Source organism: Tympanuchus pallidicinctus, unplaced genomic scaffold (assembly GCF_026119805.1).
Source record: "Tympanuchus pallidicinctus isolate F22 unplaced genomic scaffold, pur_lepc_1.0 scaffold2, whole genome shotgun sequence".
Classification (NCBI taxonomy): domain Eukaryota; kingdom Metazoa; phylum Chordata; class Aves; order Galliformes; family Phasianidae; genus Tympanuchus; species Tympanuchus pallidicinctus.
In genome coordinates this window covers 45,714,468-45,858,646 of record NW_026294721.1, presented here as the reverse complement: position 1 = coordinate 45,858,646, position 144,179 = coordinate 45,714,468, and the positions used below count along the sequence as shown (strand labels likewise).

Sequence of the window (144,179 nt, the reverse complement as noted above, 5' to 3'; positions counted from 1 at the left end):
TAGGACCCTGGAGTGCATACCATCTGGCCCATAGACTTGCACACACTCAGTCTCATGAGGCAGTCTTGGACACGCTCTATCACAGTGCAAGGGAGGCACATGAGCTGAGCATCTCAGCTTTCTCAGTGACTGCTGAAACCAGTTCTCCATTCTCATTTACCAGGAGCAACTCTCCTTTATCTGTCTCTTCTCAAGAACGTACTTATTGAACCCCTTCTTGCTATTGTTCACATCCCCACCAAGTTCAGTTCCATCTGCACCATCCCCCATCAGGAAGAGAGCCTGCAAATGCAATATCTCTTGCAGCCACAGTAAGAAGGCCTTGTCAGGTTCTCCTCAATCAGGTAGACTGTCTTATACCCCAGCCACCAGTTGTCCTTTGTAAGGTCTGCTCCCTAATTTAAACCAACAAGGCTCTCCCTTTATTGTTACCCTGCCTACCCCTTCTGAAAAGTTTTTATCTCTCAATTATAGTACTCTAGCTGTTTAATTTACCCCACCATGTTTCTGTGACAGCAACATGCTTCTGTAATACACAAAGAACATTTCATAGGGTAGTACACACACCTGTTCTAGCTGACCCTGCTTTAATCAGGGGACTTGACCTGCAAAAGCTCCGTAAGTCTTCATCCAACTCACTCATACCATTATTGTGTTCTGTGATTTCCTACTGGTGTTATTATTATTGAAATTTTCCAAGCAATGTGAAAATGCTGCTAAAAGAAGTTAAGATACTTCCAAAAAATGGCCACAGACATGGTTAAATAAAACATCCTTTCACTTAAAAACCTTAAAATAATTGGTCTAGTAAATTTAGCAAAACAGGTTAGCAACCACCTACATTGGAATTAATTTAATTACAAGGATTTTGACTTAATGAAAACTGTTTATGTTAGTCAATATTGCTGGAATTTGGATCCAGACAAATTCATTAAAAAATTACATTCAACAGTTTTGTTTAAAACTCTAGAGAAGTTTGTCAAGATTAGATCCCTGTAAGAAAAAAAATGAAGAATACCTCATTTTTGTAGTAATATTTCAGTTAAATTAGGTCACAAGAATTCTCATTTGTTCTCACAATATGTGGGAGTTTGAACTAGATGACCATACTAGTCCCTTCTGGCTTTCTAATCACTAAATTAATTAAAGCTGCAATTATGTTTGCTGAGAGATTTCATATCTTAATGTGCTCTGTGATTCCTTTCACTTCTGTAGTCTATATATACTAGTCTGTATTGAAATAGCTTCAAAAGATGTAGATGTCTGATGTAAGTTACCACCAAAACCTTTGCTTTTTCTTCCATTCCCACCCTTCTTTTGGAGCACATTTCTGACGCTGTGATCCAAGATGTTGTTCACCCACATGTAACTGAGCATGCCACTGTTCTACAAGTGGTATCAATCTATTAAATACTTCAAGCATCTCTTCAACTATGTAAAGACTCTCTCACATTCAAAGCCTTAGACTTCTGAAAGTACATAATAATGCTTTCAAATGGTTGAATTTGGTCTAACATGGTTTAATGAGGACTGCATTTGTCTCAAATTATGAGACAGCTACAAGAAGACAGGTACAGAAGAATATGCAACACAAACAACATGCAATTAAAGTAGCAAGAATGGATAAGTATGAAAGAAAAGAGCAAGAAAATGGAAAAATGCACAGACAAGAAGGGAACTTTCTCAAAACAGCCCTCATATTCAGAAATACCTGGTAAGTATAAGCAAGCAAGAAAGGTTTGATTTTCCCCTTGGGAAACAACATCATCCTATAAAGAGATGACACTTCACAGGAAAAGAAAACCTCAAATCTTTCCAGCTGAATTCATGCTACTTCACTGTCATCATAGTTTGGTTTGTAGAAGTACAAGCAACAGAAATTAAACCAGCTCCAAAACACAATTCCCATTTAAATTTTACCTCACAGCTCTCTTTTAACAAAACAAGTTCAAATTATCTCTTCCATTTGAATCTCGTAAGCAGGCTGTTTATTTGTTAAGGCTCTCTATTGGTTAATATAAATCACTCTGTGATATGGGCTATCTGCTGTATATATGATTATTTTTTTTTTTTTAAACTTCAAATAACTTAAAGTTAGACTTGACCTCATGACCCACAAAATGCAAAATATTAATCTACAAAATCTTGAAGTACTGAAGTATCTTCGCCTTTCTAGCATTATCATGCATTCCCTCTGCTTCACACTTCAGCTTTCTCCACAGAGATGATAGTACTGAAGGAAAAACAGATTTCTGCACATGTAAAAAAAAAAAAAACACAGAACAGCAAACTACCCATGGTAGCCAGATCACTTGAACTTATCTCTGCTGTTTTATAAATTGTAGTTTAGACACTTTATTCACACTTTGTTTGGTACAGAAAGATTCTTTATAAACTTTTGAAGTTAAGCATAATAAGGAATTACCAGTGCTTAGCCTTTCACATTCTGGGGTGAAAAGTAATATAAAGTAATATTGAGAGAGTTTTATTTTGCACTCATGAAACAGCCAAATTCTAAATCAGAAGTCCATAGAAGAAAACTATTTTACACACAGCTGACACTTATTCTCAACAGAAACTCAGAAGTGAAAAAATACCTGAGAACATTCAGATTTTAAACTGTTGCTTTTTAGAACTGTAAAGAAAACTATGCATTTGAAAAAGTAATTTTGAGACTGTGTAATATATAGTTTTGATTTTCTCATGAAGAGCTCTTCATGCCTTCTAATTAACCAAATGAAAACACTGCTGCAAATTATGCTTTTAAGACCATCCATACACCATGAAGTGCTCGAGAGGCGCAGGCAAGGTACTAACATCATACAACTTCAGAGAAGTTCCACGTCAGCTAATGCAGATTTTTCTAAATTAAAGCTATAGACGGAAAAAATACAGCCAGAAAAGATGTTATTGCAGTAGAAGTAAACACTTAGTTGCTAACAAGTTGAGATGCCCCACTGTTGACTCTTTTCTTGAAGGCCTGTTTAAGAAGCAACTACAGTAGATGCTTTGTGTAGATGCCAGCTCCATTTCCTCAAACTGCATTTATTTCACCCAAGTTCTGAAAGGAATACAGAAGAAAAACAACCCCCCCAAAAAGGGGAGATTATCAGTCAAGGAAAAAAGCAAAGAGAAATTAACAAAAGCCTGTTGGATGGCTCTTCCCACTGGCACAGAAAGCTCAAGACTAATGGAGAATTGAGCAGCTGACAAAAAATCATAGATGTTAAACAGTTATTCTAGAGTCAAGTTCCGTTGCCTGTGTTCACCGCTTACAACTGGAGAGATCACAAAACACTTGCATAAAACACCACAAGTTGAACTATGCTTACAGCAATTCACTAGCAAGCTTTTTACTCCTTAGTATATCTTCTAACAAGCAACACACCACTCCCTGTGATGGTCTACACATGAAAAATCTAAGTCTTAAACAGATATAATCATTTTCCTGAAGTAACATTCACAAGAAGAGTAAACAAAACCTAACTTCCTTAAGCAAGCTATAAGCTTTTAGGAGTATGCAATCTGTTTTTCTTGTTTGTTAGAAAAAAAGGTTGCTAGAAATAAAGCTCTCCCACATACCTATGCATGTTTCATATTTGCATGCAGATACTCACATATGATATATATAGATATGAAGGTATGTATACATTTCATGTATCTGAATAGAAATGCAAAGGCATACGTGTGTTTTATAATTTTACGTGTATGTATCCATATATACACACACAAACCACATATAGAATCATAGACATACTCCTATGCAATTCTATTTGCCTGCAAAGTATTCAACAAATGAAAGCTTCCAACAATATGGATGCCCAGCAACAGACAAAAGGCCAGTAAATCATGTCCTAGCAGAGCACACAATAAGCGTTGCACTGCATCTCTCACCCCAACACGTTACCACTCATAAGGAAAAAGTATTAAAGTCAGAACTGATATGGACTGCGCAACCATAGGCCATGAAAGCGCAGTTTCTAAATACCTTCATGAGCACTGATGTAATGATGCTGGTTCAGCAAACTCACTGAATCCTATAATCCCTTTTTTCATCTGTTATATTCTTAGTGCCTTTGAAAGGATCAAAGTAGCATACAATGTCATCATTGCACAGCAATGGAGGAAACAAAGATTAAGAAAACATTTTTCTTCAAGCAGTACATTTTAGGTGGTATTCAATTTAAGATTCCTTTACACACTCTACTTGTAATCGCTTAATACAACACAATTAAAGGATCTTCCTAATCTGGAAAATTAAGTCACATAAATGGATTGCAGATTAGTTTTCAGATGACCCTGCCCCCATCCAAAAAAAAAAAAAAAAAAAAAAGAGGAGGTTATAAAAAACAAACACATAGCAAATCAAACCACATCTCCTGAACTGCTATCTTAACTGTAAAAAAAAAAAAAAAAATTTAGATACCAGATATCCCTACACCTCCCTTACACATACTCAACTGCAGTGTTTAAACAAGGGTGGAATTGCAATCTGCAGTGTAGAAATTTCGCCAAATAAAGAATCAAAAATAACTTTTCACAAATTCATGGTAAGTACAATAATTTAATGATCCAATACTTTTATTACAGACCTTTAAGTCTTCCTGGCTTATTTCTCAACATATGGTCTAAAGAATAAGAAAAAATGGCTGAAAAATCAAACATGTTATGCATCATTACCACATGACATCTATCCTCCAAGCAGATGAGATTGTTTGTTTTTTAAATCAAGACTTCAAACGCAGATACAGTAACTCAACTCTTTCCTGAATCACGCATTATAGACATGAAGAGTCTTCCTGAATTTATCTGCTACCATTGTAGATTTTAGGAATACTTATCCACTTCATGAACTCTTTTCTAGTCATTTCCAAAATATCTCATGTACTCATTAAGCATTACCTAAAAGCAGTAATCTGAGGGGTTCAAGTGCAGAATAATCACCTTCACAGCCAACTTTAAAGGACAAGCTTAAGGCAACACTAACTTACCAGCACACCTTTTCAAATTATTACTAGCATATATTTCCCCACATTTTCCTTCCTCCACAGAATGTGGGGAAAACTAACTTTTGATGCCATGCTTAAAAAACTAACTTTTGATGCCTCACAGGAACTCAGCTGTAGATGTCATTTCACAACTACTATTATAATATGAAACTTGTAAAGGAGGTTAAAGTACCATATTAGAGCTAAGGCAACATCAGATCCAATAGGAAGACATTATGTAATTTATTTCTGAAGTATAAACCTTTCCTCAGAAGTAACCCATCTGTAGAGTAGAGGCACAAATTACACAGTCTGAAGCATGTTCCCTCCCCTTCTGACTCAGTAGAAAGATACACGTACTTGTTTATTTTTACAGATCACATACTTACAGCATTATTTTCCTATATACACGCAGAAAAAGCTATTATAGCAGGAACCATGCAGGAAGATATGAGTAATTAGTGATCCAGAGATGTGTTGTCCCAAGTAAGCCTCTCTAGCCAGTGCTCGTATATTAGGTTAAGCGCCTGCTGAATGATCCCCCTCCATGTCTGTTATGCTTGTTTGCAGCTATTGTGGAGGGTGTACATGCAGTCCTGTCTGATGTTCCGACATGCAACCTGTCCTGTGCAGACATTCTACACTCAGATAACAATAGTAGCATTGCCAGGGAAGAGAAGACTCTTAGCTGAGAGAGATGTGGTTTACATGGAGGAAAAAGGATATGGAAGTGTGGCAGGGAAGGTGTGCTGAGCCTCTTCACAGACCAGAACTTGCAGCATGCCATAGCCACCTTGAAGAGGACTGTCTGATGCTGGCACACTGCATGCCATCTTGGTTTCTGAAGGGCCCTGGGGTTAAATCATTACTCTCACTTTCTATTCAGTAAATAGCATTTAACTACCTATGTGTTTGAGACATCTTTCTTACTGAGATCCAGGAAGACCCAGCACAACATAAAAGGCAGAAACAAGCTCAAAATGTCTTTATGAATGAAAAATTTTGTAGCAGCAAATATCCTAAGTCAACAACAATTCACAGAAAAACTGCATTGTCTTCATGACCTTCCTCCATAGCTTAACTCTTCAATTTTCATGTGTATGTAAAGGAAAGAGCTAATAACATCCACTTTTTTTTTTGTCATGTAGTTCTGTTACCATTTTTGATTTTCATTTTTTTTTTTAATTCATTCTTCCTTGTAAACATGACGGTTTTTTTTCCGTGACATACTGAGACTACTGCCTCAGCGTGATGAAGCACACTCTTGGTATATTTGTATCTGCCAATATATTTGTTTCTTCTGTTCAACATCAAATCCTGAAGGACATAAAAGAGAAATAAAAGAAAGGATGACTACTCTTCCATGAGGTACACCACTGCTAGTACAACACCAAACTTATAATGAAAAGACTAAAAAGCAAAGGAGAACAAATAAACCAACTTGAAAAAAATAAAAGCCTCCATTCCCATGGCAACAGGAGCACATCATCAAGGGCCAGAACATTTCAAAAGGATTTGTTTTATCAGAGCATACACTGGCTATTTTTGTTTATTTTTTAAACTGAAAAGTTTCTCCTCTGGAAACTTTCCATAAACAAATAAGGGTACAAGAGAAATGGTCTCCTTGGATACTTAAGAAAGCCATATTTCACTTAAAGGTAAGAAATAGTTACTGTGGACAACACTGAACACATTTGCTTCGCAGAAATCATCATTCAGTTAAAAAAAAAAACAGAAATGCAACAGAATTCTCATCAGTTCATTTAGTTAACAGGTCATTGTAGTTCTGCTACTAAGAAACTGTTGTTCCTTGTTATTTACAGCTCTGTCAGTTTCCTTTCTCTTCGTTCATTATCATGCATAGCCACCATATCATCACAATATGGCCCAACATTTTACACATTTAGAAAAGTGCAGATGAAAACAGAAACACAATCAGTCTTCCCTGGCTAGGAAAGTATACCTGCCTTCCTATTACATATTAACCTATCCAGTCACATCATATAGATCCCCATTCTGAACAAAAAATGATCTTTCATAATTTACTTGGAAACATTCTTTTCTTTATACTGTTAAAAAACACCCTTCTTCCTAATGTTTCTATCTTGTTATTCTCCCTAGCTTCTTCCACATTATAAAAAAAAAAAAATCACATACTTTTAGTTATGTACTAGGTTCACTAGCTTAAAAACATAATTTAGGTTTCCTGATTTATTCTTCTAGTAGCATAATTCAGGACCCAATCCAACTTCACCACTACCAGTGATTTTCATTTTATCAATGTCATCCAAAAAAACTTCTCACTCCATAGTTTTTTCACTTTTTCTTCTTTAAATTTCTTATACATAAACAAGTAATTATAGAATTTATTTCTCTTTCTCATGTGAAGTGGCTACTTTTAATTTTTTCCCTACCTTTCAGTCTTAATAAAAAAAGGTAACTTCCACTACTCTAAGATACTGATAAACGATCATAAAATGTAGACACTTAAAACATCCTGGAAAAATATGGTCCTAAACTTATAAAACAATATACTGTAGATTAGATTTGTTAGCATGCTCTACTGATATACAATGATCAATGTCTGTTTGATACATGACAATTTTTGGAACTAAATCAGACTGCCACATACTTAATATAACACAACAGTACATTACAAAAGTCCAGCATTCATGAGACATCTGTTTCCACCAGCATCTAGATTACCTAACGCTACTCTATGTCACTACTGACGCTGCAAGCTTTGTGGGGAGTAAGAGTGACTGTTTTCTTTCAGTGGAATTACATTCCAATGTCAATGGGAAATGATCATGATTAAACAAGAGAACATTATCCACTGAAAAAACAGCAGAAAATTCTAACTTTTGAGTGGTATAACTAATGTATGATGATACATATGTATCATTGTGTTAAAAATAATGATGAGTAACAATGACCACCTACTAAAAAGTCCATTTTAAGTTTTTCTAGGATACATTAAAGGCATGAAATAGCTCTCTGGACCAGAAAAACAGGTGCCACACTGAGAAGAAATGCTGAGGTCAGAGGAAAAAAAGCCAGTAAAACAGAAGAGTTATTCAAGCCTTATTTAAATGAAAAAATTACAAGTATGTAACTTCATATGATTAGCAGTCAGTATATTCTGTCCATTCAGGTTTCATCCCTTTGAAGGTATGCACACCCTTCTATGTTCTTTGCTATCATTTCTTTTAGTTTATCACATACACAAATAGTACTAAAATACTTAAGACAATTTTTTTTTTTTTCCTTTTCTTGAAAAAAAAAGAGCATAAAGCACTGAACCAACAATGGTGGCAGCTAGAGCTGCAGACAGAAGTAGGTAGGTACACAGAAGTCTTCCAGACCTATTTAAATGTTTTCATAAACATTGCAAAGTTCCATGTAGACTTAAGTAGCTACTTTACTAGTTCTACTTTCTCCACGTTGTTGTTGTTGTTGTTTGTTTTTTTAAACAAATATGCAAGCACATAATTACAAGTCAAGCCTGAGAACCTACAAATCTTTATTTTTCCCTTATTTAAATGGTTTATGTGAGGGAGCTACATAAGTACCTTCAGGGCATTTTGTTGCCACTTTACATTTGTAAGGACAGCCCAGTATCATTCTCTCTATTTTTTCAAAGTACAGTCCCAATTTCCTTGACTGACTAGGACAGTGCCTGCAGCCATCTTTACAGAACAATTGTCAAAACAAGCTATCATCTGGTTACTCTGGAAAGCTCCTTTCTATAGCAGCGCTTTGTGAAATGCTCACAGCAGCACAGCGTTGGTTGCAAACTTATTGGTTGACTGTCCAGCATGGCTTGGCTCTTGAGCATTGCTGTCCAGCAAAGCAGGCTTCTAGCTGCACACTCAACACCTATATTTTTGCTGTTTCTGAGCATCTATTCAGTCCTAATGATGCCCCTTCCCCCCCATCTGTAACGTGACACTGCATTCTTGAGCCTGCTGGTGCACTGAAGACACCGCATAAAAGAGTATTTGCTTCAGTTGTTGGTTCATCACTTACTAACTATAAGGTCTACTTTGTGAGTACAGCTGAGCTGTAGAGAGGAGGAAATCTATTTGCCTTGTGCTTGCTGCTGCTAATCGGGACAAAATGTGCTTTCTGGAGGGCAAAAGACTGCTTCAAAACGTACCCGTGAACCTTCATTTGGCAAATGTTTACATAGTGCACAATGGGGCAAGCTGTGGCTGTGAAACAAGGCAGGCAGGGAAGCTGCCAGGGTAAAGCATCAAGGGAACCTAGAATAGGGAACAGAGCATACTGCCAGGCCAACCTTTGAGATTACTGAAAGCTTTGCCCAGGAAACCCAGAAGAGATTGTACTACTTACTGCAACCAAGAATACCCTTGAAGGATGCTGTATTAGCAAGGCAGGGTGAAGAAAGGATCCATCACACATTTTCACTTCAAACTATAATGCCCAACAGATCTGACTTCCTATTTCATAAGTTAAAATATTGTAACTTTTGACAAAAGCTAAATGTCCAATATCTTCACATTTAAAATGTTTGGTGTACGCACTTCAAGGAAGTGATGTGCTGACAAAGAAAACCAAACATAACTGAAGAAGTGATCCAGAGATCCTCCACATCCAAATAATTCCTTTATAAACTCATCTGCCCACTCACAAATGGGTATCAGCTTTGGATATCCAATGCCTAAACTTAACAACCCTCTAAAACAAACCCATTTTTAACAAATTGCCAGGAGCAATTATTTCTTCATTTGAGCTCTGAAATGTTTAAAAACTTGTCTGAAACTTTGATGCCTTTTCATTCAGCATTTTCATCATCAGTATAATGAAATAGAAATTACACTAGTAACATTTGCACGTCATACAACTTAAAGGGACTACAAGTGTCTTAGAGGACAAGAACAGAATACAAACCAATATTTACACGTAGGAAAAAAAGTCTCCAAAAAAAGTAAATGACTGCATTAAGAACAGTGCTGCTCACAGACTCCCATTCCAGTGAAAAGCTTGAAAGGATTGTAGCAAATCACAAAATAGTGCACCAGAAAGGATGGTATAAAGAAAAAGATAGCCATTTTAGTAGGGGTTATAAAGAAGATCATAGCATGCAACAAGTCTTTCTTCTCTGCTTAACATTCTTAAGTTAAATCTATCTGCTTCCTGAAAAAAAGGGGTGGCCTAAATGATCTCACAGTATCTTTCCAGTTCCTCTTTAATAGTAGCAGAAGACCACGTTTCAGAGCAACACAAATAAGTCAAATGACTGGCCTTGGTACGTTTCTATCTTTTAAGTGAAATCTGTCATTACTGCTATGATCTAACTCTTCATTTCTCCATTTATAACATCTCTGGACTCTGGAGAATGAGAGGGAGAAATCTTTAAGTTGATTATTTCTTAACATCTTTTCCACATCATTTCTTATACATAAATATTTTCCACATAAAAATTGAATGGGACTAGAAAAAAGTAGAAGGGAAATACTGCAGAAAAAAATTGAGAAAATGCATTTAAATATTTAATAAAAAGCATTTCAGTGTTTTATTTCACTTCTTAAATTAAAATCATTTACCAATAATAAGGAGCAATTTTACTACTAAAAGCTTAATTCTAGATCTTTTGTTTTCCTGTTACAGAAAAAGCAACAGAAATTCCAATGGTTCTATGAATGGCAACAGGGTCAAAACCAAGACATTTGGCCAGCAGGGAAAAGATGCTCATTTGACACATTTCTGCAACTGTTTTTCTGGAATAAGACATTAAAAAGAGTAGCATGCATTACATGAAAACCCCCTTCTGATTTGTGAAGGACTGACTTCCGATTTGTGAGGTATCTCTCACAAAGGACTGGGTTCCAGCAGCACTTTCTTTCCATACTTGGTCACCTGAAATGACTGCCAGTGTATATGGCCATTTCACAGTCCCATCATTGCCTTGCTTACTGTTAGTGATTTCTTACAGTATGAGTTACATTTTCTGTTGTACTTCTGCTATGAAAGGAAAAAAACCTAGTTAAATCTACTATAGTAACTTGAAAATACAATGAAGAGGTAACTATTGAAGCTTACTCAATTATTACCTCGAAAAAGCAGCAAGATCCTGAAAACTTCTGTTTGGTATTATTGCTATGAGAAATGAATAAACATTCTTTCACTCCTTTCCACTGACATCAGGGAGAAGTAATAAAGGGAAGTTGACAGAGGTCACACACTAATGTGAAGAGCTCTGTAGGAACATCTCTAGATTGTAATCCAGACTGACAGCTATCCTATTCTTCACCAATGTATAATGCACGTACAACTTCTCCTTCAGAGTCAGAATACCCCTCTAACTCTTAAAAACAATTACTAGTCTTCATCTAGTCTTCACAGCTAAACTAGTCATGAATAAACTATTTACTTAGCTATGTGGTAGTCCAAGTGAATATGCTAAAAAGTGGCTGAAGTCCAGAATGTACACTGCATACTTATGCAGTTCTAAGAGAACTGGAACATCCATAACAGCTCTACGGTCTGAAAGAAATTATGAGTATTAAGTTCAAAGAATTAATTAAGAGCGCTGAAAGTAATGTATGATCAGGAGTTCTCTGAACTTCCACACAGTGAAAAAGTGCTTGCATTGCATTGACATTTAATTTAAGACTGAGGTAATCACTGCATCGTTGATTTACTTCAACAGTATCAATTATATGTGCACTCATTCTCTCTTAATTTGATCTTTACTTCCTTTCCACATGTATCTGTGAAATCTTACAAGTTCTATTTCACCATACCCAGTCACAATTCAGCATTTATACACACACACAGTTAATTCCTCCAATACAAATTTAATAAAACAACATATCTATATATAAATCAGATGTAATTTTCCTGAATTCACTTTTCCTTCAGTAGTTATGAAAAGTTCTGGAATTCCTGTTTGACACAATACAATATCTAAAAAAAAACCAAAGGTATCTTTGATTTGGCAAAGGCATTAAACTATTTGGGCACAATATATTCCAAACTTCACAAGGATTTTGTGTGTTGCTACAAGCTGCTTGGGAAATTTACATAGATAGGCACCTGAATCTTTGGATTTGGAAAGATATTAGCTGTAATTCATTACTTGAAAAGCAGACTACAAGATGAGTGAAATAGAATCTTTCTTAGCATTGAGAATATTACTAGAACTTTCCTATTTGTTCCTCAGTTTTCAACATAAGAACATCAGTCTAAAAGAGTGAAAGTGAGAGCCTTGTAAGGGGTGGGATGCAAGGAGAATATGAAAGTATTTTCTTCCTTGCAAGTATTTTGGGCCAGAATAGACATGATAACTAGGACAGTAACAGACAGTAAAGTTACAGCTCTGACAATATCCTAAAACTAAGAAGTAAAAGTCACTCCAACAGAAGTTTCTGCATAGCAAACTGGGAAAAAAAAAAAAAGCAAAAACACATTGACAAGCCTCAACTTGTTAACATTTAGAAAGCAGCAGACTTTCTTACTGTACAATTCAATTGACGCAAACTCCGCCATGATGCAGTCCACATGGATAAGTCAAGCAAGCAGCACAGTACCTGCTAGGAAGTTGTTCCAACACAAAACTGTCTGCGGCATTAAAGTTCTATCTACTTCAATATCAGTCAAGAATTTTTTTCAACACTAAAACCAAAATGCCAAAAGTTGATAGACTACACTGAATTGCTTTTCTATTTTATAGTTTTTATTATATCGTGCTTTGTGACTAGGTCATCTCAGCACCTCTTTATAGATAAATGGTGCTCTGCATTCTTGCTATGTTTCTTTATAATTCGTGATTTTATATTTTGCTCCAGATTCCTGATTAAAACATTAAACAATATATAATCAAAGCATTCAATTTCTTGCTTAAAACAGAGCACATGGGTGATTATACCACCTTTAAAATTAATTCAGGAGCCATCAGCCAATCCCTATTCTATTTGGAGTGTACCATTTTGAATTTGTATCACTTTTTTTTTTTTAATCAAAATGTCAAGTACTAAAGAAATTGATTCTTATTTTCAGGGTCCCCATCTGCTTTTAAATACATCCTTACAACATTTCTTTTGTCAAACATGATCTACTTACCATTTATCCCAGTTGACTGCATTAATTAGATTATATTCCTTCAGTTTCTGATTAAACAAGTCTCCTAAGAATCATTTAATCTCTTGCCTGGGATCAGCATCACACTGGTAAGAATGCAAATTTTTTTTTTCCCCACTTATTTCTTTTTCAGTATTGAAAACAGCTTTAACATTATAGTTCTCAGAAGCTACTAGTAAGAGTTTCTCTATCATTCTCATTTTTAGGAAACAAGGCTAGTTTTTAGAACTAGAAAGCTTTTTGCAGGCTATTTAATCTCTGATAAGAGAAATTGCAAAACATGATGCACACTTTGACAGCAAGGAAGATCTATGAATATCACCACCTCCAAGCACGGAGAATAAAACTACAATCATGGTATGAATTCATAAAGACTGAAGTTATTGTGGTTTGTATAGATAGGCCTAAAGCTCACCTTTTGCTCAAGACTACTTAAATATCAGTAAAATAAACATTATTGTCAGTATATGAAATAGTTTGAAAGCAACACACTAAGAATCTTCCCTGTCTTTAAGTTGCACCATGTTTCCTAACCAGTTTACCCAGTGCACTCAGCTCTTCTGACAACGTACTTTAATAAGTACAAAGCCTTGAAATATGAAGATATTTAAAGAATATCAGTATGTTTAAGTCTATGGCCAGCCCAACCGTTTTTCATCAAACCATCACACAACCATGTTACTTTACTGATGCACGATGATAGAAGAAACTTTTTGTGACTGTTTTATTGAATTAATGTGATAAATGGCACTCACACTATTTCAAGAATTCAAAAATGAAATCACACACTTCCTGTACTCTGCAATAGTAAACAGTAAATAAACAATACAAACACCAAAAATAATTTAGTTTTCTAGGTGATGTATTAATAAACAAGAGAAGTTTTGAGGGATTAGAAATCAATTTCCAAAGCACATATACACTCTCTCATTATTCCTGAAGAAAAATGACAGGCTAAACCACAGAGCATTAGAAAGACCTCTTTTTGAAGGAGGTCAGTATTATGCAGCTGACGTTGCTGCAAAGAAGAAACACTAAGTAATAAGCATGAAGAAAATTAAGTCTCCGTTCCTGAGCAGACACATATTTACCTCAGTAAGACTGTTGGGTGATAGCTGCTGATAGTTCTGACAATACAGATACACCACAGAAAAACTACAGAAGCTCCATTTCTTAAAGCATTACGGCATAATTTTAAACCTAATAAAATTAGCATGTTATTAAAAGAGGCCAAGCAATTAATATGCAGTTTTCTGCTGAGCTCTTAATTAGGCTAATGATTTAGAAGGCATACGAAATAAAGGAGTTTATGCATTCTGGACATGAAAAGAATTAAAAGTTATGCTAATCATACACTAAATGAAGTGAGGCCAGATGGCATAACCTGTGAGAAAAATCTTTTTCCTTCTCATAGAGCTGTAATGTGAGCAGCATCTTATGTACTAATTAGCTCAACTTGATGATCCCACTTTCAATATACATATGTACATGTGAAACATATGTATTTGAGTATACATACAGCTTTCTATAATAAGTAATATATGTCTATCAATATTTATTTCATCTTTTTCCTTAAAATCCACATACTGCATTTGAGATGTACATAATATAAACTCCTATTGAACCAGGAATACTGATCACATACAAACTGAAAGTGAACCACAGTACATATTGCAATACTGTGGTGATGCCTAGTAATTCAGTGAAGTATCATACATCTTCAGTACCACTGTGGAATGAGAAAAATTAAAGACAAGCCACATCTCAGAAATCTTTTATCTCAACTATTAAGCCGAATCTTGTTGCAGAGAAAGTAGAGCCATTTACATATCTCCTGAAATAGTCCTAAAAATAAAATGCCAAGAAAAGAACGGGAAGGCAGTTCAAGAGAACCTAAGAAGGCAAAAGAATTAGAAAAAACATCTGAGCATTAGGAACATAGGTTTGATATTCGTATTTTATCATGATACCTAGCTGGCTCTTAGACTTGGGACTACTTTGATACTGAGATAAAAATCCATGCAAGATCAAAATTTCATTCATTTTTATTGAGTTCTATTTTCAAGATAAATCGCTGACCTAACAAATATCCCCTGTGGTGTTAATTGGAGTTATTACACCTTGATGTACATTCATTTCTGATTCTGTGACTAGCTAGGCCTGCTAGTGCAAAAATAACACTGAAATTACAGGCTTGAATTCCGTACTTCCTTATGTCTCTATACCAAGTAGAGCTACCTGTAGAATTTTCTCCTAAACAATTATGACTGGAATAGTATGCCCTCTGAATGGCAGATTCTTTTTTTTTTTTTTTTTAAACAAGTATTCATAATACCAGGTGCAATTTTTCTGGCAAAGCATACAGCAGCTTCTGGGATCTTAAGGTATACTATTTTTTTTTGCAATAGTGATGGACATTAACATATGGAAGATAAATCATACAAATTAAGGAATTTAAATTATTATGTTAGTCTGAACTGCTACACAGAATTGACACTATAGATATATATATATAGCCTTGATGAGCCTTCAGGTATTCAGTTTCCAACTGAGCAGTCCTTCCAATTTCTAATTCTCTCCCAGAGGTGATCGTGATTAACAACCTGATTCACTGATTTATTAGCTTTGCTAAATACTACATAAAATCTAAGCCAGTCACCTACCATTCCATCACATCAAGGAAAATAATGAAGAGTTACAATGAAACACTGCAGACTTAAACCGAAGGTTATCAGCACACACTAGTATATCAAGGACACCAAACCCTAGGGGCCAAAGCAATCTATTATATCACTGTAATCACCAGGAAGCTAAGCCACAGTAACTGGAAGTGGAAGGACAAGGCAGATTCAATGTAACAAGTAAAATAATGTCCTTCTCTAAAAAAAAAAAAAAAAGTAACATTTTCCTCAAATGTATAATACATAATAGATGCTTGTCTGCTTTTTTGTTGGTGATATTTATAATTTATATATCAACATATATAATCCAAACAGGTGCATGCAGAGTTGATGTCAATCCTTCCAATGGAAAAATAACTTGGAATTAAAGCCAGTAATATAAAAAGCAAAGCAGCTCTTGGAACCATAAACACAGCTTTCAGAAAGCTGTGTCTAAAAATCAACTGAGTAAGAGCAGAAATATACCCTTTATGATTTTAATTCAAGTCATGTTCTGTCAATGAAAATAACTGAATGGTTGCAGAAACTAGAAATATTTTCAAGGTCTAACTACTCCAATCTAGTTGTTAATAATCTTAATGTTATTCAAGTAATCTTCATTCAACCTATCACCTTACTCACTGTAAAAGTTTAAAGGCCAAAAACCAAAACTGAAGGCAAGAATTCACGGCAAAGTACCCTATTTTAGACAACAGGGTTGAATTGATAACACAGCTAGTATCTACTCAATTTTATAAAGCAAGATACACTATATAGAGCATACACTATTTAATGGAACATGCACTATTTTAATGGAACGATGGTTTACTACAACTCACTGCTAACAAATCAAAAGTCACAGAACAAAGCCACAGTAACAAAACTAGAACATCCAGAGACACTTCAGTTTTCATGCGTGCAGATCACTTAGGCAAGGGACTGTATCAGAAAGACAGAGGCAGTTTATTTATTGAAATGTACAACATTCACTTTTGTATGTGGCACATCCTACGCAATCAGTTTATTTTTCTCTAGATTCAACTTCTATGACATTCTGGAGGCTGTATCTAGATTTTAGAACAAAGTACGTATTCTCATCCTGCCAGATCTTGTTAGGAAGAGGCAAATTTATTCTCAGGTCTTCAGAAATCTTAAGTTTGTCCTTGTGCACCAGGTGAACTCATCTAGATGTTTATCAGACTGCCAGCTCCTCAGCAACAGGAAGTAGCAACCCACATCTTGTCTGGCTGCAGGATGTTAATCCAGATTGGCACTACTCTCCATCATCACCACTCTTCTGCCTAAACCAGATACCTAACCAAAGAAGTTGTAAAGCACAGCTCCACATTCACAAAATTAGATTTTTAGAAGAGCTACAAAGAGCATTGAAGTGCAGAAAAGACATGCTTAGCTTACTGTCTTCTGTATTACCTTGAGAAACTGACACAGAAAGCAATGTCTTCTGGGGATCATGCCATACTCCTTAAAATTTATCACCCACACTTGCACTAAGGAAATGTAATGAAGTCCAAAGGAAAAAAGCATTTAAAAAGTAACCAGGTCACTACAGACTGCCTCTGAAACTCCTAGTTCAACTAAATCTTTAAAATGTAAATCTCAGCCTCTCCTGAGAAGGCTAGACTGGTTTTAGCCTACACTGTCATGCAAGGATTAAAGTCTAATCCTTATTTCATGGTTTGGCTAAGTAACAGTGACTTTTACTCACTCTCTAGGCAAAGTGGACAGAATTGACTGGAGTCTACCTGAGCAGGTATGTGGTAAAACAGCACAAAGGAATGAATGAAGTAGTGGTTATACTGCTTAGACTAGCCGAGAAAGTGAATAAAATGAGTGGTGAAGAAAAAAAGGCACAAACAACCAGAGAATAAGTAAAACATCCTCCTCTCAATCAGTTTCATGCAATCTCTTCTGTAAGAATTCAAAGAAAAGGGTGAAAAGAATAAAGAATTAAAGAATGAGAAGCAGATGAGAAGAAAAATGCTGAAGGACTTGAAAGGAAACTTAGGAAAGACAATTTTCATCAACAGAAACGCCCCACCTTTATTACCCTCACAGGAAGAGAAACAGTCTGATATTCTCATTACATAACCATATATAGTTAGAATACCAATTCAGGTATTTCAGTTTGAGATCAGTTTACTCCACAGAAGTTCAAACAATTATTTGCGTTTCAAGATAGCTAAAAGGGTTTTCATGTCACTTACTTTATTATGCTTCAATGACATCCCTAAGGAACTCAAGCAGAAGGATACTTATAAAGGATATCTCCTTACTGATAGGATTCAAATAACGGCCTTCAAAAAACTACTGAAATTTTAACAGAGATCCATGTATGTACCATATGGTGTTTTATTAGTTTGCTCTTAATTTACACTATGCACTTTAACAGACTATCTAGCTGAAATAAGACACCACAGGAAAAAAAAAAGGTAATGGAGGTTTGAAAAAACCATTCCTTCCTCAAAGAGCAAGTCAGCATACATAAAGCAGAGCTACTTTTTAATCTATTTTGACTAGAACTTGTCAGCTATTGGTGCACTGGTCTTATGGCTAAACTCTTCTCTACCCCTCTAATTCTCTATCCCTCATTCTACCATGATGTATGAGACAGTATCAAAATGTCAGTAAAGTTCTACTCGGATAGGTTGTTTCCTCTGTGTGCTAGCCATGTTACCCTAGAGAATAAAATTTACTGCAAAGATAAATACTTGTCGACTTGACATTTCAGTAGTACAGACTGCATTTTGCCTCTCATAAGGCTTCCCCTATCCATCTGAAACTCTCCACGTCAGGGAGTACATTTGTTAGCACAGTACTTATTCTAGGACACCACAGACTTGAATGCCTTCAATCTTTAGCTCCCCTGCACTACTGTTTTCCATTTATTTATATAATCCCCTTTCTTTCATTAAGGGGAACTACGCTCCCCATCTTCCGCCATCTCAGGAACTTAGTTGTTACACACAAGCATCTCTACCTTACTGTGAGCAACCTCTTTTTTTAATCATCCACGTCATTTGGAAAGAGCCTGAGCTACTTGATCATGACACTGAAAATAAGAGACTTGATTAGGAGATTTTCATCATGACAACATTTTTAAGGAAAACACAATGTTTGTTATGTTCTAAATTTAAAGTTGTGTGTTTAACTATAAACTTCACAACAATAACAAGTTCACATTCTTTCATCATACTTCCTCAAAAAATTAGATCACTGGGATTAAGATTAAACTAGATATAGTATTTAGAAAAAGCACAGATTTATGGAACTGAAAACCAGCTTCTTCTCTGAAGAGCATTAGAAACCTTGAGGAACTTTCAAAAATTCAATCCCAAAGTATCACTTCTTTAAAGACTCAAAGTCTGCAAACTAGTGTATCCAAAGGATCTAGCAAATCTTCAAGTGGAAAATATATTTTGCAGCAAGCAAATTGGCCACGGCATCTTAGAGAATCACCTACTTTTCTCTGCTAAACCAGATGGCTATATTCCACAGCAGTATTAGGCCAAGGAAACCATAAACTCAAACAACAGTCTCACATAAACAAAATGAAATGTGTTACACATTCCTTGAAACTTCATGGAAGCTTTTGCTTACACTGGCATTGAATCTACTAATTCAGATACTCATGAAGCTCTTCGTAAACTGGACTTTTTAATGTCTAAAATAAGAAAATAAATAAAACACACAACCTCGAGCAAATATCAAGAATCTTGGAAGACAATCACTGCAGCAGGCAGACAGAGGAGACATTAGTTTTGGTTATGCATGCTGGGTTAGGGATTATAAACAAGGCCTTCTGTTTACTACTTCTTAAAATTGATTATTACAATTTACCCAGGCATGGAGCTGCTACAGAACTTTACTGGCACCACAGTGATGCTCCAGATGACAATAAAATATGAAGTACTAGGCTACAGAAATAACACTAGAAATACATAGTTCTAAATGGTGTTCTTTACTCTGGCACACATGCACCATTGATTTTATCATTGTCTATCTTCACTGATTTTAGGAGAGCTAGTCATGACTAAGATGCACCAAGTCAGAAAAAACCCAGCCATTTCACTTTATTCCCATAGACCACAGAACAAGATATCAATATTGACTACCCTTGATGTCACATGCAGAATTCAAATTTGAGAGCCAGCTGATATTCAACATCAAGTGATATCAGCCACAGTGAAAGACCCTCATTTTACCTTATTTGCCATCTCCTGATGTTTGGAATAGTAGAAGTCTAACTCAAATCGCTAGTGAAAAGTACATGCGTCTTCAAGACAAAATATTAATATTGTGGAATTTCACATAATGAAAAGTATCCTCACCTGAACACTGCAGGAGATGCAAAGATAACATCCTTGACAGAAATAACTTCCCAAGCTACGTAATTCATGTGTTGCTACTTTAAAGTCTGCCTAATCAATTAAGTAGAAAGATCTTCAAGCTCATTAAAAGTAAGAACTCTATCCCTTAAGAATCAACAAAGCTGGGTTACTCCCAACTAGTAAACAGCTTCCTGGAATGATAAACCTCTGCTGAATATTATCTTGCATCAGATGAACTACATAAACTGTGCGGCAGAGATTTTCTTTAAAATCCACTGGTTTGAACTCACCCCCTAAATCAAGACAAAATTAAAATAACATTGTTTAATCTGAAGTTGATCTTCCTTTTTTAGGCTTCCCCAGTTACCTTCTGCCTCTTCAGACTTCATGACAGTCTTTCTTACTTACTCTAACTTACACATGCTTATTCTAACTTACACATGCATCATTCAGTCTTTCATCAGCCATTAAGCATGGAGAATTAAGAGTTTTACAAGACACAACACATCTTCAGCAAAGATCTGGATAAGAACAGCATGGAATGATCTTGTGTTAAAGTACCAGCAGTAGAATATCTCAAATATTTCTATGCATTCTTATATTTTCCTTTTGCAGTCAGCCATCTGTTTCCTCATAATCCAGCAACATAAAGCAGCTGTAGTCTGAAGACTGTTCGTGGAAAAGATAAGGCCTACAGGCCTATGATACAGATAGGAGAATTCTAGTCAAGCAACGAAGACAAGAAGTTAGCCTGGCATATGTTAAAAAGATCCTTTATTTAGCAGAAGGGATTTGGAGTTTGACAGTTCTCATGTTTATTTATGATTTTTAATATTAGATATTTTCCACAAGTGAATAATTTTAATACACTGTTCCAGTAAACACCTGCATCTCAGATTTATGAGGAAGTCAATGAGTGACTATGAAACAGTTCTAGACATAACTCAGTACTATTGCATACACCTGGAAATTAGGAGATTTCACAGAAGAAAACATGGTATCCTACCAGAAGGGTAAATAAAAAAGGTAGTCAAACCATTAATGTTAGGCAAAAGCAAAACACCCAGACAGAAACAAAGGTCAGTGTGAAAGCTGCCCTTCTTTAACAAAACCATGATTAGGCACAGTCCAAAGCAAGGATAATATTCAACAAGATGAATACTACCACAAACAACCACAGAAGCATAGGGGTTGGAAGGGACCTCAGGAGATCATCAAGTCCAGCTCCCATGCTGATGCAGGCTCTCTACTGCAGGTTACACAGAAAAGTGCCCAGTCAGGTTTCATATATCTCTAGAAAGGAGAACCCACATATTTCACTGTACAGCATATTCCAGTGCTTTGTAGCTCTTAAAGTATAGAAGTTCATCATCATGTCTGTATAGAACTTCCTATGTTACGATTTGTGACCACAAACCCCTGCTCTAACACTGGCCACCACTGAAAAGAGTCTTGTTCCACATCCATTAAGCACTAACAAGATCTCCCGTCAGACTTTTCCTCTCCAGACTGAACAGCCTCAGCTCTCTTAGCCTTTCTAGACACAGTACTCTAGATTTAGCCTTACCAAGGCAGATGAGAGGGTAAGAATAACCTCATTTGACTTTCCAGCCACATTCTTTTTAATTCATCCCAGAATACCATTGGCTTTCTCATGATATAGCGTGAGCCTCAGCAGATCATGTTGCTTCACTTCCTCACAACCACCATCCTTTTCCCTCCACCACTACTCAATGCCTACCAGCAACCAATGCCTTCTCCATGCTACTCTTGCAAGAAGCATTTTAACATTAGATTTATCTACTGATGATTTTAAACTGTCCTAACTAAATACAACCAAGTAATGGCAGCAGAGCACAGCCTGAGTTCTATCTCCTGGCAACAGACTTCAGGCCTGAATAACCCACTAAATTCCAAAATCTGGGCTTTTGTCACTCAGACTGTAAGTCCAGTGAGATTGTGGACAAAGTTTTTAAGTTCTCAGACAACACTGAAAGAAATTTCTAAGCACAGGTGTAAAAGTAAGATAAATAACTGACATTCACAGTTCTAACAGGTACAGCATCCAGGAAAGGTCTCCATCAAGGGATAAAAAACTTTTTTTCACTAATATTTATACCAGTTTTTCTACTCCAAAGAATTCGCAACATATTTTTAAACAGAAAAGTCTCAGCTATTACATATTTTGAGACAAGTACATCTATTATTCTTTTAAATCAGTACAAAGATATTAAATACATATATACAGATACTATAAGACAAACTACTATATGCTGAAAACCATATGGTCTTCTCCCCTTGAAATAGCATAAATACATATGTTTATTTATAAACACAAATCATTTTCAAATACTAGATGATACTCTGAAACACATTTAGAGTAAATCTCTTCACAGAACTTCTGAGGAGTAAGAATGCAACAGTAATAGCAGTTAAAAAAATAGATTCACTGGGAAAGAACAGCATTATTTTAGACTGCCTAGAAGGCAGCATCTATTATAATAATAAATCAAGAATAAGTTCCATTTTACTCCTGGAATAAACTTAGCAGACTTCCACAACTTAAAATTAACACACTTATTCTTTTGAGGCAAGAAGCCTCTGAAATAGAACTTCTAGAGTAAATGCAATTTCAGTGAAACAGTTTACCAAGTTTCACTCAAAGAAAAGAGTGCTTTACTTTGAGGCACTCAAAATAAAATACACAAATAAATATTAAATAGACAATATAAAATAAATACACAAATAGATATTAAAGCAATATGCTTTGACATACACACTTATTTCCTTTTACATCCCACAGAAAACTACATAAAATCTCAGAATACTCTACAACACATAAATTACTAATTGGAGTTATTTTGGTTTATTAAGAGTGATTCTTGCATTCACTGTCACTTAGCAATGACTAGCCTGTTTACAGTACTATTGAAGTAATTAGTAATATTAATTCTCAAAAACTTGTTTTTAAAGAATTAAGTACTTGTTGAGATTTTAAAATGTTTATCTTGAAAAAAAAAAAAAAAAACAACAGGAAAAGGGCCTTTGAAGAGTATTACTTAATCATATTATTGTTAGAGAACTCTCTTTAGTTACAAGTAGGGATATTTAGCAGTTACTGTCTGCACTCCCCTTTAAGCATCCAAACTCTAAGGCACAACTGAGCTAGGTACTGAGAATAGCATCCCCATGTAAAGTGATGAAAAACTCAGTAACAACATCAAAGTAAGGCCAGAAACTACATTGCATAAGGACTTAATCCAACACAACAGCAGTAGGCACAGGAATAAAGGAAATGCTTACCTCCAGAAACATACTAGCTCAGATACACAGAGTGCTCCAGTAAGATCCCCTTACCTCCGCTGCCAGCTCTTAAATAAGATCTTGGTAGGGGTGGATCCTAGCTCCACACCTTCTGGCCACTCAGATGCATTACGTGCACCTGAGCTCCCCTGTGCTGGCCTGACTTCCCATCAGGTGCTTCATCACTGGTACGAGCGATGAGTTAGCATTTCTACTACACCCTGTTAACCCAGGAAATACCCAGTATATGCCTTCAAAGATAAGGTCAGGGTACACTACCCTTCTGTTGAGCAATCTATTTCTGTGACAAAAGGTATGCTTTGTATGACAGGACTATAATGATTTGGCACATTTTGTAGCTCAGACCCACAGAACACCTAATATATAGACCATACTGAGACTATGCAGGGAACACCACTGATACATCTGTACATCAACTACTTTTTGTTCAGAAATCAGGAAATAATGATTTCACTGTAAAAGACAGAGGATGTAAAATATATTTTTCACTGGAGTCCAACTGAGGAATACTCACTCGAAATAGAGGATACAAATTCACTTCCTTTCTCTGTCAGAGATCTCTGCCAGAAAAGATTGAAACAAGTCCTTAATGAAGCGTAATTCTCTGCATGGCACATACAGGGGAACTGTTAGGGCAGTGCTTGAACAGGTGATGGAGCACCTGGTGAAGGGCTGTGGCTGGCCTAGGAAGCACAGGTACATTGTTCACACCTGTGCTCCCCACATGACCAGAAGGAGTGAACCCAGTGTGGAGACAACCTGGGCTCATATAAGGGCCAGCCAGGGATAGTAGGATATTTCTTGGACCTAGGCTATGTAGCTAGAGACCCCCTTCACCAGTTGGGTGAGTTTGATTTTTATTTATTTATTTTTATGTGTAACTATTAGTCTATCTGCATTGTTTTACCTGATATTGCTAAGAATTTGTTAGAAGCAATTCTGCTCCTTTGTAGAAAAAGAAAAAAAAAAAAATTAAAAACCCAACATATTACAATTTCTCCTTCCTAACGTTAAAAATGATTAAAATATCTACAGTCCTTTTTGGTAAGTGTAAAAGTACATTCTTTTGTTATGTATCACTGATAAAGTACTGAAGTTAGTCATGGATTAAATGCTACAGCTGCCAATTAAGCAATTTCAGGTTTCTTTCAGTAATCTCAGATGAATTCTATTTAATTCTTGCAATTAGTCACCGATTAAACATCTCTTCTGCTGTATGCAATGTTTTGGATTTGTCCCCCATTAAGTGGACTTTTACTCATCTATGTTAATTAATGGTCCAGTAAATAATATCACAGCAACTTATCTTTATGTTTCATGGCTATATTTTTCCTGAATTCAGATTCTGTACCTCAGTAGTCTACCAGTTCCCACTTTAATAGTTTTCTTATGGCTTAAGCAAGTTTGTTGGGGGAGTTCGTGCCTGTGGGAACTTGCTGATCATCTCTTTTCTCTTGACTTAAACAAAATACAAGCAACAATATTATTGAGCTTTTGTGCTTTCCTCTACTAGATATGCTGTTTTTGAAAGTAAAACTTCAACTTTCAACAGGAGCCTGTTTAGGACTCCTCAATTTTTTTTTTTTTTTTTTTTTTTTTTTTTTTTTCCCTCCAGCACTCCTTTAAAAATCATTAGGCTCATTAAGGTCAGAGAAAGCCTCTAAGATCATGGAGTCCAACCATTTGCCTACTACCAATGTTGCCCACTAAACTGTGGCAATACAGTGTGGACAACACTACTGTGCTGAAGTGCTACGTCTCCATGTTTCTTGAATGTCTCCAGGGATGGTGACTCCACCACCTTCTTGGGTAGCCTGTTCTAATGACCAGCCACTTTTTAAGAGAAGTTTTTCCTGACATTCAACCTGAACTTTTCCTGGTGAAACATGAGGCCGTTAGCTCTCATCCTACCGCTGTTACTTGGGAGTTCATATCTCTGTCAATCTGCAAATCCCTATCATAACTTAACACATAAGGAAAGACTATTTTCGATTCCCAACAACACAGATTATTAAAGTACAAAGACATTTTGGTTAAGCTGACTGCTGCTAAACAAGAACTCCAACAGTTCTGATTCTTCTCATGCCACTTCATGTTGCAGAAACATGTTTAGGAAGATAATGTTTTAATATAACCAGGGCTTGGGAAGGAGAAAAGAGTTGAATAAGGAAATAAATTGTAATTGTTATTTAAATAATAATTTAAGATTGTACACAAAAAAGGGAAAAAACTGTTTTATCTAATAACTGAAGATCAACAAGGTTTGGCATGGTTTTCAATGGCACTGATCATCAGCTGCCACTAACTTCACTGCTTTACGTGTAGCACTTCATTACGTGACCTACCTGCATTCGCTGAGCTAATTCACACTGAAATATATGTCTACTTCACCTGCGTTCTGTTTTGGAACTTGAGTCCTACATATTGCAAGATCTTCAGGACAGAAGGTATATGTAATCTGTTCTATTATTGTGTGAAGAAAAAAATACCCATTTAAAGAATGTGTAGAAAGAATACAGAGACATTACAGTCTTCACATAGACTAAACACCATTTGAAAACTAGACGGATTGTAATGGATGTTCAGTCATACCATATAAAATTAAGACATCAGCCTTGGATACACTCCATTCCTTCATCAAATAAACTGCCTTGACACAGATCAAAGTAGGTATATATTTAAAAACTTTATTCTAATAAAATTGAGCAGGTCAAATATGATGTGGTAATGTGCTACTTCAGGATATGTAGTAATAGAATGCCAAGGAACAAGCTGTAAGCTGTTTGTTATTTAAGATACTCAAAGAATTAATTTTATGCTGGCATATACTGTAATTAGAAATAGCTCCGTGCATCATGATTAAACTAGTAGCTATGGAAACCAAGGCACATGAGAATAAATCTAAAATGAGAATACTGAATATACCAATCATAAAACTCCTCTAACCTGTTTATATTTCATCTTTGCCATAATGCAAATTGGAATACTAAGGGTAGATACTACTTTGTTTTTTCTTAACCTTTTTATGTTTGGAAAGAATACTGCTTCTTTATCAAATGCATAGATTCTGTTTCCACATTAGTTTCTTAGCCTATGCAGCCTTAGGTGTTAAAAGCACATAATTTAAATGATCATTTCAATTTAAATAATCATTTATCATTAACTAATTTTATAGTTATCCCTTTATAAAATAAGAGATCTATGGTTTCAAGAACTTAAATCTCCATTGTGCTCCATCCCGTTAGCCATTCCAGTAGCTGTCTGCTGATCTTTCTCTAGTTTACCAATCTCCTTACAGAAGCAGGAGCACCTTGCTTTATTCCTTAGGCAGTCACTCACCAGTTTGTGCCATTGAATGAGTTTGTTCCAGTCTAGATGCAGGACTTTGCACTCGAATTTATCAGATTTCACCACATAGCTTTTTGGTTTGATCCTACAGCTAGTCAAGGCTCTTCTGAATAGTAGCCCTGTAGAGCTTCCTCACCCATTTCACTGTCATTCATAAGCATGGTAAAAGGTACCTTCCATCCCATCATCAATGTCAAAGATGAAAACATTAAGCAATAATTGCACCAGTAGCAAACCTTGAAGAATGTCATTTTTAACCAGCCATAAATTAGGCTTCAAGCTATTTACTTATTTAAGAAATACAGTGCAGTGGCTTTCTCAACCATCCTATGGCCTCCAGCTCGCCTCTCTCCAATCTGGCTACCAAAGTGCTACAAGAAATCATGTCAAAATATCTGGTAAGTCAAGGTAAACTTCCTGTGCTGTTCTCCCTTTGTCCACAGAGCCAGCTCTTTCATCATGGAATGTAATCGGGCATGATTTGTTCTTGGTAATCCATGCTGGCTGTTCTGAATTACCTTCTTTAAATCCTCATGCCTGAGAATGGCTTCCAGGAAGATTTATTCCATAATCTTACCAAGAATTGAGTTTGGCTTTTATGTTGTTCCCCAGGTTTCCTTCCCAACCATTTTGAAGGTGGGTATGCTATTTGCTAGAGACCTCATAGTGATCACATGTTTTCAGAAAAAATGGGGAATAGCCTCTCTCATGTTGCTTATCTGATTTTTTTTCAGCTCATTTTTTCCTCTATCAAAGGTAATATTACTTTAAAATAACTTTAGCCACATTTGTTTCTTATAGCTAATACATCATTTACTCTGAAAGATGAGAAATCTCTCAAGTTGCTTTTTTTTTTTTTTTTTTTTTTTTATGATATTGGAATTATTTTAGTTTTAGAAGCCACTTGGAAAATTTTGCCTCATGGAGTTCAGGCTCATTGCTACTGAATTTTATGTGTGGAAAGGAAAGAAAAATGCATTATTAAAATGCGTTAGTATTTAAGATAAAGAAATTACGTCTAGCTACAATACCTGTGAAATTGTAGCAGCTTGGTTATCAAAAGAACTCCTATACAGAAGTGTCACTAGCAAAATATTTACTTTTTTCCTACACAAGTATCCATTCATTCATTCATGTTTTTATCATCCTATAATTCCCCGCAGTACTAACTTCAGTGATTGCCTGAGCTGTCTCACTCAGTATCAAAGAATATTTGACAATTCTCTAACAATTATCTGACCAGTTTCACTATTAGCAACAGGTTTCTCAACAGCAGTCAAAGAATATACCATGAAAAGCATTTTTTTGTCACATTCCAGAGCATTCACCTTTTCAGAGATAACTGAAGTGCTGCTTATTCTACAAGTGACACCATGGAATCGCTCCCCTCCAACATACTCCCTCTCCCTTGCTGCTAGTAAGGTATGCTATTGTTTTAACTGAAAAATGATTATTGCTAGTTTGTTGGGCAACTGCTTACTCATCTTAACAACATCTGAAGCAATGCTGCACTGCTTCTCATGCTTAGAAAACAGCTATCTACCAGAACTGGAGAAAAAAAGAAATCTTGGCAAGAATCAGGGTACGTTGGCATAATGCCACTGGCACCTACTATCAGTCAGTACTACTTACCTGTAGCAAGTTCTGGACCACAGCAGTCAACATCAACAGTGACATTTGAGCGCTCGTACCGTAGCTCTACCTCTACTGAGCACAGCTCTAATACTGCACAGTGGCAGTTTAAGATGTGCTCTTATACTGGATTATCGCTCTATACGCAGACTATGATGACTGATAATAGAAATATGTACATACTAATGGAACTACATGCAAGTTCAAAGCACTATATAAATCGCCTCTGCATTTTTCTTTTTAGATGTTTCTCTACCAAATGTGCAGAGCATACATTAGCATTTTGCAACTTCCAATGCATGCTGACTGGCAGCAGCAGAAGCTTATCTACATGAGAGAAATCATTCCATGTAGGCTAAGAAGCACAGAATACACCATATGGAGATTGTTCTTGAAACTGGAAAGAGCCCAGATGTGACATCAATAACACATGTGCATTTCCTCCATTACAAGGAAACAATTTCAGAAGATGAACAGGCATGCGAATATTTAAGCTGTTCTTTTTAGGGTTCTGCTCTTGGAGATGACAGCTACATTACCTTACTACATCTAAAAGGAGTTTTTATTTTTGGCAGCTACACCAGATTGTATTATTATACTAATGATTTTCAAGTGCACAGATATTATTTTCAAGCTGATGGAAAGAAATAGTTAAGTACTTGAGGTTTCCCACATACTTCACAATGAAGAATTACAAATATTCCAATTGGAAAAAAAAAAAAAAAATCAAATGAAAATTCTTAAATTAATGAGTTTCATTTATGTTTTTCCTCTGGGTATTGCTGATTCTGTATTTAAAACAGAATTGCTGACAGACCTTGTAAGAACAACATTGTAATTGTAGTTGCTTACATTTTCCTGATGACAATGTATTTTTTGGCAGAACGCTACCTGAGAAAACTTTAATTCATGTCTTCTAAAGATGTTAAGAAAACAATTCATCTCACAGAATATATTTAAAAGAAAAAGTAATTCCCATAGAGGTAGTTTGGAAAGTTAGGTAAGATTTTGTTCTTTTATTGTGGATTTGAAGTTAAATCCTCTTCAAAATTTTCAACTATATGCATGTCTAGGAATGAATAACAAAGTTGAGTGCTAAGCTACTAGTCTTTGAAAACTGTGACTCTTCCACAACTGAAGAGAGAATTTCCCCACTGATACTAATTTAATGCCCTATTATACAGTATTTTCTGTACAAAACTGGGGTTTGAAGGCTCAAACAGGAAAGTAGATTGTTCACTCTGTTTCCTTGTACAGGTATGAGATAGTCCTCAGACAAATAAGAGACTACAGTTCCCAAATTCCTTCTTACAACACAACATTTCTAAATAAACTGGAATCAGCAGTACCTTGATTGAAAATCTGGTCATTAACACTACAAGCAATCTTCAGTCATTTGTCAGAACTTTGTATTTTTACCCAAGTTGATTATCACATTGTAATCAGCACCACAATCTCACATAACATCACAGTTAAAACCTCCTGTAATTAAAAAGATGTGGCATACTTTTTTGTTGTTGTTTTTTTAATGCCAGCTATGACACTGTAAACTTTTCCCAAGCCTGTACTCGTGTATCAACCTGCTGACCCAAGGATCAGGGGAGAAGAGCGACCCGTTCTTGAGGTTTTTGGAGAGAATGAGATTGAGAAAGCTCTGAAGCTTTTGAAAAGACTTGCTGAACACTAACGGAAACTCAACAGAAGAAGCACGTAAGATGACACTGGTATCAAGGTAAAAGATCTTTTCTTATCAAGAAATAACAATGCATTTCACAATATTTGGAGTATTTGTATAACCAAGCTGTACTTCTAGTCAGCAGTTAGCACAATGTGTCAGTTTATGGAAGTTAAGACGAAGCACCTTTGAAAAACATCTCCATAATGTGCTCTCTCTAAGATCTTTATCTTATTCTCCGTTTCGGCAGGCAGGCAGGCAGACACAAGGACATGCAGCATGTCCTCAGAAAAACATTAATCAGCCTGAATTCATACAAAGAAATCCCCATAGAAAAAGTATTCTACTCACCTAAAAAACACATCTTACAGTCACTGTTAGTTTGTATGTTATTTGTTGTTGTTTTTCTTTCATTTTACTTTTTTTTTTTTTATATTTACTACCATAGGTTAAGGGAAGTGAAAGAAATAAAAGTAATGAAGAAAAAGCAGGATGGTGACAAACAAGAATATTCTAGATAATGTTCTCATTTTCATTTTGTTCTGCTGTTTTTAAGTGCTATCTAGAAAATTGCACTCTTATGAATTCTCAGTGAGAGAAAGCTCCCCTTGGTTAAGGGGAGATATGAACAAATAGGAAGCAGGTTATGGAAATCTGTACAAATGGAACCAACAGGGCAGACTTCCGACCCTGCAGCAGAAGGCTCGCAGCGACTTGCAGAGGCGCATTGCCCTCTGCTGGGTGCACCGCCCGCTGAGGCTCTGCGAAACCTGCGTCTCCTGGATACAGGCGATGAGAACGTTGGGACTTGCAGTAGGTGTTTATTTATTGGTGCTTTAAATATGAAGTCATCTGTTGTAGAGAAAATAGAGAGGTTTTTGTGTGCTGTGTGTGGGTTTTTTCTGTTGTTGCTGGCTGTATTATTTTATTTACTTTTTTAGTAATGAGTGGCATCAAAGAGCCACACTTTTTATTATATTTTTTGTCAGCTCTTGCTGTTAAAGGGGAGCTTGCCGCAAACCTACTATCCATGCTTCCCTGCTGCTCTACAGGATACCAAAATAGGCAGTTTAGTTGGGGCCAGAGAACTCCAGTCAGTCCTCTAGCTTTTGCTAAGGAAATGGAGAAGTCTCAAAACCTTAGAGGGAAAAACAGCAGAAAGGAGCATTTGCAGCATCCCCTACTCTCAGGGACTGTTGTTTGTTTTTTTTTTTTAATCGCAACTTCACACAGCATTTACAGCATAGAAGCCTTCATCAGCTAACTTTGATAATGATCAACTGCTTCAGCAAGCTTTTTCTTTTTGTACAGATTTGAAATAGCTACTCAGATCAATTGTGTTGCTCTCCATTTCCATGCTACAGAACATTACAAAACTGTAAAAGAAGCCTGAAAGAAACCCTCCCTATTGGGCAGCACTCTAATAAATGAACGAGCCTGAATGAGGGAGACAGGTGCTCATAGACAGCTAGTAATACTATCAACCTTGTATGTTTTTACAGGACCAACTACCATCCTGTTGTGCAGGTAACATAGGCAGCTTACAGGAAAACATAACCTATCAAAGAGAAAAACAAATAAAGCAGAACCAGCCCATAGTGCTTGCTGGTGCACTGATTCCTCTGGGAACAAGAAGTCAACAACTTTTATGTTGATTTTTGAGATTCCAAAAGCATTGAAAAATCACTTCTCCATTCTCCAAATTAATCTTGCTGCTTGCTACATTTCTCAGTAGTGCTGAATGAAGTAGCTAGCCTCAGGAAGCAGAAAGGCTCGGAGATGGGATCTCTCAACAGCAAAGGCAAAAGCTTTGAATTTGTTACTGGAAAATAATATTCTGAAAGCTGCAAGATTTGCAGTCCGAAATGAAAACTCACTTGGCTTATCTTTTCCAGAGCTACAAGTAAAAGTAGCAAGGAATAAGAAAGGAAAGAAAAAGGGGAAAAAATTATTTAAAAGAAAAAAAAAAAAAGGAAAGGAGGGAGGGAGGAAAGGAAGAAAGGAATGGATGGAGTGAAGGAGGGAGAAAGAAAAGAAAAAAGAAAAAAGAAAAAAGGAAAAGGGAAAGGAAAAGGAAAATAGTACAAAATTGCACTAATACCAGTGCATGAGTAAGACTGAGTTTGTAGCTATGATTAGGTAGAGACAGAGTACATAAGATCTCTGGTCACTTGGTTTTCGGTTCTGCATTTAAAAATGCTCAGATGAAAGCAACATTTCCCTGCAACAGCACAGAAGTCCAAAAGCAGATCCATTATTTCTACTCTTATAATATTTTACATATAAGAAGGAAGCTATTCTTTATTTTTTGTAAGAGTTAGTGGGATGTTAACAGTTGATCTTTAATGTTGATCATTAACACATCAATCCTAACGTTCATTGTTTATTTCTCTTTTGCTTTTTACTGAAGTAATTTAGAATCACACTCTTCAGTAGTTTGGCACAGCAGTTAAAAAAAACTTGTGATGACTATATAAAGAAAATTAATATAGCTATATAAAACACAATATATTAGCTATTCTTCTAGGTTTGCTATACATCAACCTAAGATATGCTTGTGCACAAATGAAAGCTTTCAAAAGGTAAGAAACTGCGCACGTAAATACTGTAATCAGCTTATGTCAGAAAAGTTTTAAACAAATTTTGCCTTTTCCTTGCTCTGCTTTGGTGAAAAATTACATGACAAATAAAACCAGTGACATAACCAGATACATTTGTCTAGATTAGAGTAAAACTGAACTACTGTGACAGTTCTCAAAAGTAGAGTTCATTAATTAGAGCTCAAAAACATATAATTTCCAAAACTTAAAATTGAAATGTTACAATGCATTTATCTACTGCAATAGTCCTGCTGTGCTGCCCTAACAGTATGTTTAAGGTTTCAGTAAACTTTGAAGTCACAGTGCCTTCAAAACGACCTTGATATTCATCTCTGTTTCAATCACCTCCAAGTGAAATCCTGTCCCCATTGAAAATGAAAAAACTGTTGCTTGATATAATGAAAGCCACATTATTATCATTAACCCAGTATCAAAATGCTATAACTCTTTCTAAAACGCAAGATATAAGATGCAGTGCCTTTATAAAGACTGTTATAGTTTTATTACATTTTATTTAATATAGATATCATAATTTTACCAACTTGAAAATAACAACGTCTTTTTTCTGGAACTGAGTTCAGTTCCAGTCATATTCACTGTGTTGTTCTCCTCAAAAACACTGATTTAGCCTCCAGAAATGATTAAGCAAGCATGAAAAAATTACACCTGCATGAAAGCACTTGACAAGAAATATAATATCCTATTTTATTCAATGAATACTGAAGGATTTGAGTGGCACTAAGGTGACGTGTGGTGGGAAAGAGAGCAAGAATGAAGTTGGAAAGAAATGAGTATCAAATGAAATTGTTGTTTAATACTTTGTTCTCTGCATGTGAAGGATTAATTCTTAAAACACTGCACTACGCATAAGAAGAATGTGTGAACTCCAGCTCTTTTTCTGACTCTTCAATCAAACTGTAATAGCCTGATATTGCATTACTTGAGGTTGAATATTATCCCATAATTCCAAGCTGCTGGCTTTCCACCTGTGATTAAAAGAAAATGATAGAAAGTGGGAAGAAAAAAAAATCAACTAAGAGAACTCCTGCCAAAGGGACTACAGTAAGTTAGATTTAAACACTAGAAATGGCATAGCAAGGCAAGAAGGCTGGAAACGAATGTGTGCCTGGTCCCTGAAAGGCTACTCAAAACAAACAGAATATGGCAGGAAAGAAGTAGAAAGAAAACAGAACAGTAGGGGACAACAAGTATAAGGAAGGACACAGAACAGTAAAGTGACGACTTCAGAGATCCAGGACAGAGATCAGACTTTAGCTCTCCCTCATGTACAGTCAGTGAACTCATAGGGCTGTCTCAAAAACAAAGCTCTAGAACAAATGGAAAACAGACTAGCCAATTTCCAATCTCATGAAGCAGTGAGGTCTGCCCCCCTGAATATGCTGCAGGCTCTGCAGTTGAAGAATGCAGCACCACTGCATGTCCCCTGCACACATTGTATCCCCCAGGGAACTCAACAGCCTGTACACAAATCAGTGTTAGCCATGGCACTGAATCTGAACTCACTAATTGAACTGTGTTTGGATCCAATTGGGGTTGTTAGAGCAAGATAGAAAGATTTTGCTAGCAAAAGCAGTAACTTTAGTCTTTATGTCTCCAGACTGATAGATCTGGGCCTTAGCCCGGATTACATTCCTGTGCGTTCCTGACATTCAAACATTTGTAGCTTCAGCCTGTACAAATATGCATAAATAATCACTCAAATATTGCCTTGTATGAATGCATGATACAAGCAAGATTTAAAATGCAAGCAAATACCTCTGTAGCAATTTCAGTAACGGCCAGACATTTTATCTTGAGCTGAAAACTGATTCTGAGAAAAGACGTGCCACTACCATGCTGGTGTGGTCTCCCACAGCCATCTGAGTGTAGCCATGGTTACAGACTGTAAGGGCACAGCCAGGCTTGATGTCTCTTCCCCCAGTCTTTTACACCATTGTTAGGACTCACTGCACCTTATATTGCCCTGTGGCATCTCATCCTGTCTCATGGCATTTCAACCCTCATTTCTTGTGACCTCATCACGGGGTTACCCAAATGCATTGTAAGTGATGAGTTTGCAGCTCAAACAAGGATAAATCCAAACCAAGGCATAATAATTGTAGTAGAGCTGACAATATGTTTTCATTCTTTCTAGCTGCAAAGAATTACTGAGAATGAATAGGAAAAAAAAAAAAAAAGTGCATTGTTAAAGACCTAAAATTATTCCTGTTTTCTGCCATTATCTAGGACCAAAAAAAATCAGTGGTTAGTTGTTATAAAACATAAGCAACTCAAAACAAAGCTTCTGAGTCAACGGATACTTCATAGACTTCTATATCTACGAATTCATACTAGCTCCAAGATAGGAAAAAGGAAACGTAGCTTCCGGGGGTTTAATTTAATGCTATATATGAGCTGAGAATACTTGCCCAAGTTTAATTTGAAATGTATGAAATAAATCATTTGAGAGAAAAGATAATTACTGCCTGTGAAATAGGAGCTGTTTTTACTGGGACTGAGTGATAGGAAAGTTAATGCCTGTCTCTCTTTCTTCTTGTAAATATTAGAAGAAGAAAAGAACAATAAAACAATATTTCTTGTATGGTTGGAAAAATCTTGGATCTTACTACTAGAAGTATGTTTACCTGCAATTTTTTGTGTTACAGAGGGGAAAACATTTCTTCATGCTATCTAAGAGATCTTCTTACATTTTGTCTTTTTTCAGAACATCAAGCATGGACTTTTCTAGAAGCATTACATGATGTAGAAAGATGCTTTGGAAGCAGATGCTTGCAGGAGCCACCTGTGATTAGCACTGACAGTTGTGTTCTGTATATATGTGTGTTTGATTTTTATTTATTTATTTTTAATACTTTTAAACAAATTCTGATTCTGAAGTCTGTAGAATACTGATGGAAGGTTACAGAAGTTTACGGTTGTAGCAGAAATGCTTGAACCAGTGATTGAGCACCTGGTAGAAAGGCAGGGCCAACGCATGAGAGCTCAGGTGCATACAATGCATCTGAGTGATTGGAAGGGGTGGAGCCAGGAGCCACCTCTTCCCAGACCTTATTTAAGAGTTGGCAGGGGAGGCAAGGACAAGGGTGACAAGGCTGGTGAAGAGCTTGGAAAATATGTCCTGTGAGGGGTAACTGAAGGAACTAGGGCTGTTTAGTATGAGGAAAATGAGGCTGAAGTGAGACCTTATTGCACTCTTCCAATATCTGAAAGCCCCTTACATGAGAGCAGGTTTGGTCTCTTCTCACTGGTGACAGGATGAGGATGAATGGCCTTAAGTTGTGCCAGGGTAACTTTAGGTTGGATATTAGGAAAAACTTCTTTATGGAAAGGGTTATTAAGCACTGGAATAGATTCCCCAAGGAGGTGGTTGAGTTGCCATCCCTGGATGTGTTTAAAAACCATTTGGATGTGGTGCTCAGGGTTGTGATTTAGCAGAAGGTTGTTAGGGTGGTATGGGTAGGTTGCAGTTTGACTTGATGATCTTTAATTCTTTTCCAACCTGAGCGGTTCTATGATCTTGTTGGAGATTCCTGTGTACCTGAGGCCTTCTAAGGGTAAGTAGATTATTTCCTTTGTTTTTCTCTCCACAGCTGCTATGTTTGAGCGTATCCTCACTTGATACAGCCTAGGACTTTGTTACTATGCTGTCATTGCTGTGCTTTCCTTTGCTTCACAGCAGTACAATGGCTTATGACTGGTAATATTTCAGAACAACTTCCCAACAATTTTTAAGTCAGTTGTAATGTTCTTTCTGGATCTCAGTAAGAAATGTGGCTTAATATGTAAAGGAGGTAATATGCTATTTACTGAATAATTAGAAAGTAAGAATAATGAGTTAGCTCTAAGTCCCTTTAGCTGCCAAGATGGTTGAGTTGTGCCAGCATCAGACAGTCCTCTTCAAGGTGGCTATGGTATGTTGCAAAGAGTTCCAGTTCACGGAGAAGTTCAGCACACATTGCTGCTTACCATGCTTTTTCCCCCCATAAACCACATCTCTCTCAGCTAAAGGTCATCTCTTTCCTGGCAATACAACCACTACTTTGTTATCTAAAATGTGTAAAATGTCCACAAGGACAGATCAAAACATCAGATAGGGCCATTTGTACATCCTTCACAAGCCTAGTGTAATAGGATATGGGGGGGAGATAGGAGGGGGTCATTCAGTAGCCACTTAGCCTAACATAGAAGCCCTGGCTAGGGAGGCTTAGTTGGGTCAGCATATCTGCCATGCCTGGGGAAGGGAGCAAAATCAGCCACAGCACTTTTTGGTTTTGAAGGCATTTCAAATAGCGTCAACGTAACACTGAAGTTACTTTTTTTTTTTTTTTTTTTTTTTTGCAGTAGGCTAGATACTGCACGTATTTCTGAGCAATAAATTAATAATTAAAAGGGAATGGGGAGGAACAACAAAAAAGAGGTGTTCTACGTGAGGAATTTCTTCTCAGTTATGACCCCAGTCAGATCTTCGCCAAGAGTGTGTAAAGTATCATCTAAAAGGCTATTTATTAGAGATAACAAAAATAAAGAAATAGTAGTAGAGATAATCTTACTTCCCTTTAGATGCTAGGAATCCCAAGTTTCATCAAATGAGTCTCCATCAGCAAGGCAGTACACTGTGCAGAGTCTGTCTGTAGAAAGAGTTTCTCCATGTTGGTTATTTGAGCTACCATAGGATTTTTCTTACAAGAAAACAACTCAATTATTTTCTCTGTTAAACAGAAAGGATATCCATTGCAATTTTAATGAAAGCAAGGCCATGCAGGTGCCATAACTACCAGTACCAAGTGGATGCTGCCTGTTAAAATAAGCTGGCAGTTAATCCTTCTGCCAAAGGGTAGCTGCATTACAGTGTAGCCTGAAGGGACCTAGCAAACAGGTTCTCTGTAAGACTGCAAAAGATCTTGTGGAACTCTGGTGAGAGACTCACTGCAATGGCAGTTTAGATACCTTCTCATGTCACTCTAACTTTCTCATGCCCCTCTTGGCAGCAGCAAGAGAGAACTTCACATTTCTCCTGGAGGTTTGATGGGAGGGCTTCTCTAGAAAGGTGATGTGTCAGAAAGCCCAGCTGAAGTGCCTTTACACTACTGTGTGCAGCATGGAAAAAAGCAGGAGGCATTGGAAACAGTGATGGACTTGGAAAATTATGAGGGTTGTGAAGCACTGGAATAGGCTTCCCTGGGAGGTGGTTGAGTTGCTATCCCTGGATGTGTTTAAAAACCATTTGGATGTGGTGCACAAGGACATGATTTAGCAGAGGGTTGTTTCAGGTAGGGTGGTATGGTTAGGTTGTGGTTGGACTCGGTGATTTTTAAGGACTTTTCCAAGCTGAGAGATTCTGTGATTCTATTCAGCGTGTAACATGGTGTCCACAAAGGAAGCACAGATAGCTCAGTGGCTCAAGATTCAGGTGGTGTTACAAATGAACACCTGTAGGCTCTTTTGCCTGAGGGTGTGAGGCCAGCACTCCCCTGAGATCGTGGGAGCGCTCACAGTCTGCCTTTCCCTCCTGCCGCTTACAGCGCCTCCCCGCCGCCATGATAGAAGAGAGGGAAGCCCCTCACCGCCGCCGAGCAACGGACGCGGAGCGGCACAGCCAGGCACCCGCGCGCCCCTCGGCGGTTCTCCCCGTGCTGCCGTCAGTGGCTCCAATCGGCGCGCGGCGGGGCGGGCCAGTCGGGTTGCCCGGGCGACGGGGTTGCTTTGCCCCTGCGCTGCAGGAAGGCAGGTGAGGACTGGCGGCCGTTAGGCTCGTCCTCGTCTCGGCGCTCGCTGCCCCGCCGCGGGCGGCGGTTGAGCTCGTTTGTCTGCGCGCGGTGCTCTGTCGCCTGCCTGCGGCCTCGCCCGGGGGAGCTGCCGGGGTGCTGGGCGGCTGGCGGAGGTGCGTAGGGTCGTGTTGGGGGGTGGAGTTGGGCTTCGGCGTGGTGTTCGGCAGTGTTTTATGCCTCTCTACAGGCGTTCTCTCTTGAAAACGGGTGCTTGTAAGTATGTAAATATGGGGGTAGGAGTACAAGTAGTTGTACACCTGGAAAGTACTCGTCCTCTACAGGAAGAGAGCTTTGGGCTTGCTTGTGCTTCAGGTGCCTACCGTGCTGGGTGAGTGGGAACAAAAGCAAGTGTGGAGACATAGAATCCTAGAATAGTTTGGGTTGGAAAGGACTCTGAAGATCATCTCGTTCTGCCCCCCTGCTATAGGCAGGGGCACCTCCCATAGAACAGGTTGCTCACAGCCCCGTGCAGCCTGGCCTTGAGCGCTTCCAGGGAGGAGGCATCCACAGCCTCACTGGGCAACTTGTTGTGGTGTCTCACCATCCTCACAGTAAAGAATTTCTTTCTAAAATCTAGTCTACATCTACCCTAATGATTTTTTTCAAACAAAAAAGGCAACGTACAGTCTGAGCAAACAAGCTCGTGAAGATAAGCTTGAGATGGTTGACACTGGAGAGAAAAAAGAAGTATTTAAAACTAGTTCTGTTAAATAAATTTCTCTGCTGTTGTAGGGATGCTGCTTTATGTAGAAATGGTTGTATGCAATTTGTGAGACTGCTTTGGAAGGCTTGAAAATAGCAAGTGTAGAATCCAAGTCTGGCGTTTTTGGAATGTAGTAGTAAGCTTCATAAACCTGGATTTTAAAATCAGTAAGGAGCTACAGCATAATATAAAATATAAATAGCTGAAAACTTGTGTTCAGTCCCAAAACTGGTTGTCTGAAGAATATATTTTTTGACATCCATTTGTTCCTGAAAGACATCATAGAGAATCTATTGTGTCTCTTTATAATTACATCTAGGGTTTAAATCTCTTCACTATTACAAGTGTGGAGCCTTCTGGTTATGAATACCTCATTTAAAAATGAAAAACTTTGTCATGATGTCCTGCAGCTTCCTGCTTTTTGCAGAGGCATTGAAGGTGGAAGTTTCTGATAATGAGCATGTATGGCAAACAATCAGATGTTCTTCAAACTTAGTACAGTATTATTTTGTCTGTTTATCATGATAAATTACACTTCCCATTGTTTAAAATTAAAGTTGGTGACCTTTGCACTCCCTATTTTTGATAGCACTCAAATAATGGAAATACTATTAGGTTGCATGCAAATATTTTTTCACCTGCTTCCTTTCTTACTAGAAGTATAGCTGTATAGGTTACAGATGTAGTCAAAGGTCTGTGTTAGAGAAAAAAATATCTTGCATGAATCAGTTGTGTAAACTTGTGTTTATATTTATGTTTTGCAAGTCAGAATTGTTAAAATATGTCAGTTAAGACCATAGTCAACTCTGGCCAATTGTAACCTATACGGGGGCAAGGTGATGTAAAGAACTTGTGAACAAACAAGCAATATAAAACATTAAGGTAACTTGCAGGCATTGTTTAACTTTTCGATTTATTGTTAATGTATGTTGTAGTTGCTCTCCTTGACAAGGTCTTAGAATCATAGAATGGCTTGAAAGGGACCCTGAGTCGCCCTGCTGGGGGTAGAGTTGCCACTCACCAGATCAGGCTGCCCAGGGCCCCATCCAACCTGGCCTTGAATACCTCCAGGGATGGAGCATGCACAACTTCTCTGGGCAGCCTGTTCCTCACCACCTCTGAGTAAAGATTCCTGTGAATCATAGAATCACTAAGATTGGAGAAGAGCAAGATCACCTAGTCTAACTGTCCATCTACCACTAATATTTCACCACTAAACCATGTCCCTTAGTACAACATCAGAGTGTTTCTTGAACACCTCCAGGGACTGTGTCTCAAATGCCCTCTCTGGGCAGCCCATTCCAGTACTTGTCCACTAGTTCAGAGAAGATATTTTTCATAATACCCTGCCTGAAACTAACCTCTTCTTGCAGTTTGTTCTTGGAGATGGAGTTTATTACATCTTTTTGATTTGTGTTTTAAGATCCTCAATTTTATTTCTGTCTTGGATATAATGGTTTGCATTGTTTGCTGCCATCAGACAACATGCCTCTTACTCTGTAGTGTCTTAACGAGGCATGAACTGTCTCACTTACTGTAGCCTGGACTCTAATCTCTCTCTCTTCAGTTCCTTTTCTTAGTTGCTACCAAACCTCTGAAAATAGCTATGATGGGAGGCTGATGATGGAATGAAAGAGGATATGTGAGATTACTGAGATAAATTTAATAAATAAGTTCATATGCTTAGCTATACAAATTAAGACTTACCATACTCAAGTGTGTGGTTAGTGTTCAGCAGAGCTCCGCAGTCATTAACCTATATCTTTTTTGTTCTTAACTTGCTGGTTTTGAACACACAAGTAGCTGTATCTCATTCAGATTTCCAGAGAACGGAGTGCAATCTTGTTGCGGATGAAGTGTTTTCTGATGATAAGGTTGTTTTGGGGATTTTCTGGTTTTTTGTTTGTTTGTTTTTTTTGTGGCCCCAGCCCCACTGTGAGCTGTTAATGCTGCAAACTGTCCTGTAAAAATTCTTAGGGCAGATGATCTCCATGTTTCAGAAAATTATGCTGGAGACGGGTGCTGCAGTGTACTGCTGTTTTCCTAATAAAATCATTTTTATCCTATCTGTTTCCAGCTTTAATTATTTTCCAAATTTAGGTTATCGGCCATCCATATTTTTTTCTATTTAACCTCACTCAGCTAACCAAAATTTGTTAACAACAGTAATGATGAATTGCACAGGGACACAGCTGGACTCTGAGGGGCGTAAGATACTTGCCTCGAGTTTCACAAGCAGGCAGGTTTATTTCTTTTTGTCATAGTTTTCTCTCCAACTTGTAAGTTATGTTCTTTGAGGGCCTGCTTGTGCTTCTGATGCTGGAAATTGTTTGCTTTTCGCTACATTCTTAACATGTTGAGAGAAACGTACTCATCTGATTTGTATTTCAGTGCATTTGTATGGCAGATACAGAATAAGAAGTGCAATTGTCTTAACATCCAAATCAGCAAAATACAATTTAAAAACTGATCATTTAAGTATTTTCTTTGAAAGATGTTCATTATCATTTCATAGATTTGCATTCTTATTGTTTCAGCTGTTTTTTTTATTTTTTTTCTTTAAAAAACATACTAGAATGAAATAACTTGCATGCTAGCTACACCAGGACAAATTATATGGGCATGGTATAACAAATAGATGTAGCATGTTTCCTGCCATATTATCTCTTTTCTAACTGTCAGAAACTGCGATACTAAAGCTTTGATTACATCCAGGTTTGATTTATGTGTTGTGCTTATGAAATGGAGACCAGTATTGCAGCATATAATTAGCTTTGGGTAAGGTTATAATTCTCCACGCATAAGCAGTGTGCCTTCCTATTTTTGCTTTATTAAGGAACTTAAAGATATGTAATTTTCCTTTTTCTTCGATGTTGTACCAGTTCTTCATTGAATTTGAATAGAAATGTCTGCTAAACAGTAGTAACAGTGATACTGCATACATAATTATACTCATATTTTTTTCTTAATAGATGTTGAAGTTATTTTTCTTAGGAAAAAAATATAACTGAAAGTTTCATTGAATTTGTTTTTCAAAATCCAGTTACAGAATAATCTTAGGAAGATGTGTGATCAGGTCCAATCCACTGCTATTGTTGGCAGCTAGAGCCTAATCTCCTTCTTAACCTGATAAAGCTTAGTCTTAAAATTAGCTACATTTTTGTCCTTGTACTCTTACAGGAAGGTTGTTCTAAGGTCTCGTGCCAACGTGGTTCTAGTGATGATGATGGTGTTTCATAGGTGTTAACTGACAGCTTGTTTTGATCACTGTGAGGTGGCCTAGCTATCCTATATGCTATCTTGTCTTGATAAATCTATATAACTTGTTGGAAAGAGCAAATGTAGGGGAGAAGGGAAGAAGAGACAACTTGCTTACTTCTGTGCTATCAGTAGTCTGGGAGGAGTGGGGGAAAAGACTTAATTCCTGGCTGACCTCATATAACAGGCTCCGTGAGACCTAGGTTGATTATGGCTCATTGCACAACCTTACTGTGGGCATCCTATTTTTCGATTTATTTTAAAATATTCGTAATCATTACATGCTTCATGTTCTCACTATAAAAGTTGTTAAAGCACAGATTAGTAAGTAAAACCAGATGTTTTTTACTATAGATACTGATACAATGAATTTACATAATATCATACATATTATGAAAGAAAAACAGTGGCTTTCTATACTCTAGTAACTAAGGATTTTTAAATAGTGTTGTTTTTAGCTTTTTTTTTTTGTCTTTTTATCATTCCTATCATTAATATTGTGATTTCAAAATACCACATGGGGGAAAAAAAAAACCTAATGCGAACTTGTAGTTAATCTTTAAATATTGTCATATTCAATAGTTTATAGAAATATTATGGAATATATTATGAAATAATGTTTATGACATGGATTGACAGAATAATTCTGTGAAAAAGTTCCAAGTGAACTTAGAAAATAGCAATTTCTGAAGTCCAGTTATTTGAAAATCATTCTTTTCAAAATCTGCTTAATGGTGATTTAGGGCAAGAGTACATCAAACTTGGCCATATTGTTTCTTAAATATCAAGTAGCTAAAAATTTCTGAGTAAGATTTAAAACAGAAACAAACAGTTATTAGAAATGCCTTTGAAGAAAAATAGTAATACGTAGTTGATCTGACGTAGTGTATTGAAAATAGAAAATCTGATCAGAGAAGTAATAAATCAAGGTACAGAAGTTGTAACTGCGCGTCTGTTTGAAGATATTTTGTCAGAACTGAAATGAGTTGCTGGCTTCAACAGTTGTCAGGTAATATGGGAGAACAGTGTCAGCTTGTTAATTTCAATGTCGTTTAGACCTTGATTTTCAGATGTAATATTCTGTCCTGTGTGTTTTAGATAAAGTATACATGAATGTTACATTTAGGGATATGTTTTAGTGTTTAGAGATTGAGGCTACAATACTCTTCAGTTTATCCTTTCAGATTCTTTGGAGGATATGTCTTTGTAAAGAACTTAGTCTCATAGTGAAAATTTACCTGCAGTTAAGTGACCAGAAGTAAGATCAACATTAATATCACTGCAAGAAAAACATTAGTTTTATGTCTTGAATTTTATAGCTCTGAACTTCAGTGACACGTTATGGTGGTTTTATGCTAGGATTACCATTTACTATCACTTCATTTATCTCTTAGCTGGTTTTACGTTTTGTATTTATGTCTAGTCAGTTAAACACAGGGGCCAGTAATTCATCTCCAGTAATGCAAATAAAACATTTTATATATGCCTTAAAGATATCTCTTTTGGACTGATCGACTCAAATGCCTTATTAGCATCCAATGCTTGAATAAAAATTCAATATTTTTATTAGTACTTTGATATCATGGTAGCTAAGTCATGGCTTGAAGCAGTGATTGAGCGCCTGGTGGGAAGGCAGGGCAAATGGGGGGGGCTCAGTGGTGTGCAATGTGTCTGAGTGACCAGAAGGGATGGAGCCAGAATCCACCCCTTCCCAGACTTCATTTAAGGGTTGGCAGGCGAGGCAAAGGGATCTTGTTGGAGATCTTTGTGTAGCTTCCAAGGGTAAGCAGGTTCTTTCCTTTGTTTCTGTGTGCATGGCTGCCACGTTTGCATATATCCTCGCTTGCTGCAGCCTGGGATTTTGCTTCTATACTACCATTACTGTGCTTTCCATTGCGCTGTGGCGTTACAATGTGCCAAGTGGATTTTTGGTTGACTGCATGCTGTGTTATTTATGAAACGTAAATAACTGATGTATGCTTTGAACACCAACGTACCTCAGTTACTGCTGAACTAATAAAGCTATATACCATATGAAATCTTGAATAATGTGCCCTTATAAAGAGGCAGAGCAGTCTGAAACCAGCTTTCCTAAATATGCTGGTATTAATATACTCAAAGCTGTGGTTTTTAGGTTGTGAAAAACAGTAATAATGGTCTGTGACTAAATGACAAAGAAGTGCATATGATTCATTAAACAAGGATGTTGTTGAACATTTCAGTTGTTTGAATTGATGTATCTTATGTAGACCTCATGTAAATCTGATGTAGTTTGATATTGCATAGAATTGCACACTTTACATTGTTTATGATTGATGTGAAGTCTTTGAAGTCTGGGATAATTTCAGCAGTATGGTGGGAAGCTTCTTTTTGTTCTTATGTACGTCCCTGTTGAACTGGAGGGCTATATAACTCCAGGTGACCTTTTATTAATCTGGGAGTGCTATTTTCCATAAATGCATTGGGTGTCTTGATTTTAATTTTTCTGTGGTTTGGTGCTTTGCCCTTGAGTATGATGGTTCCCCAGTAAGAGGTTGGAAAGAAGAGACGTAGCTGTTTCTCTTCCCTGCTGTGTATCTGAGGACTTAACATGCTTACCTGATTGTCTTCATGAAAACTGCATGCTTCAGTAGAACTGGTACTGATACTGAGTTGCATACTGGTGTTAGGAGGGAATTCAGCTTTTTTGAGACAATAGGTAATGTTGACCACAAACTGGGAGTTAATATTTGGCATTTCAGACTTATTTTCTTTTTTTCTTGATAGAACAGTTCAGGCTCTTGTAATTATTCTATTGATAGCTTTGGAGAAACAATTCAGACTAGAAAGATGCAGGTGGTCTGGGTGCTGGATTAGTAAATTGCGATTGTGTGGTTCTCAAGGATCTCTCATTATGATGTGAATAACACAATTTTTCTTCATGGTGAAGTCTGACATGAAATTTACTGTAGAAGGAATAGTCAGAAATATGAAGCTACGCTGAGGGAGAGGAAAGCAGCAGATGCATTCTGATGAATTAGTGAAAATTAGGCTTCCTAGATTTCCCGGCCACTGCTGGTGACTGTAGCTGAGCCCTTCAGGCTCTGTACACTGCAGTGAAGATGCAGTGTTTGTTTGTTTTTTGTTTTAATGTTGTTAAGCAAAAGATGTTCAGCATTTACAGTCATTGTGGCTGCTTCTCCCTCTGCCAGCTGAAAGCACTCTCTCTGTGTAACCAAAGCACGTCACACCACGTGACTTAATTTATATTTTAATGCTAGCTCTTGTGCACTGAACCACTCTTCTTACAGACAGTATATTTAGGGGAAAAAGACAAATTGTTATGGGAGACTAATAAGAATGATTCAAACAGTACCTCATTTTCAGAGCTTGGAAGCACCTAAAATCAAGCTTGAAGCACTAACCTGCTTTAGTTTAACATACTGGAGGATACAGTCTACTGATAGTGCTGATTTCTTTTTCAGTTCAGAATCCAATATATGGATAACATTTATATTGCTGCTAAAAGTATTTCAGACAATATATTTGAGTTTAAAGCTTTATTAGGGAATTATGTGACAGAGTTCTGATCTGATCTTTTGTTAGCTTGTAGTTTTCAGTCAATTTTAGCATGGAACTCGTTGTACTTGCAGGTGTTCAGATTCTGTATTTTTAACTTCCACATTCAATCATGGCTTGGATGACTTACATTTCCCACTGGTTTGATGAAGATGATTGGTATGCAGGACAGCAACGAGTAAGAATTGCTTAAATTAATATTTTTCTTCTTTTGGTTTTGTTTCTCTTTAAGCTTCTGTTTATTATGTAACTAGTATCAATGTTTCTATGGTGGTGCAAGTTTGAATTGGGTTCTATATAATATATAACATCTAAACTGTTTTTTATTTGAAAATTAATGTTTCTAGATGGGTAAATGATATTAGAAGTTAAGAGATGTTTACATTTTTTTTTGCATAATTTAATTGATAGAATTCTTTAATAAGATAGAAATCGAGTATTCAAACTTACATTAATTCCTTGTGATACAATACTGTGCATGGAAAATCTAATTAGAGGTGTTAATTGAATAAAACAGCAAAAAATTTGGGAGATAAGAAATTCACCTACGGTCATCTCCAAGTTTTACTTTGGATATTGGTGTTGTGTTTTTTTTTTCCTGACGTTTTTCTGAAGAGAAGGTGTGGTTACTATAGCAACATCTGCTGGGTAGCCTGGAATTTTTTCATAACTGCATGCCTTGGGCAAGATTGATCTACATCTTTCATAGATTTAGGGTGAGAAATGAATATCAGCTTTCTTCAACTATATCAAGTTGTTTTACATAATTATGTGTAATTTCTATTTCTCATTTTAATGGTGTATTCTCAGCTATTGAATCAGAATGTAGGTGATGCTACTGAAACACAAACGGCTGCAGCTTTTAAAACCTTCTCATGTATTGCCTGCTAATATCATTTATATGCTCATGAATATTAAAAAAAGGTGGATCCTAATACTTCTTGCACTATTCTAACATTACATGTGACTTCTGCCTTAGACTGTCTCAGAAGTGGAATAATCTTTTAGTAGTTGCTCATCAGAGACTCACTGAGATGTACTAGAGGTAACACCTTGGCACTTAGCCAGCACAAAAGCTGTCTAGTGATTTTGGGGATTTTTGGATTGCAAGATGAGATTCTTATGGAGAATGTTAGATGTTTTATGCTGAGGTAATGAGAAGTACATAAAACCACATTATATAATGTATCTGAAAGTTCAAGTTCTGGTACTAGATGGACGGTCAATACCTTTAGTTTTGCTACCAGTTATGTATGACGTCTCAAGTTGATTGTATGTACTTCAAGGTTCTTGATGATGTATTGTTAGAAGTACCAGATTTAGTCTGTTTCAAACTGTAGTATTTCTATTTAGATTGCCTTGTTGAAATCACACTTTCAAAGATATATTTTAGTGAAGTTGTACTAGTAGTGTATTAAGGAAGTCAAGAATGCTTCTTTGCAAGACTTCCCTCCAGCTTAGATTTTTGTAATGTTAATTATTACTGTTACGTTTTCAACATCTTAATGTTTTTGTTTTCAGTTTCAAGTAAGAGTTTGTTTCTGCTTTAATATTCTTACTATTGTGTTCCTAAGAAGTTTTTCTGTATTGTGGAAGATTGCAATTATAATTTCAAATATTATTTATGAAAATGTTATCCTCAAAGATGTTTTCATAAATAATCAAGGTGTCTGAATTAAAAATATAACAACTCCTATCTAATTTCTGAATGCCTTGCCTTGAAACTAGCGTGTAGGTTACCTTGAATATCATTTATATACTTATAAAGAAAAGCATTTGATTAAAATTGTTTCAAAGATTCTTTTGTATTACTGCATATCCTTAGAATCGTGTCATCAGAGATGGGCAAAAATACCAGCTTGCAGGAGGATAATTTTAACAAAAATTACACATATTATTATGTAATAGCCTGTAAGTGAGCGATTAGGGGAACAAGTGAATGGAACAATCTCTGTATTTGCTGAGCTGGCACCATTAAGGATGGTAATATTTTTTTTTCCTTTTCTCCCCGCTTTCTATCTTAATGTTTTCCAGGAAGTGAAAATGAGCTTTGTGAAGAGGCTTGGTTGGTTGTTTCTGTATTTATCTGAGGCTTCTGATTCCTTTGCCCTATACCCTAAAGTCACTGCTTGTACCATGAAATCCAATGTTATGGGGCAGAATGCACTTTCAGTCTTTAAATCCAGACTTAACCAAACATCAGCCTGATGCAGAGTGTTTCTAGGACTTCTTCCCACGTGAAGTTCAGATGTGCTGTAGTGAAATCAGTTCTACTAGTATTTCAGCTCTGGGTATATTGTGGAGGTTTAAAATAGCTGTGAAAACTAGGAGAACACTGTTCTTTTAAAATATTTTTTTCTTTAAGTGTTCTTTTCAAAGTCAGTGTCCAGATAATCGAATGATTAACAAGTCTAAAACGAGTGCAAAGTTAGAGAACTTGCAGTCAGTGTTTGCAGCTGATGCGTCTGGTCAAAGCTTCTGCTGTTCTTGAAGAGTGGTGCTGAAATTCGAAGCCTTTTTCAACTGCAGTGCACTGAAAGTGGAACTCTACCTCTGGGTCTTCTTCTGGTACCCCAGGTGCAATGCGTGTACTATGAATTGTGTACAGAAGTAGAAAGAAATATCTGCTTTTTTTTTTTTTTAAGAGAAGCATGCAAGCTGTCTGTGCTGGTCAGTGGTAAGCTAGCAATCAATCTGACATTTTAAGGAGTAGTCATATAGCTAGGTTAAATCCTGCTGAGAAGTGTGAAGTGCTAACTTCTTTTAACAGCATGTCTCGCTCCAATTTATAGGAGGGAGATGAGGTTCTTTTAATATCTGTATACTGGCATGAGATCAAGAAACAACGGATAATTATCCTCCTTTGTCACTGTAGTGATTTTCTGTAGGCAGTTTTAGCTCATCTTTTTCTGAGAAGCATTCACTTTGAAGCAGTGCACATACATCCTCAGTAAGACTGTTTACAGACCTACGTTAGCAACTACAGTTTGATTGTATCAAGAATTAAGTTCTTCAGGATTCTGTGGTACTCCCTGCAAAGCAGGAAGGATTTTTATTTGAAGGTAACAGCTCAAATGACATCAATATCAGTTCTAGTTTTAAGCACTTAGCTCTGACCAATAACATGGCCCTCTATTCTTTGTTTCTAACTTCTTTTTTTATGAATCTGCCTAAATCCATGGTAAGTGATCTTTGATAATATTCATCAATTTGTCATTTTCATAGTGTAAGATTTCTTCTGTGTGCTTTCTTTTACTTTTAAAGTTCTCCAAATGTATAAATTAAGAAACGCCAATTACATTTTAATCTTAGGGATATAAAATTGTGCAAAATACTGATTCATGCAGGTAAGCATTCACAAGTATTTCCCTACTTTATGAACACAGTATAAAATTTAGTAAATGTACCAGCTTCTTAAATGCTTCAGAAAGGATAATTTATTTAAGTTTTGGGGAGATTTTATTGCTCTGTTTAGTCTTAGGTTTAATTTGTCTGTTTACTTTTAAGTTGCACGTGTAATAGAATATTTCCAGATATGCTTTATTTGATGGGACTGGGCAGATTACTAGCTGTAACTTAATTTCTTAACGTGACTATAATGTGCTTGGTGTTTTGTAGCCACTTTGGAAGAGTGCTGCTTAATATTAAGGCAAACACAGAGAGGAGGTAGTTTGGTTTCTGCAGGCATGGAGACTACTTGTTTTGAAAATCTCCATGTTTTTAACCAGAAGAATTTTGTCTGTTCTCTGATGTTTCAAACTGGTCTGATTAGATAGGGGAGTAGAAGTGAAACTCTAAGGCTTGGAGTTCACATTTCATCTCCAATAGTTTTTCCCCAAATCTGGCGTGTTCTTAAGGAAACTTGGTCTCCTTGAAGTAAGTCATCTTAAAGTAGATCTTTAATTATTATATTCTCATTGACCTTGGAGCAATAGTATGGATGAAAGACAATATCTGTATATCAAACCTACAGCTGTGACAGCAAGCTTTTCTCATAAGGAAATGTACAAACTTAACTGGAAGACAGTAAGAATAGAAGCAGGGGACACTGAGACCTTAGTATAAATAAGGGTTCAGAAAACAGGCTTTTGATATATACAGAAGCATACTGATTAATAAAATGTTGTATACTCACTTCTGTGTGCATGCCACATTGTGAATATACATTTGCTAATGGTATTAGTATATGATAGAGGTTGGTGCTTGATGGTTATGCATTTATGGAAAAAAAAAACCCATGCAAGCACATATAATAAAAGGTGCTAAATGTTTGATCTAAACAGCTATTATTAAATAAATATTGTTGTACAGTCAGAAAAAAACAACAATGAAGTAAATTGAGTAGCTGAAGCAGAGAAAGAGGGATAATGCTGAAATTGATTTCGTGCCTGTTAAAGACCTGCAGTTGCTAGGCTACTGACACTGCCATTGTGTGAGTGTTGTGCAACACAACGCTCGGTCTTTTTTCCTGCATTCCTTAGTAACTGCATTGTTACCAGAACGTCAAGGTTTAGTTCCTTCACTGTCAAGTGAAGTCATTTTATTCTACAATCAGAACAAGATTGTGCATTTTGACAGCAGCAAAATCTTGGAATGATCGTGGAAACTCTTAAGTGGTTTGCAAAATATGGTTCTTAGGCTAAGGTAGGAATTACCTTATATAGCCATGTCTATGTATCTAGTACATCCAAATGTTATTTTTAAATAATATTAATTCTATGATGACCAGAATTGCAGTTTAGTGTTTTCCCCCCTATATTTAGCAACTTGAAATGTTGTTGCTGCTCATACCAATTGGGTTTTTGTTGTTGTCCTCCCTCTTTCCCTCATCTCCTTGGAAACTGTGGGCATCCTTTATTAGATTTCTGTGGGCAGTATATGTTTTTACACACGCAGTTTTTTTCAGTGTGTACACTTCAGGGTCCAATATAACTACTCGGATATCATTTATTTTGATACAATATATATATTTTTAACAAAGGATGCATTTTTCAACAGTGTAAAATTTGTATCATGTGAAGTAATACGTAATACTAATTTATGTTGCATTCGGTAGTTTTCACCAGATTGCTAAGGTGAATACTGCTTTTTTTTTTTTCCCCTCATATTACAAGCATGTTCAGCAGAAATCTGTAATGTCTGAAAAACAATCTGTAGTAAATCATCTTTGGTACATGATGCTTGTGAGAGACATAGTCAATGTCACAATTGCAATTTCTTCTCCCAAGTACAAAAACAATAGAATTAACAAGATACGTATGCTTTGAAAAGAAGCATAATTGTAAAGGATTATGGAATTGCTTACAGGAAGTTTAGAGTGCTTTCTACAATGCAGCTTAAGATATCTGACATAAGTAATGTAGTTTGTTTTTCTGTGGGTTGGTGTTTTTACACTAGGAAAAAAACTGTACCAGAAATTGAAGTTTATAGTGCTTTTTAGGCATAAACTGTGAAATGATAGAATATCACAAAACAACACTTGCCATTCATGTGATAATCTTATTTAAAGGATGCTTTTATTAGGGTATCAGACCTTAAGAAGAAAAGTACAGGATCACTCATACGTGAGATGCTCCAGTCACTTAGTCGTCTTAATAGCCTTATGTCCAGGTCTCTCTTGAAACGGGGAGCCCGGAACAGAATGCAGTTGTCAAAGTGTGTGGCCTCACCAATGCTGGGTGGAGAGGAAGGATCGCTTCCTTTGAGCTGCTGGTAGCACTTGTGATGCAGTCTAGATCTTTTAGCCTCCTCTGCCACAAGGGCATGGTCTTAGTATTAATTCATTTCATTGATGTATGTACAAGGAGAGTTCTAAAATTCTGTTGATACGTTAAGTAAGTATTTATACTTCAAGTGAATGTCTCCTTAGTGATATGTCTTGATCTTCCTATTTGGGATTTTTAAATTTTATTCTTGTAAGCAAGTGGTTGTGCTTAATACATAACAAAATTTGTGCCTAAATTATTTTGTTGCTTTCATATCTAGTAAAAGAGAACTTTGGAATTTTTTTTTCATAATGACTTTTTCAAATTTGCTTTGGTCTGTAAAGGTAATTGTGTAGAAATTATGCCCGAAAATAGTTCATCCACAGTGACACAGTTGCATTTCTGAATCATATGTATAAATAAAAATCTGAAGGTGAACTAACCTTTGATTACTAGTAACTTCCTCAGAAGTGTGAGGCTAGTGCCTATTCTGCTATTAGGATATGTGCATGGAGTACTTTGTAGTTTTTCTGTTGATAACTATAGCCCTACTACCCATAAATAAGCTTCTAAATGACTTACCAGGCTTTGTTTTCTACAAGAGAAATAAAAAAAAAGAAAAAATCTGCAAGCCCTATTTTTTAATCCAAATGAGTCTTAATGTGAAGTGACTAGCAATAGCAAACCCATCCTAATATGTTGTTTTTGTTGAAAGTGTTTGTATCATACAACCTGTTATATTTTGTCTTAGAAGTACTTAATATGTTGAATGTTTGCACTGATGAAAAAGTGTTTTAAGGGTAGTGCTGCACTTTAACAATCTGTCACTCTTACAAGTGAGAATGAAGCTCATTATAACATAAAATTGAGAATAAAGTATGTTAAAGTAATTTGGAGGGAGGAGTAAACTTTAGCAAGCAATACCTTTACAGATGTTTGCATTCTCGGTATGTAAATAGATCATAGAAAAATGACCAAGCTCTTGTTCTATCTAGGCAGCCTTTTGATATATAATCATTAATCAAATATTGAGCTAGATGTGTAACTGATCTGGCTCAGCAGAGCACTTCTGTTCTTATGTTAAAGTCAGCTATCCTCTCAATCTGAGTGGAGAAAGCAGTTTGAGATTCCTTTTGTAATATTGTTTCTCATATACGTGCATATATTTTCCTCTGGCATTTGTTTTCCAAGGACCTTTTCTGTTACAGCTTTTAAATACTGTGCAAATGATTATTTTCCTCATACACAGTAGAGGAAATGTGTAGTTAGAGTGACTGACTTTGTGCAGACATGTAATGCTAGTTAGCAGAGGTGATCTAGAGGAAAATCTTGTTTCAGACACTGGAGTCATAGATTGCTAAACAGTAGTACAGTAGTGCTGTAGTGAACTTTGCTTTTTATTTTCCTCAACTCACAGTAGTTAAGGAAACTTAGCTTCTCTTGAAAGCATGGTGATGTTAAGTAATTCATACTTATACTAAGCTAGTGGTATAGAATCACATAGGTTGGAAAAGACCCCTAGGATCATCCAGTCCAACCCATGCCCACTAAACCACGTCCCTCAGTGCCACCTCTGCACATTTCTTGAACACCTCCTTGAGCTGAGCAGTCTGTTTCAATGTATTACTGTGCTTTCTGAGCATTTTCTTTGTCTCCAACCTGAACCTTCCCTGGAAGAACAATTTATGGCAATTACCTCTTGTCTGATCTGTAGTTTTGTGGGAGAAGAGGCCCAGCACAACCTCCTTTCAGGCAGTTGTAAACTGTAATAAGGTATTCCCTGGGCCTCCTTTCTCCAGAGTAAACAGTCCCATCTCCCCCAGCCGGTCCCTGTAAGACTTGTGCTCCAAACACCTCATGGCTCCACTGCCCTTCTCTGGTCATTCTGGTGCAGGTTTCGATGTCTTTCTTGCAATGAGGCACCCAAACACAGTAGGTGTTCAGTTTGAGGTGCAGCTTCACCAGTGCTGCGTACAGGAGAATGATTACTTCCCTGCTCCTGCTGGCAGTGCAGTTTCTGAAACAAGCCAGGATGCCATTGGCCACCTTAGCCACATGGATACACTGCTTGCTTGTGTTCAGCTGGCTGCCAACATCCCCAGATCCTTCGTTTGTTGTTTGACATAACACACAAGTGTTGCACATGGTTTATTTTGTCCAGATGCCTCTGTGGGTAATGAAAAAGGAACAGCAGAGATGACATTATGCTTTGATTTAGAAAGTGTTAAAATCTGACTACAGAGGAAAGTGAAGAACAGCTTCAGCTTGTGCAACTCAAGAATGATTCATATTTTCATTCACTGTTTCCAACTTCCCCATATCCCACAGCTCTAAGAGATTCTTACGAGGGGCATCGAAATCCCCTCCTTTTGTAATGCTGAGAGAGCCTGTGAACAAAATGAATAAATTATTTATGGAAACAGAGAGGTGTTGGTCTGTTCTGTAACATGTTTTCATGTTGTATTTTAATGATTTTCTGTCTTAAAGGCAAAAATGTCACATGTTAGACAAGTGGGTCTTCTAGCTGCTGGATGTCAGCCATGGAACAAGGATGTTTGTGCTGCTAGTGGGGATAGATTTGCCTACTGTGCTACACTTGCTATTTATGTATATCAGGTAAGACTTCTTATTTAACAGACCAGTTGTTTGTTTGTTTGTTTTTAACATTACTGTCTATATCACTTTGAGCCCATTCAGTATATTTTTGTTTGGAAGCATGATTGCTGCTGAGAAGGTACCTGTGTAGTACTCAACCTCCTATTCAAGATACCTTTTCCAAATTATTTTTTCTGCTAGTTAGAATAGGTGCAAAAAATTTATTTAAATGCTGTGTTTGAAGTTGTATGTGTCCAGAATTATTTGCGTAAAAAAAAAAAAAAAAAAAAAAAAAAAAACTCAATACAGCAAATGCCTGAGATGAATGAAGTGCACTAATAGAACAGGTTTTGAGAGAGAACTGAAGAAATTACATGATTTCTTTGAAATGTAAAAGTAATCTTTTAAGGTAGCTTTAATCTGTTCTTGGGAACTTTGGACATGGGTCTGTGGAGTTGTGAATTCCTTGGCCCGCCTTTCTTTTGTTTGGTACAAGCTTTTACTTCCACTGCTTCTGAACTGCAGAGCAGCGTGGTCTTTTAGAATTCCCAGTTGCTGTACACCAACGAATAAAAAATGTAAATACTGTCATGTGGAATGTTCAGACTGAGAAATACTGCAGGATAAGCTTATTTTAACTGTGCAAGTTAAACTGATGGTGGAAGTAGAATAAAAATTTGTGTAGAGTTTAGGAGAAATTTCATACTCATTTTTCTATTCTGTCATTTGTGGATTACCTATAAAGAATGTACTTTAGAGTCGTTACGTGAAAATTGAGCGCAATTATTAAAGGAATATAATTGTAAGTGAAAATAGTAACTTACGTTAATACTGTACTACTAAATATTCAATCAGTACTGCTGATTGAATATTTGATGACTTTTCAGTGTAAGTTAAACACGTAATTTAATTTATTGAGATATCAAGTAGTCAATAGTTAAATCCATCATAGTTCCATCTATAAGCCTGAACTGTTATCCCGCTCAATAATATTTAAGGTGAATTTTCAAAATATTTATTTCTGAAATGGATTTTGACTTTTTGTTTAGCTGGATCACCGATACAATGAATTCAAGCTCCGAGCAATTATGTCTGAGCATAAGAGGACAATCACAGCCATATCTTGGTGTCCACACAATCCTGACATGTTTGCAAGTGCCAGCGCAGATAATTTAGTAATAATTTGGAATGTGACTGAACAGAAAGTCGTGGCCAAACTGGATGATACAAAAGGTATTTCAGATGTGGAGATGCTTGTTCCATACAGCTTTTCTCAACAAAAAATAAAATGAAAAAAAATGAACAAAAAGTTCAAAACAGTTCAAAAAGAAAGAATAAAGTACTTGACCAATTCTGGAATTTGTTGCCACTGATTTCTAGCTGAGCAGAAACAAACACTTTTATCCTTATAAAAAGGATTAATAGTTAAGATTTAAACCTTAGATCATATGTTTTCATGGTAACCTTATGAAAATGAAAGCAAATAATGTAGCACTCAACAGATCCAAATAGAAAATATCCATGAATTTGAAAGACGGTTTTTATTGAAATATTGTAATGCTTGTCCAACTGCATAATATCTCAGAACTTAAAACTACTGATTAGGAGAGTGTAGTAGACATCTAGAGAGTTAAATGTCTAGACCTGTCAACTTTTCTTGCTCAGTTCTAGTTCTGAATCATTCAGTCAAAACCACCTGGTTATGTTTTTGTTACCAAACAGTTTGTTGGCCGTGTTTGACTCCTGCATTTACATTCTTGGAAAATAGATGCTGCCTGTGAACAGTCAGTATCTCAAGTTCTTCCAGGATACTTTTGGACTTGCTACTCTCTACTGAAGAGAGTATTTAGGATACCTTTTGAGTATCTTCTATGTCTTGCATACGCTGCAGAAGGAATAAATAGAGAAGCACACAATGATTTGGTCTAATCAAAACAGAATATTGGCTCCAGTTATGCAGCAATGTAAAAACTGATCCTGCTTCAACCAAGTAACATTTTTTCTAATTTTAAATTTTCTAAAAATCATTTTATTTTTAGGATAATCTGTTTAAACCTCCTGATAATGTGGTAGTAACAAAGACAGCAAAAGTATCATTTAAATGTCCAAATTGGAAAAGTTATGAATTTTCAGCTTGAGGAGAGTTTGTCTTGTTGTTCACCCCTTCAGACACTCATTAAATTGTAAGGATAATTAGTGTTGGAGTTGCTAAGTTTGAAATCCTTAACCTGCTGACCTATTGGTAGGTGTTAGTGACTGAATTAAAACTGCCAGATGTCCAAAGGTAAATATTAAGAAACTGCTTTAATTTCCAGTTTAGTCACAATAATGTCTTTTATCTTTAAATTTCATTGTGTTTTGCGAAAATAGAAATTGTAAGCTAGCATTTACTATGTTGTTATTCACTTTTGCAAACAGCTTACAAAAAAAAATAAAATAGTAGAGAATAGAATGGTGAATGTAAGAAAGGAATGCTTTATAGGATCAAGCCTGTTCTCCTTCCTCGTGTGTGTGATTGTTCTTGGCACTAATGAAATCAAGTACAGCTATCATAAATTACAGCCCATCAAAGTAGCATTAAGATAATTTGAGAAGTATTTCTACTTTCTAGATATATGTAGTTTATTTTCACACCATAAGGTGTTCCTACGGTTTTTTTAAATTTCAATCTAATAATTTGTGTATAAGAATAATTGTACAGGTGTTCAAGATTATTGCTGATACTGGGCCTGACAGTAATGCACTGTATTTCAAATCCTTATTCTGTATGTTTCAGGAATTCCTTTGTCACTTAACTGGTGCTGTGATGAAGATGATGCAGTTGCATTTGTGTCCCACAGAGGTCCCTTGTACATCTGGACTATCTCAGGACCTTTCAACGTGGTAACGGCACATGAAGGAGCACATAGTTTCTTGTCAGATATCTGTCTGTTTAGGTGGCATCCAAGAAGAAAAGGGAAAGTAGTCTTTGGACATTCTGATGGAAGTCTATCTATTTTTCAGCCAGGTAAAAACTGATATGGTAAAACATGTATATGTTTCTGTTGTGTATGTATGTTTTTATATGCATGTAATTCTGCTCTTTTTTCATTCAGATTTTGATGAATGCATGCACACATTCAGAACTTATACTATATCTACTTCTTGCATATCACAAAAATTACTTAAATGAAAAGCATACAACTTTTTTTGTTTGTTTGTTTTTGCCTTTTGTGATAACACTGAGATTTTTGACCAGTTACTGAATGAGAGCAGACACAAAATTATGCTGAACTCTTTCCCAGTAATTTTTTTATTCTGCGTAGACCAGTTCAAATTTTTCAGTAGTCTCTTACTTCGCTTCTGTTGTTTTAGAGTTCTGTCTTTTTTGTCAGGCTTCCTATAAGCCTGATCTTGAGAACCTCTTTTACTCATGGTAGTTATTGGAACAATGTATATTCTTTCAATATAAATTGATTAATCATAGTAACAGCTGTTCCTGTTTTTCGCTTATTAAAAAAAGTAGTCATCTGCAGAACTACTTTAGGTTAGGTATTGCAAAGTCAACTTTCTTGAGTTCAGTGCAGCAAACAAAAGAGCAGACTATGAACAATTTCAGGGGGAGGCAAAAGTGAAATTAGCAAAGTATTCAAAGGACATATTTGTTACCACGTTGAAATAATCTGTATTCTTGTGCTCTTAAAGGGTTTCGAAACCAGAAGCATGTCTTAAGACCAGAGCCTCTTCAAGGAGCAGATGAAGAAGATCCAGTTACAGCACTGGAGTGGGACCCTTTGTCCAATAACTATCTTCTTGTTGCTAATTTACATAATGGCATTCAACTGGTTGATTCGGAATCTGCGTTCTGTCTCGTAAAATTTAATGTTCCCAATGTAGCAGTATCTGTTCGGTGTTTAGCCTGGGTTCCTGGTGCTCCTGGAATGTTTATAACTGGAGGTAAGCCTTTTATTTCCCAATTTGTGGAAAAGTGATAAATTTAGCATTTAGTTTTCAAAACTGATATCAGAGGTTTGATCTCTGCTGCTTAACATCTCTACAAACAGAAGAGTATATATTATACGAAAAAGCCCCCTCAAGTATCTGTGTGGAAAAGAATAGAAAACTGTGCTGAACAGTGTACGTATTTACATGGAAGTGACTTCTAACTGCTGTTGCTAAATATTTTCCTTATGCAGACTTCAGCAATAATACTGAAGTTACTTGGGAATAAGAAGTGTTGTGCTAGTGTGCATCACTTACTCCTCTGCTTTCTCTGTTTTTTTGGGGGGAGTTTATCATTGTTTTTAAACTATTTCCTGCCTCTTTCTTATACCTTAAAAATTAGTGTCAAGGCAGAAGAACCAGTGAGTAAGGAAAGTTAAACTTTGAGAACGCTTTATAACAGGAATTCTGTAGAGTATGTTTGCTGTATTTTAAATAATTAATATGACTAATTACTGTTTTTAATAGTGAAATTATGGTAGAGGTGTCTGTACTTGCCTACAAGGTTTTTTAGGATCCTAAGTTCTAATTCATTGGTTTTGGTTTTCTTTGCTTCTCTTTGTCCTTAAACAGAATCACAGACTGAGCTGGGTTGAAAAGGACCAATGATCATTTAATTTCAGTGCCCTTGTTATGTGCCTATTGTTATGTGTTATGTTGCCAACCGCTAGACCAGGCCCAGAGCCACATCCAGCCTGGCGTCGAATGCCTCCAGGGATGGGGCATCCATAACCTTCCTGGGCAACCTGTTCCAGTGTGTCACCACCCCCTGAGTGAAAAACTTCCTCCCAGTATCTAACCTATACCTTTCCTGTCTTAGTTTAAAACCATTCCCCCTTGTCTTATCACTATCCACCCTTGTAAACAGTTGTTTCCCTTCCTATTTATATGTTCCTTTAAAGTATTAGAAGGCCACAACGAGGATCTCCCTGGATCTATCTCTTTTCCAAGTTAAACAAGCCCAGTTCCCTCAACATTCTTCGTAGGAGAGGTGCTTCAGCCCTCTCATTACCTTTAGACCTGGACCTGTTCCAAGAGCTCCATGTCCTTGTTGTGCTGGGGGGCACAGACACAGTACAGCAGATGGGGCCTCGCAAGAGCTGAGTAGAGGCAGACAATCACCTCCCTCTCCCTGCTGGCCACTCCTCTCTTAATGCAGCCCAGAACGCAGTTGACCTTCTAGGCTCCAAGCATACACTGCTGGCTTATGTCTAGCTTCTCATCCACCAGGACCCCCAGGTCCCTCTGCACAGGGCACATGAAAATAATGTACATGCAGTAAAACAGAGTAAGTAAAAACATGTTTTTATATTTGTAACTTCAGATTCTCACATTGGTATGTTACGTATTTGGAATGTTTCACGTTCGGCACCTATCGTTAATTTAAAATTGAAGAATTCTGGTTTCCATAGTTTGCATATGCTAAGTTCTCCTCCAAAGAAGAAGGGTAAGTGTACTTTTGATTGTTATTCATTATGATGCAAGCAAGTTAAGAGTATTTTTTGTGAATCTTGGCATAGTCAAGTCACTTTCTGAAATCTTGTGGTTGTTCTGTGGTTCTTAGTTAAACAGAGCATCCTCTCATGCCAGTGAATGGTTGTGTAAGGAATAAAACCCTTTATACTGTCCTTTAGCAGACCAGGCTTTGTACTCCCCTTTATATATACATATATATATATGTGTGTGTGTGTGTGTGTGTGTGTGTGTGTGTACACACATGTGCATATATGTATAAATAAAGTTTCTGGAATACAAATTTTCTCTATATAACTATTATTACATAAAAAATAGAAACACTTGTCTATTTTTCTTTTGTTAAGCATTCTTGTGTCCATCTCCTACTAAATATCCTCATACATCCTCAACAAGTGAGGCTGTTCCTCCTCCGACTTCATCACAAAAGCGAGCATTTTCTCTTCCTCCTGGCCATGTTGTCTGTTGTTTCATGGATGGTGGTGTTGGCCTTTATGACTTGGGAGCCAGAAAGTGGAATTTCCTTAGAGATTTGGTAAGTCACTTTTTTTCTGTTTTGAAATGATGTTTTGGCTTACCTAGCATGTTCTTATAACAGTAAATTTGTTGTCATTCAGAAATGAAGATTTAAGAGTTTTCTGGTTGGTGGTGATGAAGTTTGTTTGCTTGTTCTAATTGAAATATTATTGATACTTCATGAACTTCTAAGAAATATTACCTTTGGAGCTGCCCTCATATCAGCTTGTTTTGAGGGAGAAATTTGTGATTGGGTTCATTGCATATTAAGTGAACCTCTTTTTCCCTGATTGGTCCATTATTCAAAAGGATTTTTTTCTCCACTCAGTTTTCTTTGAAAACCTTAAATAGCTTGCAGGTGTACTCCAGTATGTGTTTGAATAGAGGCTTATGTTGTTTTCGCATTTAATTGATTTTTTTCTGTAAATCAAATGAGGCTTAAAAAATTTGTGTATATTATTTGCTTCTCATGTTCCTGTCAAATTAAATTCCACAAGAGTGTTTTAATCAGTTAAGATGGGAAAGTTCTGAAGGGTTGAAGTATAAACTGCAATATAGAAATGTCCGGTTTTAGAACATAGAAATCACTGGAATTCTAAAAAAAAGTTTTAGAATATAATCTACAGAACTGGACTATTTTGGTCAGATACTCTTTACCTGAAAGGTAACATTAATTTCTGTTTTAGTTTTCTCTTGCTTGTTTTTGTTTAGGTTTAGATTTTTTAATTATTGTTATCATCAATTCAATTCCAATGGACAATGCATCCCTGGCATTGCATCATCCTATTGTTTTAGGGTAACATTTCTCTGTTTTTAAAAATGTTCTTCAAAGGATAAAGTGTTATAGTCTTAGCTATTTTAATCCTTTCTTCTTTTAACTGAATAGTCAAAATGTGCAGAGGTTTTTGAACTCATAATTGGTCTAATTGCTTTTTAATAGAGCTGATTTTAGAGTTTACCTAGAGATGGACTTCTGGGGAAAAAACATCAAGTGTAATAAAAATGGATTCAACTTTTTTTTTTTCCTTAAAGGGACATACTGAGACCATCTTTGATTGTGAATTCAAACCTGATAACCCTGATCTTCTTGCTACAGCTTCATTTGATGGTACAATAAAAGTGTGGGACATAAATACTTTAACAGCGGTTTACACGTCCCCTGGTAAAGAGGGAGTTATTTATTCCATTTCGTGGGCTCCAGGTAAGAATATTTTGCTTAAGATATAAGATCTTGAGTCAGCATTGATTTGCAGCAATTTGTGTCACAAAAATACTCATTTTAGACAGAAGGGTATCTTAAAAGTTCTGAAATGTAATCAAAGTAATATATTTAAGCCTTGTAGAATCCAGTTCTTCAGTACCTGTTCAGATTTACCCGTGTGAGGAATGATCTCTGCATCTCATGTTAAGTCTGTAGGAAGGAAACGCTCCAGTTTTTCTAACGTTACGTTACAGAGGTGATGAAAAGGCTTCTTTTGCCTGGGAGGCAATTGTTTAGAAGTGTTCCAATTGTATTTTATGCTGAAGAAGTTGAATATGTGTGTTTAGTTCTGGCTCGTCCTTATGTGGTATTCTAATCACTGAGCAGTATATTAAAGACTGCTTTTTGGTTAAATACTGTTTTTTAGATGACACTGAAGTTGGTGGGAAATTTTGATGTTGGAACTGTTCTGCAACGTATTTAGCTGAATTAAAGAGAACATTTATGATAACTGATGTCAGTACTTGTTAACTAGGGTTTGTGTGACTGAATAGCAGATAGCAGATAAATAGCAGATAAAATTTTATTGATTTTTTTTTTTTTTCCTCAAGTTTAAATTCAACAGACTTTCCTATGAATTCAAACTCTTAACAAGAAATATTGTTATGGGAAGCTGAATGTAGCCTGTATAAATGAAATGAATTGGCACTTCGTATCAGAGCATCTCTTGCACCTTGTTCTTCACAGATGATTTGAATTGCTCTGTGTAAATTATAACAGTGTGAAAAAGGATGTTCCATCTTTCAGTTGTTTTGTTTTAAAATCTTTGCTAGTACAAACTGAAATTTTAAAAACACCTCACATAAAGAGAATAACTTGTTTGTGAGGGGGAGGAGTAGAATTGGTGCCTTTCAAGATTTGAATTCTGAATGATTAAAAATGCAAATTAGTACATTTAGGCTAATTGAAAGCATGTCCTTTAGCTTGTGTACTCTTTAGTTCCTTACACTTCATTGTTACCCATCTCCAACAGAACATCTTTCACATCCTTTACTCCTAGCAAGTTCCTCCCAACCTCTGTGCAATTGTTTAAGCTTCATTCATAAAATATACTCTAGTACTAAAATATACTCTAGTATTTGTCATTACTTGACTTTAGTCTCAAAAGAACTTCTATTTTTGTCCAACCAGAATTTCTTTCCATTCTGTATATGCACCTTTTATCTAGACTCCCCTTGTACAAATTGCCTTTTTTTTTTCTACATCGGGCATAGTCGTTCACTGTGGTGAGGAGAAGCTTTCCTGATTCTCACATTGGAGTCTTATGTTATTTCCCACTTCATAGAGTACGAGTACAGACTCAAGTACAGACTTGTTACATCAGGTGCTGCCTGGTGCAAGATTTAGGAGAACAAAAGAAGTGCAGCATTTTGCATGGTTTGTATTTGTACACAGGGAACTTCAGCAGCAAATGATCTACTTCAAGCTTGAAGCATTGAAGTTGTATGTGTTTCTCAGTTTGAGTGTTTTATCAAGATTTTATCAAGGTTTTATGCTTTTATCAAACGTTATTTTCTTGTTACTTTAACAGCAAAGCTTTCAACAGGCATTGAGAATACTTTTTTCAACTATACAACTTTTAGTTTACTCTTTGTTCAAAACAGGAATGTAGGAAAAAGTGTGAAACAGGTATTTACTACTTAATATCAAATACTGGCCTTAAAGTGTGGAAAAACTACTGGTTTTGTGCCATTGTTGATTTCACATTAATTGTGATAGCTTAAAAATGTCTTTCTCTAAAGGAGATCTGAACTGCATAGCAGCTGCAACATCCAGAAATGGTGGCTTCATCTGGGACATCCCAAGATGCAAAATAATAACACGATTCAGTGAGGTAAGATTATTTCCTTTTTGTCTATTGAATGTAAACTAGCTGTTCCCTCTAGTACCAAATAAATGTAGCAATTAAAAAAAAACAAACGTGAACAATAGCCTATAACAGAAACCAATGGAAAGAAAGATGTGAGTGCTAGTTTGTTTGTGAGACAAGTGAAGTCTTTTTTACTTCCTCTGATAAGGTTTGTAACCTGAGAATAGTGAAGAACCAGATAGTCTCCAGTATCTTAAAAGTGGTTCTGTAGTGATATATAGCAAAAGCAATGTGGCTTCTTTCTTAAAAGTGTAAATACATGTGGACATAGACTTCAAAACTGAGGATCAAAACATAAAATAGTGAGATGGTGTTCCAGATTTTGAAACATTAGACCTAGAAAAGAATTTCAGTTGCTGAAATCTAGACTAATAAAACTGCCTTTTGAAACATGCTAAAACATGTGGCTTATTTAGAATCTTGCCTTATGTTACCAGTAATCTGTACAGGTTTGTGTGTGTCCTGGGGCAATAGCTGAAAGAGCATGCAAGCGGCATGCAATGTTTTGTAGTTTTCTCTACTGTTTTTTGTATTCTCAATATATAGCTCTAGTCTTTGTGTTAGACATAGTTACCTGTGGCTACATCTGTGTCAGAGGAAAAGGCTGCTGTTTAAGAAGACAAATGTAGAAAAGAACATCTTTAATAAAATAAAGCAAACAATCATTCAAGAGTTCTAACACATCAGAAGATTGACACGTTGCTACTATTAAACAACTGTTTTGACCTCTGGTTCTGATGGACATCTCACTTAAGTTTTCACACTGACTCATTCTCACTAATTTTGGTATTTGATAAAGTAGCTAGCATTTGTTCAAGCTTCAGATTCATGAGCTGCTTATTCTTAATCCAATTTTGTTTTGTGTCCTGGAAACAAGGACAGTTTTACTACTGTCTGTGTCTCCCACTATGACTTTACACACCTGGGACATCATATGGTTTTGTACATTACACTTTAGTGGGAGAAAACGGCTGGAGCCCATAGGAGAGGGACAAAAAGCACGAGTCAGTAGATAAGAGAAAAGGGTGAGTTATTTCTTATTGATAGGTATTTTGCATTTTTTGAAGCATGGAAGGAATGGGATCTTCTGCATTGCCTGGAGTCATAAAGATTCCAAAAGAATAGCAACCTGCAGCGATGATGGATTTTGGTGAGTGTTACTGGAAGAAAAAAAAAAATTGCACATCTCAGCCAGTAGATTTTGACAACATCATCAGTGATAAATTTTAAAACCCTACTCACTGGACAAAATTTGGGATATACTAATCTCGTGTATTTGCTAGGATATATTTTTTATGATATAAAAAATTATAATGAAGGAAGTGTTTCCAAAAGGAATGGTGTCTGACATTTTGGTACTGAAACCTGTTTCATAAATTTTATTTAGCAAAGTGTATCTTTGTTTTTTTATCTGTAGGTAGAGCAGACACTGCTCAAAAGCTATTTCTTTGTCTTCATTTTTTTTGTTGTTTTTTTTTTAATTTTAAGAATCTCTATTATAGAACAAAAAAGTATTTCCAATTTTATTATTATAGAAGGGTAATAGTTTAGCAAAAACTATCAAATGCAAGGGAAGAATTTTTGTGTAATATGTTTCAGTACTTCTAAAAATCTTCCTTTCAGCTCTTTCTAATGTTTTTCTTTCAACCCTAGTCTAACAAGAAGAGGAGAAACTTCATATTCTATATAGAAATTAATTTTTTTAAAAAGATCTGTTCATACCTGTTTTATCACCATGACTTAGATTCTGGGCTGTAAGAATTCTTTAGGGATGGAGGTATCACAGTGTGAAAGCTTTATAGCTTCTCTGGAGGAATGTTTCATAGATGATGGAGTCCAATTAAATGTTTTGCTGGGAAATATATGGAACTGTACCTGAGGGGTAGGAGTAAAAGCTTCTTTCTGTATGCTTTTGATGCTGTGTGTTTATTTGCATAGAATCAAAGCTGACTTTTGAATAGCATACTCATAATATTCTATTGTAATTGGTTTCAGTATTATTCGAACCATTGATGGCAAAGTTCTTCACAAGTACAAACATCCAGCTGCAGTGTTTGGCTGTGACTGGAGTCAAAACAACAAGTGAGTGGAAAATAACCCTGATAATTAATTTTATTTACTATTGAAATGGATTACCAGCAATGCCCAGAAAGCTAATTTTTTTTACAAAGGCTCCTTAATAGATTCCTAAAAAAGCTATCTTTAAACTAGAAGAAGGAAAAACAAATTGAGTATCATGCCATTTAATGGCAGACCTGTATGACAGGGCATTATGTAACCTGTTTTGGAAATGTATGTACTGCAATTAGACAAGGCATGAGGATCTCTTAAACTACTGTTGAACACCCTAGACATCCACTAGGGCATCATATTATGCCTGAGCCAATAAGTTCCTGTCTCTCAGATGGTAATTATTTCTAGGAAAACCATTACAGTCAAAATGCCTTTCAGTTCTGGCAGCTTCTATGGTACTGCATTATATAATAGAATCATGCTGTTAGATCCTTCTCACAAAAACCTTAATATTTAACAAATTCATGATGCATTTCTGACACATGTCTAATTCTTGCCAATTGTCCAGTTCTGAGAATACTTTATGCTAGTATGATAGACATAAATATCCATAAACAGCTATAAACGAATTTGCATCTAGAGAATTGTGCCCGTTCTATGAAGTGTCATTAGAAGGAGCCCAATGTGTCTATGCTTTGAAGAGTAGCTGATAATTATTCTATAACTATAAATAATATAGCTGAATAAGAACCTTGTATCAATTAGAGGTCTTAAATTAATGATTTACATATTCAATTTGAAAGCAAAGATGAATCAAAGGAGAACATGAAGAAACTCTTCCATTAAGATGTTAAATGTTTGTACATCGTGCAATATTATAAACTGATAATAAGCATTGATTTAAAAAAAAACAGTATGGCAGCATTTACCCCAGTGACAAACAAAGTAGTATTTGAAAAACAGAATATATTGGTGTAAGACCTTTAAAATAACTAAAGAATTCTTTGCAAATACTTGAGTTCTAATTAATGTTGGAGTTCTCATGAGTGATTTTTAAAATAATGCTGTAGTAAGGCTGTTCTTTGCTTCTCCCCTGAATTTTATCAGATTGTTTCTTAGTGAGTTTCCCAATGTGCAGTTTGTTCTAATAGCACGTAAGAAATCTGCAAGAAGGGACAAGAAAGGGCTCTGTTGTAGGCCTTATCCTCCTTGAATACTTGTTCCACTCTCCCCTACTTTTTATGTTTTTAATTTTGAAACTTGGGTTTTGAGATAGATATGAACTCTCACAATCTATAGATTTCTTTCACATTCTTTTTTCTATTTCATTAAATCATAAAGCAGCAGTAATTCAATCTAGTAATAATTCTGAGTTCTGAATACGATATACTCACTATATTCAGAAGTGTTTGATTTAGACTCCTGTACAAACACTATTCTTCACCCTTTTTTTCTGATTTCATCTGTTTCATGAGGTTATTAGTAATGGCATTATAGAAAGACAAAAGGCAAACAAAAATAAATTATTTTTAAAAGTGAATTGCAAAATATGCATCATATTTATTTTTAAACTCCAAAATCATAAATACTTATGATTCCAGTGACTAATGATTTACAATTTTTATTTTGTAGAGACATGATAGCTACTGGTTGTGAGGATAAAAATGTTCGTGTTTATTACTTGGCAACTAGCTCTGATCAGCCACTGAAAGTTTTTACTGGACATACTGCAAAGGTGTTTCATGTACGGTGGTCTCCTTTGAGAGAAGGAATCCTCTGCAGTGGCTCTGATGATGGGTGTGTATTTCTGAACTATGAGAAGATCACAAAGGGCTGTCAAAATGACTTTTGAGCTCTGTGCTCTTGCTGCCACTGGCACTTTAAGAAGCTCTGGGAATAATACAGTCAGTCAGACCTCTCTGTAGGTCAGATTCAGAATGCTGGGCATTAACTCCAGCCTCTTTTGTAAAATCTTCACAAAAGTAATTATAAGTAAATATTCTGAAGCTTAAAATGTTGCTGCAGTAAGAGTCATTTCAGTAGATGACTTAACGACCATACGTCTTTTGTATCCTGTTTCAGTACTGTTCGAATATGGGATTACACACAGGATGCTTGTATAAATATTCTTAGTGGACATAGAGCTCCAGTACGAGGACTGATGTGGAATCCTGAAATTCCATACCTTCTAATATCTGGCAGTTGGGACTATTCAATTCAAATCTGGGACACAAGAGATGGAACGTGCTTGGACACTGTTTATGATCATGGAGCAGATGTATATGGTATTACTTAAAATATATTTTCTTTCTGTATTAAAATGAATTTTAAGTACTTGACCATGCTTTTAAATTCTATCTCTGCTAGGATTATCATGTCATCCTAGTCGACCATTTACTATGGCATCTTGCTCTCGTGACTCTACTGTGAGACTTTGGTCACTGACACCGCTTATAAATCCTCTACCAATAAATATCTTAGCAGATAGATGTTGGGATGAGGTTATTGGTAATATAGGTAAGTAAATTGCATGTGTAATTTTTTTTAATGTTATACACGTTACTGTACTTAAAATTACATATGCATATATAATTTATGAATCTTTATGTGCATTAGATCGTGCTGTAAAATCTGGTGCTCCTCCTTTGCTGTGTGGTAAAGTTTCCAGAGATATTAAGCAAGAAGTGGAAAAGATGATAGGAAATTCTCGAGAAGAAAAACTAAGGCGGTTTTCAGAATGTTTTTCTGTAAGTATTCTATGAACTTAAGGATCATTGCGACACCTTAAGGATGTTAGACAACATACTGTTGGCATTTTGTCCTGCTTTCTCCTCTGAAGTCAGCCTCCAGAACAAAAGCTTTTTGCTTCTACTGTTCTATTCTTTCTTACTTGAAGGGAACTCAAAAAACATGCAGAAATCAAATCTTTCTCTTAATAATTCTGCGTGTGAGAATGTGTGACTGAATTTGTACAGACCAAGCTTTCTTAAAGGGAAATAGATGGAACAGCTTAATTTTTCATAAGAATATGAATTAGACTTCTCTGAAGCAAATGAAAATACATTTTATATCAAACTACACTGAATTTTAATCTGCGAAAGGGTTGCTGGATAAGATTTAAACTACCAGAGTCTGTGTGGTACCAGACTTCTGGCAGCTGTAGATGCGAGCCACTTTTGCTTCGGTGTCCATCTGTTGACTTTTCTTTGTTGCAGAGTAGAATTTCCTATAAATCACTGTAGCTTTTTGGTGCAGTTGAGTTAAAATTACCAACTCTTGAATCTCTGTGAGCACTTAACCTGCATGGGAGCTGAAATTGAGGTAGAAAAAGGGCAAAAATGTCTTGGGATTACAGTTTGTATGAGATACTGATGTTCTTTAAATGAATATGCTGATCTGCAAAGACCAACTTCATGCAAAATATGTGTATGCTTTGATTTCTGGCTAAATTTTAGGATATGATGCTGAAACACTCTTCCTCAATTGCAAATCCTGAAATTTCCTGGCTGTTTCTTTAAAATGTTCTTATACAATTCCTTGTTTGATGAAAATGCTATATTTTGATGTCTTATGTTAATTCTAGAATACTAGAATTGTATACTATAGAATACTAAAGTTTTCAGAGAACAGCTTTTTCTCATCAGCTGTTCATTGGTTTTTAAGTCCAGCACCTGCTTAAACTACTGTGAGTAGATTCTTCTGGTTTTTACCAGCTCAAAAATAACAAGGCTTCTAAACATGTCATTTTTTTTATTCTTATAAAAGTTCCTTCATGTCAAAGGCTTAATGATTTTTTTTGTAAGCTTTGTAAGCTTTTCTAATTACTTATTCCCTTCAAGTGTTAATTCAGTATAAAGCCATCATCCTCCTTTTACAGAGGCAAATATTGAAATACTAGACCAGTGTAAATGCTTAAAATTTTAGGAAAAAAAAACTCAAAAAATATCACTGTAACTTGTAAGAACTTGTGTACTGATGCACCAGACTTTCTTAATGCAGACAACTGGATTTTGTGTTGAACCTGGGCTTGTTTTTTGTTTACCTGGCTCATGCATTTCTTCCACAAAAGGTAGTAAACAACTTCTTGGATATCCGTTGCAACTCAGCAGATACTGTTTTATGCCTGCACTAATTACAACATAGCTAGTATCCACTAGGAAAGAACAGAGGAAGATGATGAGCCTTCAGCTGTGACTATGCATAAGCAAATACTTAAATTCATGAATCTTATGGTATCTCCTGTCTTCAGAAATGAAGGGGTTTTATTATCTTGAATGTTGTTTTCATAGTAAATTTTCTAATTTTAAAACCGTCTGGAATTTTATTCCTTGGAATTGATTGGCAAGCATTTTTCAAGGTCTCAGCAAGTTTTGTTTCTCTTGAATATTATTGTAATACAACTTTCTTTTTCATCCATAACAACTTTAGCCTCCAGGAGGCAGCAAAAATTTGTGGAATTTAGTTGCTGTAATAAAAGGACAGGATGATAGTCTGCTTCCACAAAATTACTGCAAAGGAATTATGCATGTCAAACATCTTGTTAGATTTAGAATGGTAAGTGAAACATAAATGTTACGTGAAAAATGTTAATAATCTGTTTATTATTTCACATATATATAAATAGCATGTGATGTTTTATAAAAGGATCACAACTTTATGTGTGAAAATTATTGTGCAATTAGTTCTCTATGCAATACTGATCTGTTAGAACAGGGGCTTCTAGGTGAGTCTGTAGTGATTTGATAAATACTATATTAAAGTTCTAAGTTTTATTCTATACTCAGTAAAGTTAGTTTCTAATATAGAACCAAAGTTTATATGTGTCCATATGAGGGACAGGGATATTTATATGTGAAAGGTAGGGAAGAGGCAGCAGAAATAGGCTGTCTGGAAGGAGTGGAAAAGCAAGAACCTGTCGTTAATGGAAATGCATAGCTTTAGACTGATTCAGATACAAATGCAAAATTCCAGTACCAGGAATTATTTATATATGAATATGCAATCAAATGTACAATTTGTACAGAATATGAAGATATGTGGTTGTTTCAGGGACTTCTCAGGGAAGCTAAACAATCCTGTGTTCTAACGACTGAGTTGGAAATAGAGGAAAGTGATTTAATTGTGTGAATGAGGTCATGCTTAACTGCCACTTTAAAGAACTAAATACCCACTGGGTATTATGTGATGTTTGCTATTGCATGCTGTCTTTTTTGTGTAAGTCAGAAGACTCTTATTAAGGAGTAGCCTTATGTATCTTAAGGCTGTGGTGATAAAAAAAAAAAAAATTATTGCAGATGTTAACTGTGATTACAGCAACTACATCGTAACAAAGTAAGATAGTTTGGTTTGAAAATAAAACAAAAAACAAATAGTTTGCCTTTCTCAGCAGCTGACATTGCCATAGTAAACTGTAATGTAGACAAAAAACTGAAACTGCAAAGAATGGCCACAGTTTATTCAGTACTGTTGAAATATAAACATATAAAGAGCTGAAGGTGCTTTCATGTGCATTTACGGTAGAGCTCAAGAATTCAGGATATATAAAACGTGAAGTTTATTTTTGCTCTTTAATGTTTGTTGTGATCCTTTCGCAGCTTATTTCTCAGACTCTGCCAGATGGGGAAATTTGCTCTTACCTCTTAAACCAGAATAGAAATTGCAGTTGTTAGAAATATCAGTTAATTATTGGTCATATGGGTGTGACAGAACATTAAACCCACTGTCTTTATTCTTTCTTTATTTGGAAATCAGTAGAAGAACAATAACTATGACCTCCAGGAACATTTTAGATTCAAAATAGAGAGATGCTTGTAATGGACATTTAGGTGAGGTGATGTTAGATATGAGAGAATGGTTGAGAATGAACCAAAATATGTAAAAGATTGAAGGACATAGCAAGGAAAGTCTATGCTGTTCTGAGAAGAGTTTTTTCCTAAATTATCGCTTTTGTATTCCATTGCAATGTTTGACTATAATGCATTCTTCACAAAACTTGTTTTCATCATTGCAAACTAACTGAATTATTTCTTTTTTTCCTTTTTTTCATCAGTCTGAAGCGCATGAACTGACAGCAGTAAAAATGTCCAAGTTTGGAGGCGGTATTGGTGCACCAAGTACAAAGGAAACGCTTAAGGAGGCTGCAGAAATACATTTAAGATTAGGACAAGTTCAGCGGTATTGTGAACTGATGGTAGAGCTCGGAGAGGTAAAATATCAGAAAATTACTGAAAAGAATTAAATACAGAAGATTATGAAAACCATCTGGTATAGCAACAAAAGGCAAAATAAATCTTGAAAAGTGATCTTGCTCTAGTTAAATTGTTTTTAGCATACAAAGACTAATCTGTAGCTCATTACACTTTTAACATTTTGACAAATTTATTGTAATGGAAGAAATATAAAAAGTAATTAAAGATACAGCACTTTCCCGACGTACAATCATCAGGAAAAACATATTGCTGCTTTCTTCTAGTGGGATAAAGCTCTCTCAGTTGCACCTGGTGTATCGATGCAATACTGGAAGAAGTTAATGCAAAGGTAAAGTGATGAAAATGAAGTGCTGTGTTGTAGCTTCTGTATTTAAAGTAACACAAACAACAAGTACTAAGATGAAATACTTGTATTAGTATTAATTGCTTCTGTTACGGCACTCTAGCAATGTTACATTTCTTTCAGTAAGCTTTGGCCTGAAACTGTCAGAAACTTCAACACAAATGTGATTGTGGATATAGAGTTAAAAAGTTAAGCATAAACTACAAGTTCAACTCAAATCTTTGTCTGGTAGAATGCAGTATCCTTAAAGCTTGCATCTTCTGAGATTTGTAAATGCAGATGGGTTTTGGTGAACTTTCTGTAACTTCATCTAACACCTATACCATGAAGTGTAGTGGTCAATTTTATACCTAGATCTATCTTGTTTATTTATTCATTTCTTTAATTAGGAGAGCTGATCAGTTAATTCAGGAAGAAAGTGATGATGCCATCCCATACTGTATAGCTACTGGAGACGTGAAGAAACTGGTTGCTTTCTTTAGTTCAAGAGGACAGCTGAATGAGGCTCTACTTGTTGCACAGGTATTACTACATATACCAGTATATGTAATAGCATTTAGCTATTCATTTCTGACTCTGAAGATGACGAGCATATTTAAAAGACTAGCTCTGTTCACATTATAAAATTGCTAACTAACGAAACCCCCTGCTTTTTACTTTCGTGCTCTGTTGGCCGCTTTTTTACTAAGGTCATAAAAAATGCATCTCACTGATTTTAAGCCCGATTCTTCTAAATTCCAAAGGGGCAGCTATAATAAAAACTGATGATTAGTGCTAGGTTAAAATAAAATATATATACATATAACCTGACTCTTACCAATCTGCTATTTTAAATTTCTTAGTTTCACATATTTTTCCATCAAAGCCTTAGTTATACTTCTTCCTCCAGAATCTTAGGGTGAAATTTTTCAGCTGTAGTAGTAATAAACATAGGAAATCAGCACTTGTATTCAGGTGACCTTTTAATTTAATACAATAAAACAGTACAATCACCTTGTAAATGCAAGTTACAGGGTATGCAAAACATGCAAGTCTGGTAATTCATTTCCATTTATCATTGTTCCTTTATTTTCTGAGTAATTTTTGCCTGCTTAATACAGCTTCTTGAACTGTCAGGTTTTAAAGAAACGAAAAAGGCTTTGCTTATGCTGCTTTGGCTTTTCTGGATTTGCTGGTATGCCTACTAAAGTGTGACTGGAAGTTGAAATCCAAGGACATAGCCATTTGTTCCTAGTGGCCAAGCTAGCAGCCCTCACTATCCATTTGAAGCTGATTCAAAACCTGAAAAAATTGTCTACAAACTCATAGAAGAGATCTCTTGCTTCTGTAGACTTCCTTGTGTAGCTGAATAAAACCAGGCTAAAACTTTACTATGAACAGGCTTGTTGATTTAAACACTTCTTTTGCTATAGTTGGACTTTAGAAGAATTTTTAGAGAGCTCAGATTTATTCTTATTGAAAATCACATGATTGGTTATAATTCACATTTTCATGAATCTGTCACTTTATGCTCTTGCAGGCAGCTTGTGAAGGAAATACACCGTTCTCCACAATGAGTGGATCTTCCAATTCTGATTTAAACAATACAGATGATTATAATGCGTAAGTTGTTGTAGTTTATAATTAAAATCATCAAGTGGAATAAATCTCAGTAGTTTAATTTGGAACCAGCAATGCAAAATTTGACAACAAAGTACTACATCTTCTAGTGTTTATTTCATGGAGCCAATTGTTCTCCAATGAATGCTGTATTGTATAATCTCCCCTGTATTGCCCCTTTCTGGCTTTTTTTTTTTTTAATTATACATGTACTGCTATTGCAAGGAACATTCTTATACACTTAAATATGTCCTTAAACATTTAGCTTTATTTCGTTAGAGTTTTTGGAAAATGTAGAGTAAGTTTTATTATTAAGTAGTATCTGGGAGACCACATATTTTATACATCTTCTCCTGAAAGCTTTGGTGTTTTTCCTCAGAAGCCACTATTCCTTCCTTGTTCAGAACAGTGCTCAAAAGTCTCTGTGACATTATCAAGCTGTATGTTTGCTAACAAAAGGAGCTTGGAGACTGTGTGGTTACTTCATGTACCTTCATAGGTTTTGAGCAATTGGAGAGAAACTTATGCAGTGTTCACACGTACGGGACTAATATCGGTGTACTGTATTTTTCTTTCCTCAGTCTGAGGCAGTGCTGTACTGGTGTTGATTTTGTGAAATTAATCCACATGAATGTGCATTAGCATAGATGGATTCAGTTCAAACCAGTAGCTTTTTTGACTAGAGCGTCATTATTTGTAATTTAGATATAGAAACTTCAGGATACTTAAGCAAACTTGTATTTAAATTTAAAGCTAAGCAACTCTAACCTTAAAGTTATTTTGCTGAATTCATATGTTGTTAACTGCAGGCTTCTTCAGAAGGTCAGTGAGGAACTGGCAGAGTGGTATTTCCAAGATGGCCATGCAGTGCTTGCCGCGTGTTGCCATCTGGCTGTTGAAAACATAGAGGTAACTTCTCATTTCTCCTTTCCGATTTTCTTTTTAACTCTTTATTTGCAGAAAGCCAACATTGACTTTTTATATCACCACGTATTAATGATCTGGTTTGTGTTTTGTTTTTCCAGATGTGCGTGCTGCATTCTAAATGCTACTAGTTAAACTTGTTTTTGCCTTTGTATTTCTTTATGCACAGGCTTGATCTTTGCAATATTGAAGGTAGTGGCAAAATCCTGATTATTTTTTTTTTTTTAAATTCTGGATTTCTCTCATGAACACAAAGGTTTCTTCTAAAGTAGTGCTTCCTGTTTATTTCCATGAAAACAACAACAGATACAGAGAGCACAATAACACTGTTTGATGGAACAAATTGTCAGCTACAGAACACTCTTTGTTGTTACCATTAGTTATGCATTTTCTCCAGTGATGAACAAGAGCCAGCATGCCGTGCTTGTAACAGTCTGAACTAGTGGAGGTGACCTGTTGTTGCCACTGCTGATAAGCCCCACGCAGCTCTTCGCTGTGCTAATATCTGCTGTTTGGTTTCCATAAACATGCAGCAAGCATCAAAGAAAGTCAGTAGGTGCTTTTTTTTTTTTTTTTTCCACATAGAGGAATTAAATTGTGATCTTTGCTTCACGTGCAATTCCATGTCAAATGCCATTTTGTCAGATTACCTCTGCTGCCATCTGATACACAACAAAAATGTTTCATGGGGTATTGGTGGGAATGTTAAACTTATACTGCTGTATCACCAACATCTGCCTCTGACATCATGGGACAATGTAATAAAATAAATGACATTGCTTTCAAAGCAGCCCTCGTAATACATTGTTTAATTGAATTTTAGTAAAGGCAGTTCATATGATCCTTCAGATCCCTTCCAACCCTGGCCATTCTGTGATTCTGTAATACACTGTACCTAGATATCTTGCATGCATATATATTCACAGCATTATTGTTTACTATTTTTGTGACCCAAAATACCTATTCAGAATTGGAACTTCATTGTACTATGAAGAATGTGATCTCCACCAAATTTGATTATAAACAAAATCAATAGGAAAAAAAAACCCTTGGACAAAAAAATGGCAACTTGTAAGATTTTCATTTTCTTATAATTTTTTAAATTACCTCTTTTCCTTGCTCTTTGGTCTTTTTTGCTTCTGATCCAACATGTTCTAACTTTGCTATTCCTTCAAATGAGTAAAATCCTACTTTCTTGCTCTGAAGAAAAAGTTGTCAGTTAATGTCTGTATTTCAAATTATATGCTTGAAGTTTTGTATAGTCTTGCTGTTTAATGTTCTACTATTCCTATCAGCAACTCCAGTTACCCGGAGGATATGTACAGGAGAGACATTACTGTTTTGTTTTTTTGTTTGTTTGTTTTTTTTTTTTTTTTTTAGAGATCCATTTCAACAAGAAGGGTGGTGAAATATTTATTCCAAATACTACTGTCCTTACCTAGAACTTAGCTATCGTGATAGTGATTCCTTTATGTATGAAGTTTAATCTCTTTGATCAAATGAAGGAAGTATCTGCAAAAGGAAATCTATTAGATTATTTGAAAACTGATTAAAACATGATATGTAATTACTATGCATTCAAGAGGCCTAAATTTTATGTGAAAAGTTTGTTTAATGCGTTTTTTAAAATTCCTTTTTGTAAAAAAGCAGTCTTGTAAATGAATGTCATGTACTGAACATGGTGAATCCTCAAAAATGATTGTGTCCTTTAATTATACAATTTTTTCATTGAGCAAGGTTGCAGTGGCAAACCTGATTCGTGGAAATGAGCTGGAGTTGGCAGTCAGTGTGGGTACTGTCTTGGGAGAAAGAGCAGCACAAGCAACACATTATGCCCTAGAATTACTAGCAAGAAAATGTATGACAGTAACAACATGGTAAGAATTTTTTACTCCAAAGAAGATTTGTTTATTCCCCTCCCCTGAAAAAAAAAAAGGTCTGTCTCATACTGAGGCTTACATTCACCAGGCCACTGTGAGTAGATAAATTTCTGCTTGAATCGAAATCACACCTATGAAGCGCAGAGACTGCAAACATTCTGCTTTAACCTCAAAATAGATTGTGTGGACTTTAAGTGAGAGAAGAGTCATTGTCATTTACAGTATAAATAACACTGAAGAAGCTAGATATCTATTTGGGCACTAATTAGCATAGTAAGTCCTACTCTGTACTGAGTAAAAGTGATTGCTTTGGATAGAGTGAGGCTAGTATTGAATGACAAAGTCAAAAGACACTGAAATTTAAGCAGGATCTGCAAAGTGATTCTAAGTTCTTGTTGGACAACTTAAAATCACAAGAGATTGAGGAATTACTTTATACTGATACTGGATATCCAGGGCAGCTGACAAGATTTGAAAATGAGATTATTGTTTAAGCTGGAGGAGTCGGTTATTTGTTACATACAGGGAAATTTCATTTCTCTGCTAGATTTTTTTTTTTCTTCTTACTTGTAGTGGCTTTACTTGGAAAGATATGTTTTTGGTTTGTTTGTTCTTTACCAATAAAATGTTGCTAAGATATACCTGGCAGCTGTACAGTTATTGCAGAATTTACATTCAATAGACCACGTATTTCAACAGATGTGATTGGGCCTCAGTTTTGCTTCTAAACTTAAAATTTGCTTAGGCAAATAAAAAGATAGAAATTCTTGAGTCTCTTCATATTTTGTAGTACAGATACAGCATAGAGTAGTATCCTTTGGTTTTCTGTATTCATGTGATTATGCATGGGTAAGATGGAGCTTGAGAGCCTCTGAGCTTATTTGAAAGACTCGCTTCTTTGCACCAGTTCTTTTTAAGAATATCCACCAGCTGGAAACATTTTGTTTCAGAGAAACATTGTAGAGACCTCAAGGAATATCAAAAGGTTGATAACTAAAGAAATCAATTTCTGATGGAATGTTTTTTCTAGTAATGTTTGAAAATATGAAATCCAAACAAAAGTCAAAACTAAATATGAATGCCCCCTCCCAGTCTGCGGCCGCAGGAAAAACATGCAGCTGTTCAGAGTAAATGAGTGAGAGTTTATGAACACCATTTTAATTTAATTTTATTTGTTTAGCATCTAAGTACAGTTAAAATGAACTTTCTTCAGAAGGCAAGTAATACGTTACTTGAAATACTGAATTCTGTGTAACCTGATAGAGCCGCCTTATTTTTTCTTCATACACTAAATATTTCTTTTCAATTTGATTCTTGAAAAATATTCTACATTACACAATTTGAGGCCATTTTATGAGTGTTTCTTTGAATTTTTTAATGAACATTTGATTTTAGTTTTCAGCTGAGCAGTTTCTAGTCAATTTTAAAAATAGAATAGTTATTGCTTATTAAAGTGATTATTTTTTCCAGTCACCCCGCCAAAAGCAGGTTTGCCACCTACTAGGTCTAACTGCCCAGGGCCGCATTGAACCCAGCCTTGAATGCCACCAGGGATGGGGCATCCACAGCTTCTCCCAGCAACCTTTCCAGTACCTCACTGCCCTCTGAGATCTTGAAAATTTGTGAAATATGCTATATTCTCAAAGTCTTTTTGTATCTTGGAAAAATGGCTATTTCATAGTAATTGTATAGCACATCTTCCAAAGATCTTTTGGCATTAGGTTTTTTAGGTTGTCAAAAGGCACTGGAAAGATTTCTTCTGTTATTCAAGTTAGGCTTACCTGATTCTGGGATATGCTGTTATTTAGTTATTTCCTATTCAAAATTTCTTCTGTATTCAAAGTGAGAATATAAAACAAAAATTTGTTCAAGATTTGTTCATTATTGTTTCAATGTCTTCCTTTTAGCTTTCCATCACTTGGATACAGGTATATTGCTTGTTTCTAGAAAGAGAGAAGTGTGTAATTTTGTTTATTGTTTATTGCATTGTTTATTGCACCAAAAATAGACAATAGACTCATATGTAGTTGCTTTGTTGCTTCTATCTCATCTGAAAGTAGCTGTATTGTTTATTTTCTTCTGTAAAGTAGTCAGTGGAAAACTCTTTCACATTCTTTCTACAAACAATTAAGAGTAACTGTATGTTGTCTTGCTTATCCAGGGACTTAGCAGCTGATCTTCTTATGATGATTCCTGATAATAAGCTGCAGTTGATAAAACTTTGTGCTTTTTATCCTGGATGCACAGCTGAAAGAAATGACCTACATGAAAAGGTACGTTGAAAAAGAATTCATCTGAATGCTAGCAGAGCTTGTGTGTTGATTTCTTTCTTAATTTCAGAATATTGAAGACCACGGCCTAATAAAAATTGTAAGATTTTTGTCACTAACAGTCTTATGTTGTATACTTAATCTTGCTTTCTATTTTGTGCACTGTTTCCATGGCACAAGTTACTTCCACAAATAGCTTATGATCATCAGAATTACTTGTCTGTAGGGTTCATAGCCGCCTCCTTACTTGTGTAGCCTAACCAGATCTTGGTAGGGCACCTTTATCTACTACCCCGGGTTTGTTTTACTTCTTAGATTTGTAACTTCCTTAAATCCTCCCTCCCCTCTTTTCGGAAGTGATAGAGTCTGCTCCACTATCTTCCTTAATGTTCAACATCTATTAAGCAGCAGTAGCAAGTTCGCAATCATTAACAATGCAAACAGATGTTAATTGTGTTCAATTCAAGTTAGAGAACCACCTCTTCTGTTCTCTGGTCTAAATGGCGTTCTTTATGCCTGGTGTATGGGAGGCATCTTTTAAACATCTTTTCAGAGAGAGATTGATCTTAATGTTATGTGTTCTTGTGCATCTTAGATAATTCTTTAAATATTATAATAATTCTTTAGCAAAATCATTGTTTTCTAGTGTAATCTTCCTGATGTAGAAGAGTGTATGCGATTGGCAGAAACAACTGAGGCACTCGGTGATATATTTGAAACTATAAAGTACTATCTGCTAAGCAATGAACCAGAAAAAGCTCTCCCTATTGGCATTCAGTATGTGAAAGGTACTTGAATAAAGAAACTTTTTAAAGCATAATTAATTTGTATAGCTTGTCTCTTCAATTATTTTTTCTATTTTTGAACAGAACAACTCCGTGACTCACATTGGACTTTAGATTCAGTATGTCCATACCTTGACCTTCTAAGTTACATTCGCACTGAACAATTAATGCTGCCTAACTGTACAGAGTAAGTATGTTTTCCATATTTATGAAAGTGGAAGTTTCACTTAAAGAAACGTATAGATTAAAAAAAAAAAATCTATTGCTTCAAACTGTTAAGTATCACTTTTGTTTGACAAGAACAGTGGTACAAACAGATTGCTGTCAATAGGTTAATTCTCAGCCTGGAGAACTGAATGTGGAATTCTCCTAAATTTTCAAGGTTTAGCAAAAAGAATAAGAGATTTGCCTGCTACTTTTGCAGGCAATTTACAGTGGGTGTGTCAATATTGGTCTTATTTGGAGAAGCTCACTTTGATTAGTTTTCTGTTTCAGTTTTTTGAAGAGCAGTGATATCACACACAATGTGTTTTTATGTCAAAGTGTTAAGGAAATTCAAGCAATCAAGCAATTTAAGTTAATCTTAAAATTAACTCTAAAATAGTTAGATTGCTGTGTTTCACCATTCATTAAAAGATCGTTTAAATTAGGCCTGGATGGTTGCAAAGATGTATATGAAGAACTAAAATGAGCAGAAAGCTTAACTCGTGTCTGTGGGGAAAATTGATAGTACTCAAGATCATACAAATATGGTGCAATTTTATTTAAAGTTTTGTTGTATTGAAAGGTCTGAGCACCACTGTTTTGTAATGTTATGTGACTGGACTTATTAATGCATATGTGCTAAAATGTAATGGTTTGGTTTAGTGAGAAATACTGGTAATAGGTGGATGGTTGGACTGTGTGATCTTAGACGTGTTTTCCAACCTTGGTGATTCCACAATTCTGTAATTTTTATATCAGTATAAAGCAGGTGAAATGTAATAAGTTACATCACACAGAAACTAAACATAATTAGCAGACGTATTCCTCATAAAGCATGGACTGATGAGATAGGCTTTAAAATTTTATATATTTGAATATGAGTGTTTTTTTAAAATGCTTGAAATCATTATTGTTCATAATTAATACTTGTTCATTTATAGATTTCGGAATGAGTTGCTAATTTTGTGTGGTTATATTGGTGCTTTACTTGCTATCAGAAGACAGTACAATAGCATTGTACCTGCACTTTATGAATATACAAGGTAATATTATGCTTTTAGTAACACTTCAAAATCTCAGTTCCTTTTATGGTATATGCTGTAGGCAGATCATGTTTCTGGGTAGATCAACTTCTGAATTAATGATTTCAGTAAAACACTTTGTTGTGTAAGGAAAAACTGGTTTTTTAGATGAGCATTCAGCATTACTTCTGTGCATGATTGTATGCTGTGTAGACCTCTTGTGAAGACTTGCTCAGTAGCATCAAGGGCAAGCTGTGACTTCAGAGCTTGTATCTGTGCACTTGCTTCCTTTCCCATCATGAAACCTTCTGGTACTCAGTGAGCTAATATTCCCTATCTGCAAGCTTTTTGCTTGGTCTAGCACACTTGCCTCCACTTGGTCCTGCGCAACCCAGTCACGACTTGACCTGACTTTAGCCTTGCCTGCTTGTCTTGTCCTCATCAAATTGACCTGGGTTGACTTCACTTGGTGCATTTGATCTGATGCGACTTGGCTTAACCTCACTGACGTGGCCCCACCTACCTGACATGGCCCATTTGACTTCACCCACTTGACACCACTTAGCTTGCTTACCTGGTGAGATCCCACTTGGCCTGAACCACTTAACCTAGCCTAAGTTGTCTTCACTTGACTCTCTAGGACTCGACTAAATTAAATCAATCCACTTGACTTGAATTCAGATCAATAATCTCTGTTAATCTGCTGCTAAATAAAATGTTTATATGCAGTACTTCAGTACTCCTTCAAAAATGTAACCACTATTATTTAGTCTTCCTCTGTGCTGTCCATCTGACTAATTGCCATTTCTAGCAATAACATCTCCCTCACAGTTTGGTGCACTCAAATCTTTTTGATTTTATTCCTGTTGGGTAACAAAGCCGTGTCCAAGATGTCACTGATTTCACGATGCAGCTTGTTTTGCCTTTGCTAGATATGATATTGCTTCACATCAGTTATATATACTTAGTTGCAGTCAGCTTGTCATTATTAGGAAATAAAAGTCTTAAAGTATTGAAGGGCCTCTTAAAAAGGGGGGGGGAGGGGAGGAGGAAATTAAGATAATTAAAGATAAGCTTAAATAAATATATAAATATATAAATTGAGATACCTAAAGACAAGTTTAAAAGAGAAGGTATATCTTATATCTAGTAATTTAATATTTCTGTGGCTTCATACTGGTGACCATCATGAAGGATGAAATGATGAAGTTGTGTCAAAAATAGTTGAATATTATTTCTTTCAAGAAAATATGCATTGTTAATTTGGGCTTTATTCTCATTCCTTTTCAGTCAGCTTTTAAAAAGACGGAAGGTGTCTGTACCGTTGAAAATTGAGCAGCTCTCTGAGGAATTAGATGCGTGGAGAGCCTTCACTCAATCAACCAAGTATGTGGAAAATAAAAAATTAGCATGATGATTCTACTAGCATTTAAATGTTTTGTTATGAATACAATATTATCTCCTTTATAAAATCTTTCTATTAATGTTTAAAAAAAATATTTTATGGATGTTAGTTTCCAAAACAAATTATGATGTGTAGTTGGAAAAAAAAAGAAAAGCTTCTTTTTTCACAGACCTACCAATGAATTGCCATGCACTCCACCATCTGAGTCACAGAAAAAGGTCTATTCAATACTGGTATCACGGATACAAGAGGAGCCTCTGAAAGGAATGATTGGGCCTGACTATGTCACTGGATCAAATCTTCCCAGCCATTCAGATGTTCACATCTCTTGTTTGACAGGGCTAAGGATACAGGTCAGTTTCAGAGAGCCCAGGTAAACTCATCATGGTGTTAGCAGTGAGTATTGATGAGATTACCATAAATCTAAGGTACATACCATCATGTACGAAGACTAATATTTTCCTTATTGTCACAGTAGCAGAAGTTAAAGCTAAGGACAAGTGCTGAGATCTGCTATATAAATAAGGTTATGTAAAGAGTTGTCCAGCCAAATGATTGCCCAGTTTACCAATCTGAAACTTCTTAGTTTTCATGGAAAAAAAAAAAGCTGCATTCATTTTGCCAAATTTTATTTGTATTCAAATTTATTTGAATTTATTGTACTCATTTATTGTAAATTATCTCATATATATCATTGTCTCATTGCAGCTTGATTTAAAAATGTCATGTTCAACCACATACTGACATTGTGTTTCCACTGTGATTAATAACAACAACAGAATAGTTAAAATTCATTAATTAAAGTCAGATAGTAAAAATTGAATATTTAAATATTTTTGTTTCACTTCCATAGGATTTAAAGATCAAAACATGCTTGCCCTTCCAATGCCTTTTTTGGTATTTCTGGGAAAACTAGATGGGTCCTGAAAACACTACTCTATATGGCTACTTTCTCCAAGTGCTGCCTCAGTGTGAAATTATTCTTTTATATGAGGCTATCTGTTTTCTCTGTGCAGTGTCAGATGCCAGGCCAAAGAGTAATGGGGTTGTTCAGGGATTGAGAGGGATGGTTTTGCATTGGCAATGGGAGGTCACCAAACACTAGTAAGATCTTTAAGGTAAACAGAATTAACAACAACCTCAAGTCTAAAGGACTTGCTGCCAGTACTTCTGCATGAGACCAGTGATCTCTGCTGTGGCTCAGTGAAAAATGCATGCACATGTTTTAGTGGTTGCTAATAGCCACAGAAAGCTGCTGCTATTATACTCCATTTGACAAGAATGGCAAATGTGGTGTCACCAATTTGACATCTACAGTATTCTAATCTCTGGATTAGTGAATAATGTCCTAATTCCCTGATTAGTGAATATTAGGAGTCTTTGCTCTAGGCATGCAGATTGGCTCAGAAATCATTAAGTACTAAGGTACAGTAACCTAATTACTTGGTTTTACAGTTTTACAGTTTAAGTGGCAAGTTCAGAGAGCCACTGTAAAAATGCACTTAAAATTGAGTTACAGCTTTGAGACCATGTTTCATCAAATTAAAAAACTGGCAGATACCTTCTCTCTCATCATATAAATCAATGCTTTGTCCTTCATGTTTCTCACAGTGAGTACTGGATGTTGCTTAGTAGACTCCATGTTTTAAAACTATTCATGGAGCCTTTTTGATTTCATTTTGTTTTTAAGATGGAGAAATCCAAAAGATATGACATCAGGCAAAATTTAACTGACAAATGTGCAGAATACAGCAATTGTTAAGATTAAAAAAAAAAAAAAAATGTGATGAGTACGAAATTTTCAGTTTCTATATTTTAGAGCCTATTCACTTAACAGTTGCATATTACTAAAGCTTTGAGCTGACCAGGTAGTATTTTCATATGAATTTAGGTGATAGACTAAAACTTGTTCTTCACGTTCTTCTCAGATAAAAATGTGGTAGTCTTTACACAATACACATGGACTGTCTTTTTCTTTCTCTCCAAATATTTCTGCTGTTCCAGGGTCCAGCATTCTTCCTCGAAGATGGAAAATCTGCAATTTCACTGAATGATGCTTTGATGTGGGCCAAAGTGAATCCATTTTCACCACTAGGAACTGGAATACGGCTTAACCCATTTTGATGCAGTATTTTCCTCTTAACGTAACACTGATTGTGAAAGGACAGAAAGATGCTAGTCAAGCTCTCTTGGGAGACAAATATTTGGACTTTTAAAATTGTAAAATGAGAACAACGAGAAAAGATTTCTATAGAAATGTTTGTTGATTATCCAAAGAAGTAGTTATTGAGAATCCAAAGAAAAAAAATCCTAACTTAATTGACAGCCATGTCTTTTTTAATACAAATTGTTAGACAGCACAGACATATTTCAGCTGAAATTGACTAAACAAATCCCTTTAAAGCACAGAGGCAACCCTACACATCATCAAAATACAGATAAACTGTGAAACCCAAATACGCTTTCAAAGGATTAATGACCTCATGAATAGCCACTGCAACTTGTTTTAGAATGACTGTAATAACACAGTGACTATTTTTTTAATTTTAATTAGTTTTTACACAGGATTCTAGAGCAAAAGTAAAATTTCGAAAGTGCACAGGTGACCTTTGCATTCATTAGTTACATGCATCATTAATAGTAGTACAAAGATGTTTATTAATGTTTTGTTAAGATAGGTTTGAATGTCTAGATTATAATAGTATATTTTCTAAGAAGTTCATCTTTGACACTTTGTCCCCCTGTATACTCTCAATGAAAGCTAAGATGTATTTATAAAATCTTTTTTTTTTTTAACAAAGCCTTTGTAAGGAACAGAAAATGTAGTGATGTTATTAAAGTTCTTTATGTACATTAAAATGCTTTATTTTTACATTTTATATTAGTTATAAGTGTAGTGTGATGGACCAGAAACAAACACTTCGCATAGATTTTTATTTACTGATTGTCATGGTTTTGTGATTTGTTATTGGTAGTCTGCATCATAAGATCATGCAGTGCACTGGGAATTAAAGAGTAATTGCTGCAGATCTGGTCTCAGAAAAGAAGAATGGACCACAATTTGCAGAAGACTTCACTTTTTTCATTTCTGTTTTCTGTTAAGAGGGAAAGCTGAAACTTACTGTAAGTCATGAGAATGTCTTTCTTTTTGCCTGCCTTGGCTCCGTGTGTTTGCTGGCTGTCTCATCTACAGGATCAGAGTAAGGCTTTCAGTTTTTAGATACTCCCTCATTTATTCTATTAGCTTTGATTCCAATTATATTGTATTGTCTTGCATTCCATTATCATATTTAGTAAATTAGTTTTCTCCCTTAGATTGTTACCACTGTTATTGTTTTGGAGTTTTTTTCCCCAACTGGGCCCATCTCCATACTTTTTCCCTTTTTTCCAGGGCATGGTCCATGGGTTTCAGACAGCGTCACATTGGGAAGCTTCACCCCATTAGTCACAGAATTAGGCCAGACCAGGGCTGGAATCATGGTGCTATTTCTGTGCTCAAACAGGAAGAAAGTTATGGCAGTAGAATACCAAGATAATTTAAAGTTGTGTATTGTAAGCAATTTAACCATAGAAGTCTTATGATTGGAATTACTAATCTGTAGAAAGCTTGCTTTAGTTATATTATTTTCAGCTCGATGGCATACAAGCAGAAATCTATCTGACCTTCATTACAGTTGTGACAGCTGCTTTAAAATAAATATAAAAATCCTGCTAGTTACTTAAAATACAAAGAAGTTATCATTAGAAACTGGCAGAACTATGTCTAGAGCAATCCTTTTAAAAACAGCAGTAATACAAAGTGGTATTTAGTACATCTTAGTTCTCAATAGCTCTATAAGCACTGCCCTCATCTAGCTAAGGATAACAATGTCAACATGCCAGAAATGTACTATGGAGGTTAAAAATCAACAATTCTCGTTCTCTTCATTTCTCTTTTAAAATAATTAAATTTTTCATTGCCTGTTCTGGAATTGTATTACAGAATTTCTGTGATAGGAATTTATTGGAAGGAAAATTAGCTGCTTTGTTATGTGTACAAAAATTTCTGTTCATACTTAAGAGTTGGTAATATTATACTTCTTGCAGGTATTGTTTGAAAAATGTTTTCCCTTGTTCAACCTTGTGGAGTTTGGAGAATTAAAGTTAGATTTCAGAACTAAAAATTTATATTTGGTGACAGAATTTTCCAGTATTATCTGATGGGTTGCTTCAAAGATGAAAGATTATTTCCTTTTACCACATTAATCATACAATTTTGTGTGTGATATCTGTTCATACAAAATTGGTGAGAGAAACTAAGAATTGAATTTACAGTCTCATGTCTGATGACAGGATCTGAAGGACTGGCTCAACTGGCACTCTGCTCTATTTCCAAGTTTTTGCTGCATTGTAAGGATTTTTACCAGTACTTCATAACTTAAGTATCTTAAAAATAGATAGTCTAATTGTATCAATTTGTTGCAAGGAAGTTGTGCCTTAACACATAATCTTAGGCAGATTTTACTCCCTCTTCAAACTAGAGAGGGAGGGTTAATTTTTGTTTCGTTGATGAAATAAAATAAGTCATTGTGAGTAAAATGGTTGTGTTTTGTCTACTGCAGTTTTAACCCCATGTGGTGAAGGAAAGAAATGTTCTTCATTATCCAGCACAGCTAGTCAAATAGAGGTATTTTCCCTTAATATTTAAGAATCTTTTTAAGAGTCTTCAAGTCACTGTTCAATTTTTCTCTAATAATGAGTATTTCTGTTTTAATGAAGAAATTTAGCAAGCTCTATAATAGTGTTTTCTAATAACTATAAATCTCAGCATATTTGAGATGTTAATGTCATTTTATCCGTACAAAATCGAACTTTTTCTGTTGAAAAAATCTGACCAGTACAGACATCTTTAAGCTTCGCAGACTGTAGCCAAATGTGAGATCCTCAAAACACACTTTCCTACATGGCTTAAAAGACAATATTGAGGAAAAAAAAAAAAAGCAATGGTATGAACTATGCCTTAAAAATGAGATATGACACCTTGAAGTTTAATAATATGGAGTTTTCATAAGTGAAAAATATTAAATCCAGAGTTACAGGAATTTAACATTACACTAATGCAAGGAAGTACTTCTCTAAAGAATGAAGTTAAACTACCAAGCTTAGATACCTCTTTCAGAATAGATATTACTATTTTTTTTTTTAATTTGAAGCTTTCATGGTTATATAGGAATGAAAATCCAGAATCTTTGCTCTTATGATGACTGAAAACAAAGGAACCAAAAAAAGCACTTGTGAAGACTGTCTTTATATCTTAATCTACTTCATGTACAATGTTTAACTTTGTAGACTCTGATTTTCTATCAGTACCATCTGTGTCAGAAACCTTCACTGATACATATCAACTTTAGTAAGAAATGAAGCTGAAATGGACGCTAGGCAATATTATATGAACAAGTAAGTTAAGTACTGTAGAAATAAATAAAATCTGTATTGTAGAACATGATATAATCTATTTTTTTTTAATTAATTTGGCTTTAAATGAATTTGTGCCTAACTAATGGCCAACTTAGATTTCTCTTTATTGATTATGCAGTCAACACAATTGTGATTGAGAGATTGTTTGTATTTAAAAGTTCCTTATCTCTCTGGTTAATCCTTTCAGCAGTCTCCAGATGGTTCTAAATATCTATCCTGAGGGGGGAGTTGTCAGCTGTTTCCCCCGAAGTTCTTTAGAATGAACATATTTTGTCTCCGGTTTCTGATGAATCTGTATGCAAACAGGTGGGGAAAATATCATGACAGCATTAAAGAAGTTGTTTTAATCAGATTTAACCATAAAAATCTAGACTGAGTTTAAACTCTTAGAGTCTCATTTTCCCTTCTGAAGAAATTATTGTAGTCCTATGTATAAAGACAATGCAGTACCATTTTTGAGGGTGTTACTATTTAAACCAACACAGACAATCCTTGATGGCAAAGAGGAAGAATACATACAAACAGGCTGAAAGCTAATTAATCAGATCGATTTGTGACTGTTGGCATCAGTGCCCAAAAGAGCCAAACAGGATTTCAGCATAGTAAATGTACCCAAACTAAATCAAAACACTGAGAAAAGTAAGGAAGGCATTTTTAAGTATTAGAATAATTGCTACTGCTGCCGTATTAGGGAAAATCTCAAAGCAATTGATCTTAAAAATAAATAAATCAGTTTAACACTGCTAACCCTCTCCAAGTCTCCTATTTTGTAAGAAGATGTAGCTTCAAAGTTTTTAAACACATCTATTGGCTGTCTATATAGCAAAAGTTTAAAAAAAAAAAAAAAAAGTTTAACCCCTACATGATCCAGAAAAACAAACTTACATGAGGTAACAAATGCTGCTTTGGGATACTAGCTGTATTCGTAGAGGGTATGATGCAATCCAAATGGTGAACCACACGCTGTCCAAAACTTGGTTTAATGTTAAACCGTCCTTTAAGACAAAAATACCACACTGCTCATTTCAGCAGTATGTTGAGCATCTCACCAGTTAGTTGTTTACTTCTCCAGTTTATCTGTACGCTGTAACTACCCTGCCCCCCATTTTACTTAAATGCTCAGATGATCTGGCAGCTCTATAAAAATAACATGCTCAGAAGAAAAGGGGAAACGTTAAACATTGTAAGGTAGAAGTACTCTGTATCTTCTTTTCAAACAGGATATTTTTTGTGTGTTTAAATAGATGAAATTGTTTCAGTGTTTTATTATTTAAAATGCCTGAGATTGTAAATAAGCATTAAACAAAATGTTTGAGATTGCACAGTATGTCTTAACCACACATGCTCAATTTGAACAACTTCAAAATATTTCAAGACTGTAAAATCAGCAAGTCACTGCAGTTAAACATACTACTTGGCAAAGAAAGTCTTCAACTAGAGAAAACAAAAAACTAAATAGCAAAAGAAAAAAAAAAAAATTGACCACAAATTGACTATTTATGTCTTAATGGTGATCCAGAGCAAATTTTTCATTTGACATGATCAAGTTGAAGACATACTTCTTGAAGTCTAACATCTGATTTCTTTGCTTAAGCCTTATTTACTCCTGCAGCTACCTTTGATACACTCCTATTATGTGTAATTTGTAAAGTGTAAACAATTTAAGATAATTTGACTTGGTCTGTGGTATAGAAGAGATTGACACTAGAATGTTAGGTTTAAATTTGGTGCCAGAATTTTCAGAAGGATACAGAAAACTCTCAGGAGTGCAGCAAAAGGCTCCAAAATGGAAACAAACCAGAGAATTCAGTTTAATTTTGGAAACCACGTCATGTTTTCACTGGAGATGGAGCATCCTCCATGACAGAGCGTGCTTTAGGTAATGTTGGTTATAAAGCTGAATATAAAGAAATTCAACTGAAATGCTGTGGCTTGCAAGACTGAGATCAAAGTAGACAGGCTCGTGATCTCTTCAGACTCAAAAACATGCAAACTGGTTGCAGTGGAACTGATGCATGTAAAAGCATGTGCCTGCAAGACTGAGGGACTTCTAAAAGTCATATATTGTGTCTTGGAGAAGAGTAACAAACATTAAAATGAACAGAGTTATCACTAATTGATTTTTAAAATGTCTTTCACTGTTGAGGATTCTTTGATAGTATCAGTGACAGAGGATAACTGATCCAACTCGTAGCATTCAGTAAGTTAAATTATCCTAATAAGCAGAAAGAGGAAATAATCAGCTTTTGTCCTTTCACCTTTTCTTAAAGCTGAAGCAACTCAGTTCTTCACTCTTCATATGTCATATGCACTAGCCCTCTAGCTACTTTGGTGGCCCTCCCTACATTATGTTAATCATAGAATGTGCATTTGTACCGGGGAATTCAAAGCTCTTTCTCGGCCAGCTGCCTGCAGTTGGTAGCAATGTGTAGGTTACTTGGTTGCCAGGACAGGATTTGTCTTTGTTCAGCATTGAGTCCTGTCATTTCTCCAGCCTGCTGGGATCTCTCTGAACTTGAAGGAGCCTCTAGTGTGCCAGTCACTCCCCCATTTGCTCACTGTCCTCTCTCTCCATGTCCACATGATTAATGAAGATGTTAAGCAGCCCTAAGAACTGATAGCTGAGGGAGGTCACTTGTAACTGGCCATAGCTGGACTACATGGAACAGCCCTTTAATGAGAGCCCCTTTAATCTGATGGTCCAGACCATCTTCCCTCCAGTGTGGGAACCGCTAGTCAACCGCTTAGCTGCTCACTCTCTATCTTGATAGTTCAAGAATACTGTGGGCCTTTGTGCTATGAGCATTTCTACCAAGAGCATCAGGGCAAGCTACAGCATCTCTGCTAAGTGCCTCAGCCAAGAAGAGCTAAGGAACAGCGTGGCTTCTTTCAGTGGTAAGGAGTAATAGAGGGGGATGTTTAGTGATAACAATAATGGTGAAAGTTATTTAATACACTCACGTGGATTCTCTGCCCTCTCTTGCATCCTCATTCCTATGTGCATGTTAATGATGGTAATGGCCTTCTGTCTATTGATGCAGATGCTGGGTTCTACCAGCATCTCTGTCAACCTGATGTTACTCTTGATGGCTGTGGAAGCTGTTGCTCTGACAGCTACTGGTAGCTGTGTCTGGTAACAGCAGTCTGTGAAGTCAATCTGCCTCTCTTGAAGACTTCCAATTCTTAAAAAAAAAAAGTTTGGGAATTAATTACAGTAAAAAAATGACAAAGTACCAGTTCATTTTTATGGCTTTATAATTATTTTCACATTGACAGCAGTGAAGCCCATATGCACTTAAATAGCTCAGGCAAAGTGATGCACAGAGAGATAATGGACGAGCTGATGGCAGAAAGAAGTAGCTATTAGCAAAAGTTTGGCTAATATTCAAAACTCACTTCAAAACACCTTTTTGCTTGCCAAGCCGGGGCCGGGCAGGAGAGGTCACCTGCGGGCATTGCCCACTCACCGGCTGCTGGTCAGCGCGGAGCAGAGCTCTCGCAGCAGGCTCTCTGCCGCTCCAGGCTTACAGTGAATCGTTCCGTCTATCAGCTCCTGAGTGATGTCTAACTCTTGCTTTGCCAAAAACTTGACGCGGAAAGAAAAAAAAAAAAAAGCAATTACAAATTAGAAGATCAAGGAAGGAGCACGGTCCGTGGCTGAGAGGGGCCGCTGAGGGGGGCAAGGGGCAGCAGCCGCCCCAGAGCCGCCCCTACGCTACCGCGCGCCGAGGCGCCCTCACCCGCCGCAGCTGGGACCAGTTGCTCAGCTTGGTGGCCAGCGAGCAGCCGTTCGTGTAGGCGTCGGGCCGGACGTGGGCGGGGAAGCGGCGAGACAGGATCTCCGCCACCAGGTACCCGTTGGAGAAATCCCTGTCGAGACAACGCGAAAAGCGCTGGCACCGCCTCCCGCTCACGGCGCCCTCCCTTTCCCCGGCCCGGCATGGCGGACCTGCGGTAGTTCCGTGGGCTGACGGAGAGGCCGAGGCTCAGCAGCCAGCGGAGCACGGGGCGAGGCAGCTCCGGTTGCCGGAGGGCCATCGCTGGCGGGGCTGCACTCGCCGCCTCGTGGCGCTGCCGTCACGAGGCGGCCCACGCAGGAAGCGGAGCGCGTGTGGTGTGCGGGCTGTGTGAGGCGCCGCGTGGTACCGGCTGCGTTTGTCCGCAGTGCCTTACGGCAAGCCCGCGTGATGTCACAGTTGGGTTCCAGCGCGGAATGGAGATGTTACGCGATATATATTCTTTGAGAAATTGTAGGTTGCTCCAAAAGTAACGCCTTCTGCTGATGAACGTCAGTGGGTGCCATCTTTTCGGCATGAAGGAATTTGGTGGCACACTTCTGAGGCCTGTCTGTGTCGCACCTCGTGTCAGGCTGCCCCTCTGCTGCCACGCAGCAACAATGTATCATGGAATATTGGTGGGAAGGTTCAACCTCTGCTGCCATACTATCAACATCTGTCTCTGATCTCGTGTGCCAACATCGTAAATAGGAGGCATTGCTTTAAGAGCATCCATTCTTTAATTTCTGACTAATCGTGTTTTTTGGAATTGCTTTACCAAACGCTGATGTTGTCTATTTGGTTAGTATGTATTGTTGGTACATGGCATGAGAATGGGCTGATCTGAAAGCCTGTTCCACAACACAGTCCTGCCACAGCAGCTGCCTGAGTTCCCAGTTTTGTTTGTTCCCATCCAACCTGTCTCAGTTTGCTGAAGGGATCCTATTTTCATGTTATTATCTGTTAGCAAAAGATTAAAGATTTAAAAGTGAGTATTACCCAAGATTCAAGTCACAAAAATACCCCTGCAAGCTGGATCTGGGTTAATCTGCTTGCCTACTGCTCCATAGAATTAAGGAGAAAGTAGTACCCTGTAGCTCGCACCACTTAAGAGGATCTTGTTTGCTCTTTGGATGACTGCCGGAATTAGTGGCAATAGATAGTGCAAATGGCATGACAGTGCAAATCCACCTAGATGACGTAAGACAGCAGGGACTCTAATGCCTAAAGCCAAACCAACATTCTCTTTTTTTCCTCATGCAGCTTTTCCCAAGTCAAGTTTGAAAAGCACTCTGCACACCTGAAGGTAAGCGTCCAAGTGATCTTGCTCTGTGTATACAAGTATGTATACACAAGTAGTGCAGTAGTTGTCTTGGCACTACTGTGTTTCTTGAAATAATAATGGTAATGGCATTATACAGAAAACAAAACATTCTAAGTTTCTGAGTGGGGAAAAAAAAACAACAAAACAAACAAAAAATCTAGACGCTACTCTACCTAACTTGCTCAGTGCATGCTCTAAATCCTTCGGCTATGCACAGTATGGAATCCTAAGCAGTCTCTCCTACCTGCATCTGATCTTCCTTTAGAGGGACTCCAGAAGAGGCTCTCGCTAGAGTTTTTGCAAGGAGCAGAATAAAGTAAGATACCTTTAAACAAGGATAAAAGTCAGAAAGCTGGATTTTATTAGGTGGACATAAATTAGCAACTGAGTATTAGGCTTGTAAGTAGAAGGCGGACCAACTTTTTACATGAGCAGATAGCGATAGGACAAGGGGAAATGGCTTTAAACTAAAAGATGATAGATTTAAGTTAGATGTTAGGCAGAAATTATTTACTCAGGGAATGGTGAGGCCCTGGCACAGACTGCCCAGAGAGGCAGTGACTGTCCTGTCTCTGGAGACATTCAAGGCCAGGTTGGATGGGCTCTGGGCAACTTTACCCTGTGGTTGGCAACCATGCCCACAGCAGAGGTTTGGATCTTTGTGGTCCCTTCTAACCCAAGCTGTTCTATGACACGATGCAGTAGCCTTCAAAAACCATGCAATAAATTATGTTTTTCTCTGAGGCAGATTATGTATATGTCCCTAAGTTATGATATAGCACAGTTAAGGAAAGATTCCAAGAATGCTCTGTTACAAAAGGGGATCTGAAAGTATTTCAGCATTATGGCTTCTCTATAATTTGTAAACTTATATCTTTACAGATTTTCTGTTTTAAAAAGTTACAAATAATTTATAAACTAGATATGGCTAAAAAAAGAAAAGCTCAAAACACAAAACTCCAGTTCAGAGCACAGGCAGTGAGGAAGAGTAAAGGAAGTTTCTCACTGTCATTAATTAAGCATCTATATAAAGAAAAGGAAGAAAAAATGGCTATTTATTCATTTATTTATTTTTTTTTTAATCAACGTTTGTAGTGCACCTACCACCAAGTATTTTTCAGTACACAAACAACAGATATTTAAAAACACATAAAATAATGACTCCAAATGGACAAAGTTAACAAATATATATGAAGAAACGCTGCAGTTCCCATGTGCCAAACAGATTTTAAAGTATAAATACAAATAAAATTAACAGCACTAAAGCTAATTAGTAAGTATTAAGCTAAACCTATACAATCATTTCCCAGAGTATCAGCACACTTATTCAATTCAGCCTTGTTAGCACCTTGGTACCAGTTGCTGAATGGCTCCCAATTGTGATTACATGCCAACACCAGGTGTCAAAGATTTGTGTCTTTTTAAAGTAATATGCAAAAGGCTTTATTTTCCGCCCAGCAGTTCTTTAGGCAAAATTTACAATAAACAGAAGACTTGTTATTCAGCTTTCTAAAGGTTAATTATTATGTTATCTATACTGTAAGAAATTCTTCAGTATTGTTGGCAATTGGAGTTGTGGGACAAGATGCAGTCTAGCTCTTCCTATGTAATTTCGGATACGTAGTCGACAAAGCTGACAAAGAGAAGATGGTGTGGCTGCCAAAAAAAAAACAAAACAAAACAGGAGTTTAATTACATAAGGGTGAGTTTCATGCAAAAAAAAAAAAAGATTTTGACATATTTGCTATGTGCTTCTAAAAATCCTCTAGTCTTTGATGGCCTCTAAATAGCCAGTTCACAAAACCAGTTGGTTTTAGTGTGGGTTGGTTTTTGTTGTTGTTGTTGTTTTGTTTTGTTTTTTGTTGTTGTTGTTCTTAACGGTAGGCTGTTTTGAGGGAAGCATTGAAACAGTGCCAGTTCACCTCTAAAGAGATGACAATTAGCTGAGACGGTCACTTCTTTGCTTTTCTTTGTCTTCACCTGCATCTTGTGGCCTTTGTGTCTTGTCTTACCCTTACATAAGACAGCCTGAACAAATTCAGATCCCTTTGGGATATATTCATTTCCTCCCTCTCAGACTAGTCAAAAGAGACTATTTGTATCAATTGTTATTTCTCAGGTAATTACAAAGTAAACAATGTTTTCTAAATTTCATTTAAATTTTAAATTTAAAATAATAAATAAAAATAATAAATTTAAATTTAAAATTCATTTAAATTAAATTAAAAACCTCTATGGTCTTTCATCGTATATTATTATAAAGCATTTCATATCAGATAACTCATTATTATTTGATTTTAAAAATTCCTTGTTTGTACATTCATATGCATAACTGGGAATAGACTGAAACAGTTTATAACGTTACCTTGTGAAGTATGACAAGACTTTCAAACAAAAAAATATATTTCCAATATTTACATATTTTTTGTCCACACTCAAAATAAAGGGCTTTACACATATATTAGGAACACGTGTATTTTTTAATTTTGGGATGGTTGGCAAAAACTAAATACATTTTTAATCTGAAATTGAAGTATCCTGTTTCTTTATTGCAAGATCTGATGTAGCCAATAAAAATGCAGTTTTATTGTAGTTTAACACCTAATAAACATAAAAAGATGTTTTTTCAGCTTGAATAAATTCTGATGCTGCATGGCTGTGTGCTGGCTGTGGCCTGAAAGTAAATATTACTAGTTACTTTTATAGTTAAAAAAGGAACTTGGCTGAAAATAAACATATTCAGTTGTTGGGGTTCTTTGTTACATGTTTGTTTACAAAAATACACTTGCAAAAGCATATGTAAAGCTTACCTTCGTGGAGGAGCAGCAGCCTCTCTACTAAACTGCGAGGAGCAGCTAAATCAACAGGCCTCTCAAAATCTGTGTTTTTGGCATTTATGTCTGCCCCAAATTCAAGCAGTAAGTTTACAATCTCTGTACTTGAATGCTGGGCAGCAGCATGCAATGGAGTTTCCAAATGCTTTCCCTTCTGCACATTGGCACCTGGTGTGCAGGCAAAGAGATGTGAAGAAGAGATTAATGACAATTGTCATTGAGTAAAAATCTGCGCTGTCTGGGAATGCAACAGTGAATTTAGCCACTTCATTGATTTTATTACATACCAATATAGCTAATCCTATCACTGAACCTTTTGATCATATAGTTATCCTAGATGTTCTTACAAAGCACAACAAGATTTTAAAGGAAAATACTGTATAGAAAGAAGAAAAAGAAAAAAAAAAAAAACAAACTAAGTAATGTGAGCATCGTAGTTGCCCTAATTATCAAAAAAATACATTTAAAAAAATTGCTACAGGTAAACTACTCTTTCATTACTGAAGTCTTTAAAAACAATTGCTAAAATAGAGTTTGTAAATTAAAATGGACTGAACTAATTTGCAGTGCTGCATTTATATTCATAAAATAAAGTTCATACAAGAGTTAAACAAAAATAGCTAGTATGGGAAAACTCTTCTAAGCAAGCTGTTAACCTTTCCCCTCAAACAGGATTTCTCCAACAGTCATTCTATTAAAAAAAGAATCTTATTAAAAGAACTGTACTGATCTTTTGAGACCAAAAATTGGTTTCTGTACCAAATTTTGGCACTGAATAAATGTTATTTGCCTTTTAAATTCCCACTTGAGTTAAAGAACTTTTTAATATCAGAGGCTTAGCAATCTGATTCAGACTCTAAATAGGTCACTTTTACCAGCATGAACATTTTAAAAATGCTTCCACAGTGTCATTCTCTTGCCTATTTCACTGTCTGTTAGCATTATACCTCCCAATACACTCTAAATAGCTGATCAATTAAAAATTCAGATTGACATAAGTAGCTAGCTCTGTTCTCAATTTACATACACTTCTCTGCTTTATCACAACAAATGTAGAATATCCTGTTACTGCCTTTAATCTATGCCAGCATATGAATCTCAAAACATGCCAGTTATATTTCTAGGTTCCTTAAACATAGAAATTACGAACTAGAGAACTGACTTCAAGAGAAATATTTTAATTGCTTGTTTGTATTCTTGATAACCTGCAATTAACTAGAAAAACAACTGAAGTGCAATGATAACAAAGCAGTAATTATTCAAATATAATTTTTCATTCATTTTTCTGCAGGACGCCGAAGTCCTGTATCTCATTACCTGAAACACAGCAAACAGTCCTTTGTGCAGATACTGACACTGGACTCATGCTGACACAGACTGAATACCCAACTTCTATTTTTGTTGATTAACTAAATAAAACAAGGTTTAGGATGAAGTACCTTTTACCTCACTGCTTCTCTTTGCAGTTCAGCCTCTATGCTTTGTAAAAAGATTGAATTCAGAGTACACTGAAGATTAAAAAGAATGGGACTACATTGCCAAAAAAAAAAATCTGTTGAAAGCATACTGTATAAAAAACTTTTAAAAGCAACACCTTTCTCAAAGCTAATTTTAACTTTTTTTTTTTTTTTCTACAGAAAATGAGTATCTACTAAGCTGTGGTAAGTGCTGAATATTTTGCCCATTTCTTTTAGTCTTGATCCCTTTTCCACTCATGTTTGTTATGCCAAAAAAAAAAAAAAAAAAATTAAAAAAAATAGATGCAGTAAGTTGATGTAAGAAAAAATGCATCACAGCAAAGTCACAAGTGTCCTGCAAGCAAGGGTTCTAGTTTTGTTGACTGAGCACAGATTATTTCAAAACTCAGTATGCTTAATTAGACAAATTAGCAATACTTTTATTTAAATAATGACATACCTGCATAAAGAAGCTTTCGAATACAATGGATCTGCTGTGACACACATGCTACATATAGAGGTGTTCCTAAATGAGGAAGGTCTTGGTCAACATCTATACCCCAGGATATCAGTACCTCCAGACATTCACTGTGTCCTGTCAGTACAAAGCATAATAGTTGGTTCAGTAAGTTGGCTCAGACAAAGTGGGACTCCTTTCCTCACACTACATTATTGAGATATTTGTCTAATGCTTGTCTGTTGAGCATGTAATTTCCTACCTCTGCTGGCTGCTTCGTGAGTTGGTGATGGAAGACAGGACTCCCACTGAGCTTTGGCACCATACTCTAACAGGAGCTCAGCACATGCTGCGCTGCCTCTCGAACACGCGTTAAATAAGGGTGTCACTCCATCAATTGTTGTAGCATTTACCTAAAATATATAAAATCGAGGTAACAAAAAAATTGAAAGAAAAGTAGTTTTAAACAGAATATAGCTAGAAACTGCATGAAAATAGTGACAAACTTACTGGTTAGAATAAAATAGCTTAGCTGTTCAGTCCTTGCTCTGTTGTTCTCCCATCACCACACTCCTCAGTTTACTGTTGCTCTTGTTAAATTATGTTGAATGAAAGAAAATACACTTTGTATGCTGAAGACCACATATTATCATTTGGGCAGTAAATGACTTAATTTTCAGAAGTAATTGCACTTGGCTCTTTTCACTGATACAAAAAATCCACACCTCTTGTAGTAATGGGAACCTTCTCTCTGTAGCTTTAGCAGACTGCAAACTTCATATTAAATGTGGGAATTATTTGCCTTTCTGTGTTTTTAATCTCTCTGTTGGAGTGGTATTTCATGGAATGAGACAAGGCTAATAGGGAGAATGACTAGAAAGAAAAATTGTGATGATGCTAAAGGAAGGAACACAGGTATTTGGAGAGGGGAATCTCGCCAATCCTCTTACGTGCATCCTCTAAACCCACTCCAACCATGAAAAGCTAAAAAAAAGCAAAAATTGAGATATGAAAATAAAATTTGTTCTTATCGATTTGTAAGTAGTATCTATATATATTCTACATATATAGAATCCCTGCACCAGCTGAAGTGGACAGAGACTGCTTTTTGGAATGCATCTGTGTTTTTCTTATCTGTTACTTACACATATTCCAGATGTTTCCCAAAAGTGAATTGTTAGGACAATAAATATTCCATCACCAAGGTGGAATATCACCAATTACAACTGAGAAACTGTAACTGTTGGTGAATCTGATCTCAGCGCAAACTGTAGTAAAAATGGACTGTGAATTCTCACTTTCTGTTTGGGATAACAGGTAGAAAGTCTGTGTCATGAATACAGAAAAGAGTCAGTGTACTGACTCAGTGTACTCAGACCAAAGAATCTTAAGAGCATTCAGCACAATGTGACAAAAGTTATTCCAGAGATTAAAAGAACAGACTCGTGGAAGCCACTCAATGGAAATCAGCAAAGGAGAGATGCATTCAGAAGTTTAAAAGATAAATAATGCAATGAAATTCTGGTAACACTACTAGCAGATTCTGTCCAGTTGACTACGCTATCTCAGTTCCTTCCCAACTCCCATCTGTTTTCCCTGTTACTGTTCTTCTGTTTGAGATCTACTCTTACGTACTCGCTTAAGTAGTCTTTGTTTCATTTTTTCATTTAACCTAACATCTCTATACTGATGCTTCTTTGAGCCAAAACTTTCCTTTGCTAGCTTTCAGATGACAGCTTATTGTAATTAAGTCAATGTCATCAACAGAGTATAGAGAAATACCAATGTAAAAAAATAAATCAAGGAATATATCCTTCTTAGTTAAACCAAAGTTAGCATTGGACTTCATATACAAAAACACCCTTACATTTGCTCCTGCTTCAAGAAGGATCCTTGCACATCCTACATGATCTCCCAGGCAGGCTTCATGAAGTGGAGTTACTTGGTCAATAGTTAGTGTGTCTACATTGTAACCCTAAACAAGATATGAATGACATATGAAGATCGTATGAAAGCTGTTAGGTCACACTACTTACTATTCAAAGGAATAATTCATAACACTCTATTTGCAATAAATAAATCTTTAGTGAGCATATAAAAAAAATCTTTCATCAGTCAACATAGCAGAATCAAAGTTGTCAGCTCTTCTTTTTTAAAAATCAGAAATATTAGATCCTGGATGGGGCATAAAGGGGGTATAAAGACAGTGGAGCCTGACTCTTGAGATGCACAATAATCAGACAAAAGGCAACAGAAACAAGTGGTGAAATCCGATTAGTTGTATGGGAAAATATAATAATTTGGTATGGGGATGGTGGAACCCTGGAACAGGTCTGCAGAGAGGTTCGGGAACCTTTATGATTGGTAATCTTTAAAACCCAAAGAGGCTTCTGGGTTTAAATGGCACTGTGATTCTAAGAGTTAGAGTTCTCTGACTTAAGGGCTGAAATATCTAGAGACATCAGCTTAATATTAGCAAGGAGAATACTTCTTGGATTGATAAAAACATCAAACACTGGATTTTTCTGCAGTGGGTACTGTTCAACTCTTAGAAGCTAAAAATTGAATTCATCAATTTTATTCTTTACTGTAGGAGCTAATATGACTAATATTAACACACAGTGGTTTATAGTCTCTCCCTTTGCTGTTAACAAAACAATCTTTTTTTAATCACAACTGTGCAAAGAACCGGAATTTTTCAGTGCCTTCCCTCTAAACAAGTATCTTCCTGGCTAGCTATCTTTTCTGAGTGAAGCAGAGCTTTTGGACTAAATGATCTCTGTGGGTCCCTTCTGACTCGGGATGTTAAATGATTTTATGTATATTGATTCACAGGAGGAGAACACTGATATAGTTACAGCTTTGATAAAGATTGATTTTATGAAGCTTAAAACGTACAGATAAAATACTTTAAATACCAATTTATATCTTATTGTAACAAAAATTAGTAAATCTGTGTTGTTCTCAAAAATTCTGGTGAAAAAAAAGAAAGCAAAACATACTAAATCTGCATTAATGATTATGCTGAGAGATTAAGTAGCATTAAAAAGTTAAGCAATTTTAAGAACACAGCCTTCACCTGTGACAATAAAGTCTTTAGAGAAAGAAGACGTCCTTGACTGGCTGCCTCATGCAGAGGTGAGCGATCTGCCCAAGAACCTATGTAATAACAACATTTATTGAGTAAACCATGTGAATAAGAATGCTTTTGGAATGCAGAGAGCAAAGCAAGAAACATAATGCACAGAATGAAGTGAAATGTCCTGTGAAAATAATTCTTCCCCTGTAGAGACTGTATTTCAATTGATTTGTTCATAGATAAAGCTGTTATATTAACTGTAAGCATCTAAAATAAATGATTACATAGAACAAAATATTGATATATTGATTTTAATAATATGATGCAACAGATGCATTTCACCATATTTTTAACTCTATTTTTCATTATTTATTTTTAATTATCTTACAATTTATTTTAGCAGCTGGCAAGTAAGTTTACAGGCTTCAACAAATTGATATTTAAACCAAAAACGGATATAAACCTGCCTGAAAAAGTGCTGATAAAACTGAAGTATATGAAATTCAATTTGGAAATCTCCACGTACAACAAGATTCATTTCAAGCTACTACACATGTACAAGAGAAATACAGTGAGAATCATAGTACAAAAGGTTGCTATAGAAGAAACAGGATATTATGTTCTCATCTTGATAGGCTGTTAGCACTAAGAATAAGAAGTTATCCTTAATGCAAAAGCTTGTATTTATTGCCAGGACTCACCACCCTCAAGAAAGGACAAAAACAAAAATAAAACTCACAGTATCTCTCTATCTCATGCTGTCCCAACCCTTACCTCCAACCCAACCCCAGAGTCAACCAGTGGTTCCTGTTGAAGAGCCTGTCCTTTGCTATAGAAGGCTTGCTGCTGATAGGATCACAGGCAAAGCTGATACCCATTTTTTGTATTAATTTTGCAAATTAAGTTCTGAGACCATGTAAGAAAGAATCATCTTCAAAGTGTATTGTGAATTACTGATACTTATAAGAAGAAATTACTGGGAATGTAAAGATGCTAATTCAATTACTCACGTGAAACCTGTAGCTCTCTGAATCTTTCTGACACTGACAGAGACTTTATTCTTGTCTAGCTGTCTGGAATGAATGCTAGAGCTTGGTCTAGGACTTATTTTGCTATTACTGTTATGTTGAAATCATACAAAATGTGTTAAATAGTGTAATTCTCACTCAGTTCATTTTCCTACACCATTTTTTTCTCTGTTGTAATATTTTTTTCAGAATGATGTGCACTAAGCTCTGATAATCTCTGTGTGTGTGCTCACTCTGTGCATTCTCACAAACATTGTTCCCTATGGTTTTTATTTCTAGTAGGAAAAGTTAAAAAAACATATACAAATTGTTTGGAATTGTAAGGGATTTTAAACAACAACAACTGAGTTCAGAAATCATACTGACCCGATTTTTACAAAATAACAATAGTTTTTCAGTGCTATCTACCATAGAACCAGCACTCACGTTGCTCTAATTAAAATAAAATAAGATTCATTAAGTTCTCCTGCTGGCAGTTGCAAAATTCCTAAAAAATTATTGAAGACTGCATTAATGGTTCCCTTTGAACTTTCTTCCTTATCTCCATACATGAGATTTTTTCTCAGTGGTTATTTAGCCTATTCATAAATTAACAGGAGGAAAACAACAACAAAAAGAAAACCCTGACACTTAACTATCGTATAGAAAAACATCTAGTAAGATTGTAAACATCATTAATTCTTTTCATCCATTAAGTATAAATATACTTAGGACATTTTTGTGTGTGTGTCCATGTATAACTATCAGAACAAAGATGCAGACAGAATGTGAAATCAACTTTGTTTCCACCTTTCATTCCATCTTCTTCTTCCCCCATAGAATGCTCTGAAGAACATCTGTTAATATAATTATTAAAGTGACATCTGAAATTCAGTGATGCCAGATCCCACTCTGAAGTCTGTATTGCATCTACACCCACCTTATCTCCCTGCCCTCACACAGAGACATCAGCAGCTGGCTGCTAAAACCTTTCAAATCTAAATGCTTGCACCATCTCTATTAGAATAAAAATCTTTAAGCAAAGTACTGCAGAAAAAAATTGTGCAAATCAGGCTTGGGAAAAGCTTCCACATTCCTACTGATTTATTGGTAAACATAATAATTAACCATGAAATACCACAGAGATGAAAATATGTTCAAAATAAACATGCAGCATTAATAAACATCAGATTTGTTTTAAAATAAATTTTGTATCGAGATTGCTGCCTTCTGCTATTCTACAACCTTGCTAAGCCTCTTATTTAAAAAGCATCAACAAGAGTATAAATGAAGAACTGTTTCAATTCAGCATTGTCTGTGACAGCAGAATTAGTAATATAGTCTATTCCAAAACTGTTCATTTATTAAGTACCTACTGGTGCAGTTTCTGACAGATGCTGAGTATGTTGAATACAAGGCATCTCTAACTTTATTTACCACTAGCCACACTAGTCCCAAGTTCTCTGGCGTTCATTCAGGAAGTGCAGCCTACATTACTTTGTAAACTCTAATAAGGAAAGAATAAATAGACTAAATAGAATAAATAGACTCATTGTATTAATGGGCAAAGTTAAAAATAAATTAATTACAAATTATCATACAATACCTAAATCTCCATCTCCCCATGGTACTTCCAAACAATTGCAATTATAAATCCTACTCATTTCTTTCAATCTGGAAAAAAAAAACAATAAATTTAAATAAACCCATTCTTGCTAGCTTGGCCTGTTCTTAATACATTCCTACTGTGTTTGGAAGGAGATCGGCGGCTGACTGTAATACGAACTTTCACCCTGCCATAAACACAGCTCTGAAGATATGAGCATATGGAGTTGCCAGTTTCTTTTCTTACACCAGAGGACAGTGACCTCTTTTTTTCTTTTTTTTCTTTTTTTTTTTCCCCCACATTTCTTTTTTTAATTAACTTTGAAAAGTGCCAAAAATCTAGGGGAAATGCTGCCAAATATTCCATAAGATATTTTACTATTTGCTGAGCTATAGAAAGGAAAGAAGCAGAGATCTTCTGAATATGATTTAAATGATACTTGATCTACACACTTGACTGGGTTTTTATTTCAGCAGTTCACTGTGGTCTGTTATGTTCTTAATAATTCTCGTGTTGTTAAACTGGGTTTTTGGTAACTACTCTAAGCAGTGAAAGACTCAGTTCACTCCCAAAAATGGGAAAGTTCTGACTTTGATCCATTTCTAAGCCATCAGTGTTATTTTCTTCATTTTCCTATAGCCTTCACATCTACCCTGTTAGCCTGTATACATGATGACAGTAATAAAATACCTACAGTATTTTAGAAAAAGTCATTAAAGTCATTAGTTGCAGTCATTCCATCCCTTTATTTCTAAAGATTTGCGCAGTCTTTGGAAAAAGAGTAGGAAAAAAAAAAAGAAAGAAAGAAAAAAGAAATGAAAACAGGAGCTTTCTCACAGTTCATCACTGAGATGAAAACCACGGACTCTTTGAAAACTCTTGCTGATAATATTTATTTCTGCAAAACTAACAAAGATTAACTATTTATTGTGCTCATTCCTGTTACCTTTCTGTTTGTGGCAACAGCTACAGATATGATCAATATCTACTACATTGAAAATACCCTGTAGCAGTACAGTACAAAGATCAAAGGACTCACTTTGCTCCAGTTGATAAGACATCCTGGCATTTCATACATGTAATTAAGTTGTACCAGATTTTTACTGAAGCACTATTTACATTAAAACTGTCCAGTAAAATAGAACTGTGTCAACTACTTAATTGATTTTTGATACTAAAAATCTATTGAAAAGAATATTAGTATTCTAAGCCGAGCCTTTAAAAGCTAGGAATTCCATCAGTGATGCTTAACTAATATGAATAGATCTGACCAGCTGAATGGTAGCCACCTCTTTTTAATAAATGAAATTCCAACAATCAACACTGAAATATTCCAAAAGGATCAGAAATTAGGTTAGAGATAAAATATATTTGAGAAAGAATATAAAGCTCAAACACCATTTAAGTTTTTCACTTCAATATTTTGAACTGCCTTTGCTTTAATTTGACTTTATATGTTACAATAATATATAAGTATACGTACATAAGCATGTAAATATACACATACACAACAACAACAACAACAACAACAAAAGAATGGAAGAGAAGGGAAGAGAAGGGAAGAAAGAAGAAGTCCTGACTGATCCAAACCAATATTCTTTGTGGAGATTTAATTCCAGAGCCAATGCCAGCAGTATCCCACTCTTGAAAACCATGCAAAACAAAATTTCTTTCCACAGTTCAAGAATGTACATTATTTTCACCATTCTGGTGCTATACTCAATGAATAAGTTATATCTCCATGTCTAACAGGATAGCTACCCCCATATTGGTTACGTTACAGAAATGGTTGGTAATTTTGTATTTCCTTTTTCATAGTATTCTCCCAGTATCATAAAAATATTTTGAAACCCTTATTATGAAACCCTTCATAGCATCATCCATTCATGTGATTTTATAACTAAGGAACCAAAACACAGAATCTTAAGGCTCATTTTATAAAACTAATCTGATAGCATATTTTTTCCAGAGTGCTTAGGTACTGGAGTATGCATTGAAAGTTTGGCTTAATTATGCTTATAAGAGCACTGAACTGGCTTAGGTAATAATAATCATGATCCACCAAGAAAGTTCCAGTTTTGATGACCGGTCTTGAAACATATAGTGGCCATGGCAAAGAAATAAATAGAATTTTCTTTTAGAGACAGGGCACAAAGAAGTTAAACCTTTTTTCTTGTGGATTCCTACCATTCAACTACGTGCTTTCCAACCTTTGGAACCTACAAGAATATATCTCCATATATAAAACTAACGCTCTCACAACACCATCCATGTGGCACATCACAGAAGGAGCTCTGTGGAAAAGTACGGCAGGTGACCATGTCATCAAGCGCTACGTTATAATGCATTAGAAAATCAAATCAGCGTGGCACAACCAAGACTGCTTTTAACAGTTCCTAATTGAGTGCTTGGCATTGCAGATCAACAAACTTTACGCACCGAAACATCAGCCACTAAACTGTTTTTAAATCCTATTGGAAAAAAAAAAAAAAAGAAGAAGAAAAAAGTGCCAACAGAAGCAATGTTATACTACGTGAAGGCAGTGGTAGTGACGATGGCAGCAGCAGTTGTTGCTGCAGGCTCTGTGCCAGACCTTGAACACAGAGGAAGAAGCATGTCAAGCCCCTTCTCCTGTCACATTAGAGCACAGCAACAACTCCCCTGTCTGTTACTCATGCACAGTTCATATTTTCTGTTTTCCTGGAGGATCAGCAGCTGGCTGGATATTTTTCTAGTCTTAAGTAGCTTGCAAACTCTATGTGCTGTATCTACAGCACCACCATCTAAAACCAAATTAACCTTTAATAGGGTAATCTTTGGAAGCCGTTGAACCCACATCAAGCTTGATTTAAATGTGTGGAGCAGCTGGCAGCGTGCTAAGACTGCTATTGTTTCCTTAGACTAAAACCAAGAGTTTTGCAGTAGACTAGAAGCTGAGAGGGGAGGAATGCTGACAGTCTGAGCTGACCTGAGGTTTTGGAGGATTTCTGCCTGAAGTAATTTTGCTCCTCAAACACAGTCTTAGCCTCAGTCCAGACTGAAAACCATTTTCCCCAAGGTGTGCTCAGATTTATCTGTATTTCCCCAGTGTGCCAGACGAAATGCAGTATGTGGTATAATTCCTAGCCATAAAGGCAGAATTCTGCTGTCTAGCAAAGCTGGGGTACCACACCATGAATAGGTTTTCTGGCATCCAGGAGATTTTGCTAAAATAGTCTGTTTATGGACCCTCGTGCTGAAAATCTTTTAATAGCTTGGCTCCACCTTTTCTTCCACTTCTGCCAGATCTTATTGTGACATATTCCCCCTGCTATCCCATCACTTCTAGACCATTTTTCAACTTGTGTATTTTGTGAACTGATACACGACTTTGTTCTGGGGAGAACAGAATCTGATTTGGATAGCCCCATAGACAAAGAGGAAAGAAAAGTGCATCCTTCAGATTTGGTATTAGATACATTTGTTATTCAACCAGAAGCACTGATTGCAACAGTAGTCTCTTGGTATTTCAAGTTGTCAACCAATACATACACAGGTGTGTTTTGTCAGTCACAAAGAGGCTTCAAGTAGCTGGACCACATTAAGCTGGTATCTTCAGAAATTTTTGCTTTCTGTATTTTGCAGCACTTCTGAATTTTTCAAAACTTGGCTAACGGGGGCTAATTCTTTGTAAGAATGGGAAAGAGCCCAACCCTGAGCAAGGAACATCTAGAGCCAATGTTTTAGACAGAACATTCATAAAATTTCGTTTCAGTCTTGTGAAGAATGTCCTTGTTTTTCTGGAAACTGGCAACTAGATGAATCATTCGCATGTATCAGATACAATAGATTGGGAGACCTTCACCCACATGGTGAACAATAAGAAAGTAAGTGGTACACTGCATATTAACCAATCAATAACTGTAACAGGATCGTTGAACTCAAACAGCTACTTGGAAAGCTATGGTCATTGTTTCTTTAACTCTTGAATACTGCTTAGTTTAGAACTGACAGTCCTGAAAAGGTATTCTTATAACATATACCTATGTTTTCAATGGTAAATTCATAATTATTCTTATGTGTACTATAATCAAGTTTCTCTTTCCTCTCTCCTGTGCCTTTAATTCTCTTCTTTACTTGACTATTTTAACATCTCCACTTTTGAAACACTGTAATTTGATATCATAATATCAACAAAATCACTCCCCCCCCACTCCTTTTTTTTTTTTTTTTTTCTTTTTTCTTTTTTTTTTTTTTTTTTTTTTTGCCTCACTCAGCTTCAGGTTATGGTCAATATAGGACTATGATCACTTTAAAAAAAAAAATTCCTATTAGGCTTTAGACTGCCACAATTATTCAAAGATCCCCTTTACACACTTGTAATATGAAAAAAAGAAAAAAGAAAAAAGAAAAAAGAAAAAAAAGAAAAATACTGCTCTGATAATAGCAGTCCAAAGCAAATATTTTATAGCACAGTTCATTTTCCATTGCTCCAAATGTCAGTGCTCCGTAATTTAATTTCATCATAAGTATTTCACTGTGCAAACCCTTATATTTATAATTTTGTCCTTAGTACCTCAGTACAGAACACAATAATTCTGTCACCTGTAGTTCTTACATTGTCTCCTGTTTCATTTACCTATAAACTGTTCTTTATATATAAAGTTACTCGTTCCCCTTTCATTCTCTGTTTCTCCCTCGTAAACAATTAGCTTTCAGTATCCAGTTACCTTGTGGCAGGAGAGGAAAAGTCAGGGTAAGTCAAGCCTTAAACACATAAAACAAATAGGGCAGATAAACATGAAAAGGTATTTTAGATCAGCTGATATGAGTGCAGAAAGAACAAAAATAGCTTCAACACCCTTGTGTTAACCCCAGCAAGACAACAGAGTGCCGTTAACATAAACATGCATTTATATTACAGCTGGAAAGAAAAAGCACAGAACAGTTCAGAGCAAGAATATCACAAATTAGCTCAGTTTAGCATATTTCCGTACCATTTCTGAAATGGCTGCTGTACTAACCTTGGCTGGTCAGAATACCCCAGCTAGATTTTCGTTTTGCAGGACACTCCCCTATACTTTCTAGGCGTCTTTTGGGGAGATTCTGGCTCCTCTGAACAGCAGTGTTTGTTGTCATTATTTGTTTCTCGAGGAAAGCCTGTCTATCATTGGTGCAGGTGCTCTGGTCTGACGAACAGTCACAGATGGATTTCTACTACCTTTTTTTCTCCTCGCAGTTTTTCACAAAGGCTCTTCTTGTACTTACTGTAGAATGGCTACAACACTGAAATCCATTCAGTAACATTTACTAGCTTGGACTAGTGAGAACATAGTGGGGGAAGGGAAGGATTGCTCTAGCATTTTCTATTTTTAAAGCAGAGAAAGAATCAGCTTAGCTACAGCATGAGTCTTAACTATTTACACAATTTAAATGGAAAGAATGTGCTATTTTTTCAATAATTAAATCAAAAAAGGAACAGATTCTTAAATCGTAAGTGTTAAAGCATAAATTTTGTGGCATGAGTAACAAGCAACCTAAAACAGGAAAATAAACGTGTTTTTATCAGACTGGTAATTTTCATAGTAAAAGATAAAAACAATAATTCTTACTGCATATATAATTTTCAGTTAAGAGAGAGATTATGGAATCCAGAAGAATCCATGAAATCATGAAACACTTTTGGTGTTTTTGTTTTGTTTTGTTTTTCTTAAACAGAGGAGATGGTATCCTATGGATATCATCTAGAAACTACGTCATGAATAATAATAAAAATAACTTGGCTTGACTGCTTCACTGGTTAATTTGAAAGTCTGATCCCATTACAAAAGTCAGGCTGCAGACTTATTATATGAAGCCTAAGTCAGTAAGCAAGTGCAATTATCTGCTAGTAGAATTTTCTGTTTGTTTTTATGTATCATTTGGGTACTGAATGACAAAACCATGAAAATCTGCATGGAGAAGCAAAGCACAAAAAAATTCCTGCAGGGATAAAAAGAACAGTGATTTCTTTGTTAACATGCTGCCTTTACCCCCTGCCTTCTTTCCGTACAGTATTTCTTAACTATCCTCTTTTACTGATACAAAAATTAGCCATCAGTAAAATTTTTAAAGGAAATTCATATTACTGGGTTTTATTAATACTGTTCTTCATTTATTCTTAATAATTAACTGGAATAATACATATTTATTTCATGGAATCTTTTTAGATTTCCCCATATCTCTTTAAGAGAAAATCAGAGGCAAGTTTATAGTTAGGGGTGTTAAGAGAATGAAGGAAGAGCAACCACAGCTTTTCACCTTGAAATTACAGGACATGGGAACTGCCCTACTGGAACTGTCTGCTTATAGAACAAAAGTAGGTGGGCTACCTCTATTCTAACAGGAGGGAAGGAAACTGCACTCTCCCGGAGGTTTTCTTCAGATTTTATCTAGCTGAATCAGCCACAATAACTCACACGTACAGCACTTCTATATATCAAGCAATCAGACTCTGCAAGTAAAAGCTGGAAGAGAGATTTTGCAAAAGGCCATGCACATCATAAGCATAAGTTTAATACTGGGATTACTTGTGAACTCATAGCATCTTCATCAAGAAAAAAATACATGAAAGATATGATGAATCAACAAAAAACCTTATTAAGCACATGTGTGCACATGACTGTTTCAGGAAACTATCAGCACTATTTTCCAGGTATGAAATAACTGATGACAATTTCTCTACTTGCCAGGGTGTGGGGGCTCAACTCAAGTTTTACTTTTCCTTTCTACTTGGAATGGAATCCCAGGACTTTCAGGAGAAGGTGGTGAGGATTAAGATCAAGCAAAGCATCTTGGTCTGCAAGGCGGGTATTGACAGGGGTCTGAGAAGACCTGCATGTTTTTGTAGGACTTCTGTGGGTGAGGCTGTCAGCTGAGAATGAAGCTGGGTCCGTCCAGTGGAGTGGCACCAACAACATAAAAGTAGTTCATGCTACTGCTTCCCACAGACTCCAGCCCCCACATTATTATTATTTTCACCATCCACACAGGTGTGACCATGCAGCAGCAAGGAACACAGCAGATACAATGACAGCTGCCCTGGCTTGGGAGAGGAAGACTCCCAGGAGAGTCCCAACACCTGCTCATTCTGTTTCCAAAAGCAGCAATCAGAAATCAATGACGGTAGACTACAGCAAAAATCTGACACCTCTTAGGCAAGAGTACTGGGAAAAGTATCTCTAGTCCACAGATGCTCATTAACTTATTTTGAATACTCTGGAGGACATCAAAACACAGTGTTTAAAAATGTTTATTTCTTTACATTTTAAAGCAGGCAAAGCTTCTCCCATTCAGGACTCTAGACTCAGCTTTGCACTAAATTCTGCTAGACACAACTCTTCATATTCTAGACAGAAATCTTGCATATAAAAGAACTTTTCTTTCTCTTCCACTGAGATGTCTCTCTCACATAGGTTAGACTTAGAATTCACCATTCAAATCAATCAAGCACAGAAAAATGGTCCCCAGTCCAAAATGCTGAGCCATTAATGTTTTTCTCTTTAAAGTGAGAGCTAGACTATCACCATAAATTAACTAAAAATGTATTAAAATATAACTGAGATGCTAATGGACATATAGTTAAAAAGGTGTAGTAAGAGTGAAGAATGCATTATTTCATTTCCATCTATGACGTTGAATTGCCATCCCATCTGGTCTTGCTCAAGTCAGTCATCCATGCATGGTGTAACATGAACTTCAAAATAAAAACCAGTACTTCTCTATCTCATTAGGTAATTACAGTTTTAGCATTTGAAACTACTCAGTCTCAGTACTGAGTACTCAGTACTCAGATTCTGTTCTTCAGATTTACTTTTTTTAATAGAAGACAATCACTTCCAAAATCCCACAAAAAACCCATCTCAGAAATCTAAGCAGATACTTAAGAACATAGTAAATATGGGAGACCAATATTTTGCTGTCCTGGTTGCAAGCAATTACAGACAATATTCACACTATAGATATACAGATATGTACTATAGACATATATTCAGATACCCTTGGAAGCATTGCAGATAATCAGCCTAAAACCAACCAACCAACCAAACAAACAAACAAAAAAAACAACCAGCTGACAAGAGGACCTGGATTTTATCCAGATCTTTATTTAAAAACAAAACAACAACAAGTACAATTTCAGTATTTCTACGCCAGCAAATAGCTCCAAGTTTACTCTACAGGGGCAACTCTTCTAATAACTGGCAATGAAAATGAAAGACATTTTTATTCCTCTCTTTCCATCGGGAACCCGTTCTAATTTTGAGGCTGTTTTTCAGGCCACAGAGGTGCAACTGCACTGACAAAAAGTGTTTAATGGAAATAACGACAAAAAGAAAAAAAAAAACAACAATCAAGATATGATGAAGCTCAATGCAATACAATCTGAACTCCAATAACACTAATTTATCTTAAGAAGAATAGAACAAAACTGCACTACTTTCAAACAGCCCAGATCAGTATTCTTTGTGTGTGTATGCAACCCTCAGCAAAGTAGCCAACTGATGTACCACCTAGCCTCCCAAACTGTTTTGTACTGAAGCTCTTCTTATTTGCATGTACTTGCATATCTGTGTCCAATTCAATAATATAAATAGCGGTCAAGTAGAAATGCAGGCATTACCCAGGCATCATCAGTCTTCTGCCCACCCCATATCTCGACAAATGCCCACACATACGTAGATAATATTTAAATGGTCATTAATTATTTAAGCAGGAAATGCTGTTTGTCTATGAGACTATTGAAAAAAAAAAAAAACTAACACCAAAAAGTCCTACTACAGACTCTTGTTCATTACACACATCTTCATATCTCTTAATTGGAAATTCAAGCTATTATTATTAAAATATCAACAGTGTATAGATAGCTCTTTGTTCTACCTCTTCTGCTGAAGTTGTTACCATTTGTTAGGCCTTACATGCCTGGATGCTAGGAAGCATAGCAGAAGGTTTAGAAAAGGATTACAATTATGATGTCGTAAATGCTCCGTCATCATAGAATTTCAGCATGGAACACTGATCCATTTATTACATTTCTTGCCTTGTGGATTTCCTGTGCACCTGCCAGATCTCTTCATGCAGACAGGCAGTCATAGCTCAGAATATTTTCTAACATGGGTCAAGTTAAAGCAAATCAAAGTAACAGTGCTGATTAAGCTAGCCAAATCAGATACCAAACAAGGCTGGGCTTCAGATATTGACAGACGTGGCCAGAAGACCAACAGTCTACATGGGAATGGTACAAAGTACCACAGAGTTAATCTTCAGCTAAGTACAATGAGAGAACACAGCCATAAAGAAAGAGATCAGATCTATTGCCAGAAAGACTCCAGACATAGCAAAAAGTAACAACCACCAGTGCAACAGATGGAGCATGCCATAATGGATTTATGGCCAGCCAGGCAGCATTGCTGCAATCACAAATAAAGCTCAGCACTTAGGCACGTAATGCATTCCCCTAAAGCCATCATCATCAAACCCTGGCAGAAGTTCACTCGCTGTTTGCTTGCATTGCAAATGTTTGAGAACATCTCCTACAAGAGAAGAGTGTGAATAGCAGAACACTGGCTATAGCAAGTCTATTGGCAAGGGAAGGAACATCACCTTTAGGGAGCTATGCTATTCTGATATTCCCCTGGTGCCTTATGCCACACAGCTGCATAAATGACCACTGCAAATGGTACATTTGGGTCTACCTCAATCCATTACTGGGGCTTCCTAATGACTTTTTATTTTTAATTATTATTATTTTTTTTTTAACAGTTGTCTGTAAGGTAAGCTGCTCTATGCTTTCTTTACTCCATTGTTATCTTTCAGTCTTACTGTTATGCACTTTTAAGACTCAGGTTTCAAGCAAGCTACATCAATGTTCACAGTATTTCGTTTGTGGTTTGAAAGCTTGTTAATCATTCCACTCTAAAAAATAGACTGATGAAGGAAATTTCCATGAGTTAAATCAGAGTACACAAATCAAGCGTGCCAATAGGATTAATGTTTGTGACAACTTAATGTCCAGCTTCAGAAAAGATACATATTAAGATGACACAGATGAATGATATTGATCATAATAGAACCTGTAGTCCTCTCAAGGAAGTTTCAGTGTACAGTAATAAAAAGGCATCTACACGATAGGGTAACTCAGTTTCTGTCAGGAAAGCAAGCATGCACAGTCCCCAGCAGACATCTACACTGGCAGTTTCTGTAAGCCTCAGAGCTTTTCTTCAAGGTGAAGGAAAAGTTAGTGCTCTCCAAGAGATGTGCTTGGTTTTTGCTGCTGCAGATAGGTCAGGACTCTGGCTTCACGAATTTCCATGCCAGTCTAATTCTATCACGTAGCCCTCACCAAAATGCCCTTAAGGTAACTTATATTCTTCAGGGGAGAACAGTTCTGGTATCCTGTTGATAATCAGTGTGATTTGCTCCATTCTATGCAAATACCTAAAATCTTGAGATGGATTTTTAAATCTGGCTCTCCCTTAGTATTTTTCACATGAAGCAGTTATTCAGCATATCAGAGAGAGTGACAACCTCCATCATAAAAAACTCCCTTGAACTTTTCAAAAAGAACATTCACACTATCTTAAGCATTTTTACACCATTAGCTTACGTGCTGCGTATGAAAAACAAATGCTAAATGTGGCACCTTACACTGAGTGGTATGGAGAATAGGTATGCCATACAGTATTCCTATCATTACTAAATGAATCTCTATTGTATCCAGGAAGCAAGTAGAGGTCTTATATGGCTTTTATTAATAGAACTGTGATCTCTGTGGAATGCAAGTTGAGAAAATGCCTCATGCCTTTCTTCCCTACCTAACAACTGTTGCTGAGTGACATTATCAATTGCAACTTGTTACAACAGAATAATAGGAAAAATCTCCGTAATCACTCACTGCACTTAAAAATGTAGTCAAGCTTTCTTCAGCAGTGTAACATAGCATTACTTCCAATTTTTGAGTTGCATTCAGTGAACCTGGTTTCTTGAGTCTGCCCAAGCAGTAATCGGTGTAGAGGAAAAAAGGGGGAACAGAAGACCTAGACTGTTTGCCAGTCTCATAATACCAAAAGATGAGAGACTCCAGTCTTAAGCAGCATGCGTTCATGAGTCATGAATGGCTTCATTTGGGGTAACCAGGAATAACTGAAGTACTGGTCATTTCTACCATGCATGGCTAAGGCAGATAAAGCAAAAAAAGGTTGCTGTGTTCATTCAAATATAAAGATGCCCTAAAAAATAAGCAGGCGGGTTGGAACTAAATGATCTTAAATGACCTTCTACAAACTATTCTATTATTCTACAATCTCCATTTCTGGAAAAAAAAAAAAAAAAAAAAAACCAAAAAAACAACCCATAGAATTAGAGAATGGCTTAGGATGGCAAAGACCTTAAAAGATTACCTCACTCACCTAGTGTACTTAATTTTTAGTGATGCATAAGGTGATATTCTATGAAGATTTTTGCAGAGTTTGACATAATTAAAATTAGGATATTAAAAATGAAACATTTCACACTGTCAAAAGTGCTTAGCTTCTGTACAGACACCACGTGCCTGTATCAGTGCATGACCAGTTGTTTGCTGCATATAATAACTTCTACCAAATGATTCCTTCAGAAGAAAGTTCCCCTGCAACACTATGTGCTTGTAGTTACAAACATTCTGATAGTTACTGAGTGTCAGTTTTAATTTTGATTAAATATTTTGCCCAGTATGTATTTATGGGAACTGTAACTCCAGCTTCTATTAAATTATCTCTACTATCATCCTCCTACCTCATCTTAATGCAAAGAAAATACAAATATCAGCTGAACCTTCAATTCAGCTCTTGTAGACTACTTTAATGCTATGGCCAGCTGGTTGGAATAGTAGGAATAGGCTGAAGGTTGCTTTTGATCTTTCAGTTTCTATCAAGCAGCAGCTGCACAAAAGCCTGAGTTATTAACTCTCCACAGGTCTGGAAATACAGGAAGAGAATTAATCTTACTGTGCAGGTCACTGTCACTGCAGATAGCCTATTAAGAAGCTAATTATACCCCAAATTAATCTGCAAGCAAGTTCATTTGTGTAGGTCAGTTTATAGGGTACAGAACTATAGAAGTGAATAAATATGTATGTGCTGTGACTTCTTCCATAAAATAAATAAATAACGTGTCAACTGTCATGATTTTCATAGAATAGTAAATAAATATGTCTTCACTTCAGCACAATAAAAAAGAAAAGCTAGATATCATAATTATTTATAACTTGGCTGTAAGACCCTGACTACAAAGCACTTAGTTCTGAATAACAAATCAGTCCATTTCAATTCAATGGGGCAAGAATGTGTATATGAGTAAGTGTTTACAAGATGAGTGCCAAAGTTAAAAGTAAATGTAAATGAAACCTTTACAATAGAATGGATTTTCCTTTTTCATTTGATTATTTTATATATTCACTGAAAAAAATAAACTCTAATAGCTTATTAAGACATAGTCTTTAATGCACTTTAAAAAAATACAAAAGACTGCGGAGTTATCTCCTGCATTTGGTGCTATTTAGTGTTCTAATACTGTAGATGATAGACTACTGCATTTGTTTTTTTCTGAAATCAGTATATGACACTGAACTGCAGGTGTTCCAACTGCTCAGAGGGAAACAGTTCAAAATAGATTTCATTGCAATGGAGAAATTGTCTGCGTCAAGTTAGCTAAAGGCAAGTGTAAAGGAAAAAGGCAAATGCAGATGACACTGTTACAACATCAGGTTTATAGTTGGCTACAGACTGAATCCATAATACTAGACTGTTGAGGAAAAAGAAAAAAAAAGAAACCTCTCTCCAGAAGGTGATACATAGGTGATACATATCACATACATGGCACACGACCTAACTGTCCCACTTTTATACAATTGATATTTTCACCGGTTCCACTAATAAAGGCTCAGCTGGAGCACTCTATTTAACATGGGAAACCATACATCAGTAAAAATGTCTGTGAACTGTATTTGAACTAGCACAAGTCCAAAAATGGCAACAGCAATTCCAGGTCTAGAAAACAAAGCTTAGGAGCACAGACCAAGTTAAATCCTGTCCTCTTTACTCCAGAAAAGCATAGAGGTGAGGAGAGGAGACACTTTTCCTATTCGGAGAAGAATTCCTAAGTACTTTAATTATATTGTATATGTTTGGTTCATGTAAATAAAAAACTAACTAGATCTTGGGATAAGTGGGAAGCATTCTACTGATAAGAACAGTAAAAAACAGCACTGGTTGCATCAAAATACCACAGAAATCACTATTACAGAGCATTTTAGAAACAGGTTAGACAAAAATTTGACAATCCATGTTTATTTGGTACTAGAGAGTCCAAATTACCTCTCAAGGTGCCTTTCAGCTTTAGAAAGTGTTACTCAGACTTCATCTTCAACAAATTTTATGACTTATAATTAGTAGAGATTTTATATGCACATTTCTGGACTTACCTATTGCTGAACACTGATCTAATTCATATATTTCAATGCCACATATGCATTACTGATTAACTATGGGCACTGAGATTGAAAGAATAAATTTAACACAGTAGTCTGGTGACTATCCAAACCAGAGAGAAAATATTTCTGAATTATTAAGGAAGAAAATATCATCTGTTTCACTACTTCTGTCTAGCAACAGGACTACACAGGCCTCAAATCCTGTACTGACCTATCCTGTACACCTTCAGTATGATAAAGGAAGTCCCATCACAACTACATAAAATGTCCTCGGTTACACAGGCTTTGCAAAAAAAAAAAAGGTTTATTTTAGTTCAAGAACTCAGGTTGGTAAAACTGCAATAATGCCTGTTTCATTTTCAAAAGATCTTTCCTTCTTCAATACTATAGCACTCTATTGTGGCCAAATCATTTTAATAGCAAAAAGTAATTCTGTAGTATTGCAAGGAAACTGAAAATACCAGCACGAACAGGATTTTAGGAGTATATAATCAAGTTTAAACTAGAAAATGAAAACTAACATTTCCTCTAATAGGAGTTACTTTTAAGATTCTATAAATTTCAATTAGGCAATAATAGGTTATTTTTTGTTTTGTTTTGTGGGGAGGTTTCCTGCTGAGGCTTTTGTGTGCTTAATAAAAACACATATTCAAGATCACTCATTAAGTGGATATTCAATATTTAATTTTATCATTTAATAGAAGTTGTGGCTTCACATAACTTACTGAACATCTTCTAGACATTTGAGAAGTTGAGAACCAAAGTTACATGGTACTGTACAGTCTCTACTGAGGCATCCTCAAACTGTACTTCACAAACATAAACAAACCTGATGCCACAGTATGCTGTGAACTGAGGCAGTATATGATCCCTTCTTCAAACACAAGCAAAGGTGCAGACTGCAAGATAAGGGAAGACCAAATGCCTTCCAACTTGATGCATTTTATTCTTTTCCCTCTACTTTTCTCCCAGTCCTTCTCCTTCCTTACTCAGATTTTCTGTCAGTCTTCCCAGACTGATCTGCCTTACAGTGAGCCTGAAGTTTCTAACAAAAAGTTCGTCCCAATTTCAAAGACTAACATGTTCCCTCTGAGTGTTTCTGCCAGTGGGACAGATGGTCATTCCTTGCCATCCCACTCTAGTGAATACGTTTACATGCATACACCCACACATACATCTATACAATTATTAACACAAAAACTCACACGCACAGTAATGCAATAGTTCAAATGTTCTCATTAACATACTCAGATGGAGAAGCCACGAGCCAGAATTTTCTAAATCATGCAGAGAAGACACAATATAAATCCACCTCAAGTGAACGTGTAACACAAACTAATCTCTGCTTTGTCCCAGTATAGAAGAATGAAAAGATCTTCAGATCTGTAGCTGTTTCTGGCATATTTCTACTGTTTCCCACTTTGCATTTAACTCAGGTTATTTCTTGTTTTTTTATGGTGCCTAAAGATGAGTGGTGAATGTGTTGAGAGATGAGACAACCCTTCCTGTTATGCTGTCTAACTTAAAGTTTCTGTCATCTCAGAACATAAGGAACCACAAGACACAAGCAAGGCAGCAAGGACCCCATATTGAGAAAAAGTTGTGCAATAGGACAGCATAATCAAGAAAAGAGTTTGTGTGTTCTGTGACCCAGAAGAAGAATTAAATGAAAATGGCATTGTCTCAGCAGAGGTGAGCTTGTGGAAACAGCAATACACAGCTCTGCCAAAATTCTGCTTGAGCAAATAGAAAAAAGAATTTTGAAAGAGCTTTCAACTCAGTAAAATGTAGTGGGTCACACAGACACCCAAAAGCTGAAGTTGACAAGTATGTAGCTTCCTGATACCTGCCAAGATGTAAATTCAGAGGAAGCAGAAGGACTTCTCAAATAATCTCAAATAAATCACAGGAAACCCCTAATCAAGAAATAATTCTCATTAATACATGGATTAGTTTCACTGGAGTACTGCAAAATAATAACATACAAATGTGGAAAATTTCACCCACATATGGCTAAAGTGGGATCAATTTTTAAAGCAATTAGGAATAAAAAAAAGTGTACTAGAGTGGCAATATATGTCAATCTTAAGTACAGCCTTCTTAAGTACAGTCCTTTCTCTTAACAAGATACTGACTATAATACATTCTGAACATAATGTTTTCCTGCAAAAAATACTACTAATAATAACTTGCTTAAAAACATCTAACAATGTTGCTTCAGATTTTTGTTAAAAAGAACAGAGAACTACAGAAAAATCTCCTGCAGACAAGCAAGTGCCTGAAAAAAATCAAAACAAAAAATACACAGCAACAAAAAGCCCAAACAGTAGTGATTAGACTGTAAATATAAACATACCTTGTCCTTGAGGAACTCCGTAAAATTCAGCAGCTATCCTTGCTGCTTCCTTACGGTTCCCTTTTACAATGTAGAAATGACTAAGTATAGCAAGGCTGATCTTCACAAAGAGTTTAAAACAAAAAAGAGAAAGTATAGTAAAATAGACATTGGATAGCTGCTGGGCAAAAGGGCGACTTTCCTCTATGACAGTCATTGCTGCACGAAAATCTCTCTCAGTGTTTGGGTAGGGCTCTCAAATGTGTTGATAAGATCATATGGCTTCAGCCACGCACTCTTGGGAACAACTGGTCCGTAGGAAAGAAAATATCAGCTGGTCATGATGCTTGCTGCTCAAAATATGAGGATTATTTATACTGTACATAGTATTGAGTTCACTAACACTCCTGCTAGCCCAGCGATTGCAAGTAGGGCAGAATATAACAGAGAGAGGTTCCAAGACCCTGGATTGTACTTGTTCCTCTTATAAGGTGTGTTTCGTTCCAAATTACGCATTTCTAATCCATTTATATCCTATCCTATTTATAGATGCTTTAAAAGATTCTGCCAAAAATATTATTTTAAACTACAGTTTCATATTCTAATTCAGGTAATTCACGTAAATAAATCAGCTCTTACTAAAGTAAGTTATCCTGCTTAAGTACAACTGCTCTTTTATGTGTATTCATTTTTTGGCAGAACAATATCTTTCTTATAAAAACAGACCACATCACTAAATATTTGAAATATACTCCAATAAAGAAACATAGATTTAAAATAGACCACTTCCTGTTGCTTTGTTTAGGCTGAGTGAAAATAGTTAGTATACATGGCTTTTAGCATTATACAAAAATGGCATTTGGAGCAGATGACTGGAATCCGACACTGATATATTTTTATAAATATGATCACTATCCATAATTATACAAAATTTAAAAAACATACAAAATTAACCCATAAAGGCACCATTAAATATAAAGCATGGAATGTTTTTAATGGCTGTGATACACATTGCATTGTGCAGTTTTGTATTATTTTAAACCAATGACGTAACAGGCTTTATTTCTTGACCAGTTTTAGAGAAGGGAATCAAAGTTCCTCAGATTCTTTATGAATTAATTAGCTTATATACCAGAAGCTTATTACTCACAGTTATCAGAAGTTACACACAAATTGTTCCACTAGTGAGTAATGAGTAAATGCTGGTGTCACAACGTGACTCAAATGGAGGAGCTGCAGGACAGAACCAGATTCCTCAGTAAGCCATATCCCTAAAATAAAGGATTGTGGCAGCATAAGTCAGGGTCCTGTTCTAATTCCATTGCGCTTCCTTTTAATTAAAAAAGAAATAGTATATTTACTTACAATTTTAAATATTCTACACACAGTAATCCTAAACTAAAACACCCTTTCTCTTCTTCTTTGGATTCTCATGTTTGATTGTCCAAACAAAACATTTTAGAACGTTGGCAACTGTCCATGGGTATCATCCAAATGTCACTGCATCCAAAGATCCCCTGACTTTAATGAACAGCATAGCAGATACAATACAAAAACATATTTCTAAAGAAAAAGTGGCAAAATAAAAATCCTCTTATCACCTGGCTCCAGGAGTGATTTATTATAGTAAGAACTAATATTTTCTAAAAACTACACTCAAATAAACATTTATAAATGAAGACAATGATAAAAAAAATAAAATATGCTTAGAAAAAAAATAATGATTTATTAACAAACAAGATCTAAACTGTGCTTATCTTGAGAGAAGCAGACATTCAGTTGTTATTCTCGGGAAAAAAGAACAAACTGCATAGAAAACAGTAACTACAAGAGGCAATAACAAAGTAGTTTACAGTGTAAACTGTATTGATCTGTGGAAAAAAAAAAAAAAAAAAAAGAAGTATCAATTTTCTCCTAAATTTTGTTTATAGACATTTTCTCATCCAGCTAGAATAGGAACTGCTCTCCTTGTACCATAGTTAGAAGTAGAAGTGAGTACTTAAAATGCCAAATGAAAATCCTTTTTTATATTTGGCACATTGTTATCTGACACTGAATTGAGGTGTCATGTTTTCCATAAGGATAAATAGGCATTATGTTCTGAGCAAGCACTGCCAATTTCCGTTCTAAGCATTAGCAGAAATGCTATTTCCCTTTATAACATATTCAGCATATGAATTACATTTGTCTTCCATATTTCTACTTCTTCCATATTTCTCACAATTCCCAAACCACCTGAAGTACCTGTTCTTACAAATTAGCCATGCAGAATAAAGAAGAATCAATTATCTAATGGGAACAACTCCCTACTCCCTTTTTTTTTCAACCTGACTGCATATTGTTTAATCTAATAGGTGTTCTTTCTCATCTGGACTTCTCCCATGTTTTGTTAAATAACAAAAGAGAAGAGCCTTTCTTTGTAGAGGCAAAAATCCAAATAGCAATTACTATAAATAACAGAGTTAACAGCAGCATTCAGAGTTAATCATCCACTTACAATACTGTTTTCATGCTTCTTTTAACTGCAGTAGATAAATCACTGAACAGAGAAATTTCTCAGTCCTTAGGTGCCTTCTTCAGGTTGAATTTTTCAGTAAAGAGCAAAAAAATAATGAGTGCCTTTACAAAAATAAGGTCATAGGTGCATGTAATTTTTGTAAGTGATTTCTCAATAAAAATAAAAATCTCACTGACCTGTAAATCTTTTGCATTTAGAAATAGCAAAAAGGAAAAGAAAGAGCAGAATTATTCCTCTATCAAAGCTTGTCTTCCACGCTGTCTTAATTTTCTCTCCATGGCTATAAACAGTATGCTTAAGAAATGAATTATAAGTTTTGAGAGTTTTGGTTCACTCTCAATAGTTTAGGAATAAACTATTTTAGCAAATTTAGCAAAATTACTGTCCTAGTAATATTTCTGTTATTTCTTTCTAGCCCCTCTCACATGAAAACAGATATGAAAACAGAATAATTGTTTAAATGTTAAGGTTCATGTGGTATTTTGGAAGAATCAACAATACAAAGAACGAGACTTGAACACAAAATAACTGAGAGCAAGACTGGGAAAATAGAAAACAAAAGCTACAGATGTTGGAAATGAAATCAGAAAGTGTAAGTCTGAGTAAATAAAACAAGGCATTGACAATTGCTGTGACTGTCAATGTGTCTGAACATAAAAAAATGGCAATAGTAAATGTTCCAAATTTTGTAATGCATGGCAATGTGAAGCAACTGGAGGCTGATCTGCAGCAGTGCAGAACAGTGATGGCTTCCAAACAGAAATCAATGTGTAACATTATAAAAATATGAAAGCCCTTAAAACAGCATGGACTCAATCTGGACATTCTGATTTCTTCAATAATTTTGACATCTGAAAAAGAAATTCCTCCATGCCTCACCTTGTCACTTCAAAGATGGGCTTAATAACACCACTCAGTAGCAGTATTCTGCAGATGACCTCATTGCTGTAAACGAAATACTCAGAGTGAAAACAAGAGGTGCATAGTGAAAATAGGTGAATATTGAAATATTCAGTAAGTGAATAGTGAAAACTAACCAGGTACATAATTTTTCTTTTAATGCAAAATTTGGATAACATTAATAAAATGAAATACTGAATGATAATTCATTTAATGGCTCCAAAAAATTATTCTAAGATTTAAAGGGCTTACCACACCACAACATACAATAAACACAGTCAATAAAACCTTTAAAAATACCAAATGCTCTTTTGAGCTGTATCCTTAACATGTTACACCTCCCAGTGTAAGCACAGAAAAACAAGCAAACCATCTTTCTCTGATACCTAGGAGTTCTGAAATTGAAGGGCATGAAACAGCTGCTGGGTCCAAACAGGAACTCAAGCCCAGTAGAGCAACCCAGACATCACTCTTCTTTGTAAAATAGGAAGAGATGGTACAGATGTGGTGCTGCTGTTTTGGAGGAATGAAAAAAAAAAAAGTGGGAGAGCACAAACTTTGGTCCAGAGAATTGCAACAAACTGTCTCAGATCTACTGCTTTTTGGCTGCTACCTGTTGGCTATCCTTAAAAATTCTATAAATTAATTCCACTTATGCCAAAGCTTGATTCTATAAATAAAAATCTAAGAGTTGTGTTGCCAATGGAGGCAAATGCAACACTGTTAAAATAAACGAATTAAAGGCCCACCTCTTTTTTCACATCTGGTTTTCATCCTCAAATGCCTTAAGGTCAAGTCTATCAAGTATCTACACAAACAATGCAGTGCTACGATGTAACTGGTATCCAAAGTTACACTTCTCTAAGAAGTGTACTATCTTTCTTGTCCAAACAGTGCAATGCAATGATATTTCATGCACAAGAGGAAATCAAAATAAACAAACACCATAAAACATGTTATCTTCCTTCTCTCAGTAGCTCTGATTTCTGACATTCATTCCACTCTAGGGCTTTGTATTTAGACACCATTCCTCCTTTCTCATAAGACTTTGAAAAACATCAGTTTATTTAAAAAGCTTTAATGCACAGTTTTGTTAGATACCCAGTTTCTCTCTATATTTTGCTATTGTACCTTATTTTGACTAGTTCTTGAATTGCTCAAGAAACTCCAAATCCATGCATTCAGGTACATATTTTTACTCCTCCCACTGTATAAAAAAAATCAGTACTCCAATGGAACTTAAATTCTATATAAATCTAGCTCTTCCATTACTGAACCACAGGAATGATACAACTTTGCATTTGTAACATCATGAAAATTTTATTTAATCAATTGCTAAATTTTAACAAATTTAAATTGATTTTATTCTAGTGTTTGGTCTTTGGAAAATATTTCCAACATACAGACATGCAAATCTGGATTTACAGAGGATGGAATTACTGTCCCAGGATTTAAATATCAATCGATACCTTTTGACACTCCAGACACTCATTGCGTAACATATATTTAAAACCATAAAAAATATTTCAGATATTAAAATGACTATGAAATTCCAGTTTTCTAACTCTCTCAATCCTTTAAAAGAACATACAGAAATTTTAAGGCCATATCACTTTGTTACACACCCAGTGTACAGCCGCTTGTCACAGTGGTGATAGATTCCACTTCAACTATAAGTCTGATATCAAACAATCTCTGCTATCAGCAACATTATTTTGAGCACCACAATACAAGAAGAACATGAAACTATTAGAGGAAAGGACAGCTACAAAGATGCTGTGGGACCTGTAGGGCAAGACACATAAGGGATATAGCCGAGGTCACTTGGCTTGATCAGTCCAAAGAGGAGTCCACAGAGAGGAGGCATCATGGTAGCCTATGGCTTCTTCATGAGGCGAGCAAAGGGGCAGTTGCTGATCTCTGCTCTCTGATGACAGTGACAGGACCCAAGGGAATGGAAAGGAACTCTGAAGGATCAGGTTGGGTGTCAGAAAAATGTTCTTCTACGTGGTGATGGCATGGAACAGGCTCCTGAGGGCAGTGGGCACAGCCCTGAGCAGCCAGAGATTCAGGAGCATTTGGACAATGCACTCAGACGTAGGGTTTGAATTCTGGATGGTGCTGTGTGAAGCCAGGGGTTGGACTCCATTATCCCTCTGGGTCCATTCCAACTCAGGATATTCTGTAATTCTATAATTATCCTATGAGCATGTTTGATGTGCTCAATCACTCCATCTACTCACTGACAGTAAAGCTGATACCTACACTACAGAAATGAAGCATGTATAACTGACCTGCTTACAAATAAATTCAATCTGTATTCTGCTAAGAAGTGCTTTACATTTGTCCTACAATATTTATTTCAGTCCATTTGGACAACTGAGTTATTAAGAGTACTACAGCAGGAGATTCCAATAGAAGTCACGTATCTACTTGGAGACATTACTAAAACCAGAAACATGTCAGACAGCAGACACACACAGACTGTTGACAGATAAAAGTCTTGCCCCATAGAAATTTTAAAAAGTTAGCACATCCAGCTGCTCATTCCATTCCTCTACTCTGAGTTCTTGCCCCTCTCTCTCCCTTCCAGGAAATTAGCAGAGAGGAATGTATATTGGCATTTAGCCACTTCAGAATCTGGCAATTTAATTTTAACTTCTTAATAAACTAACTTGCTGGACATTACACTAAAAAGCATTTGCACACCTTATCACCCATTCTGCTACCGAGATAGCAGCCTCCACTTGAAGAGTAGTGAACAATAATGTCGAAACTCATGTACAAACTGCCTATTAATAAAGAAGTTTGGCTGTAATTTTTGACAGCTGAATTTAGTGATATAGCTGTATTAATTAATCTTTGAAGAGTCTCCTTATTTTGTACATCATTCCCTTTTCCATAGTACCTTTTTTGGGTCCCCTTGCTGTTTCTGTAGCAGACAGCTCAGTAATCTGAATTCATACAATTTATTTTGGCATTCTGCAGTTTTTACAGTCAATCTTTTCTGTAATAACAGCACAATGACATATTCTTATTAAATAGCTATCTCTACTTAAAAATAAATAAACAAGTCAGCAACATTGACATTCCAGAAAACCCATGATGTGAAGATTTGTTTTTCATCACAAATAAGAGTTAGTATATATCTGAAAAGTAGGACCAATGGAAATTCTGGTTCAGAGGACAGTTTTCAAATTACCATGTTTGCACCTGCAACTAATGCCTCTCTGCTATTTTGTAACCTATACAGTCCTTAGCTGTTTGCATTAATATTCCTTGGAGTTAATAAACTATCTCAGATCTACAGAAAATCATTATTTATTTATCTACAAGGGCTTCAAATTATGTTGTCAAGATAACGAGCGTTGATTATTCAAAAGTCAAAAACTTGACTGAAATAATCTGAGTGGTGAATGTTTCTTGTCACCAATTTGAAATCCTTTCATAATTACTAGTTGTTATTCTACATTATGGCCTATCTTTTAATTTTGCTTTAACCTTTTAACTAATTCTTTATCATAAATTTCTTCTAAAAGGGGTGAAATCATCTCTTTCCTTTGTCTTTATACTCTCTTTCCTCATTTTTTAAAATGTTCTTATTTTTGTTTTTTGGCCACAATTTATACTAGACCAAGTAGAAGTGGCTTAATTTATCTCCTTTTTGTGTAAAGCATATTTCTGGTGCCTATAAATGGTCTTAATATAATTAAACTGCTAAGACAATTTCATGACTTGGAAGCACTGAGAGTAAAAAGATTATACAGCAAGCAGATATCCAGGAATCACTATATCCTGACTCTCATGGCTAGTGATAACATCAGAAAGGTTTTTCCATCCACTAAAATTGGTATCAGTTAAATGATATCATGACAGAGCTGGCAAAACATTCTTTTCCTCAAGCTGAGGCATGACAGTCTCTGCTTGGTGTTTTACAAGAGATGTAAAAATACTTTGTGATGAAGAACTTGTGAATGACTTAGAGAATGAAGTAAAAGTAGGGTGAGGTGGATCAGTAGCACACATGCTTCACACCACAGAATGCAAAGCACACGGCACAGGGAAAGCTTCAGCTAAACCAGCGATACATCAGAGGACTTTACCTTACATGGCTTTCTGTGTTATAGAATGGGTGATAGCAGGTCTGCTAAGAACCATAAATGAACTACACTGAGTGCTGAAACAAACAGCTGGTTTTGGAGCTAAGTCTATCTGGTCCCATCTCCAATACAACATACTTACGCGGTTCAATGAAACACTGTTTAATAAATCAAGTTCACTCATTGTAAGTTCCCTGGCATTTTTTTGCTGAAGCATTAGAAACGGGAATATAGATGCAAGTGAAAGTTTATGTTCAGCTACCATAGTATTCTCCGTAATTTGTAGGTCCATAATGAAAAAATGGATGTGAAAAGAAGGTTAGAAACAAAAACTCTTTGAAGAAGTCCAGAAACATGACTACTTATGGCAATGGTCTGTCCACACCAGTTGTAAAACTGGCCAAGTCAGAAGAAGTGCTAACTGAAAGGGAGTTGTTGCATCAGTGACAAAAATTGCCCAAGCAGCTCGCGGCCACATTTGCTGTAATATTTGACAAAATACATTTTAATTTTCATCTGCATATCCAATTGCTTCTGTGTGTTCCTGTTGCCCATTGAAGAGCTAACATTTTAAGAATCAGTAGGAGATAAATTCAGTAAAGGATTTAGACATTTATGGTAAAATTTAGGACGTATATGCATGGCCTTAAACCAAAATAAGTTACCTATAAAGCCTTCCTTTAACTATCTAGATGCCAAAGATGCCATAGGCCCTTAAGCTTTCATCTGTATGACCAATTAGAAACATAAGGACTGAAAAATCTGAAGGTTCTACTACCTGAGTTGAAGCACAGTGAGCTCTCCCTCTTCACCTGGAGTTCACAAAGAATACATGCAAAATTGCCAGTCACTGTGAGAGATCTATCTCAGCATACCCCAAGCACAGTGCATTAGAACCATCCAGACTTCAGCAGAAAAAGTACTCTGAGCAATCCTTGTTGATGTTCAGTGTCAATACTTGCCACATTCTTTATACAGATACTTAAAGGAACAACTCACAAAGCTGAGCGTCGAAGTAGAACACCTCATCCAAAGTTCAAAGCAGTTTTCTCTCAGAAGACCACCATCGGCATGAGCTGCTCAGTGGGATCAATCCTGCTGAAGTGCTGATACTACACAAAAAGAGCACATGATTAGAACATCAGAGAGCAAATACTGTCTCTAAGTGACATTTAATTAAAGATTCTCTTAAAATAAATTCACAACTACATAAGTAACAGCCACAATTACTCATTTCTGTTAAGAACACAGATCTAACATGAAGCCTGCCTAGACCTTTTGATTTCAACTTTCTGCATGTACTCGACTGCCGCTTTGTAAATTTTACTACTTTATTCCTAAAATTTCTGTTTTCCCAGCAGTGCAGTTCTCTAATATCTAATGACAAGAACTCCAAACAGCAACTACAGATGCAAGAAAATAATACTGTTATTATTTGGAACTATCTTTTCCATTCTAGCAGAGATTTTATTACTTCTGAAATGTTTAATTTCCCTGGTTTGCAGCAAGTTTCCTTTTTGCTGCTAAATCTTCAAATATTTTGGTGGAATATATCCACTTTGCAGTAACAGTTATCCAAGGTTTCAGTAGCATTCAATTCTAAACCATAAATCATAAAACCTCTACCTCCCAACAACTGATGTTTTGAATAGCAAATCAAACATCAAACAAGTTGATAGGCACCTTTACACAAGAAAGTCTGAGCTCCGCATTTCTGAAATTATTTTGGAACATGAAGAAAACACAGAATTATCACATGCAAACTGGCAAAGAATTTAACAACAACACACTGATAAAGAGACAATCTTGTTTGGGTCTGCAACTTATTTCAGCATGGGAGATGCACAGACACACGGAAAATAACAGCACATCCCCATGTATACCTTCACACCCTAAAGTTAATAATCTGTAGCACGAATCTGTTGATCACTGTTTTTAAGCTGTGTATGGAGAGAGAATTAGTACTAGACTGAAGGAACTGGGGCTGTTCAGACTGGGGAAAAGGAAGTTGAGGGGAGACCTTATTGCTCTCTTCCAGTATCTGAAAGGTGCTTACAGCGAGAGCGGGGTTGGTCTCTTCTCACTGGTGACAGGTTGTCACAAGGGGAAATGGCCCTAAGTTGTGCCGAGGTAAGTTTAGGTTGGATATCAGGAAAATCTTTATAGAAAGGGTTGTGAAGCACTGGAATAGGCTCCTCAGGGAGGTGGCTGAGTCACCATTCCTGGATGTGTTTAAAAACCATTTGGACGTGCTGCACAGGGACGTGACTTAGCGGAGGGTTGTTAGGGTAGTATGGTTAGGTTGTGGTTGGACTCGGTGATCTTTAAGGTCTTTTCCAACCTGAGAGATTCTATGATTCTATAAGGCCTTCTATCTTTTCAGACCCCTGTGTGTTAACTCCTGTGCCAACTCCTAGCATTCATTACGCTGGAATAGTAGTGTTGGGAAGTTAAATATAAGTGAACCACTGCTGACACCTGTTGTCCACCCTGAGGAATTGGTATTAATCAGGCCTAGCATAAAAAAATACAGTTAAACATGCAAATACCATTGTACAGACTCTATAAAAACAAAAGCACTTATCACTCAGGCTTAGTGATTTAGAAGGAAATGGAAAGAAAACAATATAAACTGCCCCTCTCCTGTAACTCATAACGCTTCAGCTCCGTGGCGCAGGAACAATCCCTGAGGAGGGGTCTGCAATGATGGCGAATGAACCATCGCACTGCATAAACCGCATCGTGCTGGCAGCCACCCGCAGTGAAATTCCGACCTACTCACTGGGGCGAAGGACTGCCTTGTGCTGCAAATGGCGTGGGATCACAGAGTCCTTTGGTAAAGAAAAGCATTGTAATGACAAGATGATGTACACGCTAAGCGTACACACAACAAAACGGGAATGCCAACGAAGCCCTCCTGGGGGAACGCCTCCATCACACGCAGCTCAAGACGCGGGCGACGTGCCTGAGCTTTGCCGGCCCTCTCGAGCCAGGCAGACAAGCTGTCAGGATGTCTGCTCGACACAGAAAGCAAACACACACAAAAAGCCTCACCCACAGTCACACCGAGCGGGCGGGGCTTTTCTTTCGGCATCCTTCCCTCCGACACACGGCGCTGACCGAAAGGCGGAGGCAGGCGCTACGCCAACTCGCTGCCGGCGCCCGAGGGAAGCGCGGCGACCTCGCGCGCAGGCGCAGTGCAGGCGCAGGGCGTGCTCTCGGCGGGGCCGCGCCTCTCCCTGCCGGCCGCGCGCCCCTTCTTCCGCGGCCCAAGCGACGGCCCCACCGCCGCTCGTGTCTGCCGGGGCTCAGGACCGGCGGAGCGGCTCCCCGACCCCGCCCCGAGCAGCGGCTGCAGCCCGGGAGCCCGCACGGCGGGCAGAGCGGGGGGGGAGATGAACACGGTTCTGTCCCGGGCCAACTCGCTCTTCGCCTTCTCGCTGAGCGTGATGGCGGCGCTCACCTTCGGCTGCTTCATCACCACCGCCTTCAAGGAGCGCAGCGTGCCCGTCAGCATCGCCGTGTCCCGGGTCACGCTGTGAGTGGGGGTCGGGCGGCGGGGCGGGCCGGGTAACGTCCGGCACCGGGACCCCCGCGGGCGGGCCCTTCCGCTCCGCTCCTCCCCGTTAATCCCCTTTTTCCGCCCGGCGGCTGAAGCAGCCGCGGCCACGGGGCGCTTCGCTTCCCCCGGCGGGGCCAATGAGGGAGCCCCACGACGGCGCTTCGCTGCCTCCCGCCCCGCCGGGCGGGGTTCCGGGAGGGCCGGGGGCCGGGCTGTGCCCCGCAGGGGCGGGCGGCTGTGCCGCGCAGGGGCGGCTTGTGCCGGGCGGTCGGTGCGAGCTCGGAGGGTCCGTGCTTTGGGGCTGTCCGAGGGCAAGTGGGATGGGACCCCGGCGGCGTGGTCGGGTGGGTGGTGGCCGGCCCGCCGCCGGGGGCTGCGGCTGGATGGGCATCACGGGCCTTTTCCGACTCGAGCCGTGCTGTGAGCGAACTAGATCCGAGCGAGCTGGTAATGCGTTCTCCTTAGACCAGCTTGGAGGTTTTGTTTTCCATTGGACCTGCGGAAAGCCCCATGCCCACAGGACACAGCGGGCTGATGTAACCTCTTTTTTTCAGAATTTTGGCTTTTTTTTTTTTTTTCTCGAGAGTTTGTCACAGGAAGCTTGCATCAAGTTCACGGTGGCCAACGCGGATGGCTGCGGTTCTGCCAGCAGCCAGGTTCCTGCCACAAAGGGCCCGAGGCCCTGACTCCTGCTTCTGGTGGCGTGGCTCTTTACCAGAGTTACATCTGAGAATGGGACAGTTCTGATCTGCTTTAGCTTACCTGAAATGTGTCTTTTATCTTTATTTATTTATTCTTCTTGCTGGGCTTGTTTTGGGCCTGGTCAGTGAGTTAAAGCAGCTCTTGGAGCTGCTCAGCTACCCCAAGGCATGTGGGTGGCTGGCAGCAGCCTTTGGAAGGTGAAATGGCCCCAAATAGAGTGGGATCTGCAGTCACCCTTTTGATTGCTTTAACACCTTCGTTAGCCCTGTATGTATACTGTGTGGAGGATTGCAAAAGAAAAAAAAAAAAAAAAAGCTTAAAACTGGCACAAGGAGAAATATAGAGTGTTCTGCTGAACTTCACAGCATTAATTTCATGCTAATGCCTGACCTAGATGAAATGTATGCAACCTGTCCCTTCAGTGATGCATGGATCTGCTAGTAATGAAAGAAGAGGCATTATACTTGAGTATTTCTGTTGAACTTCTAATAAGTTCCACAGGCCCCCAGCTTCAGGCCCTTTACCCCAGTAGGTTGACAGGCAGTTATTTGGAAATTATGTCAAGTGCTTGACAAGAATTATTACTTAAAAAGGTGTTTGCGTAGGAATGGAAGTTCTTAACGAGTCTTACATTGGTGAGTTTGGTTGGTGTTTTTCTTGATTACTGTATCCAAGAGTGTGTTTTTCACTGGTTAATACTTTTTTCCTCTGAGATTACTGAATTTAGTTTATATGAAATTACATTTTCACAGACTAATTTTAACAGCAGAATAAATGTAACTGGTAAGTTCATAATTCCCAAGGTCTTTGTTACATGAGGAGTTAGGGCTCATGGTTCATTGCCAGTTTGCTTTCTGTTGCAGCGTAAGCTTGTAGCAGTAAGTTTGGTAGGCTAAATTTTAATAACATATGTATGTAAATACCTGTGTTATTTTCCACTTTCTATTTTTTTAACAGTGTTTTATGGTGATGTCAGATAATTTATCAAAAAGTGGATTTGTAGCAGTCTTCCAAAACTTGTCTATGATTTCTACTGTGTAGAAGGATTTAAGTGTTTTCTTCTCCTTAATGACTGAACATGCCAAGGAGAAATTCTCTAAGTTGTTTAAACTGCAAAATGAAATTCAGTTAATCAGAATGGTTGGAGTGTCTTGTATGAGACTAAGCACTGAAGGTTTTCTAAATAAATATTATTTAAAATGATTGCCAGCTGTTGAGCCAGCCTTCCAATCAGCTTACAAATTTGAAGATGGGGATAGGTAACGCACACTTTGCTAAAGGTGAAATGGAATGTGGTTTAGGTACAAAAAAGCAGCAAATGTTTGTTAACTGGAAAATAATTTCAGGGTTTCTGTATAATTTACATAGACTTCTGTGGGGGTAAAACCCATCATTTAAAACTGGGGCTCTAAGCCTTCTAGAAGGCAGGCTTCATTGTATAAAGCGGTAATATTTTAGCCAAATGCTTTTGCAAGGAAGTACAGGGAAGCATGGGGAAAGTATGCAGTAAGAATAATAATTTGCTTAAAGTGTGAGAGAGAAATAAGGAGAAGATAATCTTGTGTTTTGTTTTATCTTAGAAGAAATGTAGAAGATTTCACTGGACCTAGAGAAAGAAGTGATCTGGCGTTCGTCACGTTTGACATTACTGCAGATATCCTTAATGGAAAAAAAATGGTTTGAAAACACTTTGGAATAAGATCTTGACTTTTATTTTTGTTAACTTACAATCCTGATACTTGGGAATTGAAAAAAAAGGCAGAAATTTGTCTTAAAATCTAAGTTTAAAGCAGTGACAAAAATGGTATTTTGCATATCTAGGGCATGAAAATAGAACCTGGAGCATTTGTTCTGTAAATGGCACTGGGTGAGCTGTTTCCTTTGCTTTTTTTTATGCGTGCTCTTAAAATAAAACTCTGTAGAGAAGTGCATTTTAACACTGCCAGGGCAGTGTGAGTGTTAAGTGAAGATGGTATTTGTGTTTTGAAGTATGAACTAGTTGCAGTGTTTATATAACCAGTGTTCAGACTGTCGTAATGAATCTGGGAACTCTGATGTAACTTTGAAGCTTTTCTGCGATGAGGTTTTTAAAATTCCAGCTGTAGAATAGTTGTATACAGGTATCTGTCCTCTTTGAAAAAGAAATGGTGTTTGTTTACTTTCTTAGATGCTGAACTATCAAATCTCTAAGACTTAGTACCATTCAGTTCATTCGTAAGCATACATGGTACTGCAAAATCTACTGTATTTATTTTTGCCCTGCTAATAACTTCATTCAGCTTTCTTTGTGTGTTTCTCTTTTTGTGTGTCATTCTTGTTAGTCTGGTTTTTGGTTTTTTGTTTTTTGGGGTTTTTTTTTTGAGAAAGGGGGTGGGTTGTGGGTATTGTTAGTTTTGTTGATGAAAGGAAATCATTCTTGGGATTAAGATGCAAAAATCCTATTTTTCAGAAGAAATCAGTACCAAATGTAAGGTAGCATGTTTTAGCTGAAGTGACTACACAAAGCTTTGCTTTGCAGCTGGGTTCAAATTCCTGTAATTTTTCCCTGTTAGCTGTTTTTTGTCACTGTGTTAGACAAGGCACAGATTTCCTCTTTGCTTCAGAGGAGATTGATGCATGGAGTGAGCAAATCAAATATGGTTCTTGAGTGGATGAAAAAGCTGGATGAACCCTTGAACTGAATTTTTGCTTGTGTTTCTTGCATGGTAGTGAGAAGGTTTTGTTTTGTCAATCAGCTGAAAGCAGAAGAAGTAAGCTCCTGAGACTATTTTGTATCTCTGAAATGCTGGTATTTATTCAAACCAGAAACTAAAATGCTTCTGAAGTTGATTAATTGAATTGCATATGGGGAGGGGGCAGGACAGGACCCCTGTAGATGTTCTCATACAATATCTGCAGCGTGTGGGTGTAAAAGACTCCATGTTCTATTGAGGCTTTTTATACTAGCAGTAGTTGTAAATTTGCTTAAGAAAATTTTGGCTTAATCTTTGATGCTTGGCTTAAACAAATCTTGCAGTATGTAGGGTTGTAATATATAACTTTCTAATAGTTTTTTTTTTTTTATAAAATCTGTAAAAAGATATGGCTCTCAACTAATGGATGTGATTTGTTAGTCCCAATGAGAATTAAATACATAGACTGTTAGAAGATAACTCCCCTCTCCTTCCTTTAGATTCAGAAGCTCTCTTGTCTGCACTTAATGACTGCCTTTAGAAATCATTTTGGAAGTGTGTTTTTGTGGGATTTCTTAACTTTGTTGTTTTGAGTTAGCTGGAGCTGCTTTACCTGAATATTTTAGTCACCTATTCTTGTAATAGCTGCTATGATTATTTAATTCTTTCCTTCCTTTGCTTTTGAACTCGGGTCTTCAAAATCTGATTCAGACTTGGGATGAGTGGGACAAGATAGATTCTCCAACCAGCATCAAAATCTGTTCTATTTCATTTTTGTTCCAAGATAGAGAAGAATAGAATAAAGAGGATGACATTCTTGTGGGCTGGAGGAGTAGAACATCATCTTTAATCTTTATTATTATTAAAGAGATATTTTCCTTAGCGATCACACTGCATTTCATTGCTAAATGAACAACAGACATTTAAAATATCACCTTTATTACACTGATTGTCTCAAATGGCAGTTATCAGTATTTTACCATTGATCAGAAATTTTAGGCAGAGGTCCATCAGTTAAATAAGCTAAAGTTCTTTGTAGAAAGTAGATTATTATATGTGATAATTTCAGGTGTCCCTTCCAGTGTGATAGGTTTCTAGTCTACTAACTTTTCTAATGCAGATATTACAGGCTCTTTGAGTTCTCTGCATTCTGTAAGTTTTGTATTATATATTGATTATTGCTATTATATCTTCATCCTCATTTGGATGCTAGTGTTCCTTGATAGTATAAATGATGATAGCTTTAAAGAGTTGCTGAAAAACTCTGTCTTGCTTTACATTGAAGATTTTCTAATAGATTGACTAGCAGTGGATCAAAGTTACTGGCTTGTAATGTCAAATATAGAAATCCTAAATCATTACATGAAATAGCTATTCATTTTTTAAATCTGATTTATGAAACCTGTGGCTTGAAAGTGATTGAAGAATGTGCTGGAGGTCTTGGAAAAGCTCTGATTTATAAATATAAGGTGTATTGAAATGTAAGAACTTGCTGTAATCATCATGATCTGGACAGATCTAGTGAAAATATAAAGTTTACAATATGATAACCTTTTCCTTAATGTGCATACATTTGCAGAGTATATTTGACTGGAATGTTAAACAATTGTTTCTATATTTGTCTGCAGAATACTCAACAAAAAACAATGTAAGTACAAAAGAGAAAGTTGAAGTGATTGCCCATTTTGTACCGCATGGATTTTTAACACTTTGAAATTCTGATGGGAAGGGTTAAGGTGCTAGAGTTTCCTACTGCCTTGGACCATTTTCACTGGCTTTTATGGTTATTTTCTTGACAGTTTAACTGCGAGGTGGGAAGTCTTTGAACTTGATAAGTGCCTTGTAGACAGAAAGAAAAGTGATGTGTACCTTAAAATTGAATTATTTTCACCTGTTTGTGCTGTCTGACGTACTTTTCCCCAACTTTTTCCAGTTGATTGTTGTTACAGATGGATGTAGCAGCCTTTGGCTTGGCCACATGTTGTGGATTTTCTGTTCATTAATTGCTGATATCAGCAAGGATGTAGTGAAGGCTTTTTTTTCCATTTGCTACATAAAACTTTCTAGATTTTTTTTTAAAAAAAGTTATTTTACAAATGCTATGGATACTGCATTTGCATGAGAACAGTTTTTAGATTTCTTTGTTAGAAACTGGGAATTCGTTGTCTTGTTTCACCTTATAGGTTTGTTTCTACATATACCTTCAGTTCTTACTTTAGCCAACTACTCTGGGCAATTTGTGCTGTATCATACTGTATGAGACTTTAACTGCGTGCCATTCTTACTACATCTCTACTTAGATCAGTATACAGTTACTTAAGATTTTGGGATCCATCTTTTTGATGTGCTCATACAACTCTTGGAATTATACTTGCAATTGAAGTAGAGATGTTTTTTCTCCCATTGAAGTTGGAAAAAAAAATTAAATACCTGAGCAATGTAGCTGAATTTGTCTTTTGTTTGAAAGAAAGTCTAAATTCTTCTCTTAAAAACTAACTTTTGCAATTCCAAAGGAACACCTATCATACTTTTTAAGTCTAACAATCATCTGACTTGTTAAAATCGTGTTTGTGGTGTTGCACTGAGCTGTTCTGTTGTCCCATGTATCGTGCCACACTTCAGTGCATAGTAGCATCAATTTTCCTGTGTACAGCATTATTTTTGTGAAACTGCTTGTGTGTGTTACAAACACGTACTTGAGATTTTTAGTGGATATGCTTTCTAATTTCAGTGACCAGACATGCTCTGAGACATGATCTTGCTAATTTAATTGTACTTGTGTTTTTAGGCTCTGAACCAAGTGGTCCTTTGGGACAAGATCATTTTGAGAGGAGATAATCCAAGGCTGTTCTTAAAAGACATGAAGTCGAAGTACTTTTTCTTTGATGATGGAAATGGTCTCAAGTAAGTAAATCACTTTGTAGCTTTTGTGTTGTTTTTTTTTTTAATCCTGACATCATTTACTTGCATGCTTCTCATTTTGCAAGTATTTGTATTGCTATGATAAGGTATGTGTATTCCATCAGTCTGTTGTCTTTGTACTTGTATCCCAAGGTCATGCTTCTATCATCCTTGTTCTACAGAAATGGTTTTGTGCTGTACTCAACTCCAAAAGAGTAGAATAATTAAAAAATAAATGAGTTCTTAACTGTAAAACAGGGAATGTTTCATGAAGTGACTACGTAAAACTTGAAATCTTTTTCCTGGATCATGAAAATTATTCTTATCCTGCATTAGTTAATGTTAGTATTGATTGGGTAAATTGGTAAATCTTGGTACTTACGTTGATTTTTCTTTCATGTTTGTTTTTTTTTTGCAGGGGAAACAGGAATGTCACTTTGACGCTCTCCTGGAATGTTGTACCAAATGCCGGCCTTCTACCTCTTGTGACAGGATCAGGACATATGTCTGTACCTTTCCCAGATACCTATGAAACGACAAAAAGTTATTAAATTATAATACTGAAGCGACATATTTTTATACTTGTATATTGTGAATAAATTTTATTGCGGTTTCTTCACACATCCCACACAACCCTCCTATGAAAGGTACTTAATTTCCTCAGGTTCAGCATCATGGAAAAAGGAAAAAAAATTGAATTTTTTTAAATAAAATGTTGAAACTGAAACCTAAAGTGAAGGTAAATTGTGGAGTACTGTCTTTTGGTGTTGGGGTGGGAAACAGTTATTTGTTGTGGGGTATTTTTTTTTTTTTTTGTTCATTTTCTTTTCTTGGCCATCTGGGTATAGATCTACCTTTCTTTGAAATAAACATTTTTACACCAGAAACTGGTCTTACTGTTGTGTTTTTTTTAAGGTACTCTGAGTTCTGCATTTGCATTCTATGCACATAACTCCCAGATCTAAATGAAATTTCTGTGAGAGAGATTTCTGTTCTGTGTAATAGTATTTTTGCTGAAAGCAAAAATTTGTGTTGCAGCAGGGTAACTGACCCTTTCTAATACTGCCAACAGCCATTCATAATCCACTGCAGTCATCCCATAGATCTCCTTTTGAGTGTCACTGATGTATGGTGTATCCACGTTTCTGTATTATAAAACATTTTAATAATTGCTTATAATACAGATAATGCACCTAATTAGAACAGTAAAAAGAATTCTTTCAATGTGTTGAGTTTAGGTCTGTGAGGAAAGTAGAAGCTTTCATTTTAGAAAGATCATTTCATTTATTTTCTTTTGCTACCTGCTCAACAAGAAAAACATGCTGGTTTCAGAGGGGCAACAAGCAGGGTATTGAGGTGCCCTTCATCACAAGGAATGAGACAGGTGCTCTGCAAAACACCTGTGATAACATCTAAGAAATACGATCTCCAATAGGAGCAGAGGAATTCAGAGCAGATGTACCAGCTGGTATTAATGTAAGAGTGTCTGAAAACTTTCCTGATGTTACACCAACCAGGAAAAAGTAGCAGTTTTGACACCTCTGCCAGAACTGCTGTGGTTATGTGTTCTGCTCTTCCCTTTCTCGGCTATAGGCACAAATGATTGTAACTTTAAAAAATGAAAGAAAAAAACAGTGTTGGGATTATCTCTTGGCAACAAAAGTGATTTATGCCAGTTGTAGGGGAACCGTTAGGTCGTGGCTTGAGCTGGTGATTGAACAGCTGGTGAAGGGGTGTAGCTGGCTGAGGGAGCACAGGCAAATTATTTGCACCTGTGTTCCACAGGTGATCAGAAGGGGTGGACCCAGTGTGGAACCACCCTCATATAAGGGCTAGCCACAGAAGGGAGAGCACTACTTGGACCTGGCTGTTTGCTGAGGAAAAGTGCTGTGTAGCTGGGGGAGCCCCTTCCCCAGTTGGGTGAGTTTAACTCTTCTTTTTGTGTAAAACTGTTAGCCTATTTGTGAATACTTTGCTTGGTGTTGCCAAGAATCTGTCAGAAGCAATTTTGCTACTTTGTCTGGAATGCTAATCAAAGGGTATTTCTTGCTTATGGTGTGTAGGAGGAGCATGTGCTGTTATTGCTTTTCTGATGTAGTTATTAATGTATGTATTGAAATTATGATGGAAACGAATGCATTGTGAAACACTGAATCTTTTGAGTGTGCTGGGAGTTTTCAAAAAGAGCAAGCAGAGAGTGAAGTGCAGGGCTTCTTTATTATTTCTTTTTTTAAATTGTGAGAAATAATGGGAGAATGTTGAGAGTGGTAGCATGACAAACTTCTGAAAGGAGAAAGTGCAAAACGTTGGAAGCAAAGGAAGCAAAAGAAAGGAAAACCAGTAGATAATGAAAAAGATGAATGTAAATAGGTAGAAAACTTGATGTTGACTTTGATTTGCTTAATGTTTTAAACTCTGAAGTTGGAAGACTTAATTCAAAACACAGTTGTAGCTTTTGTAATTATATATAAGCTCTGTAGCTTTAAAACTGCATGTAGGCTGGCTTTTAACTATGGATTGATCTGTGATGGGACAGCTGCAAGTAATGAGAAACATTCCATAGGAGAGTTAATTGTTCATAATCTGCTGTTCTATTGCATTGATTTTATTCTGGAAGATACAATTTCTATCCTCAAGAAGGTAACAGAGTAGGAAGATATGGTTCATCTTTAACCATTAAAGTGTACTAATAAGGCCTCTTTCCTCTTTTCCATGTGTAATGCCTTACCCCCAAGGAGGAATAATAGCAAAAGAAACTAAGAGGAGCCATGTCCCTCTGGCATATGGAGATCATGTGGTACTGTTGATTTGGGGTACAAATGCTGTTGCTCAGTGGTAGTGCTGTGAAAGGGGGACCCCAGGATGGCTGTGGCACTGTCAGTTTGAAGTGGCTTCAGTTTGTGGCTGGATGTGCTTGCATCCTATCTAGTGTAAGCTTTAAAATCCAGCAGAGGGGTTGGATGTGTGCTTCTGCTGCAATTACAAGCCAGCTGCTTGCACCTGCTGGCGTTAAGACACTGTTGGCATGTGATTACTACAAGGGTAATTCCTGCAGAAAATGGTGTTTTGAGTATCAGTGTGATGTACAAAGGAGAGAAAGTTTAGAGTTGGGTATAATACAGTACAAGCATCATGTCCTGGGTAATTCCAAACTAGAGTGGAGCCAGAAGCATGGTCTCATGCCTTCCTTCTTAGAGGAGCTACAGATAATCCTTCATATAAGGAAAAGTGATTTGTAATGTGTTCTATTACACCTTTCTGAGAAAGTTGTTTCTGTACCGAAAGTATCACATTTTTTGTCCCCTGCGTGCGCATATGAGTTTCACTTCTCCGAGCCTGTGCTGTTTCCCACAGGTTTACGTAATCAGCACTCTGTAATGCACCCTATTTTTTTTTTTCCATGCCTTGATAGGAAATCAAAGTAAGTGCTGTAGGGGAACGAAGGAGAAAGTGCCATTCCTGAGTTTATGCTCAAGTTCTTGGAGGAAATTGGGTTTATCCTGAGGGAAAGGTCACCCTAGATGAGTACTTAAATAGTGCTGTAATTACTTCTCAGCTACAAAGAGGAACAGGATCTCTGTTCTCTTGATCTAGGGAGGTAAATTTGTTGGCTGATCCCTTAAAAATCTTTCAAAAAGTAAAATTACTGTTATATTTTCTTGGGGGGGGGGGAGGAGAACCAAAAAAAAAAAAACCAGAAAACCAATACCACTCTTTCAGTTATGTAGCTCATCTTGTCTCTTCTGGTGCATCTTATAAAAATCAGTGTTGCTGGCAGCTGGTTGTTCTCTTAGACGTGTCACTAGCTAATGCTGTTTTATGTTATGATGTGTACAGAAGATGTATTCCTTGGCAACTGATTCACTTCATGGGAAGGGGCTTAAAAAAAATTACATAGGACATCTGAGCCAAAAACGCTTCTGATGCATTTCAGATAGCAGCTCACTGAGGTGCTGGAGGTGGGAGTTCTTGTCAGAGGACAAAAGGAAAAAAAAAAAAAAAAATGCACCCTTAAAGCAGCTCAGTTTTCCACTTTCTGATCAGAGCATGCAGCACAAAATTGAAAGTATGGGCAGGAAAGAAAGGTAACTATTTAAAATTTCTATTAAAACTTCTGCTCCCCTGCATATTCAGCCTTACTCTATGCATTAGGACAAGAGATACTGAAGACAGAAGGTCACGTAGAACAGAAATTACTATTTCTTGTGTACTTTTTATTATAAGCTCCTTCTGAACAATTAAACTAAAGTTGATGGTTATATTGTGGAAAATTCCCGTGTTCTTTTTGGATTGTAGATTAAAAATGTTGTGCTTTTTTTTTCTGCAAAGAATTTGAAAATACATCTGGCATTTCTATAGAATGAAATCAATTTAAATTGAAAACTCAAGAGTTGAAGTTCAAGAGTTGAAGGGGAAATTACTCCAGATTTGTGTCAAAAGTACATTTAAAAAAAAAAAAAAAAAAAAAAAAAAAAAAAAAAAAAGAAGAAGAAAAAACCTTTGAAAATCGTGAATTTAAGGGATGTTACTGTAGTTTATTTGGCTTCTTTATTTTGGAAGACATTTTCCTCTTATACAAAATTAGTATCCTATAATAATTATTCTTAATTTGCTTTTATTTACCTGAAGGCTAATTAGAATCTCTTTTTGTTGTTGTTTACTTCAAACTCCCACACTGTTGCATTTCTGATATCTAATTATCTAGTAATAAAATTCTTAATCCTCTTTGTAAGAAGCTTCTTTTGTCTAAGGTGGTAATGAAAGGTTAAAATGAAACTAGGCTAACAGTGGGAACTGGCAGTGATGAGATTGATTGTGGCTGCTTGTTACAGTTGAAAAGATTACTGTGGTGGAATGGCAAAAGAGACAAACAGGAAAACAATGCTCATCTGTCTCCAAAGATCTGGGCTCATGTGGAAAAACTCCACAAAGGAGGGATCTCCAGGTAAAAGATCCTTTCCCAGTGGCAGTCAGCCCTAAAATGGGGTCTAAGAGTTGGCCTTCATCTGTGCTACAGGGCTGACCGATCCTTTCCCCAGGTGATCAGTCAGTGGTTCAGGCAGTGACTCGACAGTTCCTGTACACTGTTTAAGTCTCTCTTGTATTTCTTTTCTATTCTGCCTTTATCTCTAAGAGGTAATTTCCTTTTTTTTTTTTTTTTTTTTTTTTTTAATCTCTTTGGCTCTCCTAATTGGGAAGGACAGGAGACTTAGTGTCATTGTCTCTCACCTCCCATCTCTCCTTCAGTACTGTTTTGTTTTGTTTGTTTTTGGAATCAACATAGTGAAAAACATGGGTGTGCAGAGATGGAAGGTCAGATGAAGCTGTGTTTTCCTTGTCGTGAAGGAGGGGGGACGTCAGGCTTATGCAGTTAGGGGATGAGGTGGAAAAGGCTTTGTGGTTACAAGTTGGTGTTTATGCGATCTTACTATTGTAAATGAAGCTATCCCTCTTGACCAGAATCAATCCACCAGCTCGTGAATTCATGTTCACACAGTAGGGATTCCAGGTGTCTCTGTTTCAAAACGGCAGGCCATCATGAAAGGTAAGAAAGCAGTTTCCTGAAACTGACATAGGCTTTCAAGATTTAGTTGGCTTAGTTGCCTGAGCTTAGACAAGTATCCCACTAACATCATTTTTGGAACAGTCTGCCCAGGGAGGCAGTGGAGTCACCATCCCTGAGGTGTTCAAGGAAAGTGTAGATCTGGCACTGGTCTAGAATTGTCACAGGCATGGGCTGGTGGTTGGGCTAAATGATCTCAGTGGTCTTTGCAACTTTAGCGGTGCTACAAATTCTTCAGATGCCTATAGCTGGTATGACTTTGTAAAATGCTTCAGGAACATAGTCATACTTTACCTAAAATGTTAGGAACATAGTACTGGTAGCAACAGCTCTAGGCTCTAAGAAAATAATCTGAGAAAAACATTTGTAACCAAAGCATTGTTATTTTTTTAGTTTTGGGATAGCGAGGGGAGAAGGATAGGTGGAGGGATTATTGCCAAGGGAACGCTTTTAGTATTTTTTTTTTTTTTATTGCTTTCTAGATTTGAAAATTGCATACACTTGTGAAAACAGAATGTAATATCAGATAATAAAAGTACATTTTATGAAGTACTTGTGATTGAGCGTTGATCCTTAATTTCCCCCATCCTATCCAATTAATCTTTATTATTAATCTAAGCACTAATATCTTGAATGAGTTAAAGATGGCTCTGGCTGTTTTTATAGCCTTTCTGATGCTTTATGATAAATTGATAATTTATTGTGCAGTAGGATTTTGATATTTATTTATTGAAGTTCCTTCAGTGTTCTTTTATTGTATTAATTTTAGTTGCCTGTAGGTATCTTGTTGCATGAGTTCATGCAATTAAGTACACGAAGAATTGTATCTGAGTAATCTAAAGTACAGATCAGAAACTGGATTTCTATTGAATAACTTGGTGAGGTAGTTGGCCTGGTCTGAGTAGGAAGTGCTACAAATACTGCTTTTGAAAAGTGTTCAAATGCTTGTTGCCAATAAATATTTTCAAAGGGAACTTTCTGCTCTCAAGCTCAAAGTGTTGGGAGAGTTTGTTCTGTATGATTTTTAGCATGTCACCAAAACAGTTTGTTCATTACAAGCAGGAATTCACATAAATAAGTCCATTGAATATTTCACACCTTTCATGATTGTGGTATTTCAATATTGGGGTTGGATCTAAGAGGCGTACTGCTTATGATAGGAGTCCACAAAGGCAGCTGAGAGAATGGTTCTGAGCAGCTTCAAGTGAAACAGCTCTGTCTCTTGGAAAAGGGACATAGTAGTCAGTGGCTCTGGCATCGAGAACTGCCTCCTTTTCTGTTAAAATATAAATGTAAATATCTCAGATCTAGAAATTAACTTGGACCTACAACACTAAGAAAACTCTATAATCATCCTATATTTATTGTATGACAGGGTAATGCCAATTTTGCATGAAAGAAAAGGATGTTTTTTATACTTGATTGAAAAGTCTAAAATCAGAAGTCTGTGCTGCTTTAAGAACACGGTGCCTCTTAGATTTAGAACGGAAAATAACATTGTTACAAACATTTTCTGTATCTTAGATTTTAATATTTTCTCCATCAAGTTTATTTGTCATGAATTTCCTTCTATGTAAATAAACAACCTCACCCTATTTACCATTTAGAAATGTGTAACTAATGAGTAAAAAAAACCTTGCCAAATCAAAAACACTGGCATAGCAACTCTCTACCTTGCTTTTTCATGTGTGTATTCTTCCTGTTTCTCCTGTTTTCTAGCAATGGGCTCCTTCATACACAAAATCAGTTTATAAATTACATTTTACCAAGACATGGTGTTATACAGTTGCTTCATAAAATCCGCAGGGGCTTGGATATTTTAAAAATGAGTCATCCCAATATTCTTGAAAATTTTCTCATGTTTAATACTTAAAAGTAGTTTTTGTGCAGTTCACTTTTGAAACCACATTACATCATGACTATAATTTAAACATCTCCTTATTTGAATAATTTATCTTCTAAAGCATGTCCCTTAATCTGAAAGCTGACCTAAAGATGGTTTAATTCAGCAATCCAGTTTACTTAATTACTAGCAGATGCCAGGGATTCTTTACAAAATTACCTAGCTTGAAAAATGCCCATATTCACAGAAGGATATAGGAAGATTTCATTTTCAATTTAGGCTCGTTACAGCAGTGTGCAGCTTCTTACTTGTTAGCTGAGAGAGTTTAATAATGATAGTTGAAGTGATCTGTTTGATTTGTTATTAAATGATAGAATCTCTACAGTTAAAGTCCATGCTTGGGGTTTAGGGAAGGAAAAGCAAAAACAACCAACCAACCAAAACCCTGGGATATAATATCCCAGTAATTGCTGGCTTTCCTAACAGTCTTTTACAGAGAGGGGCACTGGTTCCATTACCTTGTGGACACCTTGAAATCTAACTAATTGTGAATAAAAG

At 36.4% G+C, this 144,179-nt stretch overlaps 4 protein-coding genes and 1 long non-coding RNA gene across 16 annotated transcripts; 3 read left to right on the top strand and 2 right to left on the bottom strand.

The window, feature by feature from the left end:
* The first annotated feature begins 38,404 nt into the window (after positions 1-38,404).
* On the top strand, positions 38,405-84,266 carry WDR17 (WD repeat domain 17). 5 transcript variants are annotated; one of them, XM_052681572.1, is made up of 30 exons: positions 38,405-38,584; positions 54,183-54,311; positions 55,340-55,523; positions 57,067-57,297; positions 57,975-58,226; positions 59,596-59,718; positions 60,092-60,279; positions 61,293-61,461; positions 63,264-63,355; positions 64,459-64,541; positions 65,387-65,473; positions 67,037-67,201; positions 67,487-67,689; positions 67,772-67,921; positions 68,021-68,151; positions 69,833-69,958; positions 71,454-71,609; positions 71,877-71,941; positions 72,346-72,478; positions 73,476-73,558; positions 74,365-74,464; positions 76,217-76,356; positions 78,267-78,287; positions 78,521-78,632; positions 79,276-79,417; positions 79,499-79,601; positions 80,560-80,661; positions 81,931-82,026; positions 82,215-82,398; positions 84,050-84,266. In XM_052681572.1, the coding sequence occupies exons 2-30, from the start codon at positions 54,189-54,191 to the stop codon at positions 84,167-84,169; spliced, it is 3,864 nt and encodes a 1,287-aa protein (XP_052537532.1). In that variant the 5' UTR covers positions 38,405-38,584; positions 54,183-54,188; the 3' UTR covers positions 84,170-84,266. The 5 variants fall into 5 exon arrangements, 4 of the variants coding, with proteins under 4 accessions (XP_052537532.1, XP_052537528.1, XP_052537530.1 ...); XM_052681568.1 differs by lacking the exon at positions 38,405-38,584 and adding an exon at positions 45,687-46,168; XM_052681571.1 differs by lacking the exon at positions 38,405-38,584 and adding an exon at positions 46,611-46,706.
* SPATA4 (spermatogenesis associated 4) lies at positions 84,204-91,712 on the bottom strand. 2 transcript variants are annotated; one of them, XM_052681580.1, is made up of 6 exons: positions 91,452-91,712; positions 91,243-91,372; positions 90,970-91,088; positions 90,464-90,684; positions 88,388-88,497; positions 84,204-87,794 (listed from the first exon to the last, which is right to left on the bottom strand). In XM_052681580.1, exons 1-6 carry the CDS (start codon positions 91,538-91,540, stop codon positions 87,714-87,716), a joined length of 750 nt encoding a protein of 249 aa, XP_052537540.1. In that variant the 5' UTR covers positions 91,541-91,712; the 3' UTR covers positions 84,204-87,713. The 2 variants fall into 2 exon arrangements, with proteins under 2 accessions (XP_052537540.1, XP_052537541.1); XM_052681581.1 differs by having other exon boundaries at positions 84,204-85,534.
* On the top strand, positions 91,235-103,369 carry LOC128079901 (uncharacterized). Its single transcript, XR_008206360.1, has 4 exons — positions 91,235-91,353; positions 92,542-92,584; positions 97,074-97,097; positions 102,277-103,369. It is a non-coding gene; the product is annotated as an uncharacterized LOC128079901 (long non-coding RNA).
* ASB5 (ankyrin repeat and SOCS box containing 5) lies at positions 93,653-129,937 on the bottom strand. Of its 6 annotated transcripts, XM_052681577.1 has the most exons (10): positions 129,842-129,937; positions 127,378-127,490; positions 120,011-120,131; positions 103,043-103,110; positions 100,430-100,509; positions 99,218-99,325; positions 97,613-97,763; positions 97,354-97,488; positions 95,413-95,604; positions 93,653-94,258 (listed from the first exon to the last, which is right to left on the bottom strand). In XM_052681577.1, the coding sequence occupies exons 4-10, from the start codon at positions 103,098-103,100 to the stop codon at positions 94,131-94,133; spliced, it is 852 nt and encodes a 283-aa protein (XP_052537537.1). In that variant the 5' UTR covers positions 103,101-103,110; positions 120,011-120,131; positions 127,378-127,490; positions 129,842-129,937; the 3' UTR covers positions 93,653-94,130. The 6 variants fall into 6 exon arrangements, with proteins under 6 accessions (XP_052537537.1, XP_052537536.1, XP_052537539.1 ...); XM_052681576.1 differs by lacking the exon at positions 120,011-120,131; XM_052681579.1 differs by lacking the exons at positions 120,011-120,131; positions 127,378-127,490; positions 129,842-129,937 and adding an exon at positions 118,882-118,990.
* SPCS3 (signal peptidase complex subunit 3) lies at positions 129,600-136,948 on the top strand. Of its 2 annotated transcripts, none has more exons than XM_052681583.1 (5): positions 129,600-129,916; positions 132,226-132,298; positions 134,888-134,962; positions 136,103-136,218; positions 136,634-136,948. In XM_052681583.1, the coding sequence occupies exons 1-5, from the start codon at positions 129,774-129,776 to the stop codon at positions 136,764-136,766; spliced, it is 540 nt and encodes a 179-aa protein (XP_052537543.1). In that variant the 5' UTR covers positions 129,600-129,773; the 3' UTR covers positions 136,767-136,948. The 2 variants fall into 2 exon arrangements, with proteins under 2 accessions (XP_052537543.1, XP_052537542.1); XM_052681582.1 differs by having other exon boundaries at positions 129,601-129,916; positions 132,223-132,298.
* The last annotated feature ends 7,231 nt before the right edge of the window (positions 136,949-144,179 follow it).

Excerpts from the sequence above, each read along its gene's own strand:
- WDR17 (XM_052681568.1), top strand. The coding sequence starts at position 46,103 with ATGGCTTGGATGACTTACATTTCCCACTGGTTTGATGAAGATGATTGG. Across the intron at positions 67,202-67,486 it reads TGCAGTGGCTCTGATGATGG|TACTGTTCGAATATGGGATT; the intron begins GTGTGTATTTCT and ends ATCCTGTTTCAG. Across the intron at positions 80,662-81,930 it reads GCACTTTATGAATATACAAG|TCAGCTTTTAAAAAGACGGA; the intron begins GTAATATTATGC and ends ATTCCTTTTCAG.
- SPATA4 (XM_052681580.1), bottom strand. The coding sequence starts at position 91,540 with ATGGCCCTCCGGCAACCGGAGCTGCCTCGCCCCGTGCTCCGCTGGCTG. Across the intron at positions 91,373-91,451 it reads AGCCCACGGAACTACCGCAG|GGATTTCTCCAACGGGTACC; the intron begins GTCCGCCATGCC and ends TTGTCTCGACAG. Across the intron at positions 91,089-91,242 it reads ACTGGTCCCAGCTGCGGCGG|TTTTTGGCAAAGCAAGAGTT; the intron begins GTGAGGGCGCCT and ends TTCCGCGTCAAG.
- ASB5 (XM_052681573.1), bottom strand. The coding sequence starts at position 119,077 with ATGACTGTCATAGAGGAAAGTCGCCCTTTTGCCCAGCAGCTATCCAAT. Across the intron at positions 97,489-97,612 it reads TCACGAAGCAGCCAGCAGAG|GACACAGTGAATGTCTGGAG; the intron begins GTAGGAAATTAC and ends TTGTACTGACAG. Across the intron at positions 95,605-97,353 it reads TCGAAAGCTTCTTTATGCAG|GTGCCAATGTGCAGAAGGGA; the intron begins GTATGTCATTAT and ends CCTGCACACCAG.
- SPCS3 (XM_052681582.1), top strand. The coding sequence starts at position 129,774 with ATGAACACGGTTCTGTCCCGGGCCAACTCGCTCTTCGCCTTCTCGCTG. Across the intron at positions 129,917-132,222 it reads GCCGTGTCCCGGGTCACGCT|AAGAAATGTAGAAGATTTCA; the intron begins GTGAGTGGGGGT and ends GTTTTATCTTAG. Across the intron at positions 136,219-136,633 it reads GATGATGGAAATGGTCTCAA|GGGAAACAGGAATGTCACTT; the intron begins GTAAGTAAATCA and ends TTTTTTTTGCAG.